General features: G+C 47.4%; 5 protein-coding genes and 5 non-coding genes across 31 annotated transcripts; 7 read left to right on the forward strand and 3 right to left on the reverse strand.

Moving 5' to 3' along the window:
* Positions 1-5,371: 5,371 nt before the first annotated feature.
* Positions 5,372-14,283, reverse strand: GPX5 (glutathione peroxidase 5). 3 transcript variants are annotated; one of them, XM_060614203.3, is made up of 6 exons: positions 13,067-13,493; positions 11,497-12,328; positions 11,242-11,395; positions 8,356-8,473; positions 7,580-7,679; positions 5,372-6,352 (listed from the first exon to the last, which is right to left on the reverse strand). In XM_060614203.3, exons 3-6 carry the CDS (start codon positions 11,393-11,395, stop codon positions 6,146-6,148), a joined length of 579 nt encoding a protein of 192 aa, XP_060470186.1. In that variant the 5' UTR covers positions 11,497-12,328; positions 13,067-13,493; the 3' UTR covers positions 5,372-6,145. The 3 variants fall into 3 exon arrangements, with proteins under 3 accessions (XP_060470186.1, XP_060470187.1, XP_060470185.1); XM_060614204.2 differs by lacking the exons at positions 11,497-12,328; positions 13,067-13,493 and adding an exon at positions 14,107-14,283; XM_060614202.3 differs by lacking the exon at positions 11,497-12,328 and having other exon boundaries at positions 13,067-13,492.
* A 7,401-nt stretch (positions 14,284-21,684) lies between these two features.
* On the forward strand, positions 21,685-42,885 carry GPX6 (glutathione peroxidase 6). Of its 3 annotated transcripts, none has more exons than XM_060614199.3 (9): positions 21,685-21,977; positions 22,226-22,380; positions 23,775-23,881; positions 25,437-25,598; positions 26,234-26,419; positions 34,317-34,470; positions 40,054-40,171; positions 40,659-40,758; positions 41,897-42,885. In XM_060614199.3, the coding sequence occupies exons 5-9, from the start codon at positions 26,384-26,386 to the stop codon at positions 42,092-42,094; spliced, it is 606 nt and encodes a 201-aa protein (XP_060470182.1). In that variant the 5' UTR covers positions 21,685-21,977; positions 22,226-22,380; positions 23,775-23,881; positions 25,437-25,598; positions 26,234-26,383; the 3' UTR covers positions 42,095-42,885. The 3 variants fall into 3 exon arrangements, with proteins under 3 accessions (XP_060470182.1, XP_060470180.1, XP_060470179.1); XM_060614197.3 differs by lacking the exon at positions 21,685-21,977 and adding an exon at positions 22,018-22,064; XM_060614196.3 differs by lacking the exons at positions 21,685-21,977; positions 22,226-22,380; positions 23,775-23,881; positions 25,437-25,598; positions 26,234-26,419 and adding an exon at positions 30,434-30,596.
* Positions 42,886-52,696: 9,811 nt separating this feature from the next.
* Positions 52,697-52,770, forward strand: TRNAT-CGU (transfer RNA threonine (anticodon CGU)). Its single transcript has one exon. It is a non-coding gene; the product is annotated as a tRNA-Thr (tRNA).
* Positions 52,771-56,359: 3,589 nt separating this feature from the next.
* On the reverse strand, positions 56,360-56,432 carry TRNAM-CAU (transfer RNA methionine (anticodon CAU)). The gene has a single exon. It is a non-coding gene; the product is annotated as a tRNA-Met (tRNA).
* Positions 56,433-58,601: 2,169 nt separating this feature from the next.
* Positions 58,602-58,683, reverse strand: TRNAL-AAG (transfer RNA leucine (anticodon AAG)). Its single transcript has one exon. It is a non-coding gene; the product is annotated as a tRNA-Leu (tRNA).
* A 999-nt stretch (positions 58,684-59,682) lies between these two features.
* TRNAM-CAU (transfer RNA methionine (anticodon CAU)) lies at positions 59,683-59,755 on the forward strand. Its single transcript has one exon. It is a non-coding gene; the product is annotated as a tRNA-Met (tRNA).
* A 2,284-nt stretch (positions 59,756-62,039) lies between these two features.
* TRNAT-UGU (transfer RNA threonine (anticodon UGU)) lies at positions 62,040-62,113 on the forward strand. The gene has a single exon. It is a non-coding gene; the product is annotated as a tRNA-Thr (tRNA).
* A 7,079-nt stretch (positions 62,114-69,192) lies between these two features.
* Positions 69,193-70,137, forward strand: LOC132676450 (olfactory receptor 2B11-like). Its single transcript, XM_060628532.3, has one exon. It carries the CDS (start codon positions 69,193-69,195, stop codon positions 70,135-70,137), a length of 945 nt encoding a protein of 314 aa, XP_060484515.3.
* A 3,573-nt stretch (positions 70,138-73,710) lies between these two features.
* Positions 73,711-100,398, forward strand: ZSCAN23 (zinc finger and SCAN domain containing 23). Of its 17 annotated transcripts, none has more exons than XM_081795681.1 (10): positions 73,711-73,777; positions 74,275-74,749; positions 76,541-76,576; positions 77,082-80,389; positions 86,224-86,707; positions 86,947-87,097; positions 87,414-88,039; positions 92,787-94,758; positions 96,640-98,265; positions 99,762-100,398. In XM_081795681.1, exons 5-8 carry the CDS (start codon positions 86,300-86,302, stop codon positions 92,835-92,837), a joined length of 1,236 nt encoding a protein of 411 aa, XP_081651807.1. In that variant the 5' UTR covers positions 73,711-73,777; positions 74,275-74,749; positions 76,541-76,576; positions 77,082-80,389; positions 86,224-86,299; the 3' UTR covers positions 92,838-94,758; positions 96,640-98,265; positions 99,762-100,398. The 17 variants fall into 17 exon arrangements, with proteins under 17 accessions (XP_081651807.1, XP_081651806.1, XP_081651811.1 ...); XM_081795680.1 differs by having other exon boundaries at positions 96,640-97,161; XM_081795685.1 differs by having other exon boundaries at positions 96,640-96,688.
* A 3,433-nt stretch (positions 100,399-103,831) lies between these two features.
* On the forward strand, positions 103,832-121,532 carry LOC132666551 (uncharacterized). Of its 2 annotated transcripts, XM_081795676.1 has the most exons (5): positions 103,832-103,943; positions 104,395-104,850; positions 109,876-110,041; positions 112,261-113,395; positions 120,237-121,532. In XM_081795676.1, exons 2-5 carry the CDS (start codon positions 104,440-104,442, stop codon positions 120,400-120,402), a joined length of 1,878 nt encoding a protein of 625 aa, XP_081651802.1. In that variant the 5' UTR covers positions 103,832-103,943; positions 104,395-104,439; the 3' UTR covers positions 120,403-121,532. The 2 variants fall into 2 exon arrangements, with proteins under 2 accessions (XP_081651802.1, XP_078302614.2); XM_078446488.2 differs by lacking the exon at positions 120,237-121,532 and having other exon boundaries at positions 112,261-115,490.
* The last annotated feature ends 16,562 nt before the right edge of the window (positions 121,533-138,094 follow it).

A 138,094-nucleotide genomic window follows, 5' to 3' on the forward strand; every position in this document is an offset into this window, starting at 1 on the left:
CGCGGGCGGAAGCCCGGTCCCGGATCCCCGGGGCCGCCGTCGCCGCGGAAGCTGGAGGCTGAGGGTCGCGGTTCCCCGCTCTCGTCCCCGCGGCTTCCCTACACCCAAGCTGGGATTGGAAAGCACTTGAACGACAGGTCACATCGGTCCAAACGGCCACGTGCGACGCAGACTCCGTACCCTCGGAGGAGGCCCCCCCTCCCGCTCCGCCCCCAGGAGCGAATTCCACCTGCGTTTCCAGCTGGGGGTTCCCGCGGGCCTTCCTCCCGCGCCCGGACACCTGTCCTCCCGACCCCTCGCCCCTGTGCTCTAACCCCACGATGTTAAGACACTTCCTACCCCGAAACCTTCGGAGAGCTAATATTTCCTTCAGGAAAAACACTGTTTTGCAAATGCACAGCTGCAACCCTGGCTAAGGAGATGCAGGAAACAATGTGATAATTCCGCGAGAATTTTTCTAAGGTCTCACACACAAACCCATTGTTTCCATGTGTTGTAGCTCATTTCAGACTTTGTTCTCTGAAGGTTTTCCTTGGAGTATTTTTGGAGTGGGCAAGGCTGTAACTACACACACACACACACACACACACACACACTCATACATACCCACATACATACTATATAATATATGCATTTATGTATTTTTTAATTGGTAAAATTATTTCTGCACTTCTCATACATAGTATTGTGCAGGAAACAGTCTTGCATACATATCTGCAGTAACTGTCACATACTCTGTTTAGAGGCAAAGCACCATGGGTAAAGCTGGCCATCCGTCCAGAGCTCTCTACTTATGGGATCTCACTTTCCAATTTTACATTAATTTTTAAAAGTCAGAAGTGTTATCTCCAAAAAATGTGAGAAGAACTGTAAAAAAGTAATCACTTTATTCAATATGACAGTTGTAGAAATGAGTATATTTCCTTTAAGAAATGAAAAACAGGAGAACCTGGCTGGCTCAGGTCATGATCTCAGGGTTTGTAAGTTCGAGTCCCAACATCAGCTCTGTGCTGACAACTCAGAGTCTGGAGCCTGCTTCAGATTCTGTGTCTCCCTCTCTCTGCCCCTCCCCTGCTCCCACTCTGTCTCTCTCTCAAAAATAAATAAATGTTAAAAAAAATTATAAGTGAAAAACTAAAAAGGGGATGCCACTTAACCTGGTTGGGACATCAGTATGGTCCAGCAGGAAGAAGTACTGTGATGAGTTTGGTCTCTCTGACACCAAGAGGACATTCCAGCTCAGGCTTGAACATGCTCCTGTATTCTCAGTGGACAAAGGGTTCACTTCACTGCTGCTTTCCATTCTTTTCCACATTTCACACCAGAAGGTTGGAACAGCCTTTAAAACTTTAACAGGAGCCAATCCAATGTCCACTGATTTCTTCTCAAAAGGCATTTTAACTCATCAGATAGCCCAGCAGTTTCTTTCTCATGAACACTCTAGCCATGACAAAACTCAATAGGACACAGACGAATCCAATGAGTTAGAAGAAGACATCTACTGAGTGTGGGAATGTTTGGTGCCTTTGATCCGTCCAGGATTGTGAAACCTGAGTCCGTCATTCTAAACAGGAATCTGGATGCGAGTCCTTCCACAACATATTGTCCATTAACCCCGTAGGCCAGGAAAGCTACTGGTCTCTGACACCCATGTTCATCTGTCACACAGCCAACACTTGGAGGTTCAGCAATAACACCATAAATTATTCTTCCGGTGATGAGGAAGTAAGACAGAACCACCAGAGCGTACACAGTCATGGCCAACAGCATGTGCACCCAGGGTGGCGTCTTCAGCTTCAGCGGTGCAGCGGTGGGGGGTGGGGGGGTGGGGAATGCAGATTTGAGCTCTAAGAACAGGACTCAGTACAAAGTCTCCATGTTGGTGGTGGCAGGGGCGGCTCCTGACCTGCTGTATTATTTTATTTTTATTTAGCACTATAACGTAAACTATTTCCAGTGATGGGCAAGCTAAAGGAAGCACTTATATAGCCCTTGCTATTGGGTTGGACCTGTTACTCCACATTATTACGCACTTGCACAATGTTCAGTCCATCCACTGATATACCACAGTTTAATCAATGCTGCCGGATGTCTTTCCCTGTTTTCTGATGAAGAGAATATTTGGTGCTGAGGTACATTTTACAGTGTAAGGACCAGCGCTCCAGAACAGAGACTTTCCTTCTGATCCCTTGTCTTCTCTTCCTGGGAGTAGCCCAGCCTGAGCTAAAGAGCTAGCTCAGGACTTGGTCCTGGGGAAGGGCCAAACGTCTGACCAACCCATTGTCCGCCTCTTGTCTCTGACCCCAAAACCATAAACACTGTCTTCTGAGTAGGAATGTGGCCTTCCTAGCTGAAAAGTCAGTCTCTGACCCTTCCCAAAGGATCGATGTCCTTAACTCTAAACAAATGTAGATATTCTCTGAGCCAGGTTTGGGGATAAGATGATAGTGTTGGGATGTATAGAAAGTGTAATGAGTCAAGGGTAAGATTTTATTATGGTGTTCAGATGATTTTTTTAAACTAATGATTCCAAAAAAGGTCATACTAAATCTCATTTCCACATATTTCTTTAAAGAATCACAGGGTGTAAATTAATGTTTTCTAACAAAGATACCACATTAGGTGCAATGGTTTCAATTAGGGCTATTCCTCGGTGTAGATCGTGGTAGGCAGTCCACTGTCATTTTCCAGACTCTTTCTTTTACTCTTTGTAGGGAACAAACTGGTGCATTAAGTGGAGATACTATAGGGATCCTGAATATATAGTAGGGATCCCCTACTATAGGGATCCATTATGGTCCATCTGTCACGGTCCCTGGGAGGATGGTTTCCATTCACCTGAATGGCTTCATTTCCTGGCCCAGCTGGGAACTGGGGAGTCAGCCTCAGGCCTTCCTCTCGGCTTCTCCTACTGTGATAGTTCCTTAGACCACATGCCAAGAAGTCAATGTAGTGGTTACGCCAACTCCCACAAATACCATTCTAATTGTACATTTGGGGACAGGAGAAATTTCCGCCCCATGGATCCATGGCCTTAGTGGATGAACCAGCCCTGGGCCAGGACTCCATTTGCTGCCTGGACCCTGTAGCCTCCATTCTAACCAGGGGCCATGATGACACAGTGGGCCTTCTAGTATCAATGTCAAGTTGGACCTTATTTAAAACAGTCCTTGAAATGTAAGGGTGTTTCTCTTTCTTGAGTTTATGGCTGCTGAGTGAATGGTCACAAGTCCCTTTAGGGAAGGAATGGGGAAATTATATTCTCTATATTTGTGGTGCTGTTGCAGGGTCCCACTTCCTCAGGACTTGGCTTTTCCTCTGGTTCAAGATCAGAGCTGAGCAAGGTATGCTGGTTTTGTTTTTAATTGGGGCTGCTGCCCTCAGTCTACTGGTTATGTATTCTAGGTTCTTCTGACTATGCAGACAATGATACCTTGTTGGCTGTTCATCTCCCTTGCTTCTAGGGATGCCGTGTTCTATTAATCATCTCCGACACTCTACAGAGTTGCCTGCCCCCACCCCCACCACCCCCCACACAGATTCTGATGTATGAGTGCCGCCATCTCTGGCCCGAGTCATTTCAGGACCCTATAATCCGCATCGTTAACAGCGAGGACACTTCTGTAGCAGAATCTCTCATCAACCACACTCACCACACACTTCTCCGTGATCCTGCACATTCTTTTTTGTTTTCAAACTCCTGCAATACTTTGTCTTCAGTGACTTTCCAGCATTACTTTTCGGAGCTTTTGATCCCTCCTTTCTGTCATTAGACACAATAGTCCTGGCATTTCTACCTCAGTTGATGAGGGCCATTTCTTTGTCCAAACAGGAGAATCCTAACGGTGTGTTGGTTCTTGCCAATGTGTAAAACCTCTGCACTTGGTGAAAATGCTCCAATATCCATGAACTCTCTTTCAGCTAACTTTGTGTTTCATGCCCCTTGATCAGGAACCCTTGGAATCTAATTCTTTTTGGGCGGATATTGAATGGGTGTTTGGCAGAGCACCAGCCTCTGCATTATCACCAAGCAAGAAGGACGTGCTTACCCTTAGTAAGGAGGGCTGGGGGTCTTGGAAAATCTGGGGATTTAGATGTTCTAATGCATCCAACCAGATGTATCCATCCAATGCCTCAAGGTTCTATTCTTTTCCAATCCAGGCCATGTGACTTGAGCATAGGAGATAATCTGGTTTGAGGATTTAACCTTCTTTGGAGTCCTCCTATTCCTACGATTAAGTCTTGAACCTGAACCTTTGCCTTTTGTGCTCTTGAGTTGCAGGATATGAGAAGTTCTTTATCTCCTCTTGGGGAGGCACTCTGGTTTTCACAGTTAGCCTTCATCTGGTGAGAGGTCACCCTCAGCCTTTAAGCATCTCCCTCCGAAGCATCAATTTCTTCTCAGAACAACCTTAGAATTGCCTTAAAATAATATCACCTCAAAAGTACCACTCTCTCACATTTCTCAAGTGCCTGATCCGTCACATTCACCAGCGCGTGGAGCCACCAGCGTGACCGCCTTGTGCATGTCTGGTGAGAGTTGTAAAAACTGCACCTGCTGGTCTGTATTCTGGCTGTTTGTGCTCCCCCCACCCCCCACACTGCCAGCCAGATAGCAGACAGTTCAGCTTCAAAACTCTCATCTATCATCTATCTATCTATCTATCTATCTATACATATATACATCTATATATGTATATATATGGGGCACCTAGGTGACTCAGTCTGTTGAGCATCCAACTTCGGCTCAGGTCATGATCTCATGGTTTGTGAGTTTGAGCCCTGCATCGGGCTCAGAGCCTGGAGCCTGCTTCGGCTTCTGTGTCTCCCTCTCTCTGCACCTCCCCTGCTCATACTCTGTCTTGCTCTGTCTCAAAAGCAAGTAAAGACTAGAAAAAAAATTTATTAACTCTCATTTTAGCATCTTATGTCTCAGATCCCCTTTGGTTACCTGTAGGGACTCAAAGATGGAGATCTGCATTCAGAGTTTACTGGAACACTACTTCAGGGTCAACACAAAGGCATCAGACCGTTGGGGGTCTCCGCAGCTAGGACGGGCCCTTCAGAGCTGTCCCAAGTTGGGAAGTCAGGTCTTGCCTTTTATACCCTCTGCTGACTGTAATTGGATACAAGCTGCCCCTGGAAAGGGGACATGGCTTTGACCTGAGACAACTCCTAATCAGGGGTGACAGTTCAGAGCCACCAGGTGGCAACCTTCCAAGGATCTGGGAGGACAGTTCCTTCTAGGCAAGGGGTTAAGGTAATTTGGGAAACACACCATCTCTGGTAGTTACAGTGAGAAAGAACAGAGAGAGGAGACAAGTTTGAGCACAGGACAAGGTATAAAAACCACCACAGTGATGCCAGGTGCTGCAGAAAACATTTTATTGGGACAGGACAGGGCTGGCTGTGATGCTGAGGAACGTAGGGTGGAGAGAGGAAAGCCCATCCTTCCAAGGGTGCCTGGCCCGGGTGTCGTAGCCTGAGTGCACTAGAGGTCAGACCCTAGGAAAGTTTCTGTAGGATCTAAGTGAGAGGGAGGCTCTGGAGATGCCCCTCCCTTCATGCGAGGCAGTCCCCTGCTCCCACTCCACCCCAGGGCTCCTAAACCAGAATGACAGGTCGGTGTGCATGTGGGACGGTGGGTGTCACGGGTGAACGATGATCTGAAAAGACTTGGGAACTGACAATGCGTGTTTGTCCTTAGGGGAGGGAAAACGTTATGAGGTGGAACCCAGACTGTGTGGCTACCACCCCACTGTTCTTTCTACACCTGTCAGGTGGAGAGAGCAGGGGCAACGTGGTGTCTAGGAACGCACTTCTCCAGGATATTGTGGCAGACTGACCCATCCTCACGGAAGGCTGATTTTCCCTTGACGGATAGGAGTGATGCCATCTGTAACAGGCGTCTGAGGATGTAGGGTTTCCAGTGTTTTGTGCTTCTCCCACGTCCGTACTCTTACAAGGAGAAACAGCAGCAGCCTTCTGAGCATCAACCTACTTGGTAGGGAGGGGGAACTTCGGCAGGATAGAGTGATTGAGTCGAGTGGAGGCCATTTAGGAAGACAGCGTAGTGAAACACGGAATTTTCTAAAAACGTCTTCAGGTAAGAAGCAGGATGGCTCCCGCCCCACACACGGGATTCCTATTTCGTTTTTAGCTGCTTCAGGTACTCCAGGATGTCCGATCTGACGGTGCTGATGGGAGCCTGGTGGAACCAGCGCATGACAGGGACCCCGTTGGGCCCCACCAGGAACTTCTCAAAGTTCCAGCGGATGTCGTGGACCTTTACCGGCTCCCAGGATATGTGTCTGGAAGAGCCCAGCACCTCAGAGGGGTGAGGGCAGGAGAGCTGGAGCAGAGAAGGAACAGAGAAACAGCATCATTCCTGCTACTTTCCCCCATGGGGAATCCGCCCCTCCCATGCCTAGATACTCTGATTTCCTGTGATTCTCAACAACTCTGATTGCCACCATGGCAACCATCAAGACAGCTGTTGGGGGGCGCTTGGGTGGCTCAGTGGGTTAAGCGTCCAACTTCAGCTCAGGTCATGATCTCACAGTCTGTGGGTTCAAGCCCCGCATCAGGCTCTGTGCTGACAGCTCAGAACCTGGAGCCTGTTTCGGATTCTGTGTCTCCCTCTTTCTCTGACCCTCCCCTGTTCATGCTCTCTCTCTCTCTGTCTCAAAAATAAATAAATGTTTAAAAAAAAAAATTTTTTTAAAGATGGCTGTCGGTATTACAGGAACAGTCTGTTCCCTCCTCCTGCCCCCCAGTGACCCTGTGATCACACAGCCATGCTGCTGTGGGTAAGACACGTCACCTCTGTGGCTGTCAGTTTCCTGTTCTGCAAAGTGAATGGCTTAGATTAGAATGTGCTTCTCCAGGTCTCAGGGTTCCTGGACCAGAAGCATCTCACAAATATCTTTGGGACCAACATGGAGTTCCACATTTTGTTTCATCAAATAACAAAACCTTTCAGAAACATCATCACTTCATCATTTAATTTAAAAAAGGTTACCGTAAGAATAAATTCTATATACGTCCTGATCTGAGACTAACGGGAAACCCTGTAAGTCAGCTGAGTTTCCGAAACCGTCCTTACACTGTCTTGTTTTCTTCCATTTGCTGAGAGCGTATAAAAATCGCGACGTGAGCCGGCGCTGCCTAAAAGTGGCCTCCAGTTCTCTGTACCTAAAAGTCAGCGTTTTACCAAAGGCACTTATTAACCTGTTGATTTCTACGTCTCCCTCTCCAATACTAACCTATCAAGGAGTAGGGACTGTGTCTTCTTTTTATCCGTATTGTTTAGGAAACTGCCTGAGACTCCGCAAATGTACCTTGAATGAATGAATTCACCATGCAGGGTGGTCCTCAGAAACACTGTCGTTCTACACAGCGCTCTCCGTCACCAAAGCCAGAGCTTCATAAATGGACAAATGAAACCCCGATCCCTCTGCTGAGCTGGAGATCTCTTGCAAAGATCTCATCCCGTTTGCGGGCATGAGACCCTTTTCCACCACATCGGTTGTAAGGAAGGGAAGAGGGAAGAAGAGGTTTGGGTCAGTAACTCACTCACCTTCAAGAAGCTGAAGACTTTCTGTTCTGTTTTGCCATTCACATCCCCTTTCTCAAAAAGCTGGAAATTCGGTACATATCCTCTCCCTGGACGCACATACCTGCAATGACTCACAGTTGCCAGAGAGTTCCAGAGTGTAGGAGAGAAGGCTGTGGGGGGCCCCGGGGCTGGGGGTCATGGGAAGGGCAGGAAGAAGGGCAGATACAGAAAACAGGGCCCGGGGAAATAAGGCCATTCTTTTTTTATTATTATTATTATTTTTCAATATATGAAATTTATTGTCAAATTGGTTTCCATACAACACCCAGTGCTCATCCCAAAAGGTGCCCTCCTCAATACCCATCACCCACCCTGCCCTCCCTCCCACCCCCCATCAACCCTCAGTTTGTTCTCAGTTTTTAAGAGTCTCTTATGCTTTGGCTCCCTCCCACTCTAACCTCTTTTTTTTTTTTTTTTTTTTTTTTTTTTAATAAGGCCATTCTTTATTTACATCAGGCTCCCTGATTCACGTAACTTGTCTCTGTTCCACAACCTGAGCCTGTGCCCCTGCACTGCTTCCGTTCCGGCTCCTTCTGCGGTCCTGCTCCTCTGCGGTCCGTCCAGACCTCACTCCCAGGGAGAAGGAGAGTGTCCAGATACCGCCAGACCCACGTCAGGGGAGGACAAAGTTGATGTCGGTGTGACCCACCCCCGACCCAGGAAGCCTCGTGTGAACATGCCCCGCAGACTGAAGAAAGGTGGGCAGAGGCCTCCTGGGGGCCCAAGCAGGCACTCACTTCAGCCCCGGAAGGATCTCCGAGTTCTCTCCTGGTTCCTGGTTCCCAAACTGGTTGCAGGGAAAGCCCAGCACGACCAGGCCCCAGGGCTTCAGCTCGTCCTGAAGTGCGTTCAGTTCTGTGGGAAGAGAAGAGACCGTCTGGTGGCCTGGCCGGAGACTCTGCCTTGTGTAGAGAAACATCTATGGAGCCACCCATTTTACAGAGAAGGAGACAGAGGCTCAGGGAAGGAAAAGTCTCTAGCTGGAAAGACCTTTAGTGACAGGGCTGGAGTTACGTGCTGCAGCTCCAGACACGCATTCAAAAGCCCTTTATTATAGGGTAATATTTTATTATATTATAATAATTTTATTATTTATAATAAATATTTTATTATTTATAATAATTTTATTATAGGGTAATATTTCCCCAATCTGTGGCACATCAGGATCAGCAGAGGGCCCTTCCTGAAAAGCAGGGATGCCCAGGTCCCATCCCAGAGAATTCTCTGGCCCTCCTTCTGAGTTGGCCCCCAGTCATCTTCACTCTTCAAAACCTCACCAGGTTACTATGGACTGTGACAGGTGTGACTGCTTATGGACAGTGCATGCAGGGGTTACTTAATGGGTTCGGTTTCAGTCTGGCAGGATGAAAAAGTTCTGGAGGTTTGTCTCCAGATCTGTGAGTGTGAACACGCTTAACACTACTGGTCACTACAACTTGGAAATGGTTACAAGTGTAAATTTTATGTTATATCTTTTGTTAACCACAACTAAAAAAAAGTGTTTGCCTTCCCTGGTTGGTTAATTGCAGGACTGAATCTTTCTTTCTTTCTTTCTTTTTTAATTTTAATGTTTATTTTTGAGAGACAGAGAGACATAGAGTGTGAGCAGGGGAGGGGCAGAGAGAGAGGGAGACACAGAATCCAAAGCAGGCTCCAGGCTCTGAGCTGGCAGCACAGAGCCCGATGCAGAGCTTGAGCCCACGAGCCAAGAGATCATGACCTGAGCCAAAGTCAAGAGGCTCACCCAGGTGCCCCAATCTTTCCTTCTTTCTCTCTTTCTTTCTTTTTCTTTCTTTTTTTAAGAAAAAGACACAGATGACGATAATGGGCTTCTCTCCTCTGTACAGACTGGGTCCCCTGGGTGGAGCAGGAAATAGACCTGATGGGCAGAGAGAGCCAGAGAAACTCCAAGCCCAGCTTCCCGGTGTTCTTCAACATCCTCAGGATGTTCTACGTCAGTCCTCACCAACATGCCGGAACACACAAGCCTGCACCTGCCTCCTTCCACTGTCTTCCCATCCTTTGCTCAGATTTTTGTCATCAGCTTCTTTGTTAACCCTTTCTGAGCTAGATGGTTTCAGTGCCCTGACAGACACTAGCCGGTCCCACGAAGATTCTCCACAACCAACTGGTCAACAGGAGCCTCCTCTTAGTCCTTTTCTTTCCTCCCTCCCTCCTTCCTTTCTTCTTTCCTTTCCTTTTCTTTTCTTTCTTCTTTCCTTTTTCTTTACGAACTAGAGATTGGCTTCCTGATTCCATACGGTTCCCCAGTACCTCTCCCCGCATCCTTCCTACCTGTCTTCAGTCATCATACATGATCACTTGCTCTGGGAAAGAGACAATAAATTAGGAATCCCATCTTTCAGTCCTTGGGAAACTATTCCTCAGTTTCCTTGTCTGTTCTGTACAGAGTGGGAACTGAATACATGAATTTTTAAAGTCACCGTAAACTGGTAAAATGAATTATGGTCCAATAGAGTGTCATTCAGTCTTTAAAAAGAATGAGGAGGTGGTCTGAACTCTAAAGTACTTTAGTGGGATGCCTGGTTGGCTCAGTCAGTAGAGTGGGTGACTCTCAATCTCAGGCTTGTGAGTTCAAGCCCCACATTGGACATGGGGCCTACTTAAAATAAATAAATAAATAAATAAAGTACTTCATTAAAACAAAAAGCAAAGTGACAAGCAGTATTTACATTATGTTACAATGGGGGGGGGGGCAGAAAAAAGAATTTGCGAATTCTGTAAACATAACACCGGTCATCTAGAGAGAGGGGGACAAGGAGCTGGAAAGACTTCTTCTCAGTCTAGACTTGGTTCCTATAATTTGTGAGCCTTGTGAACATGTTACCTATTCAAAACACAACATAATCAAAAACAACAAAAAAATGAAACTCTTATTACTTCAAACATAAGAAGTGCCTCTCCTGTTCATTATTCACTGGCTTCGAAACCACATGGCCGAAGATACGAGAAAGATGAAATCGCTCCCTGAGTAACGCACAGAGACGGGGAAACCACGTCCAGGAGACCCTGAGGTGCAGCCGGACGACTCGCCTCTACCCCCACCTGCTGGGCCAGCTCTCCAGACAGACACAGCTGCAGCCCATCCCCGCCGCCTCTGCCTTCGCAAGTTACCCTGGAAAAGTCTCAAAAACATCAATGCTGTCTCGTATTTACCAAGACTTCTGGAATCTGCACCGAGGCCCCGAGTCCTCAGATATACGCTATTCTCCCGGAAATCTCAGGAGCAAAGCAGAGGCAGGACGTAGGGAAGGGCTCAGCAAACTTTGCATAAAGACAGTGGACACGTTAGACTCTGCAAGCCGGATGGTCTCCATCCCTATTATCATCAACTACTCAACTCGGCCTTGAGGCGTAAATCAGCCACGGACAGTATGGACGCACATGGGCATGGCTGTGTCCCAATAAAACTTTGTTCACAGAAGCAGGCTGACCACATTTGACCCGTGGGCCATTGCTTGCTGGCTCCTGACATGAGGGAATGAAATCACTGGGTCGTGAGGATTTACTTCAAGGCGTAATTAGAACGTAATTCTACTTATGATTTAGAATATGCTGAGCAGGAAACTGTGATCCCAAGGACAGTGGCTCTGAATTCTTACCAGGATACTGAGCCGTCAGACCGCAGTAGGTGGCCACGTTGACGAAAAGGACGTGCTTGCCCGCGTACTGCTTGAAGTGAACGTGTTCCTTTCCGTTAAGAGTGAGGGCATCATATTCGTAGATGGTGCCTTTCACATCTTTGTAGCAATCCATCTGGAAGATTTTTAAAAGGATAGCATTAGTAACGGTTCCTAACACCTGTGAAATCTGTCAGCGCCCTCAAACAGTATCGGCTGCATTAACTGAAAACAAACCAGCAAACAAACAGGGCTTGTCTGAGGCGTCCACGACACGATGGAAACGTATGTCTTGTGACTGGACAGCCAATGGTGTTTGAGCAGCAGGCAGTCATGTCCCCTCCCGTCATCCTGGCAGAGGTAGGAGCCGGGAAACGTGCCAGGATGAGATGAAAAGAGCAGAGATTCACGAAGTAAGGGAGGCCAAAGAGAAAAGCTCGCTGCCCTTTGTGCTTCTGTGGAAATGAGGCTTCTTGCTGGTTCTGGACTGAAGGTGTCCCGCCTAGACTCTCCCACAAAGGGCAGGTGTGGGATGGCTTATGTATCTGAGGACGGCCTGGTCACTTCTGTAACTTTCCCGAGGCCTCCCGACTGCTTGCTCCACGCATCAGCGTGGTGTCGAAGGAACTCCGGCCTGGGGATCCAAAGCCAGCTCTGCTCCCCAGTTCCCTGTGAACCTGGGCCGTTCTCATCCTTGACCCTCAGTTCCCCTGCGGGTAAGACGAAGACACTCATCTAGATTCCCACCAGCTCTTCAAGCAGCCTTCCAGGTTTTACCTTCTAGAAGCTAACATCAGCCCTGCTTGGGATACTTCTGTCCCTCACGTCTCTCTTACTCGTGTGATGGTTTCACAAGCCACCACCGTGATGCTCCTTCTGTAGCTCCCAGTAGAGGACAGCGAGAGCCCAAGACCATCCGCTGGTGCCGCGAACATCTGTCCAGCAGCAGCTGCTCTCACATAATCAGCACCCCACCGCATGGTGCTCTAGGAATCGAATTCTCGCCTTCATCACTGGCTCCGTCTGTCCTGTTCCTCCCCAGATCTTCTGAGCATACTTGAGCAGGATTCTATGTGACACAAATAAGTTTCATATAACAGAAATACTTTGTACATGACATTCTCGCTGCCTGATTTTAGGTTCAATTCCTCTACAAGGCAGATCTCGCCTTATTCTTCCCCCACTCTATTCTTGTAGAGTCCACGAGGGACCCAAAGGGTCTGGACTCCACAGTGCTCATCAGCACAGCCTCACAGAATCCAGGGAGTGTGAAAAGGAAGCTACCAAGCCTCATGGTGAGACAAAGGCAGAGAGGAACTGGTCAGAGAAAGGGGAGAAGGACGAAATGCGATAAGGAAGGTCCAGATTTAAAGTAGGATTAACCCAGACTCCCTGGAAATCCAAGGGACTAGAAAGGATTTTAGCCAGCCAGCCAGCCAGCCAGCACCGGTCCTGATGCCACACAAACAAAACCGGACTTTCTCCAACCTTCTTGGCCGGCTGCTGCTCTCGCTAGCACACCGGGCTGCGGGCCTCAGTCCCTGCCCCTGGTCAGAAGGCTGCCTCCTCGAAGCAGGCCTCTGCGCTTTCCCCTAAGTGCACAGAGACACGCAGGCCAGCAAAACTGAGAATGTTGTGTGAAAGCATCGATCTCCATGTCCGTGGTGCCGGTGCTAAGCTGAACATTTTTCATGATTTCTCTTCTTCCCCCTTTGCTACCGCAGTGAAAATCAATGACAATCATGTTGAGTACCAGGGTGTGGGGATTGAGAGACTCTGGGCCTGGAGAGCCCTTTGCGGTACTTACTGCTGAAGCTCAGTGCTGCTTCCAACGTATCTAAGTCCACATGACTGGTCTCCTCTACCTCCAGACTCAGCTTTTCATTGAGCAAATTCTACAGCCCAGGGTCCAGGGCCTTCATACCCAACCAGGCAGCACGCAGTGACAGAAAAGCACATCAAGTCTCAAAAGTAGAGCATTCTCTGGTCAATTTCAGAGCAGTAGGAAGATCTTTCCAGAGCTGCCTTTTACTGAGCACATCGCACGTGTCATAATTACTGTTCACCCACCCACAAGGTAGACACTGTCACCCACGACTTCATAATGAGATGGCAGAGGCTGCCAGAGGTGAAGGGTGACCAAAAGTGATCCCCCCGCTAAGGACGAGAGTTTGCTCGCCTCTCACTTCATGATCCCATTCTGCCTCCAAGTCACCTAGATCCCAGCTATCCATCCCTGAGCTGTCCTCCCACCGCCACACACACACACACACACACAGACACACACACGTTGCCTCAATAAGGCAACGGAGCCATGAAATGGGACTAGACTGAGGCCAGAATCCAAGACTTGATTCCAAATTCAGTTGCTTCAGTCCTCCAGTTATTTCTGTACGTGACTTATGCTTCTCTGGTAGCTCTGTGACTTTATCCATCTGTAAAACTTCCACATTGATTCTTTCCTCCTCTTCGTGGGCATCCCATTGAGATGACTTAGCCCACGGTCTCCCCCGAACCCTGCCGCCCACTGTGATGCCCGCGCCAGCCTTGCCTGGGGCCCAGCTGAGGCCGATCCTGACGTGGCTGGAAGGGTATCCAGGCGACCCTAAATGGAGACGGAGAGGAGCAAGGACCAGAGTAAGGAGCCTCTTCCCTACCTAGATTCGGCTCAAGGAACACCGTTTATAGGACTGAAGAAGAGGCAAGAAGAAAAGAAAGGTTAATGGAAAGCACAAGAAGAAAGCAAGCAGAGGTGGGAGTCTTGCAAGAATGACTGACGCAGGACAGAAGGACAGAAGGGTGACTCTACCTTGGAGCCCCGCCCCACCCCCTCTGGAGTTCACTCACCTTCACCTTCTCTGGGGGCTTGGGATTCATGCACGTGACGCCGACTAGCAGAAGAGGGAAGAGGGAGGAGGCCGGTAACTGTGCCATCATGCCTAGTGTGTGAGGTTCTGGTCTCGGACGCTGGGATCTCCCGCACTCTGGCAGCCTTTTGACACACTGGCCAAGCCCGTGCAGGCCAGTCGCAAGACGGCAAGGGTTTCTGGAGCATTAAGCGGGGATGTAGAATTTAAACCACATCCTCACCCACACACCCCCCCACGTGCACTCAGTGCTCACCAGTGCGATGAAGGCCTGGGACTCATATAAATTCTGGCAGAATTATGAAAAGGTGAGGGCAAGGGCCCATGGTCCTTGAAGATTACTGTCTGCTTTAGCTGAGTGGAGGGTAGTGTCCAGATGCAGAGAGAGCCTCCCCAGCCTTGCAGTAAAGTCACTGGAAACAGGACCACACAGACCCCACGTACCATTCGGGGTATCATGATTTGTGGACCACCGAGGGCCTCTCTAAGAGATGTGGAAGGAAACCGGTCCTGAGGGAGGAAAAATATTTGCAATAAATGTGAAGGAAGCACATTAATATCTCATGATACACCTGCCTTCAAGCGCTCCCAAATCAGTAAGAAAAAACAAGCAGCCCAACAGACACATGGGCGCCAGGCAGTAAACCAAATGGCGTCTGTGCTGGGATACAACGTTCTCCTTCACCAATAATCAAAGACGTATAAATAAGAACAGATGCATTCTGTGTTTATCAGATTGGCCACAGTTAAAAGGCGAGGAGGCACCCGCCTGGCTGTCGTCGGTCTGGTATGTGGGGGCGGGGTGGGGGGGTGGGGGGGTGGGTTGCACACCAGACCGGGGAGGGAACCGCCAGCGGCTGCCAGTTTTCTGGAGGAGAACCTACCATTCTGAATGCGCTTCTTTTAAAAGTGCTCTTAATCTCCTGGAAGCCCCAGGGCCTGAGAAGGAAAATGGTAACGAGGCACAAATAAAAACGCTTTGCCTCTCAGCCAGCAGCTCTTGGTTTATCGAGTTCCCAACTGCTCAATCGTCTCTGCTAAAATTGGGACAGGGTGAGGGATACAGGCCTGGATATTGCTGGACACCCCGCTTCAGTAACATATTTAACCGCACCCCACCTCCCCGGAGGCCTCCCAGTCTCCTTGTCCCTCTCGTGTACAGTACGGTGCACTTCTGGATCCCAGGTGCTGAGGCCTGAGTCACACTCCTCAATTCACAACTGCTTGTCCTTGCAAAGCCCCCTCTTGTTCTGTAGATTATTTACAGCCTCGATTTCCAAACCACATTCTCCAACCCCCCATCCCCATGGCTAAAATAGGTTTCCTATTCCTATGGTTTGTAATCCTGGAAAAAACTTGCACATTCCTCATCAGATTACTAGCCCCTTAAAGCTTAAAAAAACCCACTCACTTCCCCCCCCCACCCCCCGCCTTTGGACAGCAGAATCAAGTGGTTGAGTTCATCAAACTCTTACATTCATGGCACTTTATCATCAGGCTGTGCACTGATTGTCTTATTATATTAATTTAAAATGTTTTTTTTCTTGTCTCCAATCCACCCCTATTTTCCGGCTCTCGGGAGGATGGGCAAGGAAAAAATCGATCGTGCAGACTGGCAGGTCGGGGCCCCAGACGACAGGAAGCCAAATGACTGAGACAAGGTGAAGGTTCGTGCAGGTTGGCTTTGAATTCCAAGTCGAGGGCGAGCGTCTGGGCTGGCCCTCCAGGACTAACAGGGAGACGTCGGGCCCTCCGGATTCTCCCCACACCTCTCTTCCCACAGCCTTCCCCACAGAGGGTCTATGGGCAGCTCTCTCTTCTACCCGCCCCCGCCTCCAGTGGGAAGTCCTCTCTGCCAGCCTGTCACCACCCCCCCTCCAGGTCCACACAAAGGGCAGCCTCCGCCTCCAAGTCTGTTGGGGCTCAGTTCTTTGAGTCTGGGCATTCCTGAGCTCTCTTGGAAAACAGACGCTTTTGTTATCCCAGATTCCTCATCTCTCCTCCAAGGCCTCTAATCTGCTGGGGGATGGTGGGGGGGAGCCCAAAACAATGACCTCTGACCCAGCCCCAAAGCTCCCACAGCCCGGTTTCCTGCCGTGTGAACCTCCGGACAGCTGACCTGACACCTGCCCCCCGCGGCCTCTGTCTCAGCTCAAGAACGATGGACATTAAAATATAAAGCCTCAAAAATAACATTTTTGTTACTTACCAATGTTTTCCATTCCTTTATCCTTCCCAAGCTGTGTGACTTTGGGCAAGTTGCCCTGTGTGCCTCTGCTCTTTGTTTATGAAGTTGGGAGAATAATACAAAGTTTACAGAGTTAATTTAAAAAAAAAAGTAGAGGAGATGATTCATTCAAAGTCTAAACACGACCTGGCCAAGGTAAACATCCAGTGTTGACTCAACTGAGTAAGAAACTGATGCGCAAGTAGAAAATTCAGTTTCCCCAAAGTCATGGGAAATTGTGCACTGCTCCTCCATTGCTGTTATCAATTCCTTGCTCTCTTCACTATTTTCTCCTTGCTCAATGACTCGAGAGCAGAAGACATTTCATCATAAACTCTGACTCAGTGGTGGGACTAAGTGGCCTAAAATCTCCACTGTTTGAGAATTCTGTCCAGGAGAAGAGAAATTTCCAGGGCTTGGGCTCCACGGTGGGAGGGCACTTCCTGTCACCATGGCGTCCCGGTCCACCTGCCCGTTCCAGCACCGCTGCCTCCTCCTCTTCCATCCACTGGAGCCGCTTATCCAGTCCCTGTTGTTGCCTTTCCGGAAGGTGCAAATAACCCCCCTCTTGTCTTCTCTCTTCCAGGTTCTTCACTTCCTGCGGACCCCCGCCTGGCGACCCCCCTCCCCCGATAGGGCCAGTAGGGCCAGTTGAGCACAGCATCAAACCCAGCCTCACCAGCGTGCACCACGCCTATCTGGACAGGCTCCCGGCCTCCTTCCCAGCACCCCTTCCTGCGATCCCCTGACTTCGCACCAGCCGAATCCATCCAGTCTCTAAAACACACCTCTTTGCACTTATATTCTTGAACTTGGAGGTCAATTATTCCGAGTACTTTGGGATTCCACCCCCCCTCCCAAATTATCTCTATGTTTCTTCCCACCTAGAGGACAAGGATGCAATTTTATCAGATTTTACCAAACAAGATTTTAGGTGGAAACGTTTGTAACCTGAGCCATAGAGTTAAGGCTGGAAACCTGTCCAGACCTAAACTGAACCATAAACTCTTCTCACTTTCTGACTTTAAAAATCCTACACCTTGCCCGTAATCCATGATATTTAATACACAATGATGAAGTTTTAAGGTGATGGTGGGGTGGTCCAGAGCCAACGGCCAAGAAAGAATTCTTGAAGACATCTTTGGTGCAAAAAGGTGATTTTATTAAAGCACAGGGACAGGACCTGTGGGCAGGAAGAGCTGTCCTGACAGATAACTGATTATGTACCCTCAGGTTGGGAGGGGGTCAGGGGTAGAATAAGTCTGCCAGGAATTTTGGAAGCAGGGTTTCCAGGACCTTGAGGGGCTGGTGTTGCTAGGGAAATGCCACTTATCACCGTTTAGTAAAACCTCAGTCATGAGACCCTTCAGATGTAGGGTGGGGTTGCATATGCTTGGAGTATGTTTGCCAGCATGTATCTCAGGGCGGTTAAGACAAAGGAAGTAGACTTGCAGGATCCTGGGGGGGTCAGGGTAATGTTAAGCCAGGGTTCCCTTTGCCCCCAGCGAAGTGTCATCATTGAGGCAGCTGATCCCGTAGGGGGAGGTCATTCTATCAGTTTTAAGGACTTGTCGATGGGCTGTAGGCAGTAAGGGAATTTAATTTTTCATTTGCCTTAGTTTCCCACATCACCATGGCAAGCACTTAAACCCCTTTCTTTTGTTCTTGGACAGCCAGGAGTGTTCAAGGAAACACATGTCCCACCTGGGTGGGGGTGGGGGGGGATGGGGGGAGGCTATAACCTGTACTTTGCCCTCAGCTCACCCCACACAGGGTGGCAGAAATCACTCTGTCTCAACCACTGCCTACTTTTCCCATTCAGACTCCAACTTTTCCTTGAGCTAGGACTCCTTGGAGGAGAACTTTCTTGCCCAAGGTGACACAGCTACTGAGCGGCAGTTAAATAAAACCTCCAGACTCCCCATCCTCACTTCTGTTACTGACTTGATCCTGCCTGAAAATCGACAGCAAGTTTCTTGTGTTTTAATTAAAAGTAACAGGAGTTTCGTTCCTTTGGTTATAAAGGAAACAGGTTCAGCTTTTGCTGAGATGCTGTCCACCTCTTCATCCCAGATTCAAACCCAGCCTCTGCAACGCAGACCTCACATAGAGATTTTGGTCCCCATTTAGTTTTACTTGAATATTTTCCCTGAATTCGATCATCTCCATTGGCATCTGGGATCCACGTTCAGACCTCCAGGATTTTCTTTACTCTGGGTGCAAGTGTGAGGCATACGACTTATCCCTAAATCTGCAACTTTAAAATAATATTGCATATGTTTATGTAATATTTGTAGTTCACAAATGTCCTTCACATCAGTGATTCCATTTAGCCCTCCCAGCAAGCCGGTTACGCAGATAGGACACGCATTCCTTGCTCGAATTTGCAATGGAAAAGTGAGGTTCAGACAGGGGACATGACTTGGGCAGTGTCAGAATAGTGTAGACCTAGACCAAAAGTTTGAGTTTTTATTTCAAATCCATTTGTCTCTCCACTCTTAGCTCAATTCCCCATAAAACATGTTTGAGAATGGAGGAAAGTCCCAGAGAGACCACAGGCCTTTTGCATTTAATTTTCATCCACACGTGTTCTTAACCTGCTGACTTCCTTTCCCAAACTTGCTGAGGTCTGGGACTCTCCCCTGGTCTGGGCTGACTGTGGCCCCGAGAATTCCCCAGAGCCAGGCGGCCTGGCACACGGCCGTGTCACTGACCCCAGCTTTCTGCTCCAGGGAGAGCTCTGCTGCTTGGAGGTGAGGGTGGGAGGCAGTGAGAGGAAGGGTGTGTGCTCCCCAAGGCGGTGTTCTTGTCTCTTACTCCAGCTCTAATGGGCTGGGGGAGGGCGTGGGAGAGAGCTCCGTGTCCTGGCACAACTACCGGAACCTGAGGAACCTACACGGTTGGAAACCAGAGCCCTCCCACCTGCAGATTCTGCAGTCTGTGCCTCAGGCCCTTGCTCCCAGGGAAAGAATAAATATGCTAAATAAAAGATGCCCTTTGTCAACAATCATGCCCTGCGGCCATCACCAATGAAGTCCCAGATCTGTAAGGCTTTGAGAAAATACCTCCCTAGACCTCAGTTTACCCATTTATAAATCAAAAAATCACCTAAATCCTTTCTAAGGCGACATTCTCAGTTTTTTTGTCTCAGCTTTTGAGAGAGATTCTGAGCTCCTCCGAAGCTGAATTGATCAGTTGTTACCCCTAGGCGATTGGGAAGCAAAAGTAAGAATCAAGAAATTCTGTGGATTTTGAGTTCTCCTGTGGCATATAGGTTTTCCAGGCCACAGCTGTATATGTGAGAGCCAGATGCTCAGTAAAGTAGAAAGACTGGCCGGTCCAAGCCACCAGGCCAGGGCCAGACACAGCTACAACCGTACCCCCACAACTGTCTATCCACGTTGCAATCAGATCGGATGCAGAACAGATTCGCGGTTGAGACCACTTGGCTTCTCTATCACCCCTTCGCCTCTGGCACCCTATGAAGGGTCTGAGGGCACCAGAATAACACCAGGACTTGACCTAGAAAACCCCTGCAGTCACCCCAGGGACACCCAGGGACAAGGTTGGCTCTCTTTCTGCCTAAGATCAAGAGAGGCAGGACGTATTTACAGATGCAGTGATATGATGTTTGGAGTTTGCATCAAAATCATTCCGTGTGTCTGTGCAAGGGGGGAGGGCTGGGGGCACATGTGGATGTCGATGAAATTGGCCGGGAAATGTGCTGATCACGGCTGAAGCAAGTAGGAGGTATATGAGATCAATGATACTCTTCGCCCTGCTGCCTGCGTGTGTTTGAGAGTTTCCATAGAAAATATTTAATCAAAGGTAACAAGCTGGGAAGGGGGCTTCTTAAAATTAATGGATAGAAAAGGAATAGCACAGTTAGAGGGTAAATAAAAGAGATGAATGGAGCGGCAAGGGGAAGGAAGAAAGAAGACAGACAAATAGTGGGATTTTTGTGAGTAGTCACTAAGTCCTTACTCTGTGCCAGGCATTTCTAGGTATAAATTCTCACTAACGTTTATTTTAAAAGTCATCGTTATTATGTTCTTTTACAAAGAAGAAACTAATACACATACAAATTAAAATTGCTCAAAATTGCATAGCTAGAAAGAACTCAAAGCCAGTTCTGTTTAAGCCCTAAATCCCAACTTTTGTCCCTGGACACAACAGGCAGGGAGAGAAAGAGACAGCAGCCATAGACAGCGAAGGGTATAGAGTGAAGAAATGGAAACAAATGGGAGACAGAACAAGGCTCAGTGAGTTAGGCATCAGGGACCAGGTTGACAAGAAGCCCTTTCGAAGCCATTCCCAGATCGGTGGGCAGTCGGGGCTGATCCCTCTCCCCCGCCCCGGACTCTGAGGAGGAGGGTTAATCTTGCATCAGGATAAGTTAATAGAAATCTGTGATGCCATCTGGAGCTTGCTGTGAAGGAAACATGAATTCCATAGTTCCATCTCCTACTGGTGCAGGCACCCAGGAGAATCCACGACCTCCCAGACATTTGTGACTAGCCTTGCCACGAACTTCCTGTGTGTGTGTGTGTGTGTGTGTGTGTGTGTGTGTGTGTTCAAGCTAAATTATAGCAGAAAGGGAACAGGTGGGGAGGGATGTCTGATTGGCTGTCAGGTTAAGCATCCACTTTGGCTCACGTGGTGATCTCCTGGTCTGTGAGTTCGAGCCCCGTGTTGGGCTCTGTGCTGACAACTCAGAGCCTGGAGCCTGCTTTGCATCCTGTGTCTCCCTGTCTCTGCCCCTCCACCACTCACACTCTATCAAAAATAAATAAGCATTAAAAAATATTTTTTAAAGTTCAATTGCCTGGGTGGGTAAACTAAAATGGGCACCAATCTCAAAATGGCAATTCATATAAACTTAGACTGACTTTTGGTTGACATTAAGGCCAAAGTGAATAATAAAAAATAAAAATGAGTGAACTGATAGTGTTCCAAGGATATTATTAGAGAAAAGAATGCTACCTTGGACTATATTGATTAGTGCACAGTATTCCAAAAAATGTGCTTTATATTGATCGAATCAGACCTGAAATAGCGTTTCTACCTGCGGACAGAACAAATAAAAATGTAAATTAATACATCAGAGCATGTTCTAAGGAAGAGCGTCAGGATGTAAGCCGGCTTCCAGTAGGTATTTGTTGAATTATGAGGCAGGTAGTTAGACGTGCGTGAGGAGGGATAAAGCAGGTGCGGGCCACAACCTCCGAGCCACCTCCAAGGCATAACAGGACAGGAAAGGCTTAACCGCAGAGCCGGCTCAGAAGCCACAGCGGGGGCGGGGCGTGGGGTGGGGGGGGGGGGGGGGCGAGCTCCAAGAGCTGAGCATGCGCACAAAAGGTACAACTTGCCCTTCCGGTCACAGCAAAAGCTCGTTAGAAACCCATAAATACGCACTGCGTGAATAAATACAATTAGAACAATGCATCAGGGGCAGGCGCATGCTCCAAGCCAAAGTGTGATGCACCCACCAGCTGCCGGTCAAACAAGTCAATCCAAGCCCAATCTGCTCGTACACAAAGCAAATTTAAGAGGATGCGGCTAGAGCTTCCGGGGCCGGTCCCACTGTCGCTCCGCAGTGGCCCGCTCTCTCTGTTGCGTGAACGGTACGTAGCAGCCCTATGAACTATGCCCCCACTCTGGTGTCGGGTCTCCATCCTTCCACGCGTCTGGGTCAAGAACCGAGCGAGCCGGTAACGCAGAGAAACTAGATGAACTCATGAAGGGAGGAAGAAATGATCTGTCATCTGTCTGCCTCGATTCGGGCCCCCACAGGCCCTTTACGATGCAGCAGGCAGAGTGAACGTTGTAAAAATATTCGGTTAAATCTGACACGGTGTTTTCCCGCTTGCAGGTCCCAAGGCTGCTCAGAGAACGTACAGAATCCAAATGACCACGAGGCGCCCCGGAGTCGGAGCCCTCGCATCCTCCAGCCGCTCCGGTCTGTTCTGGGTCTTGCCAGCCACCTCCACCCGGCGCTGCCTCTCACTAAGTCTTGCCGTGTCCCAGGTCTCACCTCCCGGGTCCCCTGGATGGAGGGACCCCCTCTGACTCCTCCCGGTTACGCTGTGTGATCTCATCTGTGGTCTTCTTTCCAGGGCTTCTCAAATTCTGCAGCTTTCTTGTTTATTCCATGAAACGAGCATGCATCGATTTATGGTCTACCTACCCATGAGGTGTAAACGGCCTGAGTGCAGCTCACTCTGTCCAGCTTGTCTAAAAGTCACCTGCTTTGATTCATTCGGAGCTTAATAAACACTCGTCGGATGAATAGGCAGACCTCTAGATGTCTTAGAGTAATAGCTCATAGATCTGGTTGGCCGCACATAAGCCATTTTACAGATCTGTTGAAAACTATGGACTCCTCACTCTCTAGAAAAATGACGCTGCGCACTACGGTTATAACACCAAGGGGTTCCCGACCCCTCAATACTCTTGATGTCTATAGCGATGTTAGGTTTGCTTAAAATAGCAGGAACAGAAAATCTTTTCCTCTAAGGACATGAGTTTCATCCAGAAACTGAGAGTGGATGTTCTGGCCAAATATTTTTTCCAGTTCCCAATGTATTCAGAGCCTTTGAAACAAATACAGCTACCCCTAGAAGCTCAGAGTGTCTCTCTGGTCCTGAGCTAGTGGTTCAGGCTACAGCTTGAAAAACTGTAAGTCCGCGGCTGTGCCTGTCCGAGGCCCTACCTGCCCCCACTGAAGGAGACACACACACACATAGGCCTTCCGAGCTCTGAGAGCTAGTGCACAGAAGTAACATTCCGTGCTTGTACGTGTGCTGTGGCATCGAAGTGTGGTGCCCAGGACAGTTCCGTAACTGGTGACTTCGTACAAGCAAAGCTTGTGTAAAAAGCCTCTGTACGCTCCTCTATGCATATGCTAGGGCTTCCTGGGGACCTAGACCAATCAAGGCTCAGCATGCTAAGAACAAGGAGACAATAGTTCGAAAGCATGTCTTTGCTAGAAATCTAAGAAGTAGAATCACACGCACAGCAGATGCGTGGAAATATCTTGTAGGTCAGCAGGAATGCACAAGCAGGCTTTTCTGGTTGATCCTGTTACTCTGCTCTACGAGATCTGTATACTTTCAAATTTCAAATTTCATTTCATTTCAAATTTATAGTTGGTTTATAGCCCAGCATATGGTCAATTTTTGTAAATATTCCATGTGTGCTTTAAAATAATATGTATTCTGCAGTTGTTAGGTGTTCTATATATGTCTGCTAGGTCTAATTTGATAACTGTGCTGATTAAATCTCATATGCCATTATTCATGTTTTTCCTGCTTTTTCTCTTACTAAAAGAAGTATGTTAGAGTTTTCCACTATATGCAGATTTGTATATTTCTCTGTAGAGTTCTGTCAATTTTTAATAACTTTTTTTTTTTTCCTAGTAGGCTTCACACCCAGCACAGAGCCCAGTTCAGGGCTTGAACTCACAACACTGAGATCAAGACCAGGGCTGAGATTGAGAGTTAGATGCTTAACCAACTGAGCCACGCAGGTGACCCAGTTTCTGTCAATTTTTAATTTATATATTGTTAGTTATGCTATTAGGTGCTTACAAACTTACAGTAATTATATCTTCCTGGTGAATTATATGCTTAATCAGTACGAAAAATTTTTCTAAATCCTTTGTTATCCATTTTGCCTTAAAGTCTACCTTGTCTGTAAACAACATAGCAAATTTTATTTTGGTTTATTTATGCTTAATAACTTCTACCCTTTACTTTCAAGCATTATTTATCTTTCTGTGTTAGGTGTCTATTTTGTCTCTTCTGTTCTATATCCCATATTCTCTCATTCTAGTTTTCTTTTGAACTATTTGGTATATGTTTATTCCCCCTCCCCCACTCCCATAAGGTTGATGATTATATACACTTTGAACATTCTTTGAGATTACAAAATGCATCCGGGATATATGCATCCGGGATATATATCTGAATATATCATTCAGAGTCTATTCATAAATAGTTAATCTGCCTCATTTTACCCTCTTTCTTGGCAATGTAAAGACCTTAGAATTTTATAACACTATATCCAATCTCTTGAATTATATAATTATATGGTATATTACTGTTGTGATTAAACATAGGCATTACCTATCTAAATATATAAAGAAAAAGATGTTGTCCACATTGTCAATCTTCATAATACATTCACCATGATGGTTAATTTTTTGTTTCAACTTGATTGGGCCATGGGGTGCCCATATATTTTGGGTGAACATTATTTCTGAGTGTGTCTGTGAGGGTGTTTCCAGATGAGAGTGACATATATACATATTTTTTAATTTTTTTAATTTCATTTAAATCCAAGTTAGTTGACATATAGTGTAATAATGGTTTCATGAGTAAAATTTAGTGATTCATCACTCAGATGAAAGTAACATTTATTTATTTATTTTGAGAGACAGAGATAGCGTGAGTGGGGGAGGGGCAGAGAGACAGAGGGAGAGAGAGAATCCCAAGCAGGCTCTACACTGTCAGCACAGAGCCCAACGCGGGGCTCGAACCCACAAAACCGTGAGCTCATGACCTGAGCCAAAACCAACAGCCAGACGTTCAACCGACTGAGCCACCCAGGTGCTCCGGGAGTAACACTTAAATTGGCAGCATGAGGAAACCAGATTGCTCTCCACAACGTGGGTGGGCCTCATCCTATCTGTTGAAAGTCTAAACATAAAAAAAAAAAAAAAAAAAAAATGGCTGAGTAAGAAAGAATTCTTTCTCTCTGCCTGTCTTCGAGCTGGAGCACCAGTCTTCTGCCTTCAGACTCAGACTAGAACTACATCAGCTGTCCCGGTTCTCAGCCGGCTGATAGCCGATCTTGGGACTTCCCAGCCTCCACAGTCACATGAGCCGATTCCTTATAATAAATCACCCTCCCTCCCTCTCTGTCTCTCTACCTATACATATATACACAAACATAAATACACCTACATTGATACAGATATCTATATATTTATTTTTTAGATATCTACATATTTAATAGGAGATAAATGTAGATATAAAGAGGGATATATCTATATATTTATCTGTTTTATACATATCTCAAAGTGGCTTTGGAATTGGACAATGTGTGGAGACTCGAAGAATCTTGAGGTTCATGATAGAAAAAGCCCAAAATGCCTTACCTCACTGTTGCAGAAACAGAGATTTGAAAGGCTGCTTGTGGTAAGGGCTCAGAAGGAGGAACACGTCAAGAGCAACTGGAAGAAGGTTCGTGACCCCTTCCTGGCGCTGCTCCAACCTCTGCTCCCGTTGTCGTATCTGTCCTGTCTTCTTAGCAAAATCTCCCTGCTTCCCTCCCCTAAGAATGTGTGTGATTGTATTTAGTGCCCACTCAGACCATCCGGGGTAATCCCTTTATCCCAAGATCCTTAACTTGATCACATCTGCAAAATCTGCCAGATAAGATAACGTCTGGGTTCCGGGGATTAACACCTGAAATCTTTGGGGGCCGTTACTTCAGTTACCACAGGGTCCGGATTTGGGATCAGAACATACTTGAGTGTGAGTCCCAGCTCGACATATTACTCGGCCTGGAACTTGGGGAGCTATTTGTTTTTACTCTGTATTTATATCCTTACTTATAACACGGAGAAAGTATTAACCTTATGGTTATTCTGGTGATGCTTTCATAAGAAAATCTACCTAAATATTCCTGCTACTCAGTAAACAGGGAGTTGATGCAGACTGATTCTCCTCCCTTTCTGTTCCTCGTACTCTGTTCGCTCCTTCCCCTACCCCCCTGATGTCCCCTCTCCCCTCACCACTGCTCTATTTCTCCTATCTTCTCCCCTTCTGGTTCTGCCGCCCCTTCTGAAGCCTGTGTTTCTACTCTGCTCCTGCAGGTCGTGTCCAGAGAGAGGACGAGTTGCCCCAACATAGGCTGGGAGCTGCAGGGACCTCCCAGGCCAGAACTTGGCGTGAACCATTGGTGGAGAGTCCCCTGGAAGAGGTGACACTTCCCAGCTTCCCTTTGTGGCCCCTGACTTGACCTGATGGCACAGGGACAGAGACCAGTGCTTGCTTTTCAGGTAAGGCCACCCGAGGCCAGAGGGGCAATCGCTCCACTTTCTGGGCCTCTGAAAGCCCATATATGAATTCAAGAAGCTAAAATATTCAAGCATTAAAATTTTAGAGGTTTCCGAGTCAATACTTTCTCTTTCCAGTCTTCCCAAGGTGAAATCTGGTCAAATTAAATCACCAAGAGGTCTGGTGGCCTCCTCTTAAAAGATGTGGAAATATGGGGGCACCTGAGTGGCTCAGTCGGCTGAGCATCCTACTCTTGATTTAGGCTCAGGTCATAATCTCACGGTTTGTGGGTTCGAATCACGCGATGGGCTCTGTGCTGACAGCTCAGAGCCTGCTTGGGATTCTCTCTCTCTCTCTCTCTCTCTCTCCCTCCCTCTGCCCCTCCCCTGCTTTCTCTCTTCCTCAAAATAAACAAACAAGGAAACAACCCAAAAGATGTGGAGAAATGAAAAGATACAAAGTGTCAAAGGCAGTGAAGATGTTCATCTCATAGTCCCAGATCCCTGCCCAGGTGACAGGCTTTGGCTTGCAGTGTCCCTTCCTTCCCAGGGAGGAGGAAGGCCAGACTCACAGAGGCTCTGGGACATCACCTTGCTGGGGGGCAGCTGGGTCTATGGAGGACGAGTTGGTTAACTCTTGTGGCTGCCACGGGGTCTCCAGCGCCCACAGTTGTGCGTGGACACGGGGGTGCTCCCTGGAACATGTGGGTGGGAATAGTGGACGTCGGCTTCACCTGGGAAAGGGCACGTTCCCCTGCACATGTTGTTTCCTTTGTCTCACTGAACACAAGAATGATCTCTCGGAGCAGATGAGGGTGGGATCTCTGGCAATGTTGGCAGGGCCCCCGAGGACACAGTTTCAGGACCAGCGGCCCTCCTGAAGGCCACAGCCAGCCTGGATCTGAGGCATCCTCAAGGGTAAGGCTGTAGTAGTCATGAACTTGGACAGAAATGTAACAGCAAAATCATCACTCTTCTCAAAATCCAAATACGTGTTGTTAGTGCATTTAAAGAAGTCAAAGAAGTTTTAAAATCAAACAAAAAGTTAGATTTGAAGCCAAGTAACATTTCTTTTTTTTTTTGAGAGAGAGCAGGAGTGGGTGGGGAAGGGGCAGACAGAGGAAGAGAGAGAGAATCCCAAGCAGGCTCCATGATATCAGCGAGCAGCCCAATGTGGGACTTGATCCCACGAACCGTGCAGTCATGACCTGAACCGAAATCAAGAGTCTGACACTTAGCCGACTGAGCCACCCAGACGCCCCATGGCCATCCTTTTATAAAAAACGCCAGTCACATTGGATTAGGGGCCCACCTTACTCTAGTATGACCTCAACTTGTCACACTGGCAGCAATCCTATCTTCAAATAAGGCCACATTCCGAGGTCCAGGGGGTTAGGGCTTCAATATATCTTTTGGGGGAACATGATTCAGCCCCTAACACCCTATGATCTGGGGCAGATCACTGATCCCCTTAGGACCCCTCCCTATGATCTGGAGCAGATCATTGCCCCCCACCCCCACCCCAGGACCCCTCCCGATGTCCTGTAAACTGCTCAGTCCTGACTGGGTCACAGAAACAGCGATTGAGACAAACTGATCTGAGTCTCACCCTTTTCTGCCCTAGGCTTTAGCAGACCTGATCTTGGGTCCAGTTCAAGGCCTGGTCAAGCTCTTTAGGACCTGATTAGTATCTCAGGCCTCAGAGAGTTACCTCTGAAGTCTTATTTGATAGAACTGTGTCCCATTATTTTTGATAAAAATATGTAACTAATCTATCAAGAAACCTTTCAGGAACGATCCCAAAGTACTGGCCCAGGTTTTACCTAAGAGGTCAAGAATCAACACCCTGATAGGTGGACTTGGGGTTATGGAGCAAGTTCAATCTGCCAGAAACGTAGTATTTACAGAGTGAAGGATAGGCCCGGAAATTGGGCCGATGCCAAATCTGGAGTGCTCCATAGAATTTCAAATTAAAGGTGTAGGAATTAGGGAGGAACCAAAGCATTTTCAACATAAGAGTGGTGTCAACAAAGTTGATCTCCAGCAGATCATACAACAGAGGCGGAGCGTGGAGGAAGAGGGACACAGAAGACTCTGGAAGGAAGGAGACAAGGGATGGACCAAAGCAAAATTCCTGGAAGCAGGTCAGGATGCAGGCTCCGAAGGAGGAGAGAAGGGAAATGGAGCCCTGACATTCATTCCGGTGGACCGGAGACAGGTGCATCCTGCCTGGTGTGCGCCCCACACCTTCACTCCTGGTTGCTGGAGGCCCCAACCCAAGGCGCTCGAAAGTTCACGAGGAATGTTGGAACAAGACCTGGGGAGCTGGGGTTTGGGGCCATCGGCCCTACTGATGATCTGTGATGAAGGGTCCTCACCACTCAAGGGAGGGTTACTGTATGATGAGCAAATGTCCCCATGAGAGATGGTGGGGATTTAGTCACAACTGATGATCCATATGGGAGAAGACCAAGGGGCCTACAACAGGAACCCCGGGTTTGCTCTCATCTCACCATGACCCGCTGGTGACCTCCCTCCAGCCTCAGGTTCCTCGAGCACGAAGAGGAGTGTGTGAATGGCTGCTTGCCCGTGTCAGGCGCTGGGCTCAGTCCTGTATCGTTATCAGCACTGCTGAAGCCTAGCAGGTAGACACTATTAATTATGCCCATATTACAGATGAGAAAACTAAGGTTCAGAGACCTGAGCCTTTTCTGCGTCAAGGAGCTGGTCAGTGGTGCACAGGGGTCTTGAACTCAATGGTCTCCGGCACCTCATAGTCACCTCATAGTCTGCGGTTGGGCCATTATTTGGGGGCTGAGAGCGGGGAGAGGCCGGAGAGCCTGGGAGTGTATGTAGGCCTGCGCACCCCGCCCCCCCCGGAGGGAGCCTTCTGCTCAGCTGCTGCAAATGTCCTGGGGACCTGCAGGCTGGAACAGGGATCGGCGACCAGGCCAGTTTACAGGCCCCAGAGAAGAGCCGGGAGATCTGAGCCGACGGGAAGCGTGTCTTCCCAGAGAGTTCGCCAGCCTCGGGGTCAGGCGCAGAGGCGCGCGCGGGTGATCCTGGCAGAGGCGAGGAGGAAAGGGCTTATAGCCGAGAAGGAAGGACTTAGCACCTCCGTTCACAGGGGTCTTTAGCCGAGCCGAGCCGAGCCGAGCCGGCGGGCAAACCGGCGGGAGCAGGTGGGAGAGCGGGTGGGGGCGCCTCTCCACCCAGTCACACGCCTTGCAGCGCCCCCGCCCGGTGTCGGTTAGGGCCTCGCAATGACAGGTGTTTCGGAGGAAGCGGACAGGTGCTTTACAGAGGGAGACCCCAGCCCAGGGCCGCTCCGGACTCACAGTGTAGGTCGTTCTCTCCCGCGACCGCCCTGCAGGTGTGACCCCACCGCCCCCGGCTGCGCCACCTACGCGAACGAGGTCCTCTCGGGGGACATTCGGGCCCCGCGGCCAGACTGCGTCATTAGGAAACACAGTGTGCCGTGACTACCGATGGAGGTTTGGGACACAGGACCGAGAGGTACCGTCCTCCAGGACTGCGCTTCTCAAACTTTACTCCGCACACGAACCACGTGACGCTCGTTTTTGAAAAAGCAGACTCTGATTCAGTGGCGGCAGCTTCACTTCCAGAATGCGGGGAGCACCTAGGGGCGGCCGGTCACTTGGAGAGGGTGGGGACGGCACTTCCCGGTCCCAGAGAGTGGCCGCCGCCGCCACCCGCCCGGACACGTGCGCCAGAACAGGTGCAAGAAGTCTCCCGGATGCACCCGGGCTAGCGGAGGGCGGTAGGCGCGAGGGAGGGGCGAGCGGGCAGGGGGAGCGGGGAAGGCGAGGGGAGGAGGAGCGTGCAGGGGCAGCGGGGAGGGGACAGGGAGAGTGAGGAGGGGAGAGGGGAGGGGGCAGTTGCGTGCGCGTGCGTGTGTGTGCGTGTGTGTGTGTGTGTGTGTGTGTGTGTGTGTGTGTGTGTGTGCGCGCGCGCGCGCGTGCACGCCGCCCTGCGATTGGAGGGCGCGCCTTCGCCCCGCTCCCGCCGGGCGCTCAAAAGGGGCCGACGCTCCGGGGCAGCGCAGAGCCTCCTGGGCGAGCGCGCACCGGCCATGGCCCCGCCGCTCTGGGCTTCGTGCCTCATCCCCCTGTTCCTGGGAGGTCTCGCTCAGCCGGCCCCGAAACCGCAGACCATGAGGGTGAGTGTCCCGTTGGGGACCCAGCGGACCGCAGCGCCCGACGACTCACCTGGCCTGCGGGGCCTCGTCCGAGGCCGAGGTGTCCGGAGCCCTGCTGAGCGGCCCCCTGCCGGGCGGTGGTGCCACTGCAGGTGGGACCCAGGCTGCCTGGGCGCCGCGCCCGTGGTCTGGAGCTCGTGGGAAAAGAGCTAGCTGATGCCGGGATGCACTCTGGGGCGTCAGGGTCAGGGAACAGGGGCTTCTTTTTCCCGGGGAATAATAAAACACACAAGGCCAGTATTTGTTGGCCCAATGTAATTTTAGGGGACGTGGGCTGGTGAGCAGCGGTTGGGGGTGGGGTGGGGGTCCAAAGCTTGTACCAGAGGAGGAGGATTTGCTCTCAGGTCGCAAAGCTCCTGATGCCCGGAAGTCCCCATACTGGAGGTCACCAGCCACCCTGTAAAACATGTGTGTACGAGCCTTAGGACACAGGGTGGGGACTCCGTAGGTGCCTTGAGGTACCGGCAGATTTGAACTTTAAAACCAGACAAATTCATTCAAAAACAGCCTCACTTGTGGCCTTACACCAGTTACATCCCTTTTTCTTGGCCTCCCCCTCGTCTGTAGAAGGTGGAGAATACCGTGGTAAAGTGCAGGGACCCCCAGACAACAACCAGAGGGGAGGCCCCCCATGAACAGTCAAGAAAGAAGTCTTGAGACGTTTTCAGTGCAGAAGGGTGGTTTTTTTTTTTTTAACTTTTTTTTTTTTTTTTTTTTTTTTATTTATTTTTGGGACAGAGAGAGACAGAGCATGAACGGGGGAGGGTCAGAGAGAGAGGGAGACACAGAATCGGAAACAGGCTCCAGGCTCCGAGCCATCAGCCCAGAGCCTGACGCGGGGCTCGAACTCACGGACCGCGAGATCGTGACCTGGCTGAAGTCGGACGCTTAACCGACTGCGCCACCCAGGCGCCCCAGAAAGGTGGTTTTATTATAGCACAGGGACAGGACCCGGGGACAGGAAGAGCTGCACTGGGGTTGTGAGGAGTGACTGATCACAGGAGGTTGGGGGACAGCATAAGGGTCAGGAATTTGGAAGCAAGGCTTCCAAGACCTTGAGGGGCGAGCTGCTGTTACTATAAGGTTAGTTATTACTGTTTAGTAAGACCTCAGTCCTGAGACCCTCCAGATGTGTATTGATCCGTATGTTTGGTGACGATTGCTAACGTATATGTAGGGGGGTGTTTGTGGTTCGTGAAGTCACACTGACCAGAGCAAAGCTGCAGTGGTAAAACGTGAGAGGAAGTCTCGCAGGAGCTGTAGGAGTGTTACGGTCTACATGCCTCGGGAGCCCTGCCTGGAGACTGCGAGCCACAGCAAAATTCGGCCTTTGTTCGTTCTTCTCCCATCACCCACAGAGTTTCCGATTCCGCAGGTCTCGGGAGAACCCAGGAACTTCCGTTGCTAATATGTCCCCAGGTGATACTTGTCTAGGTCCGCAAACCACTTTGAGCGCTCTGCCATTGGTCCCTGTGATGTGTAAGATGATGCATATAAAATGCCCAAAGACTGGTAGCTGTTGTAAGACCGTTTCCCCTCTCTGAGAGGACAAGACGCAACCTGTGGGAGGCATCCGGTCTGTGCCAGCCACTACCGCCTGGTTGGGGTGGACTCGCAGCGGTAGAAAGCCATCCTCTGAATAAACGGCTGCATTTTAGGGTATCCTGATCCCTTCAGACTGGAGCAGAACTCACCTTGGAGTTGGGAAGGCCCACCCTTCAAGTGTACGGCTTTCTTGGGGTTCTGTATCCCACTTACGGGGTGATACCCACGTGAGAGACAAAAGCCAGGAGTTGTTGAGCCCAGACGTAGTAAGGTCGCATGAAGGCAAGAGGTGCACGCATCACAGCTCTTAGAATGATTTCAGTGTGTGTGTGTGTGTGTGTGTGTGTGTGTGTGTGTGTGTCTGTTACTGTTTATTTTTGAGAGACGGAGAGCATGAGCAGGGGAGGAGCAGAGAGAGAGGGAGACAGATTCCGAAGCAGGCTCCAGGCGCTGAGCTGTCAGCACAGAGCCCGACGTGGGGCTGGAACCCACCAATTGTGAGATCATGACCTGAGCTGAAGTTGGTCGCTTAACCCACTGAGCCACCCAGGCGCCCCTCCATGTGATGTTTTAAGTTAAGTAGCGAAAAAGGCAACTAGTAGGAAGGGTTTGCGTGGAGCCAAGGCAGAGGCACAGGAACACAGGCGCACGGATGACAGCATCTTAGGGGCTTTCGGAGGCCAGCGTTCCCAGACGTTTGGATCAACGTGTGTGCTCCGGTGTGGACGAACGGGCGGACACCTAGAGAAGGCACCTGCCCAGGGTCACCTCCTCCTCCAGGACAGTGAGGAAGCAGCTACAGACTCGAGAAGTGGACAGCATGTGGCCTTTCCTTGCGGAAGCTCGTCCATAGGCGGTCCCCTTACTGCTCCAGGCCGTCCTTTATGGACCAGATCCCTGGAGGCTCCCGCTCCATCGTTCTAGAATCCTCTGACTTCTGTGCAGTCTCCGGGGGTCTGACATCTCCTCAGACAAGAGCAGTCCAGCCTGTCACCCGGCCCGGTCTGCCTGGAACACGGCTGCTTGTGGGTGGGCAGCTCCTTCCCCTGTGTCCCATTTCATCCAGGAGCAGTCACGGCTGTCCACAACAGGGGGCAAGAAAGATGAGTTCTGCAGCAGTGGGCACCGCACTGGCAAGGCTCTGGGCACGGCCTCCATGGGACCCAGATGGAGAACACGTTATTGGCCCAGCTCTGGGGGAAGGAAATCACAGTTTAAGAACGTATAGATGAAAAATGGATGTAAAACCGCAGAGATCTCTTAAGCAAACTCTAGAAGGGCTGGGATGACTGGAGCATGGTGTTAGCGTGCAGTGTCAGAGCACAGGGGACACTCGTACTGATCTTCCAGGGACGGCTAGAGCGTCACACGTGCACACACACATACACACATGTTCGTGTGCACATACATACATGTGTGCGTGCATGCAGACATATACACACATGCATTCACATGCATGCACACACACGTGCACATAAATGCACATGTGTGTGCCTACACATATGTGCATGCGCATATATACACATGCACACACATACAAACATACACACATGCACATACAGGCACTTTTTTTTTTAAAGATTTTATTTTCAAATAATCTCTACACCTGAGGCACCTGGGTGACTCAGTCGGTTAAGCCTCTAACTTCAGCTCAGGTCCTGATCTCATGGCTCATGAGTTCGAGCCCCGCGTCGGGCTCTGTGCTGACCGCTCAGAGCCTGGAGCCTGCTTCAGATTCTGTTTCTCCCTCTCTCTCTGCCCCTCCCCCACTCATGCTCTGTCTCTCTTTCTCTCTCTCTCCTTCAAAAGTAAGTAAACATTTTTTAAAAATTAAATAATCTCTACACCAAATGTGGGCCTCAAACTCACACCCCCAAGATCAAGAGTCACATGCTCTACCGACGAAGCCAGACAGCCCCCCCACACACACACAAAAAGGAATGTCACTTACGAGACACACATTCTAGTGGTGGCCTCGCCATAACTAAAAATATTGCTGGAAAAAATGTCCTCAGTTCTTAGACTTCCACGGTACTGCATGAAAGACCGTCAAGCACTTTGCAAAAATCCACGGGTGTTGGGGATCATTGTTTATGTCAATATCATCTCATTATGGTTGTTTTTGTTACATTCCAGATGGATTGCTATACGGGGGTGACAGGCACCATCTACGAGTACGGTGCCCTCACGCTCAGTGACGGGGACTACATCCAGTTCAAGCAGTACGCGGGCAAGGTTGTCCTCTTCGTCAATGTGGCCTCCTACTGTGGCTTGACAGCTCAGTATCCTGGTAAGAACTCGTGTTTCAATTCTTTTGGAACCAGCTTTGTCAGATGGCCACATCCTAATTCCAGAGGTTTTCCCAATTTGCCATTGGGGGAGGGGGTGGTGATCACATGCGTCCGTCCCCCTCAGTCCTGCCACCACTCTACTCCTTGGGGGCCAACAGAATTATCTCCAGATCTGAGAAATAAGATTCTCCCGAAGATGCAGTCAGAGGCCAGGAACGTACCTGTCACCAAACGAGGTGGTTTGTTCCTCGACGCCCTGAGGTAGAACATTTACTGTGGGGAACCATGGGGCTCCTCAGTAAGAAGGTGCTGGAAAGAACTTATTTGAGAATCTGGGCTTGTGTTAGGTGCTCTGGGGCAGAATTCAAGGGGTGGAAGCTTTGCCCTGAACTGGATGCTGTCAGGAAGTGAAGAAGTGGGGACAGTTCTGTGACAATGATTAAGATACACCTTCATAGGGGCGCCTGAGGGGCTCAGTCAGTTAAGCATCCAACTTCGGCTCAGGTCATGATCTCGCGGTCCGTGAGTTCAAGCCCCGCATTGGGCTCTGTGCTGACAGCTCAGAGCCTGGAGCCCGTTTCAGATTCTGTGTCTCCCTCTCTCTCTGCCTCTCCCCCACTCATGCTCTGTCTCTCTCTGTCTCAAAAATAAAATAAAACATTTAAAAAAATTTAAAAAAAAGATACGCCTTCATAGGGGCACCTGGGGGGCTCAGTCGGTTAAGTGTCCGACTTCAGCTCAGGTCATGATCTCACTGTTCACGAGTTCGAGCCCTGTGTCGGGCTCTGTACTGACAGCTCAGGGCCTGGAGCCTGCTTCAGATTGTGTGTGTGTGTGTCTCTCTCTCTGCCCCTCCCCCACTCATGCTCTGTCCTTCTCTCTCAAAAATATACAAACATTAAAAAAAAAAATTGTCTCAGTAGATCCTATCTATGAGGTAGGAGGATAAAATAAGGCTAAAACTGTAGCCAGTGAAGAAGCAGAAGTCCCTTACATTGACAAGAATAGGGAAATTTGGGGCATTTTTGCAATTTGGACAGGGTTCATGTTTTGTCTGTGTGACAATGTGATTATGGAGCGGTCTTGTTTTGTCTTAAGTCCTCGTGGTCCCGTGTTGTGCGACACTGATGTCCTGTGTAACTGTACCAGGGAAACGCCAAGCCGTGGCTGGACTCCCAGGCCAGAGCCTGACTTTCAGGGGCCGCCTCTGTCTTTCTTGCCCGCTGGTGACAACAGCAGAGAGGACTGATCTCTGATCTTTTGGAAAACACTCGGGTTCCACGGCACTGCCACAGGACACAAGAGGGAGATGTGGTTTTCTAAGCGATGATCTTTGGTGTGGTGGCCGTTTGGGAAGATGCTGTGTCTCTCCAAACCTGGCCCGACCTTCTGCCACGCCTGAGGTGGATTCTTTCTTTCCGTGAGCTCCTGGGGAAGACTCTGGGTTCCCTGTTGGTCCAGACATGGTTATTTAAAGTTTTAGATGGATTGCAGTAGAGATAAATGCAGTTTCTGACACACCAAGAATTTTTCTGCCTTTTTAAAATGCTTGTTTTCAAGGTTAATTCAAAAGGTTAAGTGCACCAAACGCTACAAAGAACGGAATCAAAATAATACACGAACAGCTTTTAAGAAGAATGTCCCACATGTTGACATGTCCACATTGGTATCTATTCAACTGATCAAAAACAAATTTCCTGGGCGCCCAGCCTGGGCGGCTTAGTCGGTTGGTTAAGCGTCTGACTCTTGATTTCAGTTCAGGTCGCAATCCCGTGGTGTGTGAGATCGAGCCCCATGCTGTCAGTGTGGAGCCTGGTTGGGATTCTCTCTCTTTCCCTCTCTCTGCCCCTTCCCTGCTCCCTCTCTCTCTCTCTCTCTCTCTCTGTCTCTCAAAATAAATAAATTTTTAAAAATTTTTAAATAGAAAGTCCCATCGATTTGTCCTTTTTTCTTTTTATTCCCATCAATTTGTCTTAATGAAACTTCAATAATAAGAAATCCAAGAACTTTCTCTTTTTTTTTTTTTTAAGTTTTAATTTAAGTAATCTCTATACCCCATGTGGGGCTTGAACTCACAACCCCAAGATCAAGAGTCTCACACACTTCTGACTGAGCCAGCCAGGCGCCCCCAGGAATTTTCTCTTTTAACACCACTTAAATTTAAGTACATTGCAACCTCATCTCTAAGATACGTGGTTCACTATATTTTGATATTTTATTTTATTTTATTTTATTGTTTAATGTTTATTTTGAGAAAGAGAGAGAGAGAGAGAGAGTGCAAGTGGGGAGGGGCAGAGAGAGGGAGACACAGAATCCAAAGCAGGCTCCAGGCTCTGAGCTGTCGGCACAGAGCCCGACTCAGGGCTTGAACTCACAAAGCATGAGATCATGACCTGAGCTGAAGGCAGATTCTTAACTGACTGAGCCACCAGGTGCCCGTAAATTTTGATATTTTAAAATTAATACTTAGCAGGTGCTATGGTCTGAATGTTTGTGTCCCCCCAAAATTATATGTTGAAATCCCAATGCCCAATATGATGGTGATAGGAGATGGGGCCTTCAGGAGGTACTGAGGTCATGAGAGTGGAGCCCCCATGGAGGGATTAGACCCCACAGAACACCCAACCCTTGCACCGTGGGGGGACACAGGGAGAAGGTCACAAGGGTGGGACCCCCATGGAGGGATTAGACCCCACGGAACGCCCAGCCCTTGCACCGTGGGGGGACACAGGGAGAAGGTCACGAGGGTGGGGCCCCCATGGAGGGATTAGACCCCACGGAACGCCCAGCCCTTGCACCGTGGGGGACACAGGGAGAAGGTCACGAGGGTGGGGCCCCCATGGAGGGATTAGACCCCACGGAACGCCCAACTCTTGCACCGTGGGGGACACAGGGAGAAGGTCACGAGGGTGGGGCCCCCATGGAGGGATTAGACCCCACGGAACGCCCAACTCTTGCACCGTGGGGGACACAGGGAGAAGGTCACGAGGGTGGGGCCCCCATGGAGGGATTAGACCCCACGGAACGCCCAACTCTTGCACCGTGGGGGACACAGGGAGAAGGTCACGAGGGTGGGGCCCCCATGGAGGGATTAGACCCCACGGAACGCCCAACTCTTGCACCGTGGGGGGACACAGGGAGAAGGTCACGAGGGTGGGGCCCCCATGGAGGGATTAGACCCCACGGAACGCCCAACTCTTGCACCGTGGGGGACACAGGGAGAAGGTCACGAGGGTGGGGCCCCCATGGAGGGATTAGACCCCACGGAACGCCCAACTCTTGCACCGTGGGGGGACACAGGGAGAAGGTCACGAGGGTGGGGCCCCCATGGAGGGATTAGACCCCACGGAACGCCCAGCCCTTGCACTGTCGGGGGGGACACAGGGAGAAGCCGGGCAGTGTGCAGTCTGTAGAGTAGAGAGTCTTTGCCGGAAACCACCACAACGACACCATGACCTCCGGCTTCCAGTTTTCAGTTCTGTGAGCAATACACTGTTATTGTTCATCAGCTTCTAGGTCTATGGTATTTTGTTACAGCAGCCTACAAGGGCTAACACGGACGGGGCTGCTTGATTTAGGCAAAATTATATGAATTTTATAATTATATCTAATATATATTATAATTATATGTATATAATTATATAATGTACATAATTTAATTAAATATAATATTTAAAATAAATTATATAGTTATATGTAACATAAAAGTATATTATATATATTATAATTAGTTAATTTTCGAAGAACCACAAAAAAAAATGGTTCACATTCACCAAGGGACTCTAAAGACTTTTTAAATTTAGTGGTGAAATTGTGTATAAAAAGATACTCTCAAAAGCACAGATTATGAAAAGATCTTACATTTAAAATAGTTTGGGGGGGGGTCACTTTATATTTATTATTTTTTTATGTACAATTGGCCCTAGGAAAAACCCTGAAAAGCTACAGACTAAATTTTTACTTAATTTTTACAACACCTCAGGATCTAATTATAAGAGCCTAAATAACAGTTTAATATCACTTAGCAAGTAGCAATTTTCTCCCTTCAAACAGTTAAATTGGAAACAATATAGTAAGTTTAAAAGTTATGACATTTAGGGGTGCCTGGCTGGCTCAGTTGGTAGAGCCTGTGACCTTGATCTCAGGGTCATGAGTTCAAGCCCCACACTGGGCATGAAGCCTACTTAAATTAAAAAAGCAAAAACAAAGTTGTGATGTATAAACAGCAATTCCGTGGAATGAGAATCTGCTTTTAAATGTTCAGTTTTAATTTAAATTTGTTCTGAAAAGGGACTGTATTCACAACATTTAAAATGTAAAAGATACAAAAGGCTTTAACAGTGCAAACATCCACATTTCTTTCTTTTTGGGAAACCACTGTTATCCGTTTAGGGTGTAGACTTTCATAAACCTCTAATGTCTATGCAGGCAGATACCTCTCTCCTGTAGAAATACACGAATACACACGTGCAGTCCCGCACCTTGCTTTTTCACATAATCAAGCATCTTGGATGTTATTGTGTATCAGTGCGTGATGAGTTTCCTCATCTACTCGAAGGCATAGTTTCCACTCTGTTGCTGCGATATAATTTATTAAACTAGCGCATGAGAATCGTAAAAAGCGTCTCATTCACACTTTACTCCAGATGGGGAAATTGAGAGAGTTAAAGGAATCCGCCGAAGCATTAGAGCCAGGATCGGCTAGGTGTTTCTGCCACAGGAAGGGACTGTTCTTGAGGGTTAAAGACAAAGGTGAGTACGGACGGTCGCTGAAGAAACATACACAAACAGGAAGGCACTGTCACTTAAGAAGAGGTTTTGGGGGGAGGCAGCCGCGGCAGAGCACAGGGCGGAGTCTGCGTGGACTGACTGGCACTGGTAATGCGGACCGAATACGTGGGGACTGAGAGTGGCTGACGATGAGATGCTGGCAGGGTCTGGACACAAGTCAGCAGCTTCTGGCAGCAGGAGAGCACAGGAGTTTGTGGTCTGGAATCCCCGTGAGCGTTCCAAGGAAGCAGAGTAAACAAGAGGGGAGAGAATGCTCTGGAACCAGGCTCTGAATTTCTGCGCCCAGGTGACAGTACCCGAGAGTGCTCCTGGGAGGAGGCCTGGGCATCAGGTGTGTGGTCATGGGGCATCGTGGGGGGTGAGTAGCTTGTCCATTTTGTTTGCCTTTGCCTTGAAAATTTTTGGCCAGTCAGTCAGTCTACCACTAAGGAAGGGGGCAGTGGCATTTAAATCTTACTTCCACTCAGAATCACACAGGCCCCCGCCCCTGCCCCTTTCCTCACCCCTGCCCCACAGGGCTAACCGACCTGTGCTTTCTAACAAGCACCCCCACTGGATGACGCAGCAGAGCCACTTACGGGAACCACCACACAAGAACAATGGCCGCTGTTTGGGTCTGTTTCTGGAAACTTCCGTTCCGGCTTCTTGCTCTGCCTCCTCAGTCTCTGTAACCTTGAACTTCTCGCTCATAGTCCTCAGTTTATTCATATGATCAATGGATCCATCCAGTGGTCTTTCCCTGTGCAGGGTGGCCTGCAGGCCAGTCTGCCCATGCTGCTGTCTTCCCACAGAACTGAACGCACTTCAGGACGAGCTGAAGCACTATGGCGTGGTCGTGCTGGGCTTTCCGTGCAACCAGTTTGGAAAACAAGAACCAGGAAAGAACTCAGAGATCCTTTCTGGGCTCAAGTGAGTGCCTGCTGGGACCCTGCAGAGACCCTGCCAGGATTTCCCTTCCTCCTTCTGCCTGGAGGCCGGCTTCCTCTAGAAACTTCCAGGGTGGGTGGAGGATCGTTGGGTCCAAAAACATCATTGTGAAGCTTTGCGTGCAAACTTGCCTGCTGGCCGTGCTCAAGCATTCGCTCTGCCTTGAGCTCCTTGATAATGACATGAGGGGAATGTCCAATGGAAAAGAAGTACGGGACGACGGCAGGAATGTGGGCAATAAAAATGAATCGGGATCCTGACCTTAAAATATGCCTTCCAGTTTTCTTGGAAGTCTCTACTGGCTCCATAATGCATGACGTCCTGACTCCCAGAGACCTCTCTTTCCTCACCTTCCCTGTCTTCCGTGTCTCCCTCTTTATCCTAACTTTTGTGGTAGAGTTATGGTGGCCTTCGCCATCCCTCCTTGTCCTAACTTGCGCCCTCTTGGGAACACGCTGGTTCATTGCAGGTATGTGCGTCCAGGTGGCGGCTTCGTCCCCAGCTTTCAGCTCTTTGAGAAAGGGGATGTGAATGGAGAAAACGAACAGAAGGTCTTTACCTTCCTGAAGGTGAGTGCCCACACACCTGGCAGGCGTTGGTCATAGGCAGAGATGCCCCGAAAGCATGGGGCTCGTTTCGGATCGAGGTTGGACTCCTTGGAAAGAAATGCCTAGATAAGTTCAAGAATCATGGCAATGTCCACGGTGAGGCTTGAGCTTCAACTACAGGAAACGTAACCTGTGACAGTCCTGATGTGGACCAGCGCCCCTTACTGAAGGGTAGCGATTCACTCTTCGGTGGTCGTTTATGGAATCCCCATAGGTATGAGGATCTCTGCCCACTGGGAGCCCAAAAGTGCTAATAGGGCCCAGCCCTTCCCTGGAGGCTCCTCTCCAGTCAGGGAGACGGACATGGAATTCATGGAATTCATAACGTAGAGTGCGTATGGCAACTTGTCTTAGCGTCACCGAGTCTTAGAACCACCCAGGTTCTCTTAGGCCACAGGTTCCCACATGCTGGTCTGCCAAACAAGTCTGGTCCCTGTTGAAATTTTCACCCATCCATTGCAAACTGAAGAAAAAAAAAAAAAGGCAATGTGGGGAGTTTTTCGCAAAGCTCAGCTCCTTGAATCTAAAAAACCATCATTTATTCTGATATTAAGTTATTTGTTAAATCCTATAAATTGCCATTTCTGTTGCTCAAAAGTGGTGATGCTATTGATATTTCTTCGACCTAATCCTTTCAAAGTCTGCTAATTTTAAATTTTACAGTTAGGTAGACTTTTGATTTTTCTTACTGTCAAAATAAATGTGGGTTATTCTACATTCATCTCCGGAAAATAGTTATTAAACCTTTACCACCCTATGCAGCCCCAAACTCTGGGAACCGCAACTCTAAACCGAAACATTTCTCTTTTCGGGTAAGAAAACCAAAGCTATAGAAATGGTAGGACTTGGCAAAGAAAACAGAAGCTATTATTTTACTGAAGCACCATGATATAACCATGGGAGAGGCAGACTGGGAAGGGAGGAGTATTTTCTGTCATACTGTCTAGCTCTTGGTTGTTGTACTGGTGATGTTGCATTGAAATGTGTGGTTCACTGGGGGCACGTGGATGGTGGGTACTCTGGGGCTCCAGATAAAACTGGACCTTACAGAAGCACGGGGGAAAAAAAAACTTTTCTCTTTTTCATCTCTCTGCTCCAGAACTCCTGCCCTCCGACCTCGGATCTTTTGGGCTCACCAGACCAGCTGTTCTGGGAGCCCATGAAGGTCCACGACATCCGCTGGAACTTTGAGAAGTTCCTGGTGGGGCCCAACGGGGTCCCTGTCATGCGCTGGTTCCACAAGGCTCCCATCAGCACCGTCAGATCGGACATCCTGGAGTACCTGAAGCAGCTATAAACCAAGTAGAAAGGCCCAGAGGCCGTCAGAAAAAGCCACCTGCCTCCCACCTGAAGGACGTGGTTGAACACTGGGTCCATCTTTGCTCCACATGCCTTCCTACCCAGCGTCCCTGTGACCCCGCCATCCTGGATATGCGTGCGTGTTGGTGTGCGTGTGTTCGTGCGTGTGCTTGAGAACAAGGCAACGAAAACCTATCTCCCCAGCTCTCTGCTCCCCGAATATCAGGTTTTTTCCACTGCATTGCAAAGGAAAAGCAGATTTCGGGGTAGATGGCTCAGACTACCAAATATCCCTGAAAAAGGTGATCCCCAGGAGTCTGGCATCTGTCCTTCCCCATCCTGGAGGTTTGAAGAAAGCAGGAACTGGCAGTGAGACCCTCAAGACCCCCTTCATAACCTCTCCTGTCCTTGAAGATAGCCCTGGGGTAGAAGCTCTTCCTCTCCCAAGTGAGGCCTTCTGTCCCCCACACCCTGCACACTCCTACAGGGCCTCTGAAGTCCGGGTGAGGGTGGAAACCTGGGGTCCCTGAAGGAAGGCAACTCCCTGATGGGGGCCCCCGGCCCCTCTGGGTTGGACCTACCCAAGCTTCCTTGGCCCCTGTCCCTTAGTGGTTCCAGGGCAGGGATGTCCCTTCATTCTGAAGTTGGGGCTTTGTCCTCACCCTGAGCCTCCCCCGCCACACACATACCTCTTCTCATCACTGACTCAAATAAAGGAAATTCTGCAGCAGAGTTGGTTTCCCGAGGTGTCTCCCCGCTCCCGGATTACATCCCTGCACCCTCAGTATTTTGTATTTCCCACATGCACTCTGGATGCTTCCCTGGCCCATCCAGACACCAGGTGGGGCTGGCGGCTGTAACCGTGGACACTGACCTTGCAGAGGCAGCCGCCCCCTCCCACTGGGGTCTCCTGGGGGCCTACATGTGAGGTAGCCCTGCTTCTCTCCAAAGACACAAACATTCTGTCTGTAAAATTCCTGCTCACAGTTAAAAATCTAAAAACACAGAAAAATGGAAGAAAAGTGAAACAAAATGCCCCCCAATCAGGGGCAAAGAACGTGCTGGGATGCCCCGTCCAGCGGCTGTTTTATCACCGGGGTTCAGTCCTTTCTGTGAGCACAGACTGCAGAACACCGGAAAGTAGGAGAGGCTTGTACGAGGAAGTGAAGCGAAATAGCTGTTTTTCTTTTCCCTTTCAGAAATTACTTTCAACAAATTTCAAATTTTTTTTGCACTTTAAATATTTTTTTGCACTTAAAATGTAGAGGGAATTTAAGTGTCAGTGGTGAGACATGATCATCGGCTGTGCGCCGGGACGGAAGCAATCCCTGACTTAACCTCTGTGTAGAACGTGCAAACTGGCAAAGCCAGCGATGGCAGGGGAAGAGATTCAGACCTGGGGACTCCAGCTTCCAGAAGGAACAGGTGCTCTGGGAGCCCAGGGACGCAGGCGTTCACGCGGTCCTCGGGGAAGACCTGGCCTCCCGGAGGAACTGCCGTGGAGACTCTTGGGGTCTGGCCTCCAGGGCTGGGCTGCGTCTGACCTCAGAGGAAAATGTTTTCCCCACATTTGGATGTTTTGTCTTCTTGCACTCAAAATCCAGTCAGGAAAACAAAGCCTGGCCGTCTGTGGCGTCCCCTCGGGATGTGAGACCCCCAGAGGCCTCGCCAAGCAGGGAGGGAGTGAGGAGGGGCTGCAGGGCCTCTCGGGTCACGGTGGGAGATGTGTTCCTTGTGGAGTTTCTCCTGAGAACCCCCAGGGACCATAGCAAGGCCTCAGAAGCTTCCACACCTGTTACTATTTTCCGATGAGGATCATCAGGGGCCAGGAAGTGGGTGCAGGAGGCGGGGGCCACTCGAGGTTCCAGTTCAGCATAAAGCAGAGAACTGCTGTGTGAGAGTGAGCGCTCCGGGCAGCAAGTCCCCAGTCCGTGGGAGAGTCCCGAAGCCAAGAAGGAAGAGGGCTCGGCTTCCCCGAGTGGTTATGCTGAGCGTCTGTGACAGGCTCCATCCTGTAGCTGCTGTGAAAAATGCAGGTTCCCTCCGTGATGCCTCCCCCCAGGGCTGACCCTGCAGGGAATCCTTGATGCCCCCCCAAAGGCTGACCCTGCAGGGAACAGAAAGGCTGATCTGAGGCCAGAGAAGCGGGGGAACTTCCTGGCGCTGGGAGGTGGGGGAACTGGGGCAGGTGTGGGGGCAGGTGTTGCAGAGGATGGTGGCAATGATGAGGAGAATGTAGAAGTCTTTATAAAGGGGGGATCCGGAGATAAAGTGCCCGCTTCTCCCCTCCTCACCGACCCCTGTGACAGATCTTGGTCCCCCGGGAAAGCCACACACAGAACCTTCTGGGAGCTGGCGGGCTGCGCAGGACTGCTCAGGTCCGTTAAGGAAGTTGGAACCTTACTGTTGCCGTCTCGGTGCTCATCATGACCTCACTGGCTCTATTATTGCTGCGGAGTTTTTTCTTCCAACCAGAAGTTCCCACAAACTATCATGCAAATTAGATACACTTGGTGCGGTGTTTTCACAGGCATCTACCCCACCAGCCACCTAACAGGTGTCTGAAATGACTATTGCTCTCCGGATCACAAAACCTTTGAGGACAGTCCCCAGGCGGGATGGGGGGTGGGGTGCGGTTTCCAAAGTCCAGGGAACCAGGACTCAGACCCTCTAACCGCCTACTCCCAGAGTTGAGATGCGGCCACTCCCGGAGGCCAGACCCCAACACACTCTCCCTCCGGCAGTTACCACGTAGAAACCAGGCCTCCCCGAGGACTGCGTGAACGTTGGCATTCCTGGGCTTTGGGAGCACCTGTTTGTTCTGGAAGCCGGAGTCCCCAAATCTGAGAAAGGGAGGGCCAGGGTCCGTGCCAGAGCACATCGGATCTCATCCTGTGACCCCCACAAATACCCCTTGACTTGGCTTCGGTTCCCAGGAAGCAGACTGAGACTGAGATGTGGACACATGTCGCTTACTGAGTGGTCTCAGGAGAAGGGACCAGTGATGCAGGATGGGGCAGAGGAAGAAAGAAGATAACGCGGGATTTCTGCTGGAGATTACCTCGGGATAAAGCCCGCTATCATCATTCCACCTTGAAGGAAGAGGGATGGTCTTTTGTAACTCAGGTCAGTCAACCATTGGCTGTGGGGTCGCCCCCAGCCCCAGGGTGAGACCTCCAGGTGAGGTGACTCCTCTGGCTGGAAGGGGCAGCTGGGAGCCACAGGCGGGGGCAGGGGCACCATCCTGCCAAAGCAGACCTGGGTAAGGCCATGGAGACTGCCCACTACCCTCCACAGTTCCTTACCCAGAGGGACCCCTGAGAGTCTCCACCCACCCACGTGTTCCCCTCCTCACCCTCCATCCATAGGGAGTTCATTCTCTCGGCGATGTGTCCTGACCAGGACCAGCAGCAACAGCATCACCTGAGAACTTGTTAGAAACGCAGTTCTGAGGGGCGCCTGGGGGCTCAGTCGGTTGAGCGTCCGACTTCAGCCCAGGTCATGATCTCGCGGTGCCTGAGTTGGAGCCCCGCATTGGGCTCTGTGTTGTCAGCACAGAGCCTGCTTCACATCCTCTGTCCTCCTCTCTCTGCCCCTCCCCCCTCGTCTCAAAAATGAATAAACATTAAAAATATTTGACAAAGAAATGCAGTTTTTAGCTCGCTCCCAGACTTACTGAATCAGAAACTCTGGGGGTGAGAACAGCAGTGTGTGCTTTAAAAGGCCTTCCGCCTGGGTGGCTCAGTAGGTTAAGCCGCCGACTTCAGCTCAGGTCATGATCTCACGGTCCATGAGTTCAAGCCCCACGTCGGGCTCTGTGCTGACAGCTCAGAGCCTGGAGCCTGCTTCTGCTTCTGTGTCTCCCTCTCTCTCTGCCCCTCCCCTGCTCATGCTCTGTCTCTCTCTGTCTCAAAAATAAATAAACGTTAAAAAAAAATTTTTTTTAAATAAAAATAAAAATAAAAATAAAAGGCCTTCCAGGCGATCCTAGTATATGCTGCCCTGGGGAGTGGAGGCTGTGCACAAAATGCTGGCGTCTTGACACAGGATGAAAGAATTGCCCCTGCACTTCACGTGGTCGCCCACTGTGCTCAGCCTCAGCCCCACTGCCTCCCCCGTTCAGCCGGTAGGTGTTCCTAAGACCCAGGGTCGACATGGACCGTTCAGCCATCCCCCGGCTGTCAGTGCCCTCAGTGTCTGACCTCTGTGGTCTCCACGTGGGCCCAAATTCAAGGTGTATCATCACACACACCTCCCTGACCAGACCTTGGCCAGGCTCCTCCGATCCCCCTTCTCAACTAGGACTTGACGTTGGCCAGGCTTTGCCAAGAATCCTGCTACGTCTCAGTAGTGCTTGGCCCACCTCCCCTCACCCTGCGTGTCAGCTGTAAGTGCCCACACGTCCCTGCTGTGTGCAGAGCGGAGTTCAGTCTGGCTCCCCTATTTCCAAACTTTGGGCTCTGTTGCAGATGTCTTAGGTAAAGTCTTCTGTCCGTTTGAACAAGTCAGAACAATTTTCCTTTATCTTCCCAAAGACTCAGACTTGCAATGTGATTTGGAGCCCGGGAAAAGTCTCACTTTCTCTTCTCCCGTCACCACCCCGCCTGCCAGCCCACCTCACCCGCTGCTCTGACTACGGAATTTTCTCTTGCTTTCCTCAGGTTTCAGGTCAGAAACATTATTTTCTTTGAATCTGGGAAGTTCCTGATAGAGATTCTGTTCCCCTTCCCCCCCCTCCCCGCCCAAATTTTCCTTGTGAAATCACACAGACTACCCACCCTTTTGTTCTTCTAAAAGGAAAGAGCAACGTACGTTGAATTCTTTCAGACGCCGTTTGGCCTCAGAAATGTAGTGGCCTCGACACGGTGCAAACCATTTCGTCACCTCAGAGCGACGCTTAGGGCAGACGTACAGCTCATACCAATTCTTAGTTTTAGGGTTTTTTTATTTTTTAAAAAATTCTTATAACATTTATTCATTTTTGAGAGAGACAGAGCATGAGCAGGGGAGTACGGAGAGAGAGGGAGACACAGAATCGGAAGAAGACTCCAGGCTCTGAGCTGTCAGCACAGAGCCCGATGCAGGGCTTGAACCCATGAGCCATGAGATCATAATCTGAAGTCGGATGCCCAACCAACTGAGCCACCCAGGCACCCCGTCAATTTTTAGATTATAATTTCAGAGGGACTAGAGAAAAGATGACTGGGGATCTTTTCTTTTTTCAGATCTTTTCTCTCTTTCCAATTTCTTTGCTTCCGGCAGGCAAATCTGTAGGAATTGAAATTGAGTATCACCCAACAAATTAGTTTTGAAGAACCTGATATGCTGACACCTTGAGCCTCACACGGTAACCCTGCCAGCCTGGGCCTGGAGCTCTGTCTTCACCTCTGGGACCTCAGGACCGTTCGTGTACAGGACACTGTTAGCCTGCCCAGAAATACAGAATGCTCAGTTGGTGGGTCATGAAATATGAGTTTGCTGTACTATTTGATAATATGTGATATGGAAAGTGGGAAAGCAAATTGGATGGATAAAGCCTATCTAGGGGGTAATTAAGGTAGTCGCTCATGAGATAAAGGCAAAACTTCATAGGATGTGGGAAGCATAGATAATAAGTCGCTGGTGAGACAGGCGGAATTCCTAATTGTGTTAAATATAGATACCAAGGACATTAGTAACTTGGAAGATAAACTAAATGGAATGTAAGGAATACATGGAATGCACAGATTATATGATGGAACAAAGAGGACTGTTACTTAGAAATGGTCATCAAAACTAAGTGATACTCAGCAGGGCAATTTTTCTATTCCCTTAATTAGGGAAAACTGAGTCTCAGACAGTGACTTCCCACCAAAGGAGAGAAAATAATTTACGACTTTAATAGTCTATTTAAAATTCTAATATAAAATTGGGGGTGCCTGGGTGACGGAGTCAGTTAAGTGTCTGACTCTTGATTTCGGCTCAGGTCATGATCTCATGGTTTGTAGGTTTGAGCCCCACGTTGGGCTCTGTGCTGACAGTGTGGAGCCTGCTTGGGATTCTCTCTCTCTCTTTCTCTGTCTCTTTCTTTCAAAATAAATAAACAAAAAATTTAAAAATAATAAAATTCTAATATAAAATAAATCGTGATCAATCACTGTGTTCTAAGGGTATCTCCTGGCTTCAACATATATTCCTAATTTGCAAAGTTATGTAGAAGCCATGCCTCTATGTCTGCTATCAAGTTCTCCTGAAATCAGCCACTTTATGCCAGTACATTTTCACGGACCATGTCTAAAAACCCTAGCCAAAATGTGAGCTAACTTTAAACTTTCTACTTGTCTTCTCTCAGTGCAAAGAGGATGAGTAGTTGATGTGAGCCTGGCATTAGCCACATGGAGCATAAGACCTGGGGACGCAAGACTGTGGCAGGCGCTCCATAACTGGATTATTCATCAGGAACCAAAGCCCACACCTGTCCTGCATTTTAAGAGGTACCATCCATCAGGGGACAGAAGGTAGCAAGAAGGCGAGGACAAAATGCTTGCCTTGAAGTTTTGAGGTGCCACGGGGCTGCGGCTCATTCTGCCCTTCATGGTCCCAGCCAGGAGGTCACCCGATGTCTACAACTCCCTCCATGCCAAGAAGGACAAACTTGGGATGCTACATAGCATCATTTAGGATTGTTTTTCATAATTTGGGGGGCAAATTCAACTATCCCTCATGGGAAACTTGATCCAGAATGTTTTTGTCCAGGCAAAACCTCAGGTTTGTATCTACTTAAACTACAAGGTTCTTTAGAGACAGTATCAGATTAAAACTAGAATTTTATCTTTGGAATAGCTGGTTTATTGATGGGTTACCTGCATTAATAGCAAAAACTCTCAATGACATCAAATTATGATTTCACAGTAGCAGGCGCCACTTGGAACTACTAATGCTGTGATTGCCGTGGTGAGTTCCCAAAGATCCCTATTTGAGCCTCAACAGCCGTGACTGCATATTCCCTTATGAATACATGCGTGAGGAGGGAACGGATGATGGAGCATCATCTCGGGTACTTACCCGGTTTCTGGATTGTGGTGTTGACAAGGAGAAAAGAATAGGAAGGACTGGATGTGCTCAGGTGTCTGTGAGATAATAAGGTGGAAATGTCTCATAGGCAGCTGTCTACAATCCTGTGAAATTCTACAGAGGTCTTTGTGAGAAAGATATTTAGAAGCCATCAGCCTATTTTGGGTAGTTGGGAGATGCGAATGTATGGAATAGTATGAATATTCTCTCCAGGAAAAGTAGGACAATGAAGGATGCGACCTAGAAAACACCAACATTAAAAGGGTGATTCTCCCGCTCGTCCCAGATTTTCAGGTCAGAAACACATTTTATTCAAGTCTCTGGGAAGTTCTTGGCCAGAATGAGAGATTCCATTACCCCTAGAATTTCTCTAAAAGGCACACAGTAGGTCTACTCAAAAATCTCAATTGCAGTTTTTCCCAGCATTTTAAAAGTTCAAAACCATGGATTTAAAAATACTAAAAGTTATAAGTGGAGTTACAAAGATTTTTGCCTTTCAATACTTATGCTCAAAAAAATAAAGCAGCAATTTTCATTCAGCAGAAATTCATCAGAGATACAAGTAGAAAGACACAATTAATAATTGGCTTTAATTTACCATTCTCACTCCAAGAAATATCAATGGACAAAGAAATAAGCAATAAGAAACTTTAAAAATAATCAACAAAACTAACCCGATAAATACAATCAAATTATTTCCTAAAGATGGAGAATACACCATCTTAAAATTACCCATGGAATTTCATAACTTGACTATGTATTGGTCAGTAAGAAACTGTCAAAATATTTTCTTAATTTAGAAAATAATGTACTAGAAAATAAGGATAAAAAAATAAGAATCAAAATATAATTTAAAAATATAAATTTTTTTGCTTAAAAAAATCAAATTCTTCTTAAAATATCTCAAAGAGAAAATCAAAACTAAAACTGAAGGCTATGCACAACAGAATGAGAAGACAACATATGTCATTACCAGTAGGATGTAACTAAAGCATGCCAGTGGGAACAATTCATAACTTCAGATGCATTTTTTAAAGAATAAGATGAAAAATGACTGAATTACTGTTTAGTACACCACTTAAAAAATAAATAAAAGACCACAAAACCTATCAAATGAAAATGGAAGAAAGAAATTTAAAAAGAAAAACTGTTTACATGCTAGGAGAGCTAAAAAAGTCTTCTTGACAAATGAAACCAAAATACAACCCAGTGGAAAGTCTAATCAAAGGAAAATATAAAATCAGAATTCAAAATTAGTAATGAAAGTGTAGATATATGAATAGATGAGAGAGAGTTTAAGCAAAAATCAAATATTATTTACAACTTTATACCTCTGTATCTGATGATAAGAGTAATGAATGACTGAGTTTAGGACAATATAAATGGCCAACATTGATGTGATAATAATAATGAGCAACATCGACTGAAGGCTTGCCTGTGCCAGGAGGACAATATACAAGGACAATAGACACAGTGGATCAGTTAGTCTTTTAGTGTCGTTGTCTGTCAACAAATACACCGAGAATCACAGACAGTAGGACATGCCCAAGTTAAACATTCAGCTGGAATGTTAACCAGAGAAGCAAATGAACAGGGCGTCAGGCCTCTTTTCCACTCTGAGAAGCACTCACTCCCTTAGGCAAGTTCCTTCAAATTGCCAAGGATCAGATCACTCCCGTGGTCAGTTGAAAACAGTTCCAGGGCATAAGAAATGGAAAGCTGCCTGACCTGCTGGTCAGGGCCACCAAAACCTGATATAAGTAGCACCCAAAAGAAAACCAAGTGAGAACAATTCAACTCTAACGTCTAAAGATCAACATCTCAAATAAAATATAACTAAGAATCCAGCAAGAATAGTTAATTCAACAACACCAAACAAAACTCACTCCAGGAGTCCAAGGATTTTTTTTTTTTTTTTTTTTTAATGGCAAAACTCATTTTACAAATGCAGACTGTGGTCTCATGACTTCTGGCTAAATAGAGCGGCCAGAACCTCTCTCCTACCTCCATGACCATAATAGACAGTTCAGATCCCTCAAGTGTTTGGTGAGTCATGTCTATTTTCCCTCAGTTTGTGAACCTCAAAATAGTTTGCCGAGATTCAAAAAACAAACAAAACCTCCACGTAAAGTGAAAAGATAAATGAGTAACTGACCCAAAAGTATTATTCACAGTTCATCGCGCACACGCGCCCCACACACACATGCGCGCGCACGCGCGCGCACACACACGATTCTTTCGGAGCTATTTCCCGTGTGGAGAACACACACCAGGCGGCCACGTGCGCGTCACCCACTCCCTTTGGCACAGGCGTCGGGAGTCCCACGGCCTGCAACCCGCACAGTCCGAGGCGACGCTTGTGCTTAGACCGCCCCTTGAGCCCACCGACCGGACGCCAGGCGCCGAGCCCCCGGATTGGATCGTCCGCCTGAACTCTGCCCCCGGGACACGGGGCTGGGGGTGCGGAGGGGGACCCGGCCGGGGAATAAAATCCGGCCCCGAACCCCCGCGCGGTCCGGGTGGGCCCCCGACTCTACCCCCATTGCCGTTCTGGCCTCCCAGCCGCCGCCCCCCCGCCGCCCCCAGTCCCGGCCCCTCCAGGTCCCCCCCACCCCGCAGACCCTCGGGTCCCAGGCCCCGCCCCGCCCTGACGCCGCGCCTCCCGCCCGCGCAGCGCAACAGGGCGCCTTCCGGGTCCAGGGTGCAACCGAGGAGGTGAGGGTCACCGCGGGGCTGCGACCTCGGGAGGGGGGCAGGGATGACCTGGGGGGGGGGGGGCGAGTCACTGCAGGAGGGCGACCTGGAGGGGGCAGGGGTGACCTGGGAGGGACAGGTCACCTCAGGGGGCGACCTCGGGGGGGGGGGGGGGGGAAGGGGTCACCTGAGGGCGCGGCGGGTTCGAGCGGAGCAGGCCTGCCATGCTTGGCGAGCTGATTTTCAGACTGTCGCCGAGAGCAACCGAGGGGACCGGAGATGCGGGAAACCAGCCGACAAACGGCTTTTTCCTCGTGGATGCTTCAAAACTTGACCACGTGGCTCGCACTGCGCACCCCTCCCGAGAGGCGCCCCCTGCAGAGTCGTTCCCGCAGATGTTGGCTGAGCCCTGGAACAGGGCCGGGGGCCCGCTGCCACCTGTCGCTGAGGGCCCCCTGACCCCGGCCTCCTCCGCTCGCCCGGGGACGCGCGGCAATTCGTGTCCCGCATCTGGAGGCTGCAGGCGCCTCGGGCAGGTACGCGGGTGCCCGGGCCCGGCCGCTCTGTGCAAATCCTGCGGTCATCTTTAAGTTGTAAATAGCCCTTCTTGTCACGGTCTTCGCCACGGATTGCGTGGCCTCGACCCGCTGTGGCACTCTTCCTCCGGGTAATAGAAAAACCCTTGGTCCGCCCCTGCGGCCTCCTGGTGCTTCTGGTGTTCTGCCCCCAGCGCGTCCTGCGGGAGAGAAGCCTCCCTCCGCACCTGCGTGTCTTCCGGAGACCACCGCGATGCGAGCTCGCTTCCACCCTGTCCAAGGGACACGAGGCCTCAGCGCGGTGCCGGCTCCCGGGTGGCTCTATGGCTTAGCTGGTTAAAGCGCCTGTCTCGTAAACAGGAGATCCTGGGTTCGACTCCCAGTAGGGCCTGGCGTTTTCTGAAACCCACTCTTCCTGAGAATCGTTTTACGTTGGCGAGGCCCCTCGAGTCAGTCCTACTCACCCCCCAAACTCTCACCAATCTCCCAGCGGTGGAACCCGAGCTGTTCGGTTGCAGCTTGCTCGAGCTCCTTGCTCCTGAAAAGTGGATTCTTAGGGAGATGACAGTTCAAATGCGACCCACTGCCGAGGAAGGATGCTTTTCCTAGTAGAAGGGTGTTTGAGCACCTGCGGGGTGTTACAGTTTAAAGCAGGCAGACACGGAGAAATGCGTAATGTCTCTAGATTCTAGCAATCTCCAGCTCTATTTATAATGATTTCATAAAATAAGAGAAATTCATGAACCATGAATCCTCTGTTCACTACAGAGAAAACTTGGGGTGTTTGCGGGGGCGGGGGGTGTGTGGAGAATAAACAGTTAAGATCCCTTGTTAATCCTCTTAAGGAAACTTTAGGAATAATGATCAACTGGAAGTTAAAATGTCCCAGACCCAAGAATTCCCAGGGGAGGACAAAGTTACTGTGGGAAAAGAGCAGGTTGGGGGACACCTAAGGCCACTTCGTTTGAAACGAAGTTTGTAAGATTGAACCCTGCATGTGGGCTCTGTGCTGACAGCTTGGAGCCTGCTTGGAATTCTCTCTCTCTCTCTCTCTCTCTCTCTCTCTCTCTCTCCCTCCCTCTCCCTCCCTCTCCCCCTCTCTCTCCCTGCCCCTCCCCCGCTCTCTGTCCCTCCCTCTCAAAATAAATAAATAAACCTTAAAAATAAAAAAGAAGACATCCAGATGGCTAACAGACACATGAAAAGGTAACTCCTAAAAAAACCCCAAACAACTCAATTATTTTATTTTTTTTAATCATGATAACTGTAGTACTCTTTAATCCCTACTCCCTATCTCCCCCAGCCCCCCACCTACCTCCCCTCCAGTAAGCATCAGTTTGTTCTCTATAGTTAGGAGTCTGTTTCTTGGTTTCTCTCTCTCTCTCTCTTGTTTTCCTTTGCCTATTTCGTCTCTTAAATTCCACATGTGAGTGGTCATATGGTATTTGTCTTTCTCTGACTGACTGACATTTTGCTCAGCATTATACTCTCTAGCTCCATCCATCTTGTTGCAAATGGCAAGATTTCATTCTTTTTAAGGCTGAGTGATGTTCCACTGTATATTCTATGCCACATCTTCTTTATCCATTCATGTATCCATGGACACTTGGGATGTTTCCATAATTTGGCTATTGTAGATAATGCTGCAATAAACATCCAGGTGCGTGTATACCTTAGAATTAGTGTTTTTATATTTTTGGGGGGTAAGTATCTAGTGGTGTGATTCCTGGATCATAGGTTAGTTTTATTTTTAATTATTTGAGGAAACTCCATACAGTTTTCCACAGCAGCTGCACCAATTTGCATTCCCACCAACCCTGCAAGAGGGGTCCTTTTTGTCCACATCCTCACCGACACTAATTATTTCTTGTGTTTTTGATGTTAGCCGTTTTGTGTGAGGTGATAGTTCATTATGGTTATTTGTATTTCCCTGATGATGAGTGATGTTGAGCATATTTTCATGTGTCTGTTAGCCATCTGGAAGTCGTCTTTTTTTATGTTTAAGGTTTATTTATTTATTCTGAGAGGGAGGAAGAGAGAGCGGGGAAGAGGCAGAGAGAAGTTTCCAAGCAGGCTCCAAGCTGTCAGCACAGAGCTCACATGCGGGGTTCAATCTCACAAACTTCGAGATCATTACATGAGCCAAAATCGAGAGTCAGGGGCTTAACTGACTGATCCACCCTGGCACCCCTGGCCATCTGTATGGCTTCTTTGGAGAAATGTCTGTTCATGTCTTCTACCCATTTTTAATTGGGTCATTTGTTTTTTGGGTGTTGAGTTGTATCAGTTCTTTATAGATTTTGGATACTAACCCTTTATCTGATATGTCATTTGCAAATATCTTCTCCCATTCTGTCAGTTGCCTTTCAGTGTTGTTGATTGTTTCCTTTGCTGTGCAGAAGCTTTGTATTTTTTTTTTTAACGTTTATTTATTTTTGAGACAGAGAGAGACAGAGCATGAACAGGGGAGGGGCAGAGAGAGAGGGAGACACAGAATCTGAAGCAGGCTCCAGGCTCTGAGCTGTCAGCACAGAGCCCGATGCGGGGCTCGAACTCACGGACCACGAGATCGTGACCTGAGCCGAAGTCAGCCGCTTAACCGACTGAGCCACCCAGGCGCCCCCAGAAGCTTTGTATTTTGATGTAATCCCAAACCACTCAATTTTTTAGATGTGCAAATATCTGAACAAGCAAGGCAACCGAGATAGAGTTGGCAAATAAGCATATGGAAAGGTGTTCAACACCGTCTGCCGTATCAGGGGATTGCAGACTGAAACAGCACTGGGATACCACTAGGTGGCTACTGCTATGGCCAAACTCCAATACACGAACAACACCAACTGTTGGTGACCACGTGGAGCAACAGGAGCTCTGATTCGTTGCCGGTGCGGAAGCAAAATGGGGCAGCCACCGTGGAAGAGACGCTGGCAGTTTCTTACAAAATGAAACAGAGTCTCACCGTGTGACGTAGCAGTAACGCCTCTCAGTACTTCACCCTTGTCCACGCTGAATGGATTCCGAGAAAAGCCCATGTAGACCTGGGATTGAAATGGTGATTTCTTTACCGTTTCCTCCTCAGACCGCCTTCCAGGAGGTGCGGGGACTTGACACCAACTGAATGAAGTCTTTTACGGAAAAGGGTGATCTGGAGCCTGGCGATTTCGGGGAGGAAGGGCCTCCTGCCCCAAGCCTGTCATCCGTGGAGTGCACACTCTGCATGGCATCCACAGGACACTCACCCGGGTCTTGAGTGTGAGATGGGCAGACACTCTGCCAACTGGGACAGAAGGCAGACCACCCGGAAGGACGCTTAACTCCCAAGATGTCAGAGTGAGGGAGCCGGCTGAGCGTCCTGCCTGGCCGGGAACCTGCGCTGCCTTCAGGGGGAAGGAAGCCCAACTCCCATGGCGGAAACCCGGCGGGAGGGGATTTTTCCCAGGCCTACAGAGCCGGCCCAACACGAAAATCCAAAAGGGACTGGGGAACTTCATTTTGAACTTGCCCAGGACTGGTGCCTCCTTCTTCCCTCAAGGGCTTCCCTTTGCAGGGGGAGTCTCTACCATGGTTATCTATGCCTGTCCCACCGCTGCATTTGGGGGAGCAGATAGCCTGTGAATGTCGCACATTTGCAAACGGGGAGGAATTGTGTCCGGAATCGCTCACACGTAGAGCCACCGCTCACACACCCTTCCTAACTGGGCGATTTAGACGAGTTGAGATCTGGGGAGACTGGGCTGGGGTGCGTGTTTTGTCCTGGGGGACCCGTGGAAGGCTTTGGGGAGCAGGGGGCAGGTTGTTAGGTGCCATAGCGTCTCCCCGCCCCCTCCCCGGGATCTCGGCTTCCCAACCTCCAAACCTGTGAGCACGGTGTCCTGCACGGCAAAAGGGGCGTGGAGGGCGGGAGTGAGTCACGGGTCTTGAGGCGCGGTAGTGGCCTGGCTTCTCGGTCCACAAGGCGTGGGGAGGGGACAAAAGTCGCGTGCCTTCTCTGAGGCTCGAACTCAGGACCTTCAGATTATGAGACTGACGCGCTGCCCGCTGCGCTAAGAAGGCACCTGCCCCGCGGGCCTCTCGGCCTCTCCATCCGGTCCAGCCCCGGCACCCGAGGCACACCCCGGACCCGGGAGGTCCTGCCCGCTGTCGTGCGGCCCTCCGCGGACACTGTGTCCCCGGCAGGTCTCAGTGACCGATCCGAGTCCCCGGGCTTTACCCTCGAGGAAAGAACCCGCCCCGAGCGGCGCCGCCACACGGCTGATTTCACCCCAGCCCCACGTCGGCCCCGCGTGGGGCCAGGGCGCGCACCCTCCCCACCCCCCGACCCCCGCGGGACCTCCGGACCGCGGGCCCCGCGCCTGCCCCGCACACCTGCCCCCTGCCCCCGGGCGGCCGCGACCCCCGTCCCCGACGTCCAGGCAGCAGGTGCGGCGGGACCTCCGAGGACGGGGAAGGAGCCGCCGGGTCGGCCCCGGAAGACCACCGGCCACGCGGACCGCGTCCTGACTCAGTGCAGGCCTCCCACGTGCCATCTGGCAGCCCAGGAAACGATTCGCTTGGTTTTCCTGCGAGTAGAAGTTCCTGATTGGAAGGGCCTCGTGGAAGGGCTTCGTGATGTGCGAAACGGGATGACGTCTAACAGGAGTGTTTACGCCACCGAACCCTGGACACAAGACGGCCGCGGATGCTCGGGAGGGACGCGGGTAGTGACGGTGATTGGTATAGCAAATAAAAAGTCCAAAGGAGGGAGCGGCAAATATATACATTAGAGTATGATAACAGTGGTAACTAAGTAAACAGAGCAGGAGGGATTGCTCAGCGTATGGTGTTGAGTAGTTACTTGGGAAAACAAAGCTTACAGCAATACACCACCTGCAATAATAAAAGTTTCCAAGTAGATACAAGTTTTAGAAGTGGGGGGGGGGGGGCAGAAATATAATTCTTAGCACTGCCAAGGGAGACATTTTTATGATTTTGGTGTAGAAAACGAGTTTTTGCAAAAAAATTCAGAAACAATGAAAGTGACGTAACTCACTATATTAAAGCCATATTCTGCTTAGATACTCCGTCATCCCCTCAAGGAAATTGCATAAGCAAAGTGAAAAATCAAATGAACAAGTGGTGGGGAAATGTGTAAGTTGTGTTGTGAAGTTAATTTTCCTAATATAAGTAACTTCTATACCTCAGCAAGTACATTCCAACTCACAGGAAAGACGTGCAAAGGGTATAGACACTGAGTTCATGAAAAGGGAAAAAGAAATGGCTGTGAAACATGGAAATATTATTAATCTTTCAATAATTATAAGATGTATGAGATTATAATAAGTAATATTATTCTTAAGAGAAATGCAAAAATGCAGCTACAGAACTGCAGTGAAACCCCACGTTGCACCTGTCAGACTGGCAATCAAAGAAGCTAACAAAAACAATTGTTTGGGCTGGTGTTGCTTAGCATTTACACACACTGATTGAGAGTCCCAGGCTCCTGTGACAGGTTACCACCGGCTCAGCAGCTTGAAGCCACAGGTATTTCCTCCCAGCGCTGGAGGCCACAAGTCCCAACGTCAGTGTTACTGGGGGGAAATCAAGGCGCTGACAGGGTCGCAGTGGCTTGTCTCGGCCTCGTATCCATACCCTTTTTCTTTCCCCCTCTCTCGGACAATTGTGAGGCAGTTAAGGTCCGCCTGAACCATCCAGGATAATTTGCCCATTTCAACTTTTTGCCATATAAGGTGATATTTACAGCTTCCAGGAATGGGGAGGAAGGGGTGTTTTTCAGTCTACCACCGTCACTGCGTCCTGAATCCACCTACAGGCACGGGGTTTCCTGGTCCTAACTTTAGTCTTCTTCTCTCCTTGCATCTCTAATGTAAATCTCCTTGCCTATTATTGAGAATATTAGATGGCTTAATATGTGTAAGGAACCCATGACAGTCAGGGGACTAGCAGGACATACGTGGCAGTTGTGATGCTCATACCACGCGACAGGCTGGCGGGGAACCAGGACCTTCCCAGGCGCTATAGGAAGACAGTTTAGTAACATCTGGGGGAGGCCAGACTCAACAAAAGTGCCACCCCAGGTCGGGTCTCACGACCGCTCCCCTGCCGTTTAGGGAGCTCGGTGTGGCTGGTGGAGGTCTCACTTCCCTGTGAGCCTCATGACCTTACATTACATATAAATAATTAGCAGCCAGACTTTTTTCTAAGGTCTGCTCACAATATAAAGGCTGGCAGCGGTGGGATTCGAACCCACGCCCCCGAAGAGACTGGAGCCTTAATCCAGCGCCTTAGACCGCTCGGCCACGCTACCGCACGCCTGCCGTTCGTGGATCCTGCGGGTGATGAGAAACTTCCCTCCCCCCCCCACCTCCTCCCCGCGATCCTTCCCCGGGGTTCTCCCCCTCCCACGACCCCAGGGGCCAGAACACCGCACACCCCGCGGGGTCCGCACGGGGGGGGGGGGGGGGCGCCGCTTAGAGCCCCAGCGCCGCAGCGTGCAGGGGTGCGGCCAGGCAGTGCACCCCCGCCCCCCTCTCGTCCAGGCCCGGGCCACTGCCCATCTACACCGTGGACATAAACGTGCGCACAGAAGGGATGGAGAGACGTGTGTCACTTCAGGTAAGTGGCTTCAAAGAGCACGGCCCAGGGGAGCTCACCGTCACTACCCGCGTCCCTCCCGAGCATCCGCGGCCGTCTTGTGTCCAGGGTTCGGTGGCGTAAACACTCCTGTTAGACGTCATCCCGTTTCGCACATCACGAAGCCCTTCCACGAGGCCCTTCCAATCAGGAACTTCTACTCGCAGGAAAACCAAGCGAATCGTTTCCTGGGCTGCCAGATGGCACGTGGGAGGCCTGCACTGAGTCAGGACGCGGTCCGCGTGGCCGGTGGTCTTCCGGGGCCGACCCGGCGGCTCCTTCCCCGTCCTCGGAGGTCCCGCCGCACCTGCTGCCTGGACGTCGGGGACGGGGGTCGCGGCCGCCCGGGGGCAGGGGGCAGGTGTGCGGGGCAGGCGCGGGGCCCGCGGTCCGGAGGTCCCGCGGGGGTCGGGGGGTGGGGAGGGTGCGCGCCCTGGCCCCACGCGGGGCCGACGTGGGGCTGGGGTGAAATCAGCCGTGTGGCGGCGCCGCTCGGGGCGGGTTCTTTCCTCGAGGGTAAAGCCCGGGGACTCGGATCGGTCACTGAGACCTGCCGGGGACACAGTGTCCGCGGAGGGCCGCACGACAGCGGGCAGGACCTCCCGGGTCCGGGGTGTGCCTCGGGTGCCGGGGCTGGACCGGATGGAGAGGCCGAGAGGCCCGCCGGGCAGGTGCCTTCTTAGCGCAGCGGGCAGCGCGTCAGTCTCATAATCTGAAGGTCCTGAGTTCGAGCCTCAGAGAAGGCACGCGACTTTTGTCCCCTCCCCACGCCTTGTGGACCGAGAAGCCAGGCCACTACCGCGCCTCAAGACCCGTGACTCACTCCCGCCCTCCACGCCCCTTTTGCCGTGCAGGACACCGTGCTCACAGGTTTGGAGGTTGGGAAGCCGAGATCCCGGGGAGGGGGCGGGGAGACGCTATGGCACCTAACAACCTGCCCCCTGCTCCCCAAAGCCTTCCACGGGTCCCCCAGGACAAAACACGCACCCCAGCCCAGTCTCCCCAGATCTCAACTCGTCTAAATCGCCCAGTTAGGAAGGGTGTGTGAGCGGTGGCTCTACGTGTGAGCGATTCCGGACACAATTCCTCCCCGTTTGCAAATGTGCGACATTCACAGGCTATCTGCTCCCCCAAATGCAGCGGTGGGACAGGCATAGATAACCATGGTAGAGACTCCCCCTGCAAAGGGAAGCCCTTGAGGGAAGAAGGAGGCACCAGTCCTGGGCAAGTTCAAAATGAAGTTCCCCAGTCCCGTTTGGATCTATTTCTGGGCTCTGTTCTGTTCCATTCTATTTTTGCCACCAACACCACACTGTCTTGATCACTATGGCTTTCTAGTAAATCCGAGGTCAGGTGGTGACAGTCTCGAAATCTGTTCTTCTTCAGTTTTGTGTTGGTTATTCTGAGCCATTTGTCTCAACTTTGGAATCGGTTTGTCAATATTCTAAGTAACTTGCTGGAATTTGGGTTGGGATTTCCTTGAATCTATCAACCAGGCTGTGTTGAGTCTCGGGTCTGCGGTCCGGGTAGACAGCAGGGAAATGTTTTCAAGGTCTGCAGGTGGAAGTCACCGGGGTTCCCTCCCCGTCCCTGCCTCCCCCCCAGGGGAGCTGCACTCGGGGTTGTGCTTGCCTGACTGGCGGAGGGTGGGGGAGGGGAAGGAAGGGAGGGAGAGAAGTTTGGGGAGGGAGGGAGAAAAACAAAGACCCGGAGTTTAGGTCCTTTGGAATTCGGTGCGGATGTCACGCGGGGCAGAGTCCACACGCGGTCTGGGCGCGTCCTCCCACGCCGGTCCCTGCCTCCCGGTCTCCCGCCCTCCGCCCCTCACCTCCGGGTGTCCAGGACCCCTGCCCGCAGACATCCCCCCAGTCCCAGACCCCACCCCGGTCAGTCGCGGAGCCTTTCCGGGGGCGCAGCGAGACCAGGTGCCAGCTTGTGCGCCTGGCTCTCGGGGCCCTGGGTACGACCTTGGGGAGGGGGTGCGGGCCATCACTGGGGTGCGACCTCGGGTGCGGGGTGCGGGTCACCGAGAGGGATGCGACCTCGCGGGGGGCGGGGGGGCGGGTCATTGCAGGGAGGTGCGACCTCGAGGGCGTGGGTCAGGTCACCGTGGGGTGCGACGTCGGGGAGGCGGGGGGAGGGGGCGGGTCACGGCTGGGTGCGACTTGGGGGACGGGGGGGTGGGTCACCGCGAGGGATGCGACTTCGAGGGGGAGTCGGGGAGCGGGTCACGGGTTGGTGCGACCTCGGGGGGGTTGGGGCGGATCACCGCGGGGGATGCGACCTCGGGGGTTGGGGCGGATCACCGCGGGGGATGCGACCTCGGGGGGTGGTGCTAGAGGGGAAAAGGCGTCCCCGTCGCCAGCTGAAGACGCCCCTCCCTCTCAGGCGGCCCGGGCTGCGCGGGGTGGACGGAGCAGCGTTCGCCGGAACCGTAAAGCCCCAGGAGGACCGACCCGGACCCACGAACCAGCTGGAGCGCCGGGGGCCTCTCCACCTCCCCTTCGCCTCCAGCGGGGCACCTGCGCGGGTCCCGGCAGCGCCCTCCGCGCGGGCGTCGTGGATTGGAGACGCGGCATGCCTCGCTTGGCCGAGGTCCACACCCCGGCATCTCGCTCCCAGCTCCTGACCCTCCCTGCAAGTGACTGCTTGCGCAGTGCAGGTGCCGGGTGTCCGGGCGGCGCTCCGAGAGTCCTGCGTGAAGCTCCTTTGTTAGAGACCCCAACTTCGCACATTCGAAGGTGGAGTCCACGTTACAGAAGAGGCGCAGCCCCCCCCAAGGTGTGATTTTGGAAGACGTCATCCCGCTTGGGGGTTACGGGGGATGGCGTCGACTTACTGAGGGCTAGCCTCGGCCTGAGAGAGGTGCTGTGGGTTATCCTTGGACCGAACGAAGCGCTGGGAGGCCTAACAGGGCAGAGGCGCGGAGCGTGTCCGCTTCCCACCGGGTCCTGCACCTGCACCTGCTGGGGCGGGAACGTTTAGTCTAAGAGCGAGGACAGACCTAGCACCGACCCCGCTGCGTGCGCAGGCCCCATGGCTTAGTTGGTTAAAGCGCCTGTCTTGTAAACAGGAGATCCTGGGTTCGAGTCCCAGTGGGGCCTCGGCTTTTCTCTTATTGATCCATTAACCCCTTCTGCTCCTTGTTCTGCACTGTATTCAGTGTTTCTATAAATTCTGACACAATCGTTCATAAAGCACTTGTGACCGTGAAATTCTCACTCTCAAGGGAAAGTGATGTTCCTTTATGATCAAAGTGATAACGACTGTAAGAGAGGGAATCAATAGAAATGGACCTCCGGTGACTCTCAGAGCCGAGAAACACAGAAATCGGCAACTCCCTACTTCGCTGAAGCTCCTCCGTGTCCTCGCTTTTTTGGGGGGAGGGAAGTGGCGAGGGAGGGGGGGGAGACAATATAAATGTTCCCAAGTCTTAAAACCTTTTTCTGAACTCCCACAGAATTTATTAGTGATTGTAGAAAACCCAGCATGGTATGTTTTACATGTGATTTTCCAAATACTACTAAATTATAAAATAGTAATTTATATTTTCTTATGTGTCTTCAGTCTTCAAGGGAGGCTTTTAGTCCCCAAGGAACTAAATAAATTGGCCCCACGGGAAACTGAACTTCAGTTCTGCAGTTTAAAACGCAGAACGATCCTACAACGCAGTGATTGCCAAGCTGGGTATGCACTGGAGTCACCTAGGGAACTTGTTAAAACAGTTTCTTGGGACTCATCCCCAGAGGTTTTAATTTGGTGAAGGACCCAGCTGTGTGTACTTTTAGCAATTACCTTTGCAAAACTCCAGCTTAAAATATTGCAGACAGAGCTGAACCCAGAGGGAGGTGGGTGTATGCCCTTCGCATTTTCGTGCTGGTTCACGAACATCCACTTACCCTCCTATCATCAAGTTCGAATTGTGGGACGTCTACAATATTCCAGGTGTTTCCAGACCCACCCTCTCTTAACCCACCAATCCTGTCGAACACGTGTAATAAATAGATCTTTGTCAATATGAAAACAGCCTCAATAATGTTCACAGACACATAGTTAAGGACAAAGTTCAATGTCAAACCCAAGCCTGTCTGATTCTAGAACCCATGCTTTTCTCATGATACATGTCTTCTATTTTATTAGAGTCAATAATGAAGTCTTTGGTCACAGAGCTGAACAAAGTTAAGTGACTTGGACTGATCTCAAACCTAGTCAAAAAAAAAAAAAAAAAAAACAAAAACCTAGTCCAATGGGTTTGGGAGCAGGAGATAACTCTGGTTTTTGTTTGTTTGTTTGTTTGAGAAAATTCTTGCCCAGTGAATGACTGCTCAACTCATGTTTGAATCATGGAAGAGGAAAATGTAAAACAAAACCTCAGGAAATGATGTAAGAAGTTCTCCGTGAGGAATGAACAGACCCTGTGAACGAACCGGGCCTGTCTCCTAGGATCTATCTTCTTTTGCCCTGGACAAGCTCTCCTCACCCCCTGCTTCTTTTGATTTAAACATAGTGTATTAGTCAGCTGGGGCTGCTGTAACAAAATATCACAGACTGGGTGGTTTAAACAACAGAAGTTTATCTTCTCATAGTTCTGGAGGCTAAAAGTCCAAGACCAAGCTGCCATAAGAGTGGTTTTCTGGTGAGGCCTCTCCACCTTGTAGACATCAGCCTTCCTGCTGAATCCTCACATGGCTTTTCAAGGGGAGAGAGAGACAGCGAGACACTGTGATAGATCTGCTAGCTCTTTCCCTTCTTATCAGGACACCAGTCTTTTTAAGTAAGGGCGCCACCCTTATGACCTCAGTTAATCTTAATTAATTCCTTAAAGACCCCATCCCCAAATACAGGCACATTAGGGGTTAGGGCTTCAACATATGAGTTATGAGTTGGAAGGGTGGGGGTGGGGGGACACAATTCAGCCCATAACAAGCAGGAGAGGGAGAATTGTGTGGCTGAGCTCTGAGGAACAACTTTGTCATGACAGCATCTAAGAGCTGCTAAAGTGCTACCTGCTGAAAAGGGAGCTTTGTGGATGTGAAGAAAGTGTTGAGAAAAAAGTGTTGTCATATAGTCAGCAAGGATTTGGCCTTTAAAACACTTTTTAAATGGCTTTTTCTGTTCTGCCTGGTCCTGAGGAGTGACCTGGTCTGACATATTCTCCCATATCATAATGGAGATAGCTGGAAATTTTCCCAGCCTTTGTAGGAAATAAAAGGAAGACTTAATTGGATTAACACCATCCTGAAGCCAGCTGAGAAACACATGAGCCTTGTCTCCAAGGAACCTCCAATATGGTTGAAAAGACCAAATAAACACATATCCTAAACACTACAGACATAAGAAAACCAATGCTTACTCATGACATTTGCAAAGAATTCACTTGATGTCTGAATTCTGGAAATGTGTGAGCCTTGGGTACATTGGACAAATAACACCTTTTTAAGCTTCAAGTTCCTCAGCTATAAAATTAGGACATTAGGGGGCGCCTGGGTGGCTCGGTCGGTTAAGCGTCAGACTTCGGCTCAGGTCACGATCTCGCGGTCCGTGAGTTCAAGCCCCGCGTCGGGCTCTGTGCTGACAGCTCAGAGCCTGGAGCCTGTTTCAGATTCTGTGTCTCCCTCTCTCTGACCCTCCCCCGTTCATGCTCTGTCTCTCTCTGTCTCAAAAATAAATAAACGTTAAAAAAAAATTTGTTTAAAAAAATTAGGACATTACGGGCGCCTGGGTGGCTCAGTTGGTTAAGTGTCCACCTTTGGCTCAGGTCATGATCTCGTGGTTTGTGAGTTCAAGCCCTGCGTTGGGCTCTGGGCTGACAGCTCAGAGCCTGAAGCCTGCTTCGGATTCTGTGTCTCCGTCTCTCTCTCTCTCTCTCTCTCTCTCTGTCCCTCCCCTGCTTGCATTCTGTCTCTCTCTCTCTCTCAAAAGAAAATAAACATTAAAAAAAATAAAATAAAATGAGAACATTCATAGTGCCCATCTCAAGGAGTTGTTAGGAGCATTGTATGAGAACATTCGTGTAAAGTGTCTAGGATATATTAAGCTACTATCATCATCATCATCATTAATGCAATATATGCTTTCTGCAAATTGTTGGAGTAAATCCTACTCACCCTTGCTATTACAATGGGACTAATGGGTGGAGGCAGTGACGCCCTCTATAATCATAACCCAAACTATAAATAAAAGATGGATGCTGTTTCCCCAGGGAGATTCACTTGCCAGGGATGTGCCCCACCCCGCCCCCAGGGGCCACTGGCATAATGGGTGAGAACTGGCTTTATATGCCTTTGAACCAGACTTGGCACCCAGGCCTCAGGAAACACATTCACCCTACCTGCCGCATCAAGACCCTTAGTGGCTCTTACTGAAGCCGAATCGTACTTGCTTCCCTCTCCCAGGACTTTTGGGATCCAACCCTTTTGCAATCTTTCTCCTGACTAAAAGCTTCTATAGCTAAAGACACCTGCTTAATACAAGTTCAAATGAGAAGAGGTATGTTCTGGTGATGTCTCTTTCTAGTCACACCAGCCAAGAGGGAAATGGGTATTGTTCAGTTTTATTTTGTTTTGAGACAGAAAGTGAAGGTTCCAAACTGTGAACAAGATCAAGCATGGTGAGGCGACCCCATGAGCTAAAAGAATTCTCATTCTGCCAGACCAATGGCTAGCGTGTATCCACTTCAGTCCAGAATTATGTGCAAAAGATCCCATTGTCTAGGAGACAGGAGGAAAGAGAGCAGGTGTCACTAAAAATCAGTTCTCTAAAGTCCAATACTCTGAAGATAAATGTGAAGATCAAACGTTGTGAACAATGACCAATAAGCCAAAGTATTGAGGATTTTTGGTGGGGGAGGGGATGCTGTGGGATCTTGTTTTATTCTTTTCCTCTGCCATTTCATATGCACATGTAGGAACTTCCTGGCAAATGTAGTTTATTATGTTCTCTGTTTTGTGTTTTTAATTTATTTTTGAGAGAGAGAGAGAGAGAGAGCATGAGTAAGGGGGGCAGAGAGAGAGGGAGACAGAATCTGAAGCAGGCTCCAGGCTCTGAGCTGTCAGCCCAGAGCCCAACATGGGGCTTGAACCAACGAACAGCGAGATCATGACCTGAGACAAAGTTGCCCACTTAACCGACTGAGCCACCCTGGGTGCCCCTGTCCTCTGTTTCCGGAGACATGTTCCCTTACCACTGCCTCTGCCCTGATATCTGTCCTTGGTGGTGAAATAGCAGCAACAAAGCATCCTAACCGTAGATTCAGGTGGTTGTGTGACACTTCATGAATGGGAAGTTGGTCAAGTTGACACAGAAGTGACTTGAGAAGCAGAATTCATCCTCTGGACCCCGAGGACCCTTTGTTACAGGCCAAGCTTTAAATTTACCTTTTTTTAGCATGCGTTTTTTGGTTAAATCACATACTCCTCTCAATCCTCACATACAAGCCCCTTCCTGTCCATTGCATTTCCATTCTCTCAGCACCTCGGACTAACACTTCAGATTTCTCTCCACTGCTTCCTCTGTCTTGCACACATACCTGGCTCCTGATCATTTCCTAGCCGACACTCTCAGCCTCTCTCCCTGGACTCCTGCAGCAAATTTCCAACCGACCCCCCAGTTTCCAGTCTCCTCCCCTCAATCCCTCATTCTGCGGCCCTAGTAAATGTTCGGAGTGCCGCTCCCGTCATTTCACAGCCCTTCTGAAAAAAGTCCTGATTTGCTCAGACCCCTTAACCTCACATTCAAGATTTTCCGTATCCTGGACTCGAGTTATTTCTACAACCTGGTTTTCCACTGCGCCAGTCTATGCATCCTAGGCTGCATCAGTGCGTGCTTCCAGTTTTCAAAAAAATGCGTCTCTCTCTAATGCCCTTTGCCATCACTTAGAGATCTCAAGATACCCTTCCATCCCTTTTCATTTAATTTTCATTTATGTTCAAAGTTAAGCAAAAAGAATACTATGAGATCGCATCGAAAAACCTTCCTCATCGCTCCTCACTCTTGATTCCTGTTCGCCTGAGGTAACACATTTTTAATAATTTTGGTGTTTTCTTCTATTCACCCATATTTCCTAATAACCAGCTTTCATTCTATTTGGATTTTTTCACTTTAAACATGATTTGTTTATTATTTACTATGAAAAATGAGAGGGGCGCCTGGGTGGCTCAGTCGGTTAAGCGTCCGACTTCAGCTCAGGTCACGATCTCGCGGTCCGTGAGTTCGAGCCCCGCGTCGGGCTCTGGGCTGATGGCTCAGAGCCCGGAGCCTGCTTCTGATTCTGTGTCTCCCTCTCTCTCTGCCCCTCCCCTGTTCATGCTCTGTCTCTCTCTGTCTCAAAAATAAATAAAACGTTAAAAAAAAAAAAAAGAGAGGGGCGCCTGGGTGGCGCAGTCGGTTAAGCGTCCGACTTCAGCCAGGTCACGATCTCGCGGTCCGTGAGTTCGAGCCCCGCGTCAGGCTCTGGGCTGATGGCTCGGAGCCTGGAGCCTGTTTCCGATTCTGTGTCTCCCTCTCTCTCTGACCCTCCCCCGTTCATGCTCTGTCTCTCTCTGTCCCAAAAATAAATAAAAAACGTTGAAAAAAAAAAAAAGAGAGAAACTTTAACCCTTACATAACAAAGAGAGAGTGAAAGGAAGAGCAAATGAGAGAAGACAGAGAGAGAGCGCTCTATGCCTCACCCTTCGAGTAGTCACACATCACACTGTTTAGTTACAGCAGCATTGAGGGTTTACGCTTTCGTGGCTGTGTAAACGTTCGTAACGATGGAATCATGTAATGAACCACAGCTGCTTAAAACTCTCCTCTCAGTTCTATCGCAGATGGTACAAAATTCCTCTTTTTTATTTTTATTTTTTTCATTGTTGGAGCTATGCTGTTCGACCCTTGCTGTACTCTAGCACGTTCCCAAGACGCCCCATTACTGTTGTTATGGGATTGCCCCTCATCACGGGTTCCCTGTCTCCTGGGGTCGTCCTATTGTTTTGTTCTCGCCCCTATTTTGAAGGTGCATAGCTTCCGATAACTCCCTAAGAAATGGTGCCTGGGAAATGGCATTTGGGGTTTTGTTCATGCCTTCAAATGTCTTCTTCTAACTTCATACTTGATTGCTTGGTTGTGAATAGAATTCTAGGTTAGAAATCATTTCCTTGAGAATTTTAAAATCATCGCCCTTCCCTTCTCACTTCCATGGTTGCTGTTAGGAAGTTCAGTACCATTTTTTATTTTGTTGTACTTCATATGCATATTTTCCCCTCTGGAAGTCTTTGGGATCCTGTCATCCTGATTTATCTGGATGCCACCTATATCCTCATTCCAATTCTTGGAGTCCTGCTCTTTCCTCCTCAGTGCCCCGACTTACGAGAGACCTGCAGAAAATTTCAACCGACTTTCTGGTACCATTTTCTGTTTCAGTCAAGGTCCCTGGTCGTAAACAAAGATAATGATTATGATAAGTTAAGCAGAAAGGAGATATTGGAAGAGTGGTAGTTTACAGCGCAAAAGGAGAAGAACCAAACTTGATCAACAAGCAGAAATGAAGGGAAGCAAGACACAGCCAAGATCCCACTCCAGAAAGACGATGAAGGATATATCCTTTAATGCTGTCACATGGGACATCAGTCAGGGAGGCACCTGCTCTGACAGTCCGTTTCCTCCTCCCCATTCTTTTGCATCATTTTACCAAGATTCAAATCCTGTGTAGAAGAGTCTGACTGACCACATGTAGATCACACGTACCCTTTAGCTCAAGGTTGCTGGGAGAAGAATACACTGCCCACCTCCCAATGGCTTCTTTAATCATACAGAAGAGCCACAGCCACTAATGTCCACTAACCTATCACACAGTGCTTTGATTTAGGAAAGAGATAGATAGATAGATAGATAGATAGATACATATAGATACATATAGATACATATAGATAGAGATAGAGATAGATAGCTATAGATATAGATAATATAGATATAGATAGATTTGAAAGCACTTTCTCTACTGTAAGGGCTTTTCAAATGTTACTTTATAATGTTAATTATAATCATAATATTCATTAATGTTATGATTTATATTGAGCATGTCCCCCACCTGTCTCGCATAAAAGTATATTTTTTCTCATGTCTTCAAAACTTCTGCTAACTTGGGGTTTTAAAATCAACCTTATCTTCCTTGATCTTAGCAGGTGTCTCCCATCAAAATTCAATGAAGCACATGAATGAAAGTTTTCCAGAAGATTTAATTCTTATGGGTTTTACCAAATACCCTTGGTTGGATCTCCCTCTCTTCTTTGCCCTCCTGATCTCCTACATGTTGACACTGTTGGGAAATATTGCTATTATTCTGGTTTCTCAACTAGATTCCCAACTCCAAAGTCCTATGTATTTCTTCCTCACAAACCTCTCCTTTTTGGACCTCTGTTTCACCACCACGACTGTACCCCAAATGCTGTTCAACTTGGGAGGCTCCAACAAGAACATCACTTATATAGGCTGTATGGTGCAGGCCTATATATTTCACTGGCTGGGCTGTACTGAATGTGTCCTGCTTGGCATCATGGCCTTAGACCGCTATGTGGCTGTGTGTAAGCCTCTGAGGTACTCTGTAATCATGGACCACAAGCACTGCCAGCAGCTCTCCAGCTCAGCCTGGCTCATTGGTCTGGCAAATTCACTGCTGCAGTCGACACTCACAGTCCAGCTGCCCCTGTGTGGGAATCAGGGGCTAGATCACTTCTTTTGTGAGCTGCCCGGGCTTATTAAGATGGCTTGCACGGACACCACAATCAATGAGGTCACTTTAGCAGTGGTGGCCACCTTTCTGATAATGGGACCCCTCTCCATGATTCTTGTCTCTTACAGTTGTATTGCCCAAGCTGTATTTCGAATCCCTTCTGCTGATAGGAGATTTAAGGCCTTCAACACTTGTTCATCACACTTACTGGTGGTGTCTTTATTTTATGGCCCCGGCATCTACATCTACATGCAACCCTCATGGGACAGCCCTCAAGACCTTATCAAAGCTCTGACACTGTTTTACTGTGTTATTACTCCTATGGCCAACCCATTCATCTACACCTTGAGGAACAAGGATGTTAAAGGAGCTTTGAGGAGATTTCTGAGGAGTGCCATTTTGTCCAAAAGAATATGAGAAAATGATGCTTTACTCTGAATTGAAAAGCTCAACAATAAACTGAAATATATCCTCCTTTAAATATATGTTTCACCAGAATTGTGCTCAAAAGCCAACTCAAGAAAACCTTCATGTGCTATATTTATCTACACCACTTTTAACACCAGTTATGTTGGTTTATTTCCAACACCAGCCAATTCTCTGACACCAATGGGGTGGCCTACAATTCGATTCAATTCTGATACTAACTACCCAGAGTTAGCATAGACTCCACAACTTAAGGGCTCAGTCCCACAAAAACAGCCTCCACCTTGGATGTCAAGCAGAAGTCCAGGCCACCTACACTTATGACCCACAAACTAAGTCAAGGATTTCTACAACCTCCTCAGGTTTGATAATTGGCCAGAACAGTATATAAAACTCAAGGAAACACTTTTCTTACTTTTACCAGTTTGTTACTAAAAAAACAAAACAAAACAAAACAAAACAAAACCACCTAGGAAGTGCTGAATGCAAGAGGTGCATGTGGTGAGGCTTGGCAGGGAGGGGTGGTGGGTAGGGTGTCCATTCATTCTCAGAGCATGACACCTCCCAGCACCTCAATGTGTTTACCAACCTTGAAACTCTCTAAACCCCATTGTTTAGGGGGTTTTATGAAAGCTCCATTACACAAGCATGATTGATTAAATTATTGGTGAGTGATTCAATCTCCAGCCTCTTCCCCTCCGGGGAATCCAGGGAAGGGGCCAGAAATTCCAACCCTCCAATAGAGGTAGTTCCCTCTGGCAACCAGCCCCTTCATCCTGAGGCCATGAATCATGTTATTAGGATAAACTCAAGTATGACTGGAAGGGCTTGTTATGAATAATAAAAGATGCTCCTATCACCACTATCACTCAGGAAAACACAAGTTCTGTGTCAGGAACTGGGGACAAAGACCAAATATATATTTCTTTTTCTCACACTTTGCTTGTGAAAATAAGCACCTTCATAAAAAACACATTTACAACAGGTGTTGTTAATTGCAACACATTAAATGTGAATCAAAAAGTTGGTATGGTAACTACTTAATTTGGGTCTATTCTTCATAGTCTAAATTATAACAAATTATATTTGAATCAAAAAGTTAACATTTTTAAAAAGCTTTTCATGAAAAATAGTATATTTTTCTGTCACATTTGTAGAAGGGAATTGAATTTATGACAATTGAATAAATGGAATGTAAGACCAAACAAGATGAATAGAAATGATAAAGATGTGTGTCACAAAATAAACATAAAAAGTAAAGTTGTGGTTTTGAAAGTGTAGCCAATAGTATATTTTTTCTATGCAAAATATAATAATTATGTAATATATACATTACCCTGCAATCACTAAATAAGCAACAGCTAATAGATAAATATACAGATAGTTTATGTATGGGGAAACATAGGGAAATATACCATTATGTGACAAAACTTGGTCTTGCAAACAAATTTTTAAAAATGCAGACAAGGTTGCAAACTGACATGGGTTCCTGGCTCCTTCTGCTAATACAAGCTGGGAAATGTGATAGGTATATGAAAGAAGTTGAGGGGTCTTAGAAAATAACATTTTTTAAATGTGAGAAATAGTTGGAATATGTAAATTAGCTTAGTGCTGTTATCTGGAGGGCAACAGGACCCTAGAGAAAGAGCTTTGAGGGCCAAGACTAGAGGATAATCTTGGGAAAACCTCGCTCACATGTGACATGAGGGGATCCTTGTCCTCATTTTGGAAAAGCTAAGATGTCTGTTGTTCTTTGAAATATGAGGTGGTTACAGCCTTTTGGAAAGCAATCTAACAGGACCTGTTATTATTAGAAATATATATGTTCTTCTACCCAGCAATTTTACTGGAAATAAAATCATCTGTGAGGAGGGCATGCATAAGAATAAATGCTGCAGGGGCACCTGGGTGGCTCAGTTGGTTAAGAGCCAACTTCGGCTCAGGTCATGATCTCGTGGTTCATGAGTTTGAGCCCGGAGTCAGGCTCTGTGCTGACAGCTCAGAGCCTGGAGCCCGCTTCGGATTCTGTGTCTTCCTCTCTCTCTGCTCCTTCCCCACTTGTGCTCTGTCTCTCTCTGTCTCTCAAAATAAATAAACATTTAAAAAATTAAAAAAAAAAGAATAAATATTGCAGACTTGTTCATTATAACAACAACAACAACAACAACAACAACAACAACAAACAGAAATATTTTTTAGGGGGATCCTGGATGGCTCCGTTAGTTAAGTGTCCAAGCCTTGATATCAGCTGGGGTCGTGATCTCACAGTTGTGGGATCGAGCCCTGAGTTGAGCTCTGCATTGACAGTGGGAAGCCTGCTTGAGATTCTCTCTCTCCCTCTCTCTGCCCCTTTCCTGCACAGTTTATTTCTCTTTAGAAATAAAGAAACGTCAAAACAAAAAGAAATATATTTTAGTATGCTATTGATAGTAAATTAGCTATTAAAATAAATGCCTTAAGACCATTAAAAATAATGCTTAAAAATTATTCCAGATGACTTGGAAGGATCTATCTGGCTGTAGGGGCTCTTTACACATGATAACTGCCTGATATGTGTACTGTTATTCTTATTTTACAGATAAAGAAATGAGGTACACAGAGATTTAGTAACTGGATCCTGTAGGGACCAAGGGCAGGCTGTCCCAAGATGGGCCTCCTAGGTGTGAAGGCTATTTTGAGTTAAAAAGCAATAGAAACCCAGCAGATTCTGGAAAAGCTCTTTACCGCCCCCACAATTACCTAAAAAGAATTTAGGTAGAAGAGCTGCTCCAGGAAGAGCGGTAACCATGGACAACCACACTATGGTATGAAGTAGGCATGGTGGACAGAGAGGAACCTGGCAAGGCTTCTTTGATCAGGGTCCTCCTCTATCTCCCATTGTTTCTGAGAGGTCGTGAAAACGTCTGTTTACCAGACACTTAACTCTTTTTCATCTGGTGAACTGCATTCCTTCCCTTGGAGTCTCAGACTCCGATCCCTTCTCTTTAGTTGAGAATGACGTATGTGCCTCATTTTGCCAGTCTTTGCAATTCCATGTCTGTGTGGCTTCCCCTCACGTATACTATTAAATTTGATGTTCTCCCTTCAATCCGTCAATTTGATTCTTTTTGGGCTAGAAGGATCTTTAGAGCAACAGGTATTCTTGCTCCCCCACAATCCATAGCACAAAACTAACCGACCGGTTAAACCCCACAGTGCCCGTCTGTAATTGCACATGAACATGTGTCTGCATATATGATCACACGAGCCGGGAGGAAAATGCGGAAAGGGACAAGGGGAAGTGTAGACTTCGGGATGGCAGAGGTGGAGAGAGGAAGAGGAAAACCGTGGGGGGGGGGGGAGGGGGGAGTGGAAGAAGAACAAGATCAGTATCTCCAGACTGACGGTCATTTCTGGACCAGCCAGCCAGGTGTTGACCCGGCAGAGCCCTGGTTCTGCCAATTCCCAGGCCACGCGAGACCACCTGGGACAAAACGCAGCGGTTTCCGGCCGGCGGGAGCCACAGAGACGAGAACTCCTAGAGCGGCACGGCGCACTTCCGGGTTATAGGCCGGCAGGAAGTGGGGTTTCTGGGCTTCCGGGTGAGTGAGCCCAAGCTCACCGACTTAGCTCCGGACCCGTCGCGCCGAGGGTAAGACCCCGCATGCAGGAGGCGGGTCTCCTGGTGACCCACGAGGGCCCGCCCCGGCGGCTCCCGTCCCCAGGGCTGTCCGGAGTGTCAGAGGGGAGCCCCGCATCCGGCTCTGTGCTGTTTGCAAAGCAGGCCGAGCCTGCTTGGGATTCCCTCTCCCCTTTCCCTGTCTCTCCCCAACTTGTGTGTGCTCGCCCTCTTTCTCAAGAAAAATAAATAAACTTGAAAAAAAATTAATAAAATTGAAAAGGGTTTAGTTGGAGTAGAGTGAGCACAGGAAAGACTGGTAGGAAAAGGATTATTCCCTTCATTTCGGAAATAGTCAGAAATTTCCATTAGAAAAAAAAAATCCATTACCAAGAATGTCAACTCCTCCAATCATCTACATCAATCATTGTTAGCCAAACTTCAAAAATCTTTTCTGTCCTCTGGGCAGCCTTTAACGTAGATTAAATTGTAGATTTTCCTTTTTAACTGGTGGCAATTTTTCATCTTAGCACTTTCCTACATTTTGTGAAGGGGAATCTCCTTGCAGCAGAGAGCCGTCTTCGCGGACCCCTCCCCTCGCCCCCAGCTGAGAGAAAATGGCTACAGATCTTATCCAAGAAGGACAACAGGAAGGACCTGCGATGGTAAAGGTGGAGGAAGATCACTTTTACGTACAAGAAACTGACTTGCAGCTGAACAGCCAGTCCAGTCATCTTCCACCAGCGCTTCAGGCTCTTCCCTTACCAGGAGACGCCTGGACCCCGCGAGGCGCTGCGCCGGCTCCGCGAGCTGGGCCGCCAGTGGCTGAGCCCAGAAACGCACACCAAGGAGCAGATCCTGGAGCTGCTGGTGCTGGAGCAGTTCCTGACCATCCTGCCCGCCGAGCCCCAGGCCTGGGTGCGGGGACAGCACCCGGAGAGCGGGGAGCAGTCGGTGACCGTGTTGGAGGATCTGGAGCGGTTGCTGGACGAGCCCGGAGAGCAGGTGGGAAGAGAGGCATGTTCTGTGGTGACAAAGCGCAGCATTTACCGGTTAGGTCAGTAGGAGAGCTGTGAGGGCAGCCATGAGCTTCCGTCCCTGTCCTGCATCATTGTTTCTGTCTGTTCCTTTTCCTGCCTCATCTCTCCTTCTAAGCCTGTTGAGTCCTTTCTCCCTGTCCTGGCTCCATAGGAAGTACTTCCCAAGGTTTTACATCTAGTTCTCAGGGCACTTTCTTCCCAAGCCCTGTGGTCCCTAATTGTCCCCAGGGCACATTCCAAGCAGATGGACAGGAAGTGCTCTGGGAGGAAGTGACATCCCTGGGAGCGGGCTGCCAGTCACCATGTGATCAGCTCCAGCACGTGGAGACCCCGTCCAGCATGACCTTGGAGCCCCATTCCCTAGAGAGAGGTGAGGAGAAAGAGGAGGATCTGTCTGGAAAGGTGGATCAGGGTAGCTGGGCTCCCGCTTGGCCAATCACAGCCATTCTTTACAGTTTAATCAGGAGTAGTATCCAAGAAGACTGATGGACGTGCATGATTTCACCCAAAATCCTCCCTGGCTCATCTGCCTCTCTGTTTGCAAAGTATAACCGGTATTCTTGATCTTTTAAGCAAAAGATTTTTATTTACTTATTTACTTACTTACTTTAACATACCCATCTTTGCTTTTCATTGAAACGTGGAATTATCACCTCATTCAGTGGCTTCTTATATTATCTCTCCATTATGATCTTTACAGAGGCCTCCTCAGTGTCTTGCCCTATCCTGTCTTTTTAAGTTTTCTCTACCCGTTAGGATAGAGCCACCTTTTAAACCTTTCACTTTGACTGCACTGCTCCTATCTTCTTCCACATTAAATTCCCTCCTGTTTTCATGCTCATACCTTCCCCTGCATCTCCAGTCTACTTTCAACCCTTTTTCCCTCCCACATTCTCTCCATGTCAGGAAGAACTTCATACACAGCATGTCAGATGTGCTTCCCACTAACAAAGTTTCCTGATCCCCTTTTTACGTCCTGATCCCCTTCACAATCTCCAGAAAATAGGGATAAAGTGACCAGAACAGCCAAGAAATCAGACCTTTTCCGGTATTTCCTTTGAGTTGAGGTAGAATCTTCATCTTAATGAGTTTGGTGGGACATTTATCTCCCTCGGGCCAAATTTCAGTAAAACTGTTTTTCCATATCTTAGTTAATATAAGGGAATTATCAGTTTACACTGAATCTTCAAGAAGTGCCCTATTTGGGGGAAGATTAAGAGGAAGTTTTCTTTCCAAGCAATAGAATGAACACACTTTTGCCTTTCTGCTATAATTGAATTTGATTGCAGTTTAAAGTGCTCTTTATACACTTAGACTTTTTTCTTAAGTTTATTTACGTATTTTGAGAGAGAGAGAGCAAGCACAAGCTGGGGAGGAACAGACAGAAAATCCCAAGCAGTCTCTGTGCTGTTAGTGCAGAGCCTGCTCGGGGCTTGATCCCACAAACCACGAGATCATGAGTTGAAGTGAAGAGTCTGATGCTTAACCAACAGAGCCACCCAGGCACCTCCTATAAACTTAGACTTTTAACAAACATTTTAATAATCTGTGCCCTTTGGTAAATTCTGTTCTCTGTCCTACCTTGGTAAGTACCACTTTCACCTTTCCTCTCTAGTACTTGCCTTCCTTAACTGAGCTGAAGACATATTTATTGATTGTTGCGGGAATATGACCACAAAAGAGAAAAATGGTCCCTTGGGGTGTAATAGACCATCAGCTCAAACAGGTGACATTTCCATTTTGTTTACTTTTATAGATGTTTAAAATTTTCCATAACAAAAAGTTTGGAGGGGTGCCTGGGTGGCTCAGTCGGTTAGGCGGCCGACTTCAGCTCAGGTCATGATCTCTCAGTCCGTGAGTTCGAGCCCCGCATCGGGCTCTGTGCTGACAGCTCAGAGCCTGGAGCCTGTTTCAGATTCTGTGTCTCCCTCTCTCTGACCCTCCCTTGTTCATGCTCTGTCTCTCCCTGTCTCAAAAATAAATAAAACGTTAAAAAAAAAAAAAAAAGACCCGCACGGAGATGCCAACGTGGACGCCCAATTAAAAAAAAAAAAGGGGGGGGGGGGGACGCCTGGGTGGCTTGGTCGGTTAAGCGTCCGACTTTGGGACCTCGGCTCAGGTCATGATCTCACGGCCCATGAGTTCGAGCCCCGCGTCGGGCTCTGTGCTGACCGCTCAGAGCCTGCAGCCTGTTTCAGATTCTGTGTCTCCCTCTGTCTCTGCCCCTCCCCTGTTCATGCTCTGTCTCTCTCTGTCTCAAAAATAAATAAACGTTGAAAAAAAAAAAGTTTGGAAAGAAAGTGACATTGGAACGATCCGTGTCCTAGTTTAGATAGTGAGACCAAGCCCAAGGCTGGGACATTGGCTGGGAGGCAGGAAGTGTCCAAAGGAATGGAATCAACAGAAGATGATACTCTGTGGAATCTGCAGAGGCACCAGTTTCCAGGGGACCCATCTTGGAGACCTTCATGAATGCAAGGACAGGTCTGGCAGGCATCAAGGAAATTCAGAGGAAGGAGAGCCACACAGATGTGATCAGTGTGGGAAAAGCTTCATGCGCAGCATCAGTCTTCTTGGATGTCAGAGAATCCACACGGGGGAAAAGCCCTTTCAATGTGAAGAGTGTGGGAGAGCCTTCAGTCAAAACAAAGCTTTATTTTAAGTGCCCCCTGATTCACATGGGTGAAAAACGATATTAGTGTGATCAGTGTGGGAAAAGTTTCAGTCAAGACTCAGTCCTTCTTAGATGTCAGAGAAATCACACTGGGGAGGAAGCTTATGAGGAGCGAACGTGGTAAAACCTTCAGTAACAGCACAGGACTCGCTCATTGGAGATGCCGTTCCTTAAACCAGCACACTGACTGTGGGAGGGTTTTCAGTGAGTTCAAACCTCACCAAACATGAGCGAGTTCATATAGGAGAAAAACCCTAGGAATGTGATGAATGTGGGAAAGTCTTTAGTGGAAGTTCTGACCTGAACAGACATCACAGAATCCACACTGGAGAGAAACCCGGTGAACGTGGGAAGGCCTTCCGTTTGATCATGTGGCAATTCTATTAATTTTTTTTGAGGAACCTCCATACTGTTTTCCACAGTGGTGGTACCAATTTACATGCCCACTGGTAGCGTACAGGATTCCTCTTTCTCCACATCCTCATCAACACTTGTTATTTCTTGTCTTTTTTATTTTAGCCATTCTGACAGGTGTGAAGTGATACTGTGGTTTTGATTCGCATTTTCCTGATGATTTGTGATGTTGAGCATCTTTTCACGAGTCTGTTAGCCATCTGAATGTCTTCCATGGAAAAGTGTCTATTCAGGTCCTGTGCCCATTTTTTAATCGGATTATTTGGGCCTTTTTGGTGCTGAGTTATAGAAATTCCTTATATATTTTGTATGTTAACCCTTTATTGGATATATCATTTGCAAATATCTTCTCCCATTCGGTAGATTGCCTTGTTATTTTGTTGATGCTTTCCTTTGCTGTGCAAAAGCTGTTTATTTTGGTGTAGTCTAAATAGTTTAATTTTCCTTTTGTTTCCCTTGCCAGAGGAGACATATCCAGAAAAATGATTCTACGGTCAATGTCAAAGAAATTACTGCCTATGTTTTCTCCTAGGGGTTTTATGGTTTTAGGTCTCACATTTAGGTCTTTAATCTGTTAGTTTATTTTTGTGTATGGTGTAAGAAAGTGGTCCAGTTCCATTCTTTTGCATGTAGCTATTCAGTTTTCCAAGCACCATTCATTGAAGAGACTGTCTTTTACCCCATTGGATATTCTTAACTCCTTTGTCGAAGATTATTTGACCACATATGTGTGGGTTTATATGTGGGTTTTCCATTCTGTTCCATTGATCCGTGTGTCTGTTTTTGTGCCAGTACCACACTGTTCTGATTATGACAGCTTTATAGTATATCTTGAAATCTGGATTGTAATACCTCCAGCTTTGTTCTTTTTCAAGATTGCTTTGATTATTCAAGGTCTTGTGGTTCCATACAAATTTTGGTATTATTTGTTTTAGTTCTGTGAAAAATGTTTTTAGTATTTTGTTAGAGATTGCATTTAATCAGTAGATTGCATTGGGTAGTGTGCATGTTTTAACAATATTGGTTCTTGCAGTTAATGAGCATGGAATATCTTTGTTTCTGTTATCTTTAACTTTTTCTATTATTCATAATATACTATGAATCCATTTTTAACAAGGATTTAATCATTGGGGTTATGATTGCATAAGAAATAACTAATGACCTGTCATATTAACAAAATTTGAATGTTTAAGAACATACAGTCTGGGAGGCTATGTGAAAACAGGCACTCTCAGAGTGCAAAGTAATACAGCCCTTACAAAGACACCTCCCTTTCTCTCTCCTCACTTCTCATTTCTGTTTCTTCATTGATCATTGATCATTGCAGCATTGTTTGTTAAAATATTGGAAACAATCCAAATACCCATCCCTCAAAGACTAGTTGAAAAAGCCACACGATGGAGTACTATGCCACTGTAAAAAAAAAAAAAAAAAAAAAAAATATTTCAATGAACAAATTTAGAATAATTTCCAGGTTTTTTAATAAGTGATAAAGCAAGGTATAAAAGAGTGTATATAATATAATTTATGGAGGTAAAGAAGGCAGGTGCTTATTTTTGCAAGAGAAAGGAGAGGAGAGAAGGAAGGAAAGAGGAAGGAAGGACAGGATAAATTAAAACTAATGAAAATGGGGCATGAGTATATAGCTGACTCTTGAACAAGGCAGGGATTGGCGTTCTGACCCCTGTGCAGTCAAAAATCATGTGTAACTTTCCGGGCATCTGGGTGGCTCAGTCGCTTAAGCAGCCAGCTCTTGATTTCAGCTCACCGTTTGTGAGATGGAGCCCCACATTGAATTCCGTGCCTGCTTGGGACTCTCTCTCTCTGCCCCTCTCCTGCTCCCTCTCTGTCTCAAAATAAATAAACTTTAAAAATTGTATTAAAAAATGAGATAAAATCCTGAAGGAAAAAAAATTATATATATATACTCACTGATATGGCCTAGAAGCAATGATATATCCTACTACCCATGGCTTATCCGCTGGTTTCTGTATACCATTCTCCACTGAAAGGAACCAGAGCTTCATGCCTTATGGAACAATGGTGGATTCTAGGTCCAGGGCAGGTAATATATAAAGTGAACCTGAAATATCTCGTGCAATTAAGTAAAGTGCACAAAAATGATGTCTTTGCAGGAATGGCAATAAATGCAGAGGGAACGTGCGTCAGTTTCCTCATCTGTTAAATGGGGATAACTATCTAACTTACAGGGTTGCAATGCAGAATGAATAAGTTAATATGGGCTAAACACTATGTTGGCTGTTGTCCCATTGCCCTCGCGGGGCAGAATACACCTCCCAGCGCCTCACTCCACCTGTGGAGCCGATTCGGCGGGGCGACCATAGAGGCGTGAGACCTCCGGGCTTGCTAGAAGGAAAGCGGCCGGAACGCCGTCCCGGAGCTGGCACGCGTGACGCACTTCCGGCCTTTGTAGCCGGTCACTGTGCGGGCTGTGGTTGTCAAGGACGGGGAGGCGGTGGGGCCTGGCGGGGTGGCCTCTCCTCCCGCGGATGCTCGGTGAGCTTCGGAGTCGGGCCGCGCCGGTGTGTGAGCTCTGTCACCGGGCCGGGTGCGGGAGGCGGGGGCGTCCTGGCCGGACCCGAGCTCGGGCGCCTCGGGCCGTCTCCGTCCCCATAGTAGGATGAGGGGACAGGCGCCGACGGAGGAGCGTTCCTCTCGGCCTCTCGGGGTCTGGTTCACCACCCACGGGGGCGCTCGCGATTTGTTTATGTTTGTTAAGCGAATATTTCAGCAGCAGGTAGTACGTTCTGGGCAGGCGTTGTTCAAAGCACTTCCCAGGTAGTAACGTATGTAGGTGGGCTCCGAGTACGGACCAGCCCTCTCCTGCCCCCTTTTCTAACATCGAGAAGGAAAGTGAGGCCCACTGACTCGACCGAACTCATACCAGCTGGTAAGGGGTGTAGTCAGGGTTCAGATCCAGGCCGTTTTCTTAAACCTGCTGTGCTGACTCTGTTCTCTTCTCTATATTAGCTTCACGGCCACAGCCCAGGGGTTACTTATCTCGTTTGAATCTGGTCCTCCTCACTTTCAGGCCTCAGGAGTCCTGGGCTTCCGGTTAGGATTTAAGAGTAGAGAAAAGTGTTATCTGAACACATGAATGTCTTCCAGAGTATGTTTGCAAGGTTGGTGAAACAGCTACTTTAGTGGTGTGTTAACACGTGCTTCCCCGCCCACTTACCCTTGCTGTGCTTTGGGCAATAGGAAGGAAACCTTACAGTCTTGGCCCCAAGGGTAGGTAGCAGGTATTGATTAAGCCACCTGAAGCCAAAAATTGTACAGTATTTCTTTAAAAGTGGAAGTTTATTGTGTGCCAGGCTTTGTGCCGAACCATTTTGTATGCATTGTCTCCTGTAATACTCTTGACAACTTTGCAAAGGAACTGTCCTCGTTTTGTACACGAGATTGAGGATCAGAAAAACCAGTCAAGTAACTTGCTCAAGATCACATTGTTAGTCAGAATTCATAACTAAATCTGCTACCTTATACCACTTTCTACTTATTGCAGATGAATAGGAAAGGTTGTGTGTGTGTGTGTGTGTGTGTGTGTGTGTCTGTGTGCGTGCACACATTAAAGATGCACAGACGACGAAAAGATACATTCTAATCTTTTTAATTTTTTTTTAATGTTTCTATTTATTTTTGAGACAGAGAGCATGAGCAGGGTAGGGGCAGAGAGAGAGGGAGACACAGAATCCGAAGCGGGCTCCAGGCTCTGAGCTGTCAGCACAGAGCCCGACGCGGGGCCCGAACCCACAAAACGCAAGATCGTGACTTCAGCCAAAGTCGGACGCTCAACCGACTGAGCCCCCCAGGCACCCCTGATACAGTCTAATCTTTAACGGTGTCTACTTCTGGGGAGTAGAGCTTGATGAAGGAATTGGCTATTCTGTACTTCTGGGATTTTGGTTTAATGTGAGAGCTAACTGCAAGATAGAGACTGGGGGCAAAATGATAGAAGAGCTGGAAGGAGGAAGAGGGTGGGCTGGAATGCATGAGGAAGACCTCAAAGGATGTGAGATTCAAATCAAGGTGCAGAGGTTGGGTAGGGTTGGAACAAGTGCAGCTGGCAAGACCACGGATATGGAGCAGGGATGAGGAAAGCCTGACTAAAGAACAGTGAGAAGAGAAGCCGGAGTGGAGCGGGCAGGCTTTGCATGTGGAATGTGGGAAAACAAGAGGGGCCCAACAGTTGAAGCTAGAGACCTGACTGGTCTTGAGCCGAGCTTGAGTGTTTCGGGGGCCTTAGATGGTGATATCAGGGCGGAGGGTTTGGGAGTGCGTACAGTAAGTAGTCGGGGGCCTTAGATGGTGACCTCAGCGGGGAGAGTCTGTGGCTGCATCCAGTAAGTAGTGGGGGGCCTTAGATGGTGATGTCAGGGGGGAGGGTTTGGGGGTGCGTTATGATAAAAACATACTTGGTTGCATGCTGCTTGATCTTCAGCAGCATGTATTTCTTTGGTAAAGAGCATTCCTCCCTGAGGGCAGTGGTAGATTTGGGAGTATCAAGCTTGCTGAGACTCTAGGAGAAACCGGCTTTAAAATGCAGATGTGGTTCTTTTAAGTGTGAGAGATTATTATGCTAATTCTCTACCTGGCGTGTACCGATGGTCCCCTACAAAGGGTGGTACACGTTCATACTACTTCGAATTATGAGTTTGACCTTTCTCGAGTTGCTCGTGAGAAATAACGGATACATTTATAACCATTCTGTTTTTCACTGTCAGGACAATATTCCCTAAGGTACATGAGATTTTCAGCACTTAACAACAAAACAGGATTTGTGTTAGGTGATTTTGCCCCGCTGTAGGCTCATGTTTACGGTAAGTGAGGCTAAGCTGTGATGTGTGGTCGGTTAGGTGGACTCTGCATTTTCAGCCTATGATATTTTCAACTCATGGTGGGTTCATCAGGACGTAGCCCCACGGTAAGTCAAGGAAGGTGTGTACAATGGGGTGGTGAACCTAAGTGAGATTAATAGCTGTATGTTTGTGAGCAGGAGGGCAGCACTGGGTTCAAAAAGCAGCAAAGATGTGCCAGTGTGAGGCCACCAGACAGAAGTGAAATCGGGAGGAAAGCGAAAGGGAGCCTATCCAGAGAAGAGAGGGAAATCGATCTTCGTGAAACTGAGTAAAAATGTGAAACACCACAGAGCGGAGATGACTTTCTATGAGCAGAGCTCAAAGCTGCAGCTGCATTTTCTGTGAATAGAAAATCTTTGACTTAAAGCCAAAGCAGACAGGCAGCAAATAGGAAAGAGACCTTTTTCAGGGCCTAGAAGATTGACAAAACAAGAGGGCATGAGTAGCCGTTTAATCCTTTGAACCTGTGTTCGGTTAACTGAGTGACATCAGAGCGCATGTCCTTCACTTACCTGTTTGATACTTGCACCCCAAACTTCCACACCCTAGAGTAGACCCTGCAGACCACGCTTGCAGCCACAATCATCGCTCCCGCAAAGACTAGATAGCTTCTGTCTCTGCTTCCCCTTTTCCCATAGTCTGTTATCACGGCAGCTGGTTATACTTTCATATTAAGTGTAAGTAACGTTTCGTCGCCACCCCCCACCCCACTGTAAACCTCAATGGCTTTCCACATGTCTTAGACTAGAAGGCAGAGCCCTCACGTGGCGTTTCATAATCTCCCTACCTGACTCTATCACTGTACCCTTTGCTCTCTCTGCTGTCACCACATTGTTCAACTGGTTGTTGCTTGAAGAACGCAGCCGTGCTCCGGCCTCCAAGGACTCGGTTCCCTTTGCGTGGAACCATCCTTCTCCAGGGAGTCCTGTGACCGCCACTCACTTCTCGAGTCTGCTCAGACGTTACCTTATCCGCAAAGCCTTCCCTGATGCCCCACATGAAATGGAGACCTTTCTCCCCATCTCCTTTACCTTGAATTTTCTCTGTAGCGTTTGCTGCTATTTGGCATATTACCGTCTGTCCCTGTTGGCCCCTTCCGTCTTCCTTGCCACGTAGAGGAGAACGAGTGGTGTAGTGCTCAAGACTGAATTCTGAAGTTAGATTTGTGGGGTTTAAAAGGCAGCTTCCCCACCTAGGCCTGTGAAACTTGTTTCACGAAGATTTAAAGTCTTTGCGCCTCCATTTTCTCATCTATGATACTGGGTAATTACAAAAGCTTACTTGAGGTTGTTTGAGGATGAAATGAGGTAATATGTGTAAAGCGTCTAGTACAATGCCCGGTACCTCAAAAACAATATACGTCAGCTGTTACTGATATTGTTATTAGAATGTAAATCCCATGGAAGTAGGGACTTTGTTTTTTTTTTTTGCAGCTTATCTCTAGTGCATAGAACGGAACCTGGAATATGGCAGGCTCTAAGTAAATGTTGGCTAGATGCATGGGTGGTGTGTGAGAGGTTTGGACAGAAAAAGATAACGTGGTACTCGAAGTGATGGTGAGTCAGTGCCAGGCAAAGCTGGGGAGGGAATATGAGCTCAGGGATCCTGCCTTTGGAGGAAAAAACTCTCTCCGCTTCTCCTGGAGTGGTGACTATAAAAGTTAGTGAAGCCAGAAATGTTAGGAATTTGTGGAAAGGATAATATTTGCAGGTTACCCAGAACGATGCTTCCCTGCCCTGGTAGTCTTTCTCTTCCTGATAAGTATGCCTAATACTGGCGATGCAGATTTAACTTCTCTTGTACTCGTAAGTGATCCATGTCCGGTTGTAATTAAATACCCTCTCCTTAGTTTTTCTTTTTATTTTGTGATGGATTCCAATACCTAAGAACAGTGTTGGGTTATATTTACAACGAATTATAAAAATTTTACTTAAATTTGGCAACTTTTTAAAGCTATAGGTCATGACTCGTGTGGATCATGAAGTCCATGTGGGCTGTGACCAGGGTTTTTTGTTTTGGGGTTTAAAAACAACAACCAGGATTTAGAAAAAGAATAATACATATCACATAAATAAGGGTGCTTAGTTTTTGTGAAGTTATTATTTCAGTTATGTGTGTGCGTGTCTCATATACATTCATGTACACACACATGCATATATGTGTTCTGGGTCTCAGTATAAAATACCTCTTACTGCGGGTCCTGGTCAAAAAAGTTTGAAAGCCTCTACCCAAAAATGATCCTTTGAAATCACTAGGCTACATAATATTCTTTCAGAAAATTGCTTTCCTTAATTACTATTCTGGTTTAGATTCTTTCATAAGCTTTACGTGGTCATAGACATTTGTGTCTTTATGAGCACTGATTTTATTTTACGCATTGCTGTCCACTGTCCATCCTCAAAGTCTCAAAGATAAACAATTTCCAGGAAATTAAAGGACGAGAAACAGCTCAGACCCTACCCCTGTTTTAAAATATCAGAACCAGAGGCTTGGATCAGTCGATTGAATGTCCAACTCCGTAGGCTCGGGTCACGATCCCAGGGCTGTGGGATCGAGCCCTGCATTGGGCTGCGTACTGAGTGTGGAGTCTGCTTAAGATTCTCCCTGGTCCTCTGCCCCTCCACCGTGTGCACACGTGCGCTCTCTTTCTCTCTCTCAAATTAAAAAAAAAAAATTCTAAAATATCAGAACCAATATTTCTTTCATTTTAATATCTCTTGACTACTTTCTGATTCTTTTGCCGTGGTGTTTTGATTGCTAGGATTCATTTATTCCTTCAATAAGATTTATAAGAAAAACGACAATAGTAGTAATGTATCATACTTTAGGATTTACCGAGCTGCCAGCTTCCTGTGCTCTTTATCCATGATCTTATTTTATCTTCATATCCCCTAGAAAGATGGGCCCGCACAGATTGTACCTGGAAGATCGGGTCTCAGCCCAAGTACAGAACTCTTTCCTGCACACCTCACCCGACTGGACAGACTTGGCCTCTCCTCCCCAGTACATTTCTTTGGCTCCTCATTCTGTCCTTTTATCTTTACTTCTCCCTTCTCCATTTTGTTTCCCTTTTCTCCTTGACTCTTAGTGTCCTCTGTGACCACTTGGCACCATGATGCTCGTTTACCTCCATTCAGCATGACACGCCACGTCCAGGATCTTGCCATTCAAATGGAAACTCAGTTTATTCTAACTGAGTTACTTGAGCTGATTCATTGAGGATGATCAAAATGGTCCCTTCTTCAATAAAACCGTGGTTGGCGGGGGGCCGGTTCTGGGGAACGTGTTCTGTTTCTGTTTTCCTTCCCCTGTATCACCTGCCTCAGGATTTGCAAAGTCCTTACTGTTAGTCATGCATTCTCTGCTCTTCACTAGACAGTGACTGCTTTTGCTATAAATACCCCAGTGCCCGCGAGCAGAAAAGATTTTCTGCATTTTAATGTTTTTTTTTCTCTGCAAAATATGTTTTAGATTTTAGGATTTTCAGAAGAAAAGATCAAAGGGAGTCATCAAGGATAGATTCTTTTTCTGAATAGTGAAGCCTAAAATGGCCACAGCCTCCGTCCTTCAGACTCCAGAGATGCAGGAAGGACGTCTGGCAGTAAAGGTAGAAGAGGAAGAGGGGGATTGTGCCTCTGGGCAGGAATCTGGCCCGTGGAGAGATCACCCGCATAGCAGAGAGATCTTCCGTAGACGCTTCAGGCAGTTCTGCTACCAGGAGACCCCTGGACCCCGCGAGGCTCTTCGAAGGCTCCGCGAGCTGTGCCGCCAGTGGCTGCGGCCCGAGACGCACAGCAAGGAGCAGATCCTGGAGCTGCTGGTGCTGGAGCAGTTCCTGACCATCCTGCCCGAGGAGCTCCAGGCCTGGGTGCGGGGACAGCACCCGGAGAGCGGGGAGCAGGCCGTGACCGTGCTGGAGGATCTGGAGCGGGAGCTGGACGAGCCGGGAGAGCAGGTGGGAGAGGGCAGGACAGAGGTCGGTAGCTGTAAGAACGAGTGTGGGGTTTCTGCGCAGCAAGAGGAAGAGGACGAGGATTTCTTTGTGCCTGATGTGGTCTATTGTGGGTGCCCCATCCTTCTGCCTGTTTCTTCCTGCCAGTTTCTTGGTCCTTCTTTTCCCGTGCAGTGGGCCTGAGGAGGCCTCCTTACGATGTCTTCTCTGACATTTGATTTCTAACCGTCCTTAATTTCCAGCAGGTTCCAGCCTGTGCCCGTGAGCAGGAAGAGTTGGTGAAGGAGGAGGCAGGTCGGGGAGCAGCCCAGGACTCCTCAAGCGGCCAGCCCCCAACCTTGGAAGGGCCGCATCAGTGCAGGTCGCGGGAGGTGTGCCTGCTTCGGGAGATCGGTGAGGACTGGAACTTCCTCAGAGGCCTCCCTCACTCCCTCACCGTCCATCTGCTCAGCGTCTGCTGTGTGCCAGGCGTTGTGCTTGGTCCTGGGGACACGGTGACCAGCAAGGAGGTTTGCGGCCTGGTTGGGGGAAGACAGTCCCCTGACAGTTACAGTTCAGTGTGTCTTCTCCCTGAGGTCCGGGCATCCTTGTCTAGGTGGGGGAAGTACACAGAACCGTGCTTATGCGTCCCCTGCCACCCACCCTCCTGGTTGCTTTTTTCTTTTCCATTTGGAAACATGACGTTCATGTGATCCATTTCTCGTTTCAGGGGATGAGGCTGGGGCTTGGAGTGTGCAGTCAGCCCCGAAGAGGGAGCTCTGTAAAGAAAAGAAACGTCTTGTGGAAGTTCCTGAGAAACTGAACGGTGACACTCTTCTGGGGCCTGAGTGTGCAGACACATGTGACCAGGAGGGCAGGTGGGAGAGGCAGCGGGCCAGCTCCTCGGCGGAGAGACCCTACGTCTGTGGTGAGTGTGGGAAGAGCTTCACCCAGAACTCCATCCTGATCGAGCACCAGAGGACACACACCGGGGAGAAGCCCTACGGGTGTGATGAGTGCGGACGGGCCTTCAGCCAGCGCTCGGGTCTGTTCCAGCACCAGAGACTCCACACCGGGGAGAAGCGCTACCAGTGTGGCATCTGTGGCAAAGCGTTCAGCCAGAACGCGGGGCTCTTCCATCACCTCCGGATCCACACGGGGGAGAAGCCCTTCCAGTGCAGCCAGTGCAGGAAGAGCTTCAGCCGACGTTCTGTCCTCATTAAGCATCAGCGAATTCACTCTGGAGAAAGGCCTTACGAATGTGAAGACTGTGGCAAGAACTTTATTTATCACTGCAACCTCGTCCAGCATCGGAAGGTCCACCCTGGGGTGGGTGCCGCTAGCCCCCTGGAGCAGGTAGGGCAGAGGCTCCCGGTGTCGGACCCTAGTGGAGGTGGTGGGGCAGGCTCTCACTTTGTCCCTGAAGCAGAGTCCTAGGAAAAGAATCGTTCGGTCCTCTGGAGTGCAGACTGTGGAAGGTGTCCGTGTTTTTATGCTGAGAGAAGCATGATATGTTAAGTCCATCTGTCAGCTTCTCTGGGGTCTGTGACATCCGTGTTTGCAGTAGTGAACACTGTTGTGGTGACTTCATCAACTGGTCCCACACCTGTCTGTGCAGAAAGTTCTCCAGGTGTGCTCTAGGAAAACTCCTTCGTCCGAGTTCTAAGAAACTTTTTTTAAAAAGTTTTAAAAAATTACATGCTACCTGAATACACAATTATGTTAAAAGTAGTTTGAGTATTTAAAAATTAATTTAAAAATAATGGCAGTAAAACTTGCAACTTAAACGGTTTGATTGTTTTCTCATAAGATATGATAATTTGCTTTTTAACCTACAAAAGGGGACAGATAAATCCTCCCATAGATACACAGAAGGCTTCTCCCTGTTAAGAACTCTGTAGAGTTCCACTGACTCCGCCTTCAGTGAGGAGCCAAGGACCCAAGTGAGGACACATCAATGTGTTACTGTTGCTCGAGATTTCAGATTTGTGTAGACCAAGAAACTTATCTAAAAATCTGGTATCTCACTTCTGATCTTCATTACGAAAATATAGGCCTCTTTGCATTTTTCCTGTGATTTATAAGCATTTTTGGATTTTGCTTTCTTTATTTAACCCTTAGTTATACAAAATTTCAAACATATACAGAAGTTGAAAAGTATGATCAGTCTTCCACATTGATTGTTTTTCATAAGCTCCATGCTTCTCAGCATTACCTATTAATTACCACCAAGGTCATGCTTTAAAAAACTTCTTTCCCTTAACACTGATTGAACGTTTACCAAGCTTTATACTAAGCCTAGGACACAAAGAAATGGGAATCTATGGTGATGACAATCCAGATTGGAGTACCAAATACACTGCAGGTCACTTAACCATGATAGAAACATCATAAGGGACCCTACAGATCACTTCTGTGCCCCTTATATGATACAGAAACGGAGGCTGGAAGTGACTGCGGACCTTTCAGCTGGTTCACCGAGCTGGAGCCGAAACCCTGTCTCCTGATTTCTAGTGTTCTTTCTAAGCATCTGGAAGCATTTTATCACCATGTAGAAATGACTAGTATAAGGAACTTCCAGGATTTAGAAGGCACTGAGGTTAGAAGGAACTTCCAGGATTTAGAAGGCACTGAGGCACAGCTCAATAAAGCCTCCCGTCTGTGCATGTTGCTCTGTTCGGTTTACAGCCGAGTTCCAGGAAGGACTCCTTCCACTGATCCCTCATTTGGGGCATTTTATTTATTTATTTTTAATGTTTATTTATTTTTGAGACCGACACAAAACACAAGCAGGGGAGGGGCAGAGAGAGAGGGAGACACAGAATCCAAAGCAGGCTCCAGGCTCTGAGCTGTCAGCACAGAGCCCGACATGGGGCATGAACCCACAAACCACGAGATCATGACCTGAGCCGAAGTCAGACGCTTACCAACTGAGCCACTCATGTGCCCCTTATTTATTTTTGTAGTGAATGATTTTTTTTTAACTTTTAATTTACTTAGAGGGACTTTTCAAGAAGATAGTTCATTCTTCGTCTGATTCAAGTATGAAAGCAACATTAAAAAGGGAGCCTATCTTTTCCCTCATAGGTAGCCATTTTTCTAGTATCTTACATATCTTCAGTGTTTCTTCATGGAAATACAAGAAAACGTGAACATATATAACCTTATTTCCTTTGTTCCACGGAAAGATGGTGTATATTTACACTCTTCAACCCCTTGCTGTGTTCATGAAACAATACAATCTTTAGAGAAACAGCCAGCCTCCTCTCTGTTTACAAGTGGACAGTATCTCATTTGCTGATGCTCCATACTTTAACACACTGGTGTAAATGCACAACCACTACTTTGAAATGTTACAGATTATTTCATTCTCCTCCCAAATGTACTTCAAGTCAAACTTTAAAAGCTAACAACTTCCACGTGAGCTGGCAAACAGGGTTTCGGCAACTAGAGGTGGACATAATTCTTCTACAGAGAAATGCAGAGTGATGGGGATGCTTTCAGTCTCGTGTATTTGGCTCTGTTAGGTATTCTCAGCATTTCAAACCATTAGTGTCGCCGCTTATGGGTAATTGTAGGTCTTCTCAAAAATCTTAAATTTTCTCAAGATTGTATTTTACTGTATCTTGAGGTTTAACTATTTCCAAAGGAAATACATATAGATTTCAAAGTGAAGAAAGATATAGTAGACTTAAGTTTGAAATAAAATCAACTTCTCAAGTAAACATATATTCCATTCAGTGATATGAGACATACACTCTAATAATCTGAGTTTGTAAGCATCACAGATACCTCTGCATATGCCAAAACAGCATGTTTGGATAATTCCATTATATCAGCTCTTAAAAGATTTAAAATATGAACAGATCAGGATTTTAAAGGATATAGTTCTAATGGATTGTTTTTACAGCTGCAATTGAAGACTGAATGTTTGGTTTGTTTTGTGCTTGTTTTTGTTTTTTTGTTTTCACAGCTTTTCAAAAATTCTAAATTTTCTCAATAACTGATAAAAATGCCAAGAAAGAACAGATGTTATCTGTGCTGTAGAGGCATATACCACTCGAGTGCAGTGATGGTTAACATGATTAAAACTACTGACAGTTCACCAAACTAACTTGCCTTGTTTTCTGATATGAATACTTCTTCTAATTCTTTTATCTGGGATGCACATTTGTCATTAGTTGACTTAACCGCTAGACAGGGGCATGTAGGCCCTGGCCTTTCCTGTGATTACTCCAGCCTTCCTGGCAGGGTGCTCTTAGGTGTTGTCTCCCTTTACATTTCTGAATTACCCTCACTTCTCTTTTCTTTTTCTACCCTGGCTCTTTTCACTCAACCCATCGAGTCTCTGGCATTGATCTCCTTTCAGCTGCTCTGTAAACCAGTAACCATCTCTCCTTATGCCTTTGAAAAGCCCCAGTCTGAAAGACTAGTCAGTTTTATGGCTGAGCAAGGTGTAAGAAGTATTGATTCAAATCCAATTAAAAAGACTTATTGGTTCGAGGGATGCCTGGCTGTCTCACTCAGAAGAGTGTGTGACTCTTGATCACAGGGTCATGATTTTGAGCCCCACGTTGGGTGTAGAGATTGCTAAAAATATAAAGAAGACTTACTGGTTCTTGAGGAATAGTACAGCACCCCTCTGAGCATTGTTAGGACAGTGAACACTGTATGTCAAGAAATGACTGAGAATTTTGCAACTGAAAGCTATCTAGAGCTGTAGGTAAGAGCCCTGAAGACTCTCTTTCACTATAATTTTTATTTGAGGAACCAAATCTTCAAGGAGAACCAAGTCTCTGTCCAGATTTTGTATTTGAAAATGACTTCTATTTTCTCTATCTGACAATATTTTTCCTTTAAAAAACAATTTATAGTGGAAGATTGTTTTACATTTTTCCAATAAGACAAAAAATACCTCTGAGAAAATTTTAAAACAATGGCATATCTAAAGTCAAAATTATAAAATATGAAGTATCTTCTCAGGAGCAGTTTTGAAATCTATGTACCAGTATACATGTGTGTCACTGGTTAAATGTTGAGTTAGAAGTTGAGAGAGAACGTAAAAGTTGAGAGGAAAGTAGATTATTTGTAGAAGGAGCTGGAAGATAGCGGAAAGTATCTGCGATAGAGGAAACAGGGTGAAGAAGGCCCAGCTAAGACAGGCTCAAGAGCCGTGAGTGTGCAGGGGTGGGGGCCAGATGCAGAGGTCACGGAACACTTTGTTAAAGCATAATGGAATCATTGAAAGTATTTTGTTGTGCTATAGGAGTTTCTTAACAAAAAATCAGAAAACATTAGCTTTAAGAAGAAATTTTGAGTTGACCAATTTCATACCTGCATGAGAAAAGTGAAGTCCAAAGTGGTTAAACACTCGTAGTGATCTATTTTTTAATCACATTAAAAATTTTAAAGTTAGGGGCGCCTGGGTGGCTCAGTCGGTTAAGCGGCCGACTTCAGCTCAGGTCACGATCTCGCGGTCCGGGAGTTCGAGCCCCGCGTCGGGCTCTGTGCTGACTGCTCAGAGCCTGGAGCCTGTTTCAGATTCTGTGTCTCCCTCTCTCTCTGACCCTCCCCCGTTCATGCTCTGTCTCTCTCTGTCTCAAAAATAAATAAACGTTAAAAAAAAAAAAAAAAAAAATTAAAAAAAAAAATTTTAAAGTTAAAAATCTTAAAAATGTTTAAAACAAAACTGCGAACAAAGATCATTGTGAATTATATAAGGTTTCACAGGCACTTGGACTTGGAGGCTCAGAACCTTTTAGGCCTCTGCAAACAGCAACAGCAGCAACAAAACAGGATGGAAAAAGGAAAGGGAAGAACGAAATGTGAGAACATAAAAAGGAAGCAGGCAAACTTACACGCTAAAACTGGATTAGGCCAACAAGTGGTGACCAAAGAGAAGGAAAAAATAAAAAGAGACGTTGTTACCAAGAAACGTGCTTTGTCCGTAAATAATACCTATTAGCCCTCCGGCTCTCAATTGGTCCGTGTGTCTTAGCAGTGGAAAGAGTCCCACTGCTCTTCACTCCTCACTCTTCTCGGTGCTCTACGTAACAAAGAGGACGCAAGCACAGTGTGTAAATCACTGATTTCTTTTTTTTAGGTCTCTCTGGACTCACACCCAGTTTTCCATGCCAACGTCTCAGCTCTATGATGAAGCCACTGCTTCTGAATATATACCTGTGTTAGAATCACCTGGGTTGTTTGAACTGCAGTTTCCTGGGCACTACCACAGACCGGCTGAATGTTTGTGAGGGCAGGACCTGGGAATCTGCATTTCAGCTAGCGTATCGGTGGTTGTCAGACTTGAGGTAACTATATATAATGTATTGCCCAACCTAGGACACTTCTGAGAATGAAAGGGATTGCTGTTAATAATTACAGCCAGCCAAGAGGCATAAATCAGGATGTATGGTCTTCCTACTTAAGACTTTTCCTGCTGAGGAGATAGAAGAGACAGGAAGAATACAATGTTCTCATGAAAGCTAAGGTAGAGCATCTATGAAGGAGGCTGTGGGATGTTTAGGTGTAGCCACCTAGAGCAAAGTAGCCACATCTGCCTGGTTTGAAATAATCCCCGTTAACACATTTATTGGATTAGGTAAGAAGGGGAGGGTATGCCTATAAAAACAACACCCACCCAGAAAAGCCCTCCTTCCCCCCCCCCCCCCCAAAAAAACCCACAAACAACAACAAAACGCTTAAAATAGCTAGTTACCTAAGATGAGCCTGTTGAGACTATGGCTTACCAGACAAGAGAGATGACGTTCCAGAAGCATAGGAGCATTTCAGTGGTAGAGGATCGATGGACTGGTGAGGGCTGTTCACCTCTAACACACAGAGGAAGCGTGGGAATATAGCGCGCCAGATCACAACCTCGCGGGAATAAGGCAGAGGGCAAGCCGTTTGAAGCAAGTAGCTAGGATGAATGAGGTCCAGATACTGTGCCAAGTTTCCTAAGTTATCATAATTGATGCACATTGTTCACGGGCTGTGCAACCAGAGCGCTCTTAACACCGCAGGGTACCAAACACAGGCTGACCAGGCCCCACATTCCGCAGTTGCCCCGGGGCCATTCACAGCGGGGACCGGGCATGTGGCTTCCCCTCACTTTCTGCTAATTCTGCAGAGTCAGGGATCTGTAAGTGGTTAGGTTACTCAAAAGGACCGGAGTCACATGCACAAAGATTGAGACGGTGGACAGCAAACCAGCACCCGCGCCTCTTAAGGCCGCTTTGCTCAGGTGGGTGTCGATTATTGCTTCAGACCCTGGGGGCCGAGTGGACCAGGGTCCTAGGGAACGGAGGACTGCGTCGCATTCCCTCAGTGTAACAGAGAGACGGGCCCAGGCTGAGTGGCTGCTGGACACCCGGTGGACCCGCCTGCGCTGTGCAGAGGCCACCGAGGGCCCCTGCGGTGGGAGCCGGCCAACCACTGAGATGCAGGACCTCTGTGCTTCCTAGAGGGGCGGTGAGGAGCGGGTGGAGGCGTGCCCGGGCGTCGTGACGTACTTCCGGTCTCGTGTGAGCCACGGCTAGCGCGAGCCTTTTCCGGCGGGAGGCGCCCGCGAGGCTTGGTGGCCGCTCCCCGAGACGCCTGCTCGTCTGTGTCGCCGCCCGCGGACGTGGACGCGAGCCCTGCGCGGACCACCCGCATCGGCGCTCCGGGCGCTGGTGCGTCTTTACGGCCGGCGGTGGTTTTCTGTCCCCCTCCGGAGTCCTGTTTTCATCGAGGCCTTCGTGGCGGTGGTCATAACCTTGCACGCCTGTGCCGGGAGGGTTCGTCCCGGAGGACGTACGGTGACGGGATCTCAGGACTTAGAAAACGGAGGAAAGTGTGATTTCCTCGGCTCAGAGAACGTTGAGAAGTGAGCGCGTCCTTCGAGCGGACATGGGCTGCCGGTCGCGTAGTGCGGGTCTCCAGGTGCTTTTAAGACCCCTCCAGCTCACAGTGCCGTGGGGACGAGGGGAACACCCCTGCGATACCGCGCGGATGCCCGGAGCCGGGGGTGGGGGCACCTCCCGGAGAGGCGGACAGTTGAGGGGAAACGGGCGACCGGAGGCAGCCGAGGGAAGGTGGGTGTGCTGTGGCCGGGGCGGAGAGGATGAGCAGGTGACAGCTGCGATACCCCAGGGAACTTGGACTTGAAAAGGCAGTGTGCCTCTCCGTCCTTTCCGTGTGACGGCTCCCGCACAGAATGCACGCGATGTGTGTGCGCACACTGCCTCGCAGAAGGGAGCAGGCCCCGGCTACGCTGCCCCGGGTCCGCGCGCGGCCGCCTCGTAGCCCAGGTGGTCAATGTGCTGGCGCTGCCCCGGGAGGCGGACTCCGCAGGGACGGGAGTCCCTGTCTTCACGCACGGGAGCAGCGTCATCTTACTAGGCTTCTAGAAATTCCAGGAGCGGGGTGGCAGATGGATTGGAAGGGGGTAGGACTGGAAGCAAGAGAGGGGAGAGGTGCGCAGGCGTCACGGAGAGAGCCGGTACTGTGAGTTGGTGAAAGCCAGGTGCTGGGCGTGGAAGTGACGAGGGTGGAGTGGGTTGTGTGGAAGACGCGGATTTAACTCCACTCGATGTCTGAGGGAGAACGATTGTTGAAAAGGTGCTGAGGACAATGCCCGGCACGTAGTACGTATTACAAGCTTTATTTTTAACATAGTTGGGGATGATTAGGTTTTTGGATTAGATAGATGGTAAGGGGAATGAATGTCATTTTTCAACGTTTTTTATTTATTTTTGGGACAGAGAGAGACAGAGCATGAACGGGGGAGGGGCAGAGAGAGAGGGAGACACAGAATCAGAAACAGGCTCCAGGCTCCGAGCCATCAGCCCAGAGCCTGACGCGGGGCTCGAACTCACGGACCGCGAGATCGTGACCTGAGCCGAAGTCGGACGCTTAACCGACTGCGCCACCCAGGCGCCCCTGAATGTGTCATTTTTAAAGAAATGGGTAGGGCCGCCTGAATGGCTCAGTCGTTAAGTGTCCGGCTCTTGGTTTCGGCTCAAGATCTTGTGGTTTCTGGGAGCCCCAGTTGGGCTCTGTGCTGACAGTGCCGGAGCAAAGTAAAGTTAAAAAAAAATAAAAAGAAATGAGTAATTTTGGAAGAGCCATTGATTATGAGGGGAAAACGATGAGTTAATTTTTGGTGGTGTTGAGGTGCTTTTAAGACCTAGGACTGGAAGAGTCTTATACCATTGGACTACAATGGTCTTGATCTCCAAAGTAAGACTGGGAAAAGAGAATAGATTTAGGAGTTGTTAGGTGAAAGCGTCTCAGTTCTCAGATGCTACTGAATGGACGAGATTGCCCAGAATGAATGTGGAATGAGAAGGCCGGATCCCAGCTTGGGGTAACCGGACATTTCTTGGCAAGCTGAAGAAAAGCCATAAAGTGGACTTAAGAATGAGCTTTTGACAAGTCCTTATATAAGCTTGAGCACCAAGTGTTGGTCTAAGCACTTTACAAAAGCCAGCTCATGGGAAAACGGCCAGAAGATTGCAGTTCCTTAGAAGATTGGGAGTGGTTGGAGTGTTAGGGACTGCGGGGGCATCTGGTAAGTAAAGGACTGAAAAATACTCACTGGGTTTGTATACAAGGGGGGCTTTGGTTAATTGACTTGGGACCCCTAACTCAAATGTGGGACACCCCAACTGACATGCACACTGTTCTTTTCTAAAACTAAAAATGCCTTTGAAAGAATCTAGCATAATTCTTGGCACAGAGAGGTTGATTTATAAATATGATTGACTAAATCTGTGTCACGCAATTCAAGTAAGCAAAGCTGTTTGCGTTGTTTTTGTTATCGGGATATTTCACATTATCTGAATATTTCACTCCAGTTTCTAGATCTAAAAGCTACTAGTATTGTTCTTTAGTCCTAAAGTAACCGAATTGTCTATAAGTCAATTTTAGGACATTTTTCTAATTGCATTTTGTGCTTGTCTTATCTTTTACAGGGCCTCTTTACCTTCAAATCATTGACTTGACCACAGCGATTCACTCTGAGTAAATATGTTCTTAGTTTGGAGTTGATCTCTGTTAACAGTGATGTGTTATGCCTTATCACCAGCCTTATTAAGCCCCTGCTACTGTTGTGGTGAACTGCTTTGCCCAGGAATGATTCAGTCCAACCCTTTTGGGCTGCAGAAGAACAGAAGGGATGTCAAATAGTTAAAGCATCTAGCCTGCACAGAAATGGTGCTTCTGACAGTTCTTCGGACAAAACTCATGGCAGTTCTGTGAGGAGGATTCCCTTGGGCCTCAGGAGTCCGGCTCCAGGCAGGCTCTCCGCCGCCAGTGGCTGCGGCCCGAGACGCACAGCAAGGAGCAGATCCTGGAGCTGCTGGTGCTGGAGCAGCTCATGACCATCCTGCCCGCCGAGCTCCAGGCCTGGGTGCGGGGGCAGCATCCAGTGTATAGGGAGGAGGCTGTTACTGGACTGCGGGCTTGTTGAGGAAGCTGGACCATCCAGGAGGAAGGTGAGATAAGGAAGAAACAATCTATTACCAGAGGCAGGTATTCTCTCCAGAGAGAGAGCAGAGACTTGAAGTTTCCTCTCAAGTGTAGTGAGAGGAAATGGCTAAGATGCATTGGCCAGAGTTGTGTTCCCCTCCCTGTCCATTTATTCCCTGTCCTTGTAGGTCAAAGGAAACTCTGCTTTCTGTCCTCCTCTTCTGTTCCCCGATTAATACTGGGATCTAAGCTCTAGAACCCTAGCAGATACCACCCTGGTCAAATTTCTCTAATTGTCCCTGGGTCCTTTGTCCTCCTGTGGGGACAGGAAGGGCAAACGAGGGCCCTAAGGGCAAATGGCTTGCCTGGCAGCAGCATTAAGACTCACGGGGTGGGGAGGGCAGGGCAGCTCCAGCCAGAAACAGGGCAGCTCAGATCTGAATCTACTGAGGAGAAAGAGGAGATCCTACCGGGGAAAAGATCAGAAATGTCTTTTGCATTTTTCCAAATGAACCTCATCACTAAACCTTTGCCTACCTTTCACTTGATGTCTTCTTTCATTTTTACCTTGTCCCTCTAAGCACATTGTTTTAACCTTGATTGTCATTCTCCCTTCACTACTTTGCACTAACATTGTTGAAAATCCTGATTCTATTGAAGGGTTGTTTCTCCATTCTAACTGAATACTGCCAGCTTCCCTGGGCCTGACCTTTTATGCCAAAGGCAGGACAACATTTTTCTACATTGAAGCCAATAGAAAATGACTCAAAGGCTACATACAATAGAAAAGTTATTAAATGTGCATTTTCAAAGACTTCGTGTAGAAAACAAAACTTATTTAGTATTTTTATGTGCTCATTGGACAAGCACACATATATGCCCAAATTGTAATCATACTGAACATACCAACTGACAGTACTTTTAAATTTAGTATTACATTATGGACATATTTCCCAAGAGTTTCATGTAATGTATACATATGGCTGACATAAGTTCCATTGTACAGATATCAAATTATTTTTCATTTTTACTTTAATCATGTCTTTATTAAAAATTAGCTGTCCAGAATGATTTGACATTTATGGAACAAATAAACTGAAGCTTATGCAGCAGGCTTCTTGTCTTACATGGTGGGTTTCTCTTCTGCACACTTCTCAGCTGCTGGTCTCCTATATTTATGACATGAGTCTAGGCATTTGACAGCTTTCTTGTTTCTGGTATAAAAAGAAGTATAAACTCATCTAATTCCTTTTCTCCTCCTGAAATCAATCATTTTCCCAAGGACCCCAGATTCTGTTTAGTGAGAAATGGTATTTTATTTTATTTTTTTTTTTTTTTTTTAACTTATTTTTGGGACAGAGCATGAACGGGGGAGGGGCAGAGAGAGAGGGAGACACAGAATCGGAAACAGGCTCCAGCCTCCCAGTCATCAGCCCAGAGCCCGACGCGGGGCTCGAACTCACGGACCGCGAGATCGTGACCTGGCTGAAGTCGGACGCTTAACCGACTGCGCCACCCAGGTGCCCCGAGAAATGGTATTTTAAAACCAAAAATAAGGTGCTAGGAATGCTCATATTGTTATTGGACATTGTTCCTAGGCCTTTCAGTGCTCAGAGCTAGGAAGAATTTAAGATAAAGTATGTATTGTGAATTCATACTGACAGTTCGAGTTCAAATTCAGGGCCTTAATCTTTCATCTGCATCTCCTTTTAGAGACTTTCAAAGATACCGGGAATGATAGAGTATGAAATACTCATCTGTTTTATCCCACAGTATCTCAGTGGCCTCAAAAAAAATGTTAACATTACCATCAAATATGGTTTTTATAAACAGCTTAATGGTGGTGCCTGATTTTTCCATTCTTTTGTCCTTAAGTTCTATATCATTGGGTATATACAAAAAAATTACTCTTCGAAGGACATTGGAAATAATTTCTCTTTTGTGTGGTTATGTCACCAGCAGGTACACATTTAAATTCAGTTTGTTTCATTTCTGTTTCAATGTTTAGGGATTGCTTTTTTTATTTTATTTTTTATTTAAAATTTTTTTTTCATTTTTTAAATTATGTGAAATACAAAATTTTATACATGAAATCTATAAAATGTTTTCAAGGAAATTCTCCTTTTCCTCCTCTTGTTCCCTCTCTCATATAGGTAATCTTTTTTGCTCTTTAATGGTTTATCCCTTTATTATTTATTTATTATAGGCACATGTGTACATGCACACCCTTCCCTTTTAAAAATAACACACTATAGGGGTGCCTAGTGGCTCAGTCAGTTAAGCATCTGACTTTGGCTCAGGTCATGATCTCACAGTTGGTGAGTTCAAACCCTGCATCTGGCTCTGTGCTGACAGCTCAGCCTGGAGCCTACTTCGGATTCTGTCTCTCTCTCTCTCTCTCTCTCTCAAAAATAAATAAACATTAAATTTTTTTTTTAAATAATAAAAAAATTAAAGTAACACACTATAGTTTAAGTCATAAACTCAATACACATCTGTCTTACATGAAACATTTTTTCTTCCCTCTAGCATGTAGTTTGAATGAGACTTGTTCAGTGAGTAAGTAACTGAGTAAGGTATGTGTGAATGAGGGAATTAGGCTGAAATTTTCAATCTCTTCTTTCAGGTGATTTGGTCAAACTGGAAAATGAGAAGGTGTTTCCAAAGTAGAAGAAATCTGAAGAAATAACATGCCAACAGGGACACACTGTTAGATTTGATGGCAATATTAAGTGCCTGAATTATGTAGAAGTCCCAAAATACCAGAGAACCCTAGAAATAGATCTATGATTGCATAAGTGATGAATGTGGAATGAGTTTCAGAGCTCCATCCTTATCCAGCATCCGAGATACACAGGAGAAATGCCATGAAAATGAGAAGTGTGGAAAAGCTTTTAGTCCAAGAGTGCTGGCTTCATTGAAGATAAGAGAATTCCCACTGAATTAGACCCACAAATATGGAGAATATGGAAAAGCTCTCAGTGTAGACACTGGACTAGTTCATCATAGAGAACCCATGCTGGAGAGGGACCCTATAATAAAAGTGACAAGTATGGTAAAGCCTTGGACGGTCAGCCCTTAGCCAGGACCAGAGACTTCACACCAAGGAGAGGTGTTACCATCTTAAGTGTGGGAAAGGTTACAGTCAGAACACAGAGATTTTTCACTGTATCAGAGTCTGTGTTGGAGAGAAACTCTTCGTTTAATCAATGTAGTAAGAATTTTCCTGGATATTTCATTCCTTATTAAATACCAGAAAACTCGAGTGTGAGAAGTTGGTAAATGTGAATGGAAAAGCCTGTGAACAGTAGCATCTCATCTAACATTAAAAATTTTAGGGGAGCCTGGGTGGCTCAGTTAAGTGTCTGTATTTCAGCTCAGGTCATGATCTTGGGGTTGTGATATCGAGGCCGATGTCAGGCTCTACACTCGGCATGGAGCCTGCTCAAGATTCTCTTGCCCATCTGCCTTGCTTGGCGCTTGCTCACTCTCTGTAAACAAAACAAAACAAACTCTTAAAGTGTCCAGCATCTGAAATCAGCAAGGCAGAATTTCTCCATACCAGACCTCTGGGTGGTCTTTGATGGGAACTGGCCTTTCAGAATGTCCCTCAAAACCTTGTCAGATTCAACAGAACAAGCCATTTACTTTTCCTTAACCGACTCCTCAAGCAAGGTGCCTGGGTGGTTCAGTCAGTTGAATATCCAGCTTCAGCTCAGGTCGTGATCTCGCAGTTCGTGAGTTTGAGCCCTGTGTCCAGCTCTGTGCTGACAACTCAGAGCCTGGATCCTGCTTCAGATTCTGTGTCTCTCTGTCTGCCCCTCCCCAACTTGCACTCTTTTTCAAAAATAAACATTGAAAAAATAATTTTTTTTAAGTCTCCTCAAGCAGCTACATTATTTTAGTGATTCAAAGGGCTGCTTATGGACCACCAGTTCAGATTTCCAGATGTTTTAATTAGTTCTTAAATACAGTTCTTACAAAAGCTTGGACTGTTAAATTATTTTAGTGAAAATTTAAGTTATGTATAAAATACAAATAGGAATGTTATTAGATGGTTAATTATTTTAAATGCTGCAGTTATGATTTGCCAAGTCAAAAAACTTGTTCAGCATCTTTTTAATGATGACATGGTGAGTTCTTGCGCCTTCCGTTCCTATCTAGGGTATGATGTATGACGTAGCCCCCAGTTAAGACTCCAGACAAGAAAGATGCATCTTTATTTATTTTTTAAAGTTTATTTTTTTTTATTTTATTTTGAGAGAAAGAGTGTGCACACATGAGCAGGGAAGTGGCAAGAGAGGATCCCAAGCAGGCTCCACAGTCAGCAGGGAGCCCAATATGGGGATTGAACTCACGAACCGTGAGATCATGACCTGAGCTGAAACCAAGAGTTTGGACACTCAACTGACTGAGCCACCCAGGAGCCCCAGGTGCATCTTTTTTTCAAAAAGAGGTGTATTGATTTGTATTAGGAAAACAGAAAAGACCCAAGTTAGTGTTCAAGGGAGAATAAGCAAACTCAAATGCCCAGAAAAGGCAGGTAATAAAAATGAAGCAATCCTAGAGTCACAAAGAAAAACAAAAACCATCATTTTACATTGCATTAGGTTCAGGGAAATTGTTAGGATTCTCTTTATTGATTTTGAATTCTACAGGAGAAAGATGATCAGGTTATTCATTGCGACCACCATAAACAATGATCTTTTCCTACTCTTGAGTATAGTACAGTTGACCCTTGGACAACATGCAGTTAGGGGTATTGATCCCCTATACAAAAATCTCAGTATAACTTGACCCCCAAACACTTAATCATCAAGAGCCTACTATTGACCAGAAGACTTGCTCATAACCTGAAGAGTTGAACACATATTTTGTATGTTATATGCATCACATACTGTATACAAAGAAAAAAAATTTTTTTTTCAGTTTTTAAAATTTTTTAAAAGTAATCTCTACCCCCAGTGTAGAGCTCAAACTCAGGACCCCAAGATCAAGAGTCACACTACGTGTGAAAAAAAGCTGAGGTTCTGAAAGGTTCTGAATGATGTTACCTTCCTCTAGATTTACTTTTGCTTCTACAGGCACTTAAGAATATAGTTGGGAGCGCCTGGGTGGCTCAGTGGGTTAAGCATCTGACTCTTGATTTTGGCTCAGGTCATGATCTCACAGTTTGTGAGTTCAAGCCCCACATCAGACTCTGGGCTGACTGTGCGGAGCCTGCTTGGGTTCTCTGTCTCCCTCCCTCCTTCCCTGCTTCAACTCTGCTCATGCTTTCTCAAAGTAAATAAACTTAAACAAGCAAACAAAAAAATGAAACAGTTGCTTGGAATAACCATCCCATGAGATTTCTGGCCAGGAATTTGGTGAGGTCTCAGCTCGAAATTTCTTCCATTTCGTGTGGCATCTTACAGTGGCACTTGGTGGTGTTTATCTGGCAGCTGGGTTTGTTGGAAAATCCAAGCTGCACTGCCATGCCCAGTGCCTTGGGGCGAGAACAGCTAGAAGGACGGTCTTGGGGCCTCCTTATGTGATCTTTGCAGTAGGGCCATCGGACTCTTTCTGTGGTGGCTCAGGACTCCAGGAGCAATTGTTCCAAAAAACAGTGAAAGCTGCTGCTGTCCTTAAGGGCTCAGGCTGGGAAACTAAAACAGCATCAGTTTTGCTGTATTTTATTTGAGCTGTCCTCAAGCCCACTCAAGACTCAAGGGGAAATGACATAGACTCCACAGCTAAACAGGAAAAGCACGGAAGAATTTGTAGTCATCTTTAATTTTCCAAAATACCCTTATCCACCCAGATATAAAGCCTGGGGAAAAAATAATAAAGTTGTTTTTGGATTCTCTATATAATTAATTTTTTTTCTCCTTTCTTGCCTCCTTTTTAACTTCCCTAAAGACACCCAGCATGACTCTGAGCTAATCAAGTGTATCTATGCTCATTTTTTATGTACAAAGTAACAAAGTGATCTGACATTACAGTTTCACCATTTGAGTGAATTTTTCTCTTTTCGTTTTAGAAGTAGTTAGAAGGCTTATCAAAATATCACAGGAGACGGCATTTTTTAAATGTTGGAATCACCTGGTTTATAAATTGTCCAAATGTTAGTAATAAACTAACGTCTATTCTGTGCCCCTACATCCCTGGGTTTCCCGCGTGTACGAGACAGGAACTCTGCTCCTCGGCTTCCCGTGTCTTGCCCCTCGACGCGCAGGTGCTTTCTCCTGGCACTTGCACCGGTGACGAGACCCGCAGCGCGCAGGTCGTGCCTGGGGCTGGCACCCACGCGGCGGAGCCTACAGAATCGGACGAAGTCACAGAAGGGAAGACGACGGGCCAAGATGTCCCACGAGCAGAGACGCCAAGTCCCCAACAAAACACTGGCAAGTTGACGCTAAAAATCTATAAAATGAATTACACACATGACAAAGTGGCACCGATTCCAGGTGTGCCAGGCCTCGCTCACCGTGGGGCGGGGCAGCGGGGACGGCGGGCGGGACCGGCAGGGCCGAGACCTGCAACATCAGTCAGCTCCCCGGCCACCTGCCGCGACCCGTGGGGCCTCCGGCTGTAGCGGAAGTGCGCTCGCGCCCACCGGGCCCACTCTCGCGACCTCGTGGGGCAGCGCGGGATCCGCCCGGCGAGTGCCCGCCCCTTCCTGAGGCTGGAGCGGAAGTGCGCGCGCTCCCGCCCGGCTCGCTTCCGGCCTTTGTGGGGCGCTGTGGGCTGTTCGGGCTCCCGGCGGCTTGGACCGCGTGACCCGTGGTCTCCCCGGGAGGGACCCGGCTGCCGGCCTCGGGAGCTGCAGGTGAGCGCGCTGCTGCTCTCCCCTGCCCTTCCCCGCCGGCCCGAGAAGCCGCAGGGGCGGGGGGCAGCCTTCGGGAGCGGCGTCCGCCGCCCTTTCACCTGCTGCGGGGCTGCCGCGCCGGTTTCGTGGTTTCCGCCACACGCCTGCCCGTTAAAAGAGGCCGTCTCAGTGTTTTATTATTACTTGTTTGCTCTGAACGTTGGTTGTGTTCCATTTGGTCGTCCTTTATTCTAGGGCTAAATGGAAGTGTTGCCTTTGTGAAGTCCTTAAACCCTTAGCACCTTTTACTGAATCTTTCTCTTTAATGTGTTCTTAAGTCTTTCGTGTTCAGTTTCCGTGAGTGTCGTGAATTACCCTGGGGGTGGCTTGCAAAGCGCAGAAGTAAATTGTTAGAATTTGCAGTTTTCGCTTATGGTGTAGCTTGTGTTAAAAGCGACGGCTTGTCCCTCAGGTCCACCCTTGCTGGAAGCACCGCTAGAGCTTCTGCACGGCCGCGATGGCGTCGGCCTGGGCTGCGCCGGCCCACGAGGAACCGGGTGCGCTTCTGGAAGTAAAGGTGGAGGAGGAGGAGGAGTACAGGAATACCACCAGACGGGATCAGAACCTGCGGAAGAACAACACCCACAGCAGGGAGGTCTTCCGACAGTACTTCAGACACTTCTGCTACCAGGAGACGCCTGGACCCCGCGAGGCGCTGCGCCGGCTCCGCGAGCTGTGCCGCCAGTGGCTGAGCCCAGAAACGCACACCAAGGAGCAGATCCTGGAGCTGCTGGTGCTGGAGCAGTTCCTGACCATCCTGCCCGAGGAGCTCCAGGCCTGGGTGCGGGGACAGCACCCGGAGAGCGGGGACGAGGTGGTGACCGTGCTGGAGGATCTGGAACGGGAGCTGGACGAGCCTGGAGAGCAGGTGAGAAAGTGAGAGATGGTTTGTGACTGAGATAAGGTAAGTTACGGATTTGTAGGCCAGAGCGAAGGACAGCATTATTCCACCAAGTCATGGAAATTTGGTTAATGTAGTCCTAACTTATTTATATCTTTTTTATGGGAGGATCCTGTATTTCTGTAGTGAGCTTATGGTTTCCAGTTGATGAAATGCTACTCAGAAACATTAGAAACAAGATTTATTTCATTATTATTTTTTTAATTTACATCCAAGTTAGCATATAGTGCAACAATGATTTCAGGAGTAGATTCCTTAGTGCCCCTTACCCATTTAGCCCCTCCCCCCTCCCACAACCCCTCTCATAACCCTCAGTTTGTTCTCCATATTTATGAGTCTCTTCTGTTATGTCCCCTTCCCTGTTGTTATATTATTTTTGCTTCCCTTCCCTTATATTCATCTGTTTTGTATCTTAAATTCCTCATATGAGTGAAGTCATATGATACTTGTCTTTCTGTAACTAATTTCGCTTAGCATAATACCCTCCAGTTCCATCCACGTAGTTGCAAATGTCAAGATTTCATTCTTTTTGATTGCCGAGTGATACTCCGTTGTGTATACACACACACACACACACACACATATATACCATATCTTCTTTATCCATTCATCTGTTGATGGACATCTGGGCTCTTTCCATACTTTGGCTATTGTCGATAGTGCTGCTATAAACATGGGGGTGCATGTGTCCCTTTGAAACAGCCCACCTGTATCCCTTGGTAAATACCTAGTAGTGCAGTGCTGGGTCGTAGGGTAGTTCTACTTTTAATTTATTTTTTTTTTTTATTTTTTATTTTTTTTAACGTTTATTTATTTTTGAGACAGGGAGAGACAGAGCATGAACGGGGGAGGGTCAGAGAGAGAGGGAGACCCAGAATCTGAAACAGGCTCCAGGCTCTGAGCTGTCAGCACAGAGCCCGACACGGGGCTCGAACTCAGAGTGCGAGATCGTGACCTGAGCCGAAGTCGGCCGCTTAACCGACTGAGCCACCCAGGCGCCCCTCTACTTTTAATTTTTTGAGGAACCTCCATACTGTTTTCCAGAGTGGCTGCACCAGCTTGCATTCCCACCAGCAGCGCAAAAGGGTTCCTCTTTCTCCACATCCTCGCCAACATCTGTTGTTGCCTGACTAGCATTACTGTTACTGTTAGCCATTCTGACAGGTGTCAGGTGGTATCTCATTGTGGTTTTGATGATGAGTGATGTGGAGCATTTTTTCACGTGTCAGCCATCTGGATGTCTTCTTTAGAAATAAGATTTCTAAGAGAAAATGTTAAGTGAGCGTAACGGGGTGCGCAGCAGTCTCTTGGAAGGGACATCGCTTCTGTTGCAGGACACAAGTAATTAAGAAATAAGGTCTTGCAGGTATATCCACTGCTCTGCATCCATTAAAGGATTAAAAGATGGAGAAATCAAGGTCACCATCTTGGAGGAATGTGAGGTCAGAGCAGAGAGGAAGGTTCAGAGAGCAGGGACGAGATTCCTGGAGTAGTAGAGCCCAGGTAGGTCCGACACATGGGTAGTGAGTAGAAGGGTTGAGAACAGAGTCCAGGACCTTGAGTATCACCTGTGGAGTGTAGAGTCTGTTCTGTAGGACACAAGCTTCTAACCTTTTCTCTGTAAGTGAACTTCTCTAACGCCAGGATCTAACCAAATTATGTAGAATTCTGTTCTATTTTGTTCCAACATTGATAAAAGACAGTAGTTCTCAACCAATGGCAATTTTCTGCCCTAAAGGGCATTTGGTGATGTCTTGGCACATTTTTGGTTGTCATAGTGGGGGGAGGTGCTATTGGCATCGAGTGGCTAAAGGGTAAGGATGTTTTGGAATATCTTATAACGTATAGGATGGCGTCTTATAACAGGGATTTTTCTGACCCAACGTGTCAATAGAATCAAGACTCAGAAGTCTTGGTATGAAGAGTATAAAACAGGGAAGTAATAAAGCAAGAAGTGCAACCCAGCATTGGCAAGGGGGAGGAACATGTGGCAGAGTTTGAAGATCTGAGTTTGAAGTAGAGTCAAGACAGTGAGGCTATGAAGGATGAGGCATGTCTTAGGTAAGTATTAATTGGAAACGATGATAGATTAGATGGATAAAAAAGGGAAAACTCTCTACGGAGCCATCGATTCTAGGCTAAGCGTGGGGGATTTCAAGCTTGAGAGACTAGTGTAATTGAGGTGCTCCTAACAGAGTTCAAGGCTATCAGGGATGGTGGATTGGGGGAAAGTTCATTCGTTCAGAAGACATTTATTGAATGTTTAATATGCACCAGGCACCATTCTAGGCACTGGAAACGCAGCAGTGCACAAAGCACAGAAGTTGCCTCTGTCTTGTAAACAGATTCTAGTCTAATGAGAGTAGTAACCAGGTGGTGCCAGGTGGAGATAAATCCTATATGAAAACAGCAATGAAGCGGAAAAAAGGTAAACAGTGAATGAAGCAGAGACTGTGCGATTTTTGACAGACTGGTGAGGGAAGGCCTTCCAGATGGGGTGACATTTAGAGCAGAGGTCAGGCTGTGCAGTCACCTAGGCTGAGGACACTCAGCCAGAGGAAATAGTGGGCAGGTGAGAATGTGCTTATCGTGGTAGAGATATAGGAGATGAAATCAGGTAGTTATAACGAGATCAAATCATGGGGGCACTTACAGGCCATTATAAGGACTTTGGATTTTATTCTGAGATGGAAAGTCATTGGAGGGTTTTGAACAGAAGAGAGGTTTAATCTGACCTAAATGTTATTTATTTATTTTTATTTTTTTAATGTTTATTTATTTTTGAGAGAAAGAGCATGAGGAGGACGAGGGCAGAGGGAGAGGGAGACACAGAATCCGAAGCAGGCTCCAGGCTCCCAGCTGTCGGCACAGAGCCCGACGCGGGGCTCGAACCCACGAACCGTGAGATTATGACCCTGAGCCGAAGTCGGACGCTTAACCGACTGAGCCACCTAGGCGCCCTATGACCTAAATTTTAAAAATAATCACTCCAGCCGCTCTGTTGGAAGAGTCCTAGATTAGGGTTCGTGGTGGGAGTGCTGGAGGCCCAGGGTCAAAGGTCGAAGCCGGGAAGCCCAATCAGCACTAATCCAGGCAGGAGGTACCAGTGGCTTGAACTGTGACAGTAGCAGTGGAAGCAGCGAGATGCAGTTGGATCTTGAGGGGGTTTGTTTGAACATCGCATCGTGTCACATGGGTTTGTCATTCAAGGAGATGATAAAGGCGGGGAAAGAAGAAGGTTTGGAGTAGGGGCGGGAATCTAGAGTTACTAGGTTTTGGATGTGTTGAATTGTAGATTCCTCTTAGAACCCAATTGGAAAAGTTGGGCAAGCAACTCCACTCAGCAGAGGGATGTGTGCTGGAAATAACAAAATTGGAGCTTGTCATAATATGGGTGATATTTAAAGCTGTGGGACAAAAGAATCGACAGGACGGTGGAAACTGAGAGGGAGTGGCCAGGGAGATGGGAAGAGAACCAGAAGAAAGACTGGCACTCCCAAGTGTGGGCAGAAGTAATTTGGTTTTAAACATGTTGTCTTTGTACTGCCCTTTCCCTCAAAGCATGCTGGGGGTGGCTGATGGAATTTCATCCTGATTTCTGAGGCCTCACCAGAGATCCAGGGACAGAAGGAAGGCACAGCTCACTGTACCGGCCTTTTTCTCCTTCCAAATTTGAGGTCTGAAAACCTTTTTCTGTCCGCCTCTGAGAGCATCCTACTGACTTTGGCTCTTATTCTGGGGTCAGAAGTTACAGAACGAAGCTGTGTTGGAAGTAGAGGCAGCGTGTGGTGATTTCTTACTCCCAGAATGTAGCTGTTGCAGGATTGAGGGGTAACTTGAGGGTCTGTTGTATGCCGGTGCCCCCGCAATGTGCCTCATGCATAGTCTGAGTCATGCACGGTCTGAGAAACCACCCAGGGACATGGAGCTCCTGAACCAAGAAGCAACTAAGTGGCCCCCGAATCGCTGCCTTTCATACCACGCTGGGGAAATACGATTTATTTTTAAATACAAGAGGGAGTGATTCCGTGGAGGAGTGGAAGCCAGAGTGAGTGAGTTTAGGGAGCAGAGGTCAGAGGTGCAGGAAGGAATGGGGTTGAAGGCAAGAGTTGAGGTTACAAGGTACGGGCCTTGATGAAGCAAAGTCCTCTTCCTCTAAGTGGAAGGGAGTAAGTGTATGTGGGGTGATGAAGAAAAGAGTGGGTGATCTCTGATGTGACCATGACCTTGGACAAGGAGAGAACAAGGTCATCTCCTGGAAGGAAGTGGGGGAGGAGCCTCAGAAGAGCAGAGACTGTAGGGAACAGCTTCCTCCTCCCATCCCCTGTCTTTCCTCCCTCTTTCTCCTTTGTTCCCTCTGCCTTTTTGCCTCGTTTCTCCATCATTTCTCTTCACTTACCCCGTCCTTTTCTTCTTTTTCTCTTCTGTTTTAATTTCCCCCAAGTTCTTTTTTTTTTTTTTTTTTTTCTTTTTTTTTTTAAATTTTTTTAATGTTTATTTATTTTTGAGACTGAGAGAGACAGAGCATGAATGGGGGAGGGTCAGAGAGAGGGAGACACAGAATCTGAAACAGGCTCCAGGCTCTGAGCTGTCAGCACAGAGCCTGACGCGGGGCTCGAACTCACGTACTGCAAGATCGTGACCTGGGCCGAAGTCGGCCGCTTAACCGACTGAGCCACCCAGGCGCCCCCCCCCCAAGTTCTTTTCTTGTGCTCGTTGCTTCCCTTTACCTTCTCTTCCTTCTCTCCTTCCTGTTTTCTTCCTCTCACATCTCCACTTTGAGCATAAGACAAAGACATGACAGTGGCACAGGCAGCATTTTTTAGCGGTTCAGAACAGAAGGGCGGGGTTCCTGGAGGAGATGGCTTGTATACAGGCCTTGAAGAATGAGGCGCGTTACAGCAGGCTGATGTCTGGAAAGAAGTGCAGGTGCCGGAGAGCCGGGTGTCACTGCCTCGGATCGGATCCTATACCGTTGTTTCCTGTTGGCAGGATGAATGTGGCCACCGTGTCCCTGTCCACACTGAGCAACAGGACACGCTCTTGCAGGAGACGGCCCTTGTGGGAACAGGACGGGAGCCCGGCATGTCCCTCCCATCCGGGGTTGCCCGGCTGAAGTATGAATCTCCAGGACCTGGAGCCCAGCCGGAGGAACAAGGTAAGGAAGACGGAGCAGCTTGGCAGGAAGGGAAGACAGGCAGGCACAGGACCTGGGGCCTCTTTAGTTCCGTGTACCGTTTCTCCTCGTCACAGTCAGGAAGACCTCTCGTGCACGGACTCTCAGCTGGTTCGGTTTGTCACGCTTCAACTCTCGTTTTCTCTTCATGTTAATATTTTGTTCTCCACTCCTGCAGTATTTTATGAGATCGCTTAATTGAGTCCTTCTGATAGTTACTTTCCTTCATACTGACTTCCCTGCTATTTCTGGCCTTTATCCTGTCAGATGGTGCTACTGTCCTCCTGCCTTCAGTAACCAGGTTTTGGCCCAGGATGTCTGCAGTTTTCAGATGGTTCAGGAGAAAGCATCTATATGTGTACTCTTAGGAGAAGGAGGAACACAGCAAATGTGGCGGAATGTTAAGTTGGTGAATGTGCGAAAGACCCCATATTCCTTATCTCTGTGTTCTCTACTTTTAATTTTTAAAAATAGGTAAAAATTCATATAGTTAAAAGATAAAAATTTAAAGTTACCCAGTGACAAGTTTTCCTTCCACTCATTCCCTCGGCCATCTGGTCTTCTCCCTGCCCTGAGATGAGTTGTCACTGTTCTGTTTCTTGTATGTGCTTCTCTAGAGATCTTTTTATATGTATACGTTTTTCCACATTCAAGCAAATACATTTTCTTCTCTTTATTACTAAGATGGTAAAGGTTTGCGTTTTTAAAAAAATTTTTATTTTTTTTATTTATTTATTATTTTTTTTTTAATGTTTATTTTTTGAGACATTGCGAGAGACAGAGTGCAAGCAGCGGAGGGGCAGACAGAGGGAGACACAGAATCTGAAACGGGCTCCAGGCTCTGAGCTGTCAGCACAGAGCCCGACGCGGGGCTCAAACTCACGGACAGTGAGATCGTGACCTGAGCCGAAGTCAGACACTTAACCGACTAAGCCACCCAGGCGCCCCTAAAAAAAATTTTAAATAGAGCATGCATGCACGCACATGAGTGGGGGAAGGGCAGCAGGGGAGAGAGTCCCAAGCAGGCTCTACACTCAGAGCAAAGCCCGACTCTGGACTCTATCTTACAACCGTGAGATCATGACCTGAGCCGAAATCAAGAGTCAGACGGACGCCACCCAGGCGCCCCATATTTTTTATTTCCTAACGGCACCTTAATATTAAAATGTACGGATGGGGGTGCCTGGGTGGCTTAGTCAGTTGAACATCCGACTTCGGCTCAGGTCATGATCTTATGGTTTGTGGGTTCGAGCCCTGCGTCAGGCTCTGTGCTGACAGCTTGCTCAGAGCCTGCAGCCTGCTTCAGATTCTGTGTCTCCTTCTTTCTCTCTCTGCCCCTCCCCGGCTCATGCTCTGTCTCTCTCTGTCTCTCTCTGTCTCTCAAAAATAAATGTTAAAAAAAAAAATTTTTTTTTTTTTTTAATTTTTTTTTGTTTTTTTCAACGTTTATTTATTTTTGGGACAGAGAGAGACAGAGCATGAACGGGGGAGGGGCAGAGAGAGGGAGACACAGAATCGGAAACAGGCTCCAGGCTCCGAGCCATCAGCCCAGAGCCTGACGCGGGGCTCGAACTCACAGACCGTGAGACGCTTAACCGACTGCGCCACCCAGGCGCCCCCAAAAAATTTTTTAATGTATGGATGAACCACACAACTTGTCCATTCCCCAGTTGTCCCCAGTGATTTGCTCTAACAGGTAGTGCTGTGGTGAGCGTGTGTGAGTACTTCAGTATAAATTCCCATGTGTGGAATTCTAGCCCCAAGGTTAAATACAGTTGTCATTTTGATGGACGTTGGCAAGTTGGTCTGTATGAAGCCCGGGTCAGTTTACACTCCCACTGGCGATGTATACCCATTGCATGAACGGTGTTCTACTGATGGGTGGAGGTGATGGGTGCAAATTGTACCTCAATACTCAAATTTGCTTTTCCCTTATTTTGAGGTGGGCATCTTTAAGAGCTATTGTATTTCCTTTCCTGGAAACAACTTTTCCTTTCCCCAGTTTTTATTGGATTATTGGTGTTTTCCATAACAATTTTTGGAGTGTTTTATGTATTAGGTCTGTTGTATGTTTTAATACCATTGTACAGTCCTGCAGAGACTCTGGGTTCTTAATATGTTTTTCACCTGAACAATGAGTGTCTGATGAGGTGAATATGTTGTCTAATGAGGTGCAAACTAGTAACTGTGATCCATTGCAGTTTCAGGTGTTGAGACTGGAAATAAGTACAGGAATTTAACTCTAAAGCAAGAAGTGTCTGAAGAAGCAGCACCGCAGGGCAATACGTGTAGCGGATTTGAAAGTGACATGTCCCAGTCGGCTAGGTGCAGAGAAGCTTACGGATCCGAAGCAGAAACAGAAGAGTCTTCTGGACGCTCCAGGGAAGGTGAACAGTCTGCGGGTGATGAGAACAGACTCCGTCTGACTGAACAGCAGAGGGTCTGTCCAGGAGAAAAACCTCATGAGTGCGAGGAGTGTGGAAAAGCCTTCAGTCAGCACTCGAACCTCTTAGAACATCAGAGGGTCCACACTGGAGACAGGCCCTACAAATGTGAGGAATGTGGGAAAACTTTCCGTGGGAGAACGGTGCTGATTCGGCACAAAATAATACACACCGGAGAGAAACCATATAAATGTAATGAGTGTGGCAAAGCCTTTGGCCGCTGGTCAGCTCTTAACCAACATCAGAGGCTCCACACAGGAGAGAAACACTACCACTGTAACGAATGCGGCAAAGCCTTTAGCCAGAAAGCGGGCCTCTTTCACCATCTCAAGATCCACACGAGAGACAAACCATACCGTTGTGCTCAGTGCAATAAAAGTTTTAGTCGGCGTTCAGTACTCACTCAACACCAAGGAGTTCACACTGGGGCAAAGCCCTATGAGTGCAGCGAGTGCGGGAAAGCCTTCGTTTATAACTCCTCCCTGGTTTCCCACCAGGAGATCCACCACAAAGAAAAGTGCCATCAGTGTAAGGAGTGTGGGAAATCCTTCAGTCAGAGTGGCCTTGTGCAGCATCAGAGAATCCACACTGGGGAGAAACCTTACAAGTGTGACGTATGTGCAAAAGCATTTATTCAGAGGACGAGCCTTGTAGAACATCAGCGAGTTCACACTGGAGAGAGACCTTACAAGTGTGATAAGTGTGAGAAGGCCTTCACTCAGAGATCAGTTCTCACGGAACACCAGAGAACCCACACCGGAGAGAGGCCGTACAAGTGTGACGACTGTGGGAACGCCTTCCGAGGCATCACCAGCCTCATTCAGCATCACAGGATCCACACTGGGGAGAAACCCTACCGATGTGACCAGTGCGGCAAAGCCTTCAGGCAGAGGTCAGATCTTAGCAAACACCAGAGAATCCATAGTAGACGTGCTCCCTCTAATGAGTGTGGGGAGTCGTTCAGGCAGCCCTCAGCTCGCAGGCAGCAGCGGACTGTCCGCGAAGGGGAGGAGTCTGTTTCTGGGATGACCACGGGGACGCTGTGTCCCAGAGTACAGGCTGGAGAGGAATACTAGCTGGGGAGTGATTCCAACGGCAGTCACCGTTGCTACAAGGACACCTCAGACGTCTTGTAAAGGGTTCGCCGTGTGCCGCGCGTGACGTCAGCTGGTGTGTAGGACAAAGAGCGTAACACGAAAGTCCTCTTCTCGCCAGTTTACGGTGGAGCCTGGGGTCCGTCAGGTCACGTGTGAGCTTAGATCGGACTGCAGGACGGCAGAAGTGATCTGAGCCGCGTGTCCGTGAGGTGGCGGGTGGCGGCTGGCGGCCAGTGCTGTCCGTCCTGAAGGACGGATCACCAATGCCTGAGCGGGCCAGCCAAGATTGTATTGAAGATCGGGGTTCAGTGGGCAGATTTGGAAGGCGGGGTGGAAACCAGGGTAAAGCCCACGTAGGGGGAGGCGAGGACGCTCAGGGCTTGTGGCGCCAGTGGCAGCCTGAGGTGGGGCATCTGTTCAGGTGGGCGGTGGCGGAGATACCCTGGGAATGGCTTGGGCTGGGCTGGGAGGGCGCGGACGGTGCCTCTTACAAAAGGCACAAAGCACTTTTCTTAATTCCTAAGATCTGCCTGTAAATTAAAATCCTTCTCTGTTTTAAAAGTGAGGGTACGCCTGCTTCTGGAGAGGGTGACCTAGCTACAGTGTCACAGGGAGGGGCCGGCAGTAGGTCTCTGACTTGTCCTGTCCCTTGCTCTCGCGGTTCTCCCCTTCAGTGCACGTCAGAGTCCCCTGTGGAGTTTGGTTAAGATGCCTGCGACCCCCTCACATCCTGCTTCGTGAAGTCTGGGGCGGGGGCCGAGAATCCCCATTCTCCAAGCTCCACAGTCACCTGATTCTAAAATTCGAGGAACACTGCATTGAATCGCAGCTGCCTTCATGGTCGCCTGTGAGGTGGGGAAGCGTGAACACGGGCCGCTAAACACAGGCCACTGCAGATTCTTAGCTTGGGGAAAGCTCTGAAGGACAGGAGTGAACAGGGAAATTAGCCATCCAGCATCAGGGGCTTCGGGATGGCCTTTCCACCTCTTCCAACTTAAGTCTTAAGGAAATCGGAGACTGACCTAACATTGTGAGGCACTAGAGCACAAGGCTGTGTGTTAGTTAGGGGAGAGTGCTGGTGTTCTGGTTTGCTCCTAACCTCTCTTTTTTCCCAGCTTATGTTCTGAATTCCCTAATAGTTGCTCTTCAAAACTGGTTTACAATTTTTTGGTTTGTATACCTTCTTGAGCACATAAAAGAGCCAAAGATTGGTGACTCTATCCCTTGAGGCTTATGCAAAAACATCAACCAAAAGCTAGTTGACCGGACTCCCGTATCACTGAGTAAGCAGTTCTGTTGCAGATGAGGGCCTGTGACTCAGTCGTGGACAACAGGCACGCACACGTGGCTCCTGCTCAGTTTATCTTTTCTTTTTTTTCCTTTTAATGTTTGTTTATTTGGAGAGGGAGTGAGAGAGAGGACTCTGCACTGACCGTGCAGAGCCCGAGGAGGGGCTTGAATCCACAGCCCTGGGATCATGACCTGAGCTGAAATCCAGAGTCAGATGCTTAACTGACTGAGCCGCCCAGGCACCCGGTTTATCTTTTTATTTACAGAGATTATTTTTAATCTTCATTGACATGTCCTCTGATTTCCTTCTCTTTGTACCTCACCGCAACAGGCCCTACAACTTCTGGGACTGTCCCCACGCCCCCTCCCCCAGATCATCCCACACAACTCCAGGATCCTCTTCTCCCCACACCTCTAGCTCCTTAGTGGGCCTGAAGTGGTGAGACACACAAGGGACAGGGGAGAAATGAGGGTAGTTAACGTCTTTACTCCTAACTGCCGTTCTGTCCAGCTGCCATGTCTATCCTGTTTCCTCCCCACTCCTGTATGTACTCTGCCCCCCTTTCCCAACGGCCCCCATCTCTCGCCCCTCTATCCATCACCCTACTGAACACAATATCACACTGTACACAGTATCATCAGTATCATCATCATACTGAACACAGTATCATCACTGGCTGGAACCAGAAGTCCCTGGAGAAATTGATACGTTCTAGCTTCTAAGCTTTAAGTGTGAGCACATTTTCATAATATAATAATAATAATAATAATAATGGTATTAGTACTATAATTTAGGTACATTGTGTGTCAGATTTGCTTTTGGGATTGGGATTTCCGTGACTGAGGGAAAACATCCTGAGTTCACAATAGAGGAAAGCAAATGAGCATTTGAAAAACGGCTCATTCTCAAGTTGAGGACCCTTGAGGTGTTATATCCTAAGACCAACATTGGAGCTGCACACAGAAGGCGTCGAGGCAGCTGGGGTTGGGTACCTCCTTTTTTACCTCCAGAAAACTGAGTTTGTTTCCCTGAGTGAGGCTGGGGGCTCTCAGCCGGGTGTGTTCCTGTTCTCTTCCCAGCTTCCCCTGCCATGCGTCTCTCACTCTTGCAAGCTCTTTGTTGGAGGGGACGTTGCTCAGAGATGAGAACCCAAATGAGAATGTCCTTCAGATGCTGTCCATACTTGTCACCTTGCCTGATTTTGGACATGTTATCCGGACTGAAGTTACTCTTCATAGTAACCTCAAACCTCTAATCTTACTGCTCACTGGAACACGACTCTTAATTTAAACTTGCTTTCGGCTCTCAGTGCTGTTATCTGTGGGTTCCGCCCTTCTGCTGCTGCTAAACGCATCCTCTCAGGGCAGACATGTTCCTCCATTTGCCTCTAACACCTTTATTTGCTTAATATGAATGAACCCTAGACAAAGATCCAGAAGAGTGGGCTATGCCTATCATATAGGATACAGTTCATAACTTGGTTAAAAATAAAGGTGGGGGTTTTGTTCTGGTTGTTTCTTGTGCTTAAATGTAGTTGCACTACCAAGAAAAGGTGAGTGACCTGGCGTTTCCAGGTAGACATCAAAGGGGCTCAAACTATCCAGGATAAGAAAATAGAACAATTGGAGCTAAATGGGCAACACAGGGGTAGGAGACCCTGAGGGGCAAGTGGAGGACGTGACCGAGGTTAGACACAGAATGGGGGAGTGCAGTGCACAGAGAATGCCTCACAGTGAAGTCCACAGTACGACGTTCTGAATAAAAGGTAGACGTAGAACAGAGACAGGCTCTAGGGTCGTTTGAATAGCTTATCTTTGCAGATTTTGAAACCATCAACAACAGGTGGCAGGACGGAAAGGAAAAAGGACACTGAAGCAAGTCCAAGGTAGAAATAATGTCAGTCCGGAGTAGTGACGTAACAGCCAGCTTGAGCAATTGGTGCGACACTCAAATGATGAATCGCGAAGCGGTGGCTTGGAAATAACATTAAGGATAAGAGTGAGATTGACTGGCTTCTCTTTTCTGGTTGATTCAAGGTAAACAAGATATTCAGTGTTTAAGACAAAAAGCTCCTGTAGGGTTTGGGGGAGACTCAAATTGCTAAAGCAGTGAAAAGTGAAGGAGGCTCGGGATGGAAAGGAACGTGACAAACAGGAGCTCCAGGGGGTGTAATAGGGGTTGCAAAGGGAAGAAAGATGGGCCTCCTCCAAAAGAAACCTCAGTTGTAGGAACAGGCTCCTGGAATTTTGGGTATGAGATAAAGCTAATGCGGAAAAAGTGGGACTGAGCAGGGCTCCAAATTGAGAAATGTCCGCTGTGTGTTGAGGGCAGAGGTGAGGCACGAAGGTACCAGAACGTGGAGCAGCTCTGCACTCCCGTACCCTGAATGGAAGTAGCCTCCTGTTACAGTCCATAGATGATCTGTTCCAGAACTCTTAGAGTCAGAGTCCTTATTGGCCATCTTTTGGAGTCAAGAAAAGGGTTTGTTAGTAACATGTAACATTAACAGCTTATTAAGGGCCAGGCATTACTAAAGTGCTTTACATGGTTTTATTTTTAGCCGTGAATTGGAGGAGTTGAAGCTGCCTCAGGTCACAAAGTTAGAATGTGGTGGGGCCAAGATTGGAAGGCCAGTGGCCCAGTTCCAGAGCCCATGCTTCCTTGTCTAGTTCAGTTGAAGGAACCCTGTGTTGCAGTCATAATCAAGTAATTATCTGGAAAATCTGTCACTATTCTGGAAGATACTTCAGAAACCCCAGAGTCCTGGGTCCAAACACCCAAGGCTAATAATACCACCACCACCCTCTCTGCATACCAACTCTTGGATGAGGTTTGGTCAGCATAACATGAGCCCTAATTCTTGTTGCCTCATGAGGAGGGTGTCCACAGGAGACATTTCCACTAAAAATGGGCTCTTCAGGGGCGCCTGGGTGGCTCAGTCGGTTAAGCGGCTGACTTCCGCTCAGGTCATGATCTCGCGATCCGGGAGTTCGAGCCCCGCGACGGGCTCTGTGCTGACAGCTCAGAGCCCGGAGCCTGTTTCCGATTCTGTGTCTCCCTCTCTCTGACCCTCCCCCGTTCATGCTCTGTCTCTCTCTGTCTCAAAAATAAATAAACGTTAAAAAAAAAAAAATTTTTTTTTAAATGGGCTCTTTAGAGAAAGGGATCCCCCTCCTGGCTTAGAGCTGAAATTCACTCTCCTTTCTGACACAATAGGAGATTTTTGGCAGTCTCCATTGATGCACATCAGAAAGCTGTCCCGTTTTGGATCTACCCAGTAGCCCAAATGGATCTCTTCCATGTAGCTAATACCACTTCTAAGATGAAAGAACCCATCATTATTATATAAAGTCGTTCTTTGAGGTGCCTGTCCTGTCCCCACAGCCCAGAATTGGAGCAACAAGTGCGTGTTCAACTTGGTGATAATCATGTGATAACCTTTATTTTCAACGTCCATCCTTTGGCACTGAAAAGTTCTGTCACAGCTGCTCTAGCAGTTCCTTTTATTGGAATTTCTGTAGATCCTGCCATTCCAAATACTGGGTATAATTGGTAAGGAGTCCTTGCACATTTTTTACACATGTATTTCTGTAAATATATGGAGAGTACGTGTGAATATATTTTATAAAAATGTGTTGTGTGTGTTTTATACATACAATAAGATTTTGACAAAGCCAACCGTGATGAGTATTTTCAGCTTCTCAGTTGCTCAGCTCCTTAGCTCACATAAGACCACCGTTGAAAGCCAGGAGTTTTCCCTTGATTTCATGGAAACCATTGATTCTCACCCATGGGTCTGAACGCCCATCAGCCCTTCAGTCAAGGCTCGTCTTCTGCCCGTCTCAGTTGAAGGTGGTCTTTGGGTAGGTCTTTAGCCTAAAAGGCCTGGTCCTGGATGTCCCAAGGGCTTTCTAAGTGAAGGTTACTAGTAACCAGTAACCTAACTGTACTAGTTAGGTAACTGTACTAGAAGGTAACTAGTAACTGGTAACAACCAAGGGTTAGGTGTTTATTGGTTCCTCTCTAAGCCTGATACGCATATTTTACTTTTTGAGCTAGTGCTTCAGTGTGCCTACTTCACTGAGATACTTAGGAGCAGGTATCTCATCATTTCATACCCGCTAAAAGTGGCAGCTTGAAGTTTACTGTAAATTCCAGCTGAGTGAGTTTGGGCAAGCGGTTTACTAGCCTTGTGTCTCACTTTCCCCTTGGGGAACATGGCAATAGTACCACCATCTCCTGGGGCAGTCAGGTGGGCTGAGTGGGTTACACGCGAAGCACCTGGACGGCGCTTAGCGCCTCTGAGGTGCTGTACGGCCGTTGGCGGTGTTCGGTCACCGGGAGCGCCCGCCGCAGAGGTCACCCGTCCCCGCGCGCAGTTCCCCCAGGACTGGTGCCAGGTGCGCCACCCAGTCCCGCAGTCACTGTCCTCCGTGGGGACAGGCCTCCCCGTGGTTACCGGAGATGACGCGGCCCAGGTTCGCGCCCTTCGTCTTCGGGGGTGGGGGAAGGCGGCTCTGGCTCGGTCGTGCGGCGGGAGGTGGGCCCCGCCGGGATGCTCTGCGGGGCGGGGACTCTGCCAGGCAACCACCGAGAGGAGAAAGCCTCCAGATTCCTAGAGGAGACCGGCGGCGCCGCGGCTGGGGCCCCGCCGCTGACCGGGAAGCGCGCGCTCCGCCGGCCTCGGCGCGCACCTGTATCGGGAGAGGGGGCGGTGCACCTGCGCGCGCCGGGCTGGCTCCGCCTCTGACCCGGCATCTGGGACTGCGGGGGCGGGGGGCGGCTTCGGTCAGACTTCAGCGTTCCAGGGGAAGTCAAGCATGGCCTCCGAGTTTTGAATTGTATTAGGATACCTTGGCTGTGGGACACTGAGAGTGGCTGGGTAGGTGATCTGACTCACGACTAGAAGCCACTTCCCGGTTATGTGATTTGGCAAACGATTTGATCCCTCTGTGCCACAGTATCATTCAGCTGTCAGTGGAATTATAATAGTGTCTAATTAAATGAGTAAATTTGTAGTCACTTTTAAATAAATATTAGCTGTTATTATTTTCTCATTTCTCATGTTATCCTCTTACCATTTATTTGGGATTCTCTGGGAAGAACCGAAGGGAAGAGCGTCATGGTCTTTCAAGCTTTATTAACTAATATTTAGGAAGTAAAATATTTTAGCATAGGGTGCTAGCTAATAATTTGCAAAGCCACTCCCGCTCTTCTAATGTATTTAGCTTCCTAACAAAGTTCCTTTTTTCTTTCAGTGCATTGTCTGAGTAGTGAGTTCTTGAGTAAAAAAAGAGCTTAACAAAGTTTAGAGGTTTTGTTAACAATCTTATTTTGTGTCCCAGGAAGAAGACCGACTACAAGGAAATACTTCTGAAAAACCAGCGTGAACCTCAAGCTGGAGTGAATCTTCTCCTGAGTGCTCTCATTCCAGAATGGCGTTCCTCCTGTGGGAAGGACCCTAACGTGACTGATGGCCGAGGGAGAGGGCTGTGCCTGGGACCACGCTGACAAAGAAGTCACGGATATTCCTTCAGACTTTTAAGTTGCTACTACCCAAGATAGCTGCCTGCCCCCCCCACCCCGGGGCTGCCAGAAGACTCAGAGAACTTTACTTGCAGGTGCTGAGATCAGAAACAGACCAAGGAGCAGGTGCTGAAGTAGGTCCTGACACCTACCTAGGGAGCTGCACAGTTAGGCAGGGATAATACCCAGAATGTGGAGAAGAGGCATCACTTGTGCTAGAGAAGTTGGAGACAGCTTAGAGGGAAAGCCATCAGGTGGAAAGGGTCGGGATGATCGCTTATGTTATAGCTTGACTAGTGACAGCCTTCTGGAATGGCACAGAAAGCAGTAAAGCTGAACTGTAGGATCCACCATATGTCTCTGAAGCGAAAACCCAGCGCCTCCCTCGGGGCTTTAATTCCCCCTGGTATTTGTGCACACCGGGAAACTTCCGATGTTGGGTTCAGTTTTCCAAGACCAGCTTCATCCTATTGGCTCTAAGGTTCAGGCTAAAGGATAGAACAAGATATGGCAGAGAAAGTACTTCGGAATCCGAGGCTTCACATGCAGCCTGTTAAGACCCAATTTTAGTTTGACTTTCATCATTATTGCCTTTTGAAACAGAAAGCCAGTGAGAAAGGGTGTCTGCAGAGAGAAGAGATCCTTGAAAAGAAGCTTTTTGGGTCTCTCATTAGTTCATGTCCTTTCCCTTGAAAACTTGCCCCTGTCTCCTTGTTGTCTGCCCAGTTCTTTAGGTGGAAACTCAGCTATATTTGTGGGCAGTTTTGTTGTTTGGTTTGACCTATTCAGCTACTTTACTTCAAAGTGCTGCTTTCTTATGTTTTAGTCCTGAACATTACTGGAAAAATTATTTTTCCCCACTTTAGTTTTTCCATATCAAAATAGTATGTAATTTTGAAACATTTTCCCATATCAAAACAGTGTGTATTTTATAACTGAAACCTAGCTGTTGCTTCAAGTTAACTTTTGTCATATCCCACTATTCATTGATTCACTCAACCAATATTTGTAGAGCATTTATTTGTCTGTAGTAGTGGCCTAGGTACATTTCAGTTGGTATAAATGATCCTTTTAAATAGTCCTAACAAATTAAAATTTCTCTTGATTTCATTATATTCTATTTTTTATGTCTGGATTCAAACTGATCTCTTCTTAAGTTTTTTGATTATACCTTCCTGGTTCTTTGTCACATTTTGTGGGAAAATCCTCCTTGCTCTTCCAAACTTTCTGCCCAGCTGTCTCTTCTCACTCAAAGTGGAACCTCACGTGCCTTTTTGGGCACTTTGCCAACCTGAGATGACAGTTTAGATACATAAAGGCGTGTACTTTAAGTAAAACTGGGTTTTACCTTTGTCACTGTTCTTCATTTTTAGTCTCATTATCTCAGCAGAAGAGACAACTGACATTTGAATTATCTATGTGTTTTTTTAGATGGTTATACTAAGAATAAAAATAAGGACTTGTTTCCAATTCTGCAGATGTGAAATGCTGTGGTGGGATCTCTCTAGAACTGCAACATCTATGCGGTCAGTGTAGTAGCAGCTTTAGTAACTGGTGAGTCCTTACTCAGCATCAGGGAATACAGATGCCGCAGAGAACCTCCTTGAGGGCAACAGGTTTGGAAAGGCTTTTCTTTGTAGCGGGTCCCTCCTTTCCTGCCAGGGGACCCACCACAAGGAAAAGTGCTCCGTGTTAGGAGTGTGGGCATGCTTTCATGTATTGTGGCCTTATTTTACATCAGAGAATCCACGTAAACGAGAGACTGCATAGGTGTGGTGACTGTGAGGAGGCCTTTATTCAGCACAGAACCTCAACGAACTGTACGTGAAGGAAATGGGAACACCTTGACCCCGAAGTCAGGACCGACTGCACCAGAGAGTCTACGCAGGAGGGAGATCTTGTCAGCGGGATGAATGTGGGCATGCCCTGCATGGAATCACCAGCTTTATCATTCAGCAGTGGAGAATTCGCACTAAAGAGAAACCCAGACAGTGTGAGGAGTATGGAAGTCTTCAGGGTGGTTCCACCTTGGTAAACATCAGTGAATCCGTATGAGAGAGGTTCTTATAAATGGCAGGATCACAGGAAGTTGTATGGGCAGAGACCAAATCTCAACAACAGAATCTCCACAGTATTGAAAAATTAATTTAATATAAGTGCACAGGTTCCATTCCCCATGGAATGGGTATTCTTAATTGCCCAATTTGGCCAATAAAAACATTCAGTGGGTGCCTCAGGTCAAGAAAAGGAAAGGTCAGCAGTTCTTTCTTGCTATCTAGAGGAGTCTGTCGATGTGACCAACCAGGAATTTTGAAATGAGCTGCTCACCTGCATGTCAGGACTTGGGACGCTGTCTCCTGGGTGACAGTGCACACTGGGGACGTGTTTCTCCCAGACATGCTCTTCTCAGAGCTTCATTCAACAAGAGCAGATTACTGTCTCCTGTGGTCATTTTATTTTACTTGTTTATGGGCTGAATAGGTTTGTGTCTGTACCCCAGGACACAAATCACATTTATAAAGTTTCAGTGCATGTAATGAAGAACCACGTCATTAATTTGTTGGATGCTCCCCTAAATTTGGGACTGCTTCTGTGTTCTCCAGCATAAGGCCATGCAAGTATCCTTCAGAGTATATATTTTCCAGCTTTGGTTTAATTGTCGTTGTTGTTTTTAAGATAGTGAAATTGAGAAATAATGATGAAGATATTTCCCCTTATAGATAATACATTATATAATGGGAAGGCTAATACTTTATGTAACTTATTATCCTTTTCAGTTCTGAAACAAACTAAAAGGGGAAAGGATGTTTAGAACCTTTTCAGCAAGTTGTTAATATAGCCCAATCTCTATGAGAGAGAATGAGGCTTATGTATTTTATACTAGGTTACTAAATACAGGAATACTTAGGAATATAGGAATTTAGGAATTCCTAAATATAGGAATAAACATAGATTTTAAAACTTTGCAATGATTATTTCAGAATTCTGAGTATATTTGCTGTACATCCCTATTTTTTTTTTTTTTTTTGCATAGGTATTACAGTCCATTTAGAAGATGGACTGCATTCTATAAAAGGTCTTTTTAGCATCTATAGAAATCACGTTTTTTTAAAATTATTTTTTAACTTCATTATTATATTATGTGCAAGGCTTTTCTAATATTGAACCAACATTGCATTCCTGCAATAAGTCCTGCTTAGTCATGGTGTATTCTTTTCTTAATGTGTTAATGAGTTTGACTGCTAATATTTTATTTACTCCATTTTCTTCAATGTTTATGTGAAATTGGTCTGTAATTTTTTTTTGTACTATATTTTTCAGGTTTAGGTTTCAACATTTTATAAATTTTTAAAAACTGTTTTATTTATTTTTGAGAGAGAGAGAGACGGAGTGCAAGCAGGGGAGGGGCAGAGAGAAAGGGGAAGAATTCAAAGCAGGCTCTAGACTCCCAGCTGTCAGCACAGAGCCAGACGCGGGGCTTGAACCTACAAGCCATGAGATGGACACGGGGCTTGAACCCACAAGCCATGAGATCATGACCTGAGATGAAGCCAGATGCTTAACCAAGTGAGCCACCCAGGCACCCCTAGGTTTCAACATTTTAACTGCATTTTAAAAGTAATTACATTTTTGTTCATTGTTAATACTCTAGAACAATTTATAGAGCATTGGAATTAGCTAGTCTCTGAAGTTTGAATTCTGATGTAAAACCATCTGGGCTGAGTGCTTTTCTGTGGGATAGTTCCTTGGTAACCTTCTCTGTTTCTTCCATTAAAAAATAGTCTGTTTGGAGGGCACCTGGGCGGCTCAGTCAGTTGGGCATCTGACTTCAGCTCAGGTCATGATCTTGTGGTTCGTGGGTTTGAGCCCCACATCAGGCTCTGTGGCACAGAGCCTGGAGCCTGCTTTAGATCCTGTGTCTCCCTCTCTCTCTGCCCTCCCCCACTCGTTCTCTGTGTCTCTCTCTCAAAAATGAATAAATGTTAAAAATAAATAAATAAAAAGCCCTTTTGGGCTTTCTATTTATAATGGGGGTCAATTTTGGTGATCTAATATTTGCCTAGAAAATTAACCATTTCATCTATATTTTAAAATTTATTTGCCTCGAATCTGAAATATAATCAGTTATGACTTTTTAAATAGCTTTATTGAGGGAAACTGATGTACAGTAAACTGCAAAGGTATACAGTTGTACATATGTTTTAACATGTACACACCTGTGAAATGATCACCACAATCAATATAACGAACATACCACCCAAAAAAGTTGCCTTGTGTGTTTTGGTAATTCCTCCCTTCCACACTTCCCTGCACCCTGCCATCATCTCCAGACAATCTCTGCTAGAAATTCCTATAAACTATTATAAATTTGCATTTTTTAGAATTATGTATGGATGGAATACAGTATGTTCCTTCCTTTTTTAGGTTTCTTTCATTCAGCATAATTATTTTGATATTCATCCATGTTGTTGCATATATCAATAATCCATTCTTTTTATTGTTGAGTATTTCATCGTATGGATACACCAGTTTGTTTATACAGTTACCCTTTGATGGACATTTGGGTTATTTCCATTTGGGGGCTCCTAAAATGAAGTTGGTATAGACATTTGTGTACAAGTCTTTGTATAGACATATACTTTCATTTGTTTTCAGTAAATACCTAGGAGTGGGATGGTTGGATCTACGTGATGAGAATATTTTTAACTTTTAAAGAAACTCAAATTGTTTTCTAGTGTCTGTCCTCTTTCACACCCGTACCAGCAGCGCACGAGCTTTCCTTCACTACACATTCTTCTAATACTTGGTAAGGTCGGTCTTTCATTTCACACGTTCTAATAGGTGTGCAGTAGTACCTTATTGTAATTGTGATTTGCATTTCCTAATGACTAATGATATTGAGCATCTTTTCATGGGAGCATTTGTCGTTCCTATAAAGCCTTTTCCTGAAGTATCTGTTCAAGTTTTTGCCCATTTTTCCCCTTCTCTAAGAAGTACCATTTTGTCAGTCAGCTTTGATAGGTGTATTGTGCTGGGTCAGCCATTTGTTAAATGCAAAAGCGAGGTAGAAAAATATGACCTTCTAACCTCTAGGGAACTTACTAATTGGGAAGACAGAATTTTATACCCCAAGAATACCTATGGAGCTACCTCCATCACATAGAAATGACCAACTACCCCTCACTCCATACATCCCTTCATGATACAGTTTTCTTCGCTGGTCTGTAGGTATGAAAGAAATCCATGATCTGGAGCCCTGAGAGTTTATTCATAGTTTCATTCTACTGGGGCACCTGGGTGGCTCAATCAGTTGAGCATCTGACTCTTGATTTCAGCTCAGGTCATGATCTCACGGTTTGTGGGATCGAGTCCCACGTCGGGCTCTGCACTGAGCACATGGCCTTCTTGGGAATCTCTCTCTCCTTTCTCTCTGCCCCTCCCCTGCTTATGCACTCTCTGTCTCTGTCTCTCTCTCAAAATAAATAAACTTTAAAAATAGTTTCATTCCACTGCTTTTACCCTACAAGGGCAATGCTGTCAGCCATAACAGAAGAGGTAGAGTGGTGACACATCATTAGACTTCATGCTAAAAATGAAGTAACTTAGGGGCGCCTAGGTGGCTCAGTCGAAGTGCCTTACTGTTGGTTTCAGCTCAAGTCATGATCTTATGGTTCATGAGTTTGAGCCCTGCATTGGGCTCTGTGCTGACAGCAAGGAGCCTGCTTGGGATTCTCTCTCCCTCTCTCTCTCTCTCTCTCTCTCTCTCTCTCTGCCCCTCCCCCACTCTCTCAAAATAAACTTAAAACAATTTTTTTTTTAATGAGGTAACTTAGATTTAATATGGACTACTGGAATCTGAAAGGTCGGGAAAACAGGGCTGCTTGGACTGCTTCAGTGGAGTTGCCACGAGATGTGGGTGGGAAAAGACTATATGAAGAAGGTCTTTTATGAGTGTTTTCAAATGTCTTCTCAACCAGAGTGATTTTGTCCCCTGGGAGTCATTTGACCATATCAAGAGACTTGTTTCACAGCTGGCAGGAAGGTGGGGGGTCAGTGTTGGGGGAGGTGAGTTAGTGGTTGGGAGGGGGGAGGAAGGAGATACTGGAATCTAGTGGGTGGAGGTCAGGGATACTGCCGATCGTACAATGCACAGGACAGCCCCTCACAACAAAATTATTCAGCCCAAAATGTAAATAGTGCTGAAGTTGAGAGATTTGTTGAAAAGAAGAAAACTGGCAAGAAATGGAAGTAGGAAACACATGTTTTCTTGGTTTAAATTCTGGAACGTTTCTGAACTTGCTTGCCTTTTTTTTTTTTTTTTTTTTTAATGTTTATTTTATTTTTGCGACAGAGCAGGGGAGAGGGGCAGAGAGACGGGAACACAGAGGATTCAAAGCTGACTCTGCGAAGATAGCGGAGAGCCCAATGTGGGGCTGGAACTCACTAACCTGAGATCATGACCTAAGCCAAAGTCAGATGCTTAACTGATTGAGCCACCCAGACACCCCAAGACTAGCTTTTTAAATGTACTACCTGATTCCTTAGGCTGTATTCTCTCAACCAGGAAATGAAACGCTGAAATCGTCATCCTTTGACTCATGTCCCCACCAGTATTGAATTTAATACCCTACAAAGTTTTTCTGTGGGAAGTTTGTTTTCTCAGCAGGGTATATTAACAGAAAGAAGGGGGGAGAAAGGAGAAAGAACCAGGAGGAGGAAGAAGAATCAACGGGGCTGCCCACTCATATTTCCTACGAGCAAGGCACTTCTTTTGGATCTTGCATGTTCATTGGCTGGTCCCTGATCAAAGGCAGGACAGATAAGTAGCAGGCCGGTAGGGGTAAGGCGCTATTTCTATCTAGCAAGTACTCACAAAGCACTTACTTGCTAAAGGACCATATAGAACAAGCCTGGTCAAGTGGGCAAACAACCCTATAAGGAAAGCGTCTGAACCTTACAGACGGAGTTGAGCCCCCACAGTCCGCGGGAGGAAGGGGTGCAGAGCGCCAGCTTCGGCAGGGAAAGGGAAGGCGAGCCTGGAGAGCCGCACCCCGTGGCCCGCTAGGCCCAGCCAGCCGCTCCCTACAACGTCCTCAAGACAACCATCGAGTTAGGGACCTTCGTGCCATCCTAGAGCGGCCCGGAAGCGCATCCGGCCGACGCAAAGCGCGGCGGCTCCCGCGGTGGCCGGGGGCGCGCTGCGGAAGCCGTTCTCGGTTGCCGTCTTCCGCAGGTAGGGCTGGGAGCCCCGGGAGGACGCGGAGTTGGGGGTCGGGCCCGGGGAGGCCTCCATCGTCCTTCCCTCCTGGCCCCTCGCCGGCGGCCCCGCGCTGAAGTCGGCCCGGGGCGGGACCGCGCGTGGTGGCTGGGGAGCCGCGGCATGGCCTTTGGGAGGCTTCGGCCACGGGTGGAGGGTTCGGGCCCCGCTCCGTGGCCTGCGGCACTCAGGGGTCATCTCAGGGAGGCCTGTCCTACGTGCATCCCTGCTGCTCTTCATACAGCTCCTACTGCTTCGTGTCCTCTAGAACCCGCTCTTCGTTTTCGTCTGTTGCTTATTGCCTCACAGCCAACTCACTCCCACCCCGACATGGGTCTGAGCCCCCGACGGCAGAGATTCGTGTCTGTTTTTAACTCGTAAGAAATGTAAATTGCCCAGAACCGTGCCTGGCGGGAGTTAACAACTGTACGTGTCGACTGTTATTATTTCGTTCAGGCAGCATCTGGGGCGCCTAAAACAGGCCTGGGACGTAGTAGGAACTCAGTGTTTCTCGAATGAATGAATGAATGAATGAACGAACGAATGAGGTTCTTGCCAGAACCTTATGACCAAGAAAGGAAACATTTTCTGTGATTAGTTAAGCTGTGTCAGTAAATGCTTCTGAGTAGGGCACTGAGCTGGACGCTGGAGGTAGAGATTCTTAGCAGAGAGAGGCTTTTAGGGCAACAGGGAAAAAAGGAGAGCTAATTGTATGTATGTATGTATAACATAAATAGCAAAGAACCACATGGCTAGCAGTGACAGAAAGTGCTACTGTAATCATTTTTGCCTCTCACCAGTAGGCACTCTGGGTTGTTTTATTACACTGATTTTTACCCAGCATCCAGTTTCAGCATCACAGACATCAGTGGCCAAATGACTTGAGGTTACATTGGATTTTTCAGGGAATACAGAGCTAAAAAACACAGCACTCTGTTCCCTGGAAATAATGCAGGTAGAAATTAAAATGTGAAATGAAAAGGAAAATGGAGTGTTTGTGATCTCGTTGAGAATGCTTTAGCTCACATGCTTCACTCTTAGGTTGTTTTTGTTTGCTGGGAATTTTTGCTGGTTGGTTGTTTCGGGTTTTGTAGGAGTCGTTGGGACTTACTTGGATATCAGATCTGGGATATTTGCTATTGGACTTGGAATGAGACAAATGGGATTAACAGTTTTCTGTTTTCTGACATTTTAGCTACTCCATTTTCACGTTCTTCACATTTTTAGTGTTACTAGCAAAAGATGGAATTCAACATACTTAGAGTCCTTAATCACTTAACACATCTTTTGGGGAAGGTACAAAACATTAATTACACAGGATTATTGCTAGGACATAACCTTTTCTGTTAACAGAAATCCAGTCACTCTGAGGCATCCACTGAATAACTTGAGGGTTTAAAAGATATATGTACCAACTAAATTGTACATATTCAAATAAGGAAGTATAATTTAGCTGAAGAATCAGTCATTAATATCATTTAAAATTTACATCTCCAAAAATGTATATATTTGGGGGCCTGGATAGCAACGTGTTTTACTTTCTAACTCTGTATGGGTAAAACCTCCCCTAGAAGATGGCTTTTGGGGCAGAAGACATAATCCTTGTTGGTGCCCCTTGTAGTCTTGTTTATTTGGTGTGTCTAAGTCTGACTGTCCATGCATATCTATCTCATATGGAGCACCCTTTGTGGATTTTCTTTTTAGATTCATTTGTTGCCTTTCAGTTTTACGGTGACAAAACTTTGCATGTGTAACTATTTTTTAAAAATTCTATTTCCGGGGCGCCTGGGTGGCTCAGTCGGTTAAGCGGCCGACTTCGGCTCAGGTCATGATCTTGAGGTCCGTGAGTTCAAACCCTGTGTCGGGCTCTGTGCTGACAGCTCAGAGCCTGGAGCCTGCTTCTGTTTCTGTGCCTCCCTCTCTCTCTGCCCCTCCCCCATTCACGCTCTGTCTCTCTCTGCCTTTCAAAAATGAATACATGTTAAAAAAAATTTTTTTTAATTCTGTTTCCCTCAAAATGCATGCCTATGTAGGTATAGGAGGCCAGCACTCCCAATGACACCTTTTAACTTGCCCTGCTTTTACTCCTTGAAGGGCAGCCATCTTGCTCATTTAGTAACTATCTGCCTTTTTCACCCCCTTTCCCCCTTTATTCCCTCCTCCATCTAGTTTTCCTAAATGATAGTCCTCCCTGCAATCTACGGCTACTTTCTTCCTTTCAGTTAATTGGCCAAAGTAGTGAAAGGCATATGAATTTTGGAGTTAGAGACCTATGTTTAAGTAAAAAAGCTTTCGTTTCTTCCTTTTTTCTTGCATATGTCACTGAACTATTCTGAACTTCAGTTTCCTCATTTGTAAACAGATTATAATACCTAAATTGGTCACTTGTAGGAATTCGAGCATCAATATAAGCATCATAAATGTAAGCCCAGCACAGTACCTGGCATACAGAGGATAGTCACTAAATACTAGTACTTGTCTCTTCACCTACTTTCCTCCCCGTTAGATGTCTAGTAGCACCCAGCCTTTACCAATGACCATTTCTTTACATGCTTATCTAAAGGCCATTTAAGTCAAATCCATCTTTGGCTCCCTACTCTCTAAAATAACCCAAACTTTCCAGATTCCCCTTTTAAGTAGGTTGGATTACGCCCTCCCCCCTCTTTTTAAAGTTTATTTATTCATTTTTGAGAGAGAGAGAGAGAGAGCGCACACATGAGCCGGGGAGGGGCAGAGAGGGAGGGAGACAGAATCCCAAGCAGGCTCTGAGCTGTCAGTGCAGAATCCAACATGGGGCTCAAACTCCCCAAACCGCAAGATCATGCCCTTAACCGAATTCAGCCACTTAACCGACTGAGCCACTCAGGTGCCCCAGATTACAGCCCCTTTAAGTGCTCTTTTAGGAACTAGAAATTCCTCCCACATAATAGAGCGTATCCAGTGTTAGATAGAGATGTTTCTTAAAAACACTGGCATATCCCAGTGCAATCTCTGTCAAAACACTAACAGCATTTTCCACAGAGCTAGAATAAATAGTTCTAAAATTTGTATGGAATCACAAAGGATGCTGAAAAGCCATAACAAACTTGAAAAAAAAAAAGCTGGAGGCGTCACAATTCTGGACTTCAAGTTATATAAACAAAGCTATAGTAATCAAAACAGTATGGTACTGGCACAAAAATAGACACATAGACCAATAGAACAGAATAGAAAATCTAGAAATGAAGCCACAACTATATGGTCAATTAATCTTTAACAAAGCAGGAAAGACTATCCAATGGGAAAAAGTCTATTCAACAAATAGTGCTGGGAACACTGGACAGCAACATGCAAAAGAATGAAACCAGACCACTTTCTTACATCATACACAAAAATAAATTCAAAATGGATTAAAGACCTGGGGCTCCTGGATGGCTCGGTTGAGTGTCCAACTTCGTCTCAGGTCATGATCTCATGGTTCGTGAGTTTGAGCCACATGTCAGGTTCTGTGCTGACAGTTCAGAGCCTGGAGCCTGCTTTGGGTTTGGTGTCTCCCTCTTTCTTCTGCTCCCTCACTTGTGCTCTCTCTCTCTCTCTCAAAAATAAATTAAAAAAAAAATTTTTTTAATTAAAAAAATGGATTAAAGACCTAAAATGTGAGACAGGAAACCATCAGAATCCTAGAAGAGAACACAGGCAGTAACCTCTTTAACATAAGCTGTAGCAACTTCTTTCTAGATATGTTTCCTGAGGCAAGGGAAACAAAAGCAAAAATAAACTATGGACACTTAAAAGAAAAAGCTTCTGCACGGCAAAGCAAACAGTCAATGAAACTAAAAGGGAACCTATGGAATGGGGTAATATGTTTGCAAATGACATATCTGATAAAGGGTTAGTATCCAAAATACATAGAGAACTTTTAAAACCCAACACCCAAAAAATAAATAAGCCAGTTTAAAAAATGGGCAGAAGACATGAGTAGGAAAAAAAAAAAAAGGTGCCTGGGTGGCTCAGTTGGTTAAGCGTCTAACTCTTGATCTCAGCTCAGGTCTTGATTTCAGAGTCATGAGTTCAAGACCTGCCTTGGGCTTCACACTGGGCATGGAGCCTACTTTAAAGAAAAAGTGGGGTGGGGAGACATGAATAGACATTTATCCAAAGAAGACATACAGATGGCCAACAGACACATGAAAAGATGTTCATCGTCCCTTACCGTCAGGGAAATGAAAATCAAAACTACAGTGAGCTATCACCTCACATCTGTCAGAATGGCTAAAGTCAACAACACAAGAAACAACAGATGTTGGCAACAATGTGGAGAAAAGGGAACCCTTTTGCACTGCTGGTGGGAATGCAAACTGGTGCAGCCACTCTGAAAAACAGTATGGAGTTTCCTCAAAAAGTTAAAAATAGAACTACCTGTACCATGCAGCAATTTGCTGGAAGGTATTTATCCAGAGAATATAAAAATGCTAATTCAAAGGGATACATGCACCCTGATGTTTATAGCAGCATTATATACAGTAGCCAAATTTTGGAAATAGCCCAAGTGTCCATCGACTGAAGAATGGATAAAGATGTAATATGTATGTGTATGTGTGTGTGTGTGTGTATATATACACACATACAAATACATATATATATATATATATATATATATATATATATATATATATATGTTACTCAACCATAAAAAAGAATGAAGTCTTGCCATTTGCAATGATGAATGGAGATAGGATTATACTAAGTGAAATAAGTCAGAGAAAGACAAATATATGATTTCACTCATGTGGAATTTAAGAAACAAAACAAACGAGCAAAGAGGGAAAAGACAGGCAAACCAAGAAATAGACTCAACTGTAGAAAACAAACTGATGGTCACCAGAGGGGAGCTGGGTGGGGGGGATGGGCTAAATGGGTGATGGGGATTAAGGAGGGCACTTTGTTGTGATGAGCACTGGGTGTTGTATGGAAATGTTGAATCATAATATTGTACACCTAAAACTAATATTACACTGTGTTAACCAACTGGAATTTAAATAAAAACTTTCAAAAAAAAAAAAAGGACATTGGCAGATTCCTATAGGTTAATCACAGAACAGACTCTTAGGGTTTTGAAGCAAAGCCATGCCATTCTTTTCAAATAATTATTCTCTTTCTGAGAAACAGCTATTGGCTTGCTACTGGACCTTACTAGAGAATAAATGTTTGGCCACAGACCACTAAGTTGTCATGTAACCTGATCTGTTCATCATGAATTGGATGTTATCCGATATACCAAGCCTTAAAATTGGGCACGCACAGCAGCTTCATTATTAAATGGAAGTTGTATACATATGGTCAGGCTTGAGCAGTCTTGCGGACAAATGTAAGTTGCATGAGGAAGTGACCCAAGTACTCAAGACCTTTACTCTTGTTGCATTACTTCTCTATTTGCCTGAACCTATAGCCTCATGAGGAGTTCTCTATGACCAGTTGAAGGAGTAAGAAAACAACTCGGGCCTGGTTTACGGATGAATCTGCATGACATCTACAAAAGCAGACCATTGCAGCACTATAGGCCTACTCCGGGATGGACAGTCTAGAACAGTGATAAAAGGAAGTTCCCCAGGAGACCTAACTTCAAGCAGTGCCCCTGGTTGTTTGTTTAGGAGAGAGATGGCCAGAAGTAGGAGTCTAACAATTTTGGGTTGTGGTTCTTGGTTTGGCTGAAATGTTCAAGGAACCATTAGAAGGAGGTCTGGGGAAAACTGAATAGACCTCTCCAAATGAGCAAGAACATGAAGTTACACATGTACCATTAAGTGTTTCACCAAAGGGTGACCTCAGCAGAGGATTTTAATAATTGGGTGGGTAGGGTGACCTGTGTCATAGTTGTCAGCCTCTTTCCGTAGATACTCCTGTCGTTGCTTAATGGGGTCCTGAACAAAGTGGCCATGAATGCAGGGATTGAGTTTACGCATGGGCTCACTTCCACTCACCAAGGCCAGCCTTGTTAGAGCCGCTGCTGAGTAATCTATGTGTCAACAACAGAAACCGACACTAAACTCTCAGGATGCATCATTTCTCGGTGTGATCAGCCAGCTACTTAAGTACACTCAACTGCTTCCACCATGAAAGGGAAGTGTTTTGTTCACACTGGAATAGACACTTACTCTGGATATGGATTTGCCTTCCTGGCCTGCAGTGCTTCTGCCGAAGCTGCCTTCTGTGCACTTACAGAATGTCTTATCCACCATCATGGTATTCCACACAGTGTCACTTTTCTTTTTTTTTCTTTTTAAATTTTTTTTAATGTTTGTTTATTTTTGAGAGAGAGACAGAGTGTGAGTGGGGGAGGAGCAGAGAGAGAGGGAGACACAGAATCCGAAGCAGAATGCAGGCTCTGAGCTTTCAGCACAGAGCCCGATGTGGAGCTCGAACTCATGAACCATGAGATCATGACCTGAGCTGAAGCCAGATGCTTACCGACTGAGCCACCCAGGTGCCCCACGCAGCGTCACTTCTGACCTGGGAACCCATTTCATAGCAAGTGAAGTGGACACCGGGACTGTGTTCATGGATCTCCCTGGTCTTACCATAGTCCTCATCATCCTGAACACGTGGCTTGATAAAACAGTAAAGTGGCATTTTAAAGCCTCAATTATGGCTCAGCTAAGTGGACATGCTTTGCAGAATTGGTATTGTTTTCCAGGATGCGATATATGCTCTAAATCAACATCTAATATATGATTCTATTTCTCCCATAGGGAAGGTCAAAAAGTCCAGAAATCAAGGGGTAGAAATAGAAGATACTTCACTCACTCTACCCCTACCAGAAATGCAGTAGCAAATTTTTATTTCTGATACTGACCTTAGTTTCTGCTGGTCTAGGGAGGAATGCTCACCTAGACGACACCACCTGGCACCACAAGGATTCCATTGACTGGAAGTTGAGACTGATAGCTGGCCGCTTTGGGCTCCACAATGCCCCTGAATCAACAAAGTGTCACTAGACTGGCTGGGGTGACTTATCACCCCAAGGGGAAAGTGGGTTGGTACTAGACAATGAGGAATAAGGAGGAATCCAGGAGTTTCTGGGCATATTTCAGTGCTATACCACCTGTGGTTAACGTCAGTGGATGACTGTGACAACTCAGCACGGGCCTCAGTCTCTTTGGGAATGAAGGCTTGGGTCACTCCACGGGGCAGAGAACCACAAGCAGCTGAGGTGATTGCTGGGGCAATGGGAACATGGAATGGATAGTGAAAGAAGGTTGTTACAAATAACAGTGAAGACCATGTGACTAGTTGCAAAAAAAAAAAGCACAGTGGTAGTTATGACTGTTTCTTGTTTTGCTATGAATGTTTATGTGTATCAACCAGATTTTTTGTTGTCTCCTTATCATTTAACACCTGTTGCTGGCAACATGTCGATATAAAGTTAAGTTTATACTTCAGTATTTGGGTTATGGGGTTTCAAAAGGAGTGAATCAGGTAGGAGATGAATGAACATCAGCAAAGACAAAAAAAAAAAGTAGGGGAGGGGTAAGGAGAGGGAGAGGGACTTCGTATTGTTTCTTGAGGACAGAGTGTGGTGATGGTTCTTTGAGGGTTCCAGTATGGTTTAGACGGAAGTGCAGTTTTGTATCTGCCTTTATTAGGCGACTAAGTATGGTTAAGGAAATGGGTATTGGTACCACGTTGCAGGGGTGGATTTTGATGGCTTATGTTGTGTCAGCTTGGCCAAGCTAAACTACACTCCCCAGAATCCTCTTTCGAGTATGTTGCGATTAGGATGGGCTGCAAAGATGGTCCCTTGAGAGTTACCGGGCAGGCAGGAGGCCGCAGCCACTAGGTGGCACACAGGTGCTGTTGCTAAGCCGCTGGCTCACCCGGTTGGTCTCAGGTACCTGGATCTTCCTTCTGGTTGACTCCTGACCCAGCCCTGTGTGTTCAGCTCCACACAGGCTCACTTTCCACAGGATACCTTTGTCACAAATGTCAAACGAACAGACACAGGCATTTGCTGGCTTGTGATCTTCCCTTCCTGACTACCTGCTTGTGGGCTTTGGAGCCTCATGAAGGCTGTTTAGCCAGCCCCCCAAAGGCATAAGCCTGTTGACAGATACACAGATGGTAACTAGGTAGCTAGACAGATATCCTCTGTTCTCTGGTTGAACCCTGACTGGTACGGGGAAAATAAGACTCTCTGAACCCAGAGTCTTTGGCCCGCGTTCCTTATAAGGTGTTCTTTTTCTTTTCTGGTCATTAAAATTTCTTTCTTTGAACATTCAAGCCTGGGTTCTTTTTCAGTTTCTTTGTTTCACTTCTACAGCAGGCAAAGTTTGACCAGTGATTTTCAAAAATGAGTATAAGCAAATCACCTGGGATCCTGTTAAATGTAGATTCGGTATCTGTAGGTCTGGATCTTAATTTTTAATAAGTTCCCAGGTGACACTTATATTATCTTTATTCATTTTCTACTGCCATCTTAACAGATTACCACAAACTCGGTGGTTTAAAACAACCTAAATTTATTATCTCAGAAGTCCCAGTTAACCCAGCTGGTTTCTCTACTCCAGGTTTCACAAGGGCCAGAATCAAGGTGTCAGCCAGTTGGGTTCTCCCTGGTAGGCCCCTGGAAAGAATCTGATTCCAAGTTCATTGGTGGACTTCAGTTCGGAACTGGGTTCCCCAAATCCTGATAGAAGAAAGCAAAGAAGATCTGAATGAATGGAGACACACTGTGTTCATGGATTAAAAGACACAACACAGTAGGGATCTGTTCTCCCTACACCAACAATAAATCAGGTTTGATACAGATCCTATCAAATCTTAGCAAAGAGTTTTCGTAGATACAGATAAGCTTCTTCTAAAATTTATATGGAAAGCCAAGGGATCTGGGAAAAACTAAAATATGAAAAAGAATAAAGTAGGAGGAGTCAATGAGCCTGATGTAAGCTTACCATCCACAGTGGTGCAAACAGAGTTCAGTGCTGTGGACCACAGGTCCACACAGAAATGCCCAGCTGATTCTTTGCAAAGGTGCAGAAGCAATTCAGGGGAGAAAGGATAGCCTTTTCAGAAAATGGTGCTGGCACAAATGCATGTCCATAGGTCAAACAGAACAAAAACAGCCTAAATCTCACACCCTATACAAAAATCAGCTCAAAATGAATCATGGATGAAAATATAAGACCAAAACCTATAAAGCTTTTAGAAGAAAGCATAGGAAATAATCAGGACCTAGATTTAGGCAAAGATTCTTAGAATTGGTATCAAAAGCATGGTGATTAAAGGAACAGTTAATAATTTGTTCTTCACCAAAATGTAAAAGTGTTGTTCTGTGACTCTTTCCACCATCTTGGAGCCTGTGGATTCAGGACTCCTGAAACGACAAATATGTCTGGAAGGCTGTGGCCCAAAGCCATTTTTGCTGGCTATAAGTGGGGTCTCCGGACAGAGGGAGCACACAGCTCTTCTTAAAATTGAAGGTGTTTGTGCTTCAGAACTGAATTCTGTCTAGGCAAGAGATGTGCTTATGTGTGCAAAGCAAAGAACACCACAGTGATTCCTGGTGGCAAACCGAATAAAACCAGGGTAATCTGGGCAAAAGTAACTTGTGCTTAGGGAAACAGTGGCATGGGTCGTGACAAATTCCAAAGCAGCCTTCCTCCTAAGGCCACGGGCCACAAAACCTGTGTGATGCTGTACCTCTCACGGATTTAAAGTAACTGAAAAGTAAGAGCACCTGGGTGGCTCAGTCGGTTGGGCATCCAACCGTGGCTTAGGTCATGATCTCACAGCTTGTGAGTTCGAGCTCCTTGTTGGGCACTGTGCTGACAGCTCAGAGCCTGGACCCTGCTTCGGATTCTGTGTCTCCTTCTCTTTCTGCCCCTCCCCTGCTCAAACGGTCTCTCTCTGTCAAAAATAAATAAATAAATAAATAAAAATACTACAGTTGACACTTGAACAATATGGGGCTTGGGAAAGCAACCCCTGCCCAGTTGAAAATCTGCACATAACTTTTGACTCCCCCAAAACTTAATTACTAATAGCTTGTTGCCCGGAAGACAACAATAAAGTCAATTAACATGTATTTTTTGCTATATATAATTATATACTATTTTCTTACATTAAAGTAAATAGAGAAGATGTTACTAATAGTAAGGAAAATATACTGACAGTACTGTATTTATCGAAAAAAATCTGCAAATACGTGGACCTGTGCAGTTCAAACCACTGTTGTTCAAGGGTCACTGTAATGCTGACTTGCAAAAATTTTTCTCAACAAAATTTGACTATCATGAGGGGAAAAAAGGACACTCTACAAAGTGTGCTTCAGAAAAGTGATAGGGGTGCCTGGGTGGCTTAGTTGAGTGTCTGACTTGATTTCGGCTCAGGTCATGATCCCAGGGTCGTGGGATCAAGCCCCGTGTTGGACTACGTGCTGAGCAT

This window comes from Panthera onca, chromosome B2 (genome assembly GCF_046562875.1).
Source record: "Panthera onca isolate mPanOnc1 chromosome B2, mPanOnc1 haplotype 2, whole genome shotgun sequence".
In the NCBI taxonomy this organism is placed as follows: domain Eukaryota; kingdom Metazoa; phylum Chordata; class Mammalia; order Carnivora; family Felidae; genus Panthera; species Panthera onca.

Excerpts from the sequence above, each read along its gene's own strand:
- ZSCAN23 (XM_078446498.2), top strand. The coding sequence starts at position 86,300 with ATGGCCACAGCCTCCGTCCTTCAGACTCCAGAGATGCAGGAAGGACGT. Across the intron at positions 86,708-86,946 it reads TGGACGAGCCGGGAGAGCAG|CAGGTTCCAGCCTGTGCCCG; the intron begins GTGGGAGAGGGC and ends CTTAATTTCCAG. Across the intron at positions 87,098-87,413 it reads GTGCCTGCTTCGGGAGATCG|GGGATGAGGCTGGGGCTTGG; the intron begins GTGAGGACTGGA and ends TTCTCGTTTCAG.
- LOC132666551 (XM_078446488.2), top strand. The coding sequence starts at position 104,440 with ATGGCGTCGGCCTGGGCTGCGCCGGCCCACGAGGAACCGGGTGCGCTT. Across the intron at positions 104,851-109,875 it reads TGGACGAGCCTGGAGAGCAG|GATGAATGTGGCCACCGTGT; the intron begins GTGAGAAAGTGA and ends TCCTGTTGGCAG. Across the intron at positions 110,042-112,260 it reads AGCCCAGCCGGAGGAACAAG|TTTCAGGTGTTGAGACTGGA; the intron begins GTAAGGAAGACG and ends GATCCATTGCAG.
- GPX6 (XM_060614196.3), top strand. The coding sequence starts at position 30,510 with ATGGCCCCGCCGCTCTGGGCTTCGTGCCTCATCCCCCTGTTCCTGGGA. Across the intron at positions 34,471-40,053 it reads CTTGACAGCTCAGTATCCTG|AACTGAACGCACTTCAGGAC; the intron begins GTAAGAACTCGT and ends GTCTTCCCACAG. Across the intron at positions 40,759-41,896 it reads AGGTCTTTACCTTCCTGAAG|AACTCCTGCCCTCCGACCTC; the intron begins GTGAGTGCCCAC and ends TCTCTGCTCCAG.
- GPX5 (XM_060614204.2), bottom strand. The coding sequence starts at position 14,196 with ATGATGGCACAGTTACCGGCCTCCTCCCTCTTCCCTCTTCTGCTAGTC. Across the intron at positions 11,396-14,106 it reads AGCCCCCAGAGAAGGTGAAG|ATGGATTGCTACAAAGATGT; the intron begins GTGAGTGAACTC and ends AAAATCTTCCAG. Across the intron at positions 6,353-7,579 it reads AAGTCTTCAGCTTCTTGAAG|CTCTCCTGCCCTCACCCCTC; the intron begins GTGAGTGAGTTA and ends TCTCTGCTCCAG.
- LOC132676450 (XM_060628532.3), top strand. The coding sequence starts at position 69,193 with ATGAAGCACATGAATGAAAGTTTTCCAGAAGATTTAATTCTTATGGGT.